The 144179-nt window shown below is 36.4% G+C and overlaps 2 protein-coding genes across 4 annotated transcripts; one reads left to right on the forward strand and one right to left on the reverse strand.

Moving 5' to 3' along the window:
• Positions 1–2960: 2960 nt before the first annotated feature.
• Positions 2961–88296, reverse strand: LOC131038307 (DEAD-box ATP-dependent RNA helicase 18). Of its 2 annotated transcripts, XM_057970667.2 has the most exons (11): positions 87768–88296; positions 73108–73344; positions 72555–72815; positions 72143–72222; positions 71851–71956; positions 26578–26691; positions 10187–10285; positions 10000–10089; positions 4113–4219; positions 3886–4029; positions 2961–3802 (listed from the first exon to the last, which is right to left on the reverse strand). In XM_057970667.2, the coding sequence occupies exons 1-11, from the start codon at positions 88038–88040 to the stop codon at positions 3244–3246; spliced, it is 2070 nt and encodes a 689-aa protein (XP_057826650.1). In that variant the 5' UTR covers positions 88041–88296; the 3' UTR covers positions 2961–3243. The 2 variants fall into 2 exon arrangements, 1 of the variants encoding a protein (XP_057826650.1); XR_009358210.1 differs by lacking the exon at positions 2961–3802 and having other exon boundaries at positions 3895–4029; positions 4113–4209.
• LOC131038308 (uncharacterized) lies at positions 32483–35977 on the forward strand. 2 transcript variants are annotated; one of them, XM_057970668.2, is made up of 6 exons: positions 32483–32673; positions 32953–33601; positions 33697–33929; positions 34024–34176; positions 34277–35236; positions 35360–35977. In XM_057970668.2, exons 2-5 carry the CDS (start codon positions 32988–32990, stop codon positions 34702–34704), a joined length of 1428 nt encoding a protein of 475 aa, XP_057826651.2. In that variant the 5' UTR covers positions 32483–32673; positions 32953–32987; the 3' UTR covers positions 34705–35236; positions 35360–35977. The 2 variants fall into 2 exon arrangements, with proteins under 2 accessions (XP_057826651.2, XP_057826652.2); XM_057970669.2 differs by having other exon boundaries at positions 32956–33601.
• Positions 88297–144179: the final 55883 nt, after the last annotated feature.

The raw sequence follows: 144179 nt of genomic DNA on the forward strand, positions 1-144179 counted from the left end.
TTTAATTAGCCTAATCAAGGATCCTTGCTTCTTTCTCTTTGAAGGATATTATTGTTAGATATATCCTTACAGACATCCTTCGAATTTGCCAAGATTATTATTTTTTTAGCACAATAATATACACATATTATGTGTGATCGCTTCACACAATGGGATAGACCAATAAGATAATGCTTCTCCTTCATTTCCCAACCCCTTATTTTCATTGTGTGAAATGCAATCACTTCGTTTTCGTGCCCAGGGCTTTTTAATTCTTTGTATTCCTGGTCATTTAAGGAGCCACACATTACTAGTTTTTGCTTGAGCAACCAACTAATGGCCTGTTGTATGTCTGCATCCCAAGTCACAAAAGCAACTGCCAGATGTTCATCGCCCATGGATGTTAGAGTGAGTTTTAAAGGCATTCTACTTTCTCATAGGATGGATTGTTTACCCCCACCCGCACTCCCACCACCACCCCACGTTCCCTCTCAACACCAAGCATTCCATGTGAGAATTATTTTTGTTATTGCATTGTCAGTTTTGCAGAGATGGACGTTTCTTTTGATCCAAGCCCTTGCTGCAAACATGTTGAGGCACTCACGTTCTATCATTTTATGCCTTGTTCCTCATCAACTTCAAGTTAAATAGGTCTTTTCCTTGCAGGGCTAGTTGTGTGTTTCCTTGATTCTTATAGTTCAAGATATGATTGTTTTAAGTTCATACCGTCTTTGCTACGTATGCATTTATTAAGTGCTTAGTTACTTAAATGACTAGATCTTTACAAACTAGTCTACGAATTTTTTGTTATTTATGGATATTTATATATTCTTTCTAATGTCATTTTGGTCTTAACTTTGATGTTTACCTTTCGAATGCCATTAAGCCCAGCAAATGAAACTCCAAACACTCTTAAGGAGTAAATAAAAATTGAAAGCCAAAGTAGAGTAACATCAAAAGGCATAACCAAGAGCAAAGAGATAGACTCAGGCCCTAGAATTCCCAAACAAAATATAGAATTTTACCTCATTCCAAATATTAAAAATGTTGTAAGCTTGTAAGAGATGAATGCTTCTCAGTTTTATTTGGGTTCTTCCCAGTGTGTTAGTTAGGTGGTGGTGTTGTTGTGACCATCAAGGTTCAACCCCTTGCGAGGCCATTGTGATGGCAGATTTGTGCCTTCACTGATCCAATGTACTCATGGGTTTGAAACTCAGCATTGTAAAATGGGTATGAGGCCCCCTGTTTGTGCTCACCAAATCATAGCTCCAGGTCAAAAACGTCTCACGTGATACCGGAGGACATGTCATGTCAGCATCACCAATCATAGCTCCATATCAAAAACATCTCACGTGATACTTGAGGGCATGTCATGTCAGGATCACCAGTCACATTAAAAAGATTACCTGGCACTTTAAAAACAAAATGCTTCTCAGTTTTATCAATCAAGTTGTATCTATCATATAAAGAATTGAACTAGAAGCACTTCTATAACCTAGGCAGTCAAGTTTGATCAATCACTCTGGCAAGGTTTGGCCATAGCTAGTAGTTACTAAAAGAGAAACTTTCCAAGAAATCCTCATCTAACCTTGAGAGTATTTGACACCTCTATAATCCTCAAGAATCGTATGCATGTATTTAGAACAAAAAATACCACCCCTTGCATTTCAAAATGTCAAATCTTTGTCCACATTAAATCCAAGACCTAACATTCCCTTTTTAGCTTATGGTAAAATTACACTATGAGCATTGTTGACGATAGGCTCCACCATATTTGATGATTTGAATGGTTGGTTTCAATTAGCGAAATGCGGTGTTTATGGGAATATGTCCGCTCCAAAAAAGCCAACTGTTTCAAGGGATGTCCCCAAGATGCATCCCTCAAAGAAGGGGATGTTTTCAGGGCATTGCTCTATTTTGGGGATTGCACAGAGGACCCAGTTGCATCTCCTGAACACACCAGAAACGCCCAAGTGTTCTCCACGTCATTTGACTCAAAAAGTACATTTGTTTTAAATCAGGATATATGTTTGTACCAATAATCATAAACTTAATGGTTTATGGTCGCCACCCATACTGTAAGCAATCACCAAAACATGAGAAAGGATGCAAGAGTGAGAACATTGGCCAGGTCTTTATTGGTTGAGTGCAAGCATTAGGGAGAAGGGAGTAAATGCAAGAGGAAGAGGAAGTGTCAGGTCTTTGTTAAACAATTAAAAAGTATGCAGCCCTCATCATCTAAACAAATTAGATTGTTTAGCTTCATTGTCAGTTTTCTAATTGATGATGCTTTAATTACAAATAATTACTTGGTATTGAAAAATTCATAGTGATAAAAATTAAAATTGTGCATATGGCATGTACCATAAGGTCTGTGTAATTTCAAAGGCTTTTATTTGGGCTTGGAAGCAAGGGCTCTGCCCCTCAAGCCGGCCTAAAACAGCTATAGGAAAGCACAAGGGGCACTGCCCCCAGACCTGCACCCACTACCATGTCACTACTGTCCCATCACCATCCCCCTACCATACCCAAATCTAGGCCCTTGGTCCACCCATCCCAAGACTCTATGGAGCATAGAAAATGCATGAAGCCTAATGCAAAAGCAAGTTAGCAGGGTATGATTTGCGATCAAAAGATACTGTTATATGAAACCAATTCATCCTGATTCAAGTTACATGACTGTAAAAAATAACCTGAAAGATAATCTGCAAACAAGAATCAATCTTAGGATGCAAATGAGAGCAATACCCTAATATATAATTAATTCAACACCAGGTTGGGCTGATTTCCAGAATGCAGCACAATCCATAAATGATTGAATCTGGACTAATTAAAAATATATCATAAGTGTAGACAGTATCCGTGCAGATATCCACAGACAGACATGTTGATGATAGTTGGGCAACCATAAGCCCTCTGTTATTTGTACCATCGACTGTGCTTGCAGTGGTGCTATTCCATTCACGTAAATTGAGAAATACTTAAGAATACGAAAACTACTCATTGTTAACATTAATAGCATCAAATATTACATTAAAGGAAAAAGCTCAACTATGTACAAAAAATATCGAACCTCCATGCACAAAACAGGAAGGAAAAATACTTTGAACAGTTTGTAAACTCAGTTGAATTCTGACCCTTTATATGTTTAGTTTCTTATCTGTTACAGTAATATGAAAATTTTTTAAATTGGTTAAAATATCTAAGAAAGGATACTGAAATGCTTCTGCATATTTTTGGAAGGGGATACCCTTTTACCCCTAGCTAACAAGTAGGTTTATCTTGTTTTTTACTCTTCTGACGTCTTTTTATTGATCCGGTTCTATGTTTACCACTTCTGAATTTTTTCAACTGCAATTTACCAGTTTTAGCACTTCCACTTGTCTTTGAAGACATGGAACTTCTCTTTCTTTTCAAATTTTTGGACACCAAATGTTTTGAGATCTGATAATTTCCCTCCACATTAATGGATGGTTCACAGATTTGGCCAGTTGGAGGTGCAGCCACAGATAGCTCAGTAGTCCCATGCCTATCCTCATCCTCCTCATGATCATCATCCAAACAATCCTCTGTGCCTGTAGCTCTTGCAAACTCTCTTTCAGTGATAGCACCTTTCTTTAACTTCTTAAGTAAACGATATTCCTGTGCCATTTCCTCCTCATCTTCAATGTTTTGAACAATGCGACGCTGTCTGCTGCATTTTTTCCCTTTGAGTTCAATATTGCCAACTGGATTATGCCGCTCACCTTTCTCTCCAATAGTATACTTTGCTTGCTGCTTCTTTGCCAGATTTTTTTGACGCTGCTTCTCCCTAGCTTTATCTCTGCATGGTACGCAGGTTTCCATTCAGACTTTTATTCTCATAGGTTACAAATAAAAAGTTCAAAATGAAATCTGTCAACATACTTGTATTTGATTGCTCCCAGATCAAGGCCCTCAACAGGCACAAAACCATCTGTTGAAAATGCACGCCGCTTAAGCTCTGTCATAGAAGGAAGCTGCAACAAACCATAGCCCATTGCTAACTTCCCTACCTCCAATTCTTTCCACCTGATATAGATCACCACTATTAATTTCTGCATAATATATCTCTTCTTTTATCTGTAATTAACTGAGCGAGCTATAGCAAATACCTGAAGATATAAGAACAGTGGTGCTCCTTGTATGCACGAATAAATGACACAAAGGCTCTCAATCCCTTCTCCATTACATCTCGATCCTCGATTGCAGCTGAACGTATCTATAGGCATATTATTTAGAGGAGCAACAAACTCTAGAATCTATTAATACGTAAACAATATTAAACATAGCATTCCATTATACTTTTTCTGAGACCATACACAGTTAGAAAATAAAAATGAAATACAAAAATTATACCTAATGTTTCTCCATAATTTGAAACAGAAGTGTCTTTTACTGAGATTATACAGTACACCATGACATAGGGCAACCAAACATTGGAAAAATAAAATTGGTATCCTTTATGTCAAGTTTTCAAAATGGTTTAATTTGACGACAGGCTGAACTATTTCAAGTTTAAAACAAGATTTTGTTTTCCTTCTTCATGCATGGCAGCTCAAGTGCAGTATTCAATTCATCTAGAAAACGATGCATATGATTGTACAGGATTAATAACAAATATATTAAGAGAATAATGAGTCATGGTAAAGTAATGTCCAAATTTCAAAATATGATGAGATGCAGCTATTCTGCAAGACCATGGCATGCAGATTTCAACCTATGTTATCAGTTCGTGTACAAGTACCAGAGTTTTTACCAGGTTTTTCCGTCCCTGATTTGTTATAGCTGGGTTTCACTATAAATCTATATATATAGAAGCAAATATGTTTCTCGGGATAATATCGGGAACCCAAAAGAATACAGATTTCCTTTTCTAATATTTAAACTTCTAAAGCTATCCTAATTGCATTGAGAGTGAGAAAGTGAAAGTAAAGAGCTTACACCACGAATTTTTCTCATTGATTTTGAGATAGCTGATTACAGTGCACACAGCATTATTACATAGATTGATTTATAAGTTCAATCCTCAAAATCAATTACAAACTACAAAAATACAAATGTGAACCCATAAAGCAAAAACCCTTAGTGCACCCACTAGTGTGAAAGACCCAAAGTATATCAAGCTTCAATGATTACAGGGCTAGCATGATTTCTCTTTCCATTACGTATAATTCACAATTCATTGAGATTTCCTGCCTCCATTGTCTTCTGTATGTCATCTGCTGGAGATTTTTTCTGCAGCTAAGCTTGGACAGACATAGAAACTGTGAGTACTTGGACTCTGAACCTCAGTAAAAATCATTGGTGAATTAGTTGGTCTTGATACTGTCAACAAGTCCCATGTAAGACCTGAATTACTATCTACTTGCACGACTGCAATGAATTATTAGATCTTGTTATTTGACTGGTCATAAACAGGGCTGGTTCTGAAAATTCAGAAAGATTACATTATTTCAAATTTTTTATTTGCAGTTGTCTTGATGCATTAAGGCCGAAGGTGATATGCTGTTGTTTTGTGAACTTGTTTCCACGTGTAATGTCCCTTGCAGGGTGTGGGGGCGCAATACAAGGCGAGGTTGAGGGGCAATGCCCCTTGTGGGGTTTGGGGGTGCAATACAGGGCAGGGTCGAGGGATGGAGCCCCCACTAAGAAGCACAAATAAGGCCTCCAAAGCCTTACAAACCTTCATGACAAGTGTCATTTTCACAATTTTATCACCTTTCTTTTGTTTTCACTTGGAGCTTCTGACTGGGGTCCTAGGAGACACTTGGGCATCCTTAGGACTCTTAAAAATCCCTTGGACGTCTCCAGGACATCCCAATGTCCTGGCAGAGGTGGCAGTGTGGCCGGGAACATTTCCCCCAAGTCCTCACATCCCAAAAATGTCCTCATCCTGAAAACATGGGGATTTTAGGGGGACGTGTCTCCGTGGTTCATTGACTTGAAGTGACATATGCCTCTATCAATATCATTCAAACAAAATTGTATTTGACCTTGATTATACCAATAACTAACTGTAATGTGCCCACATAATTTCTTTGACATGGCATGATGAACAAATCTACAAAAAATATTTGAATTTAATATTTTCATGTACCAACTAAATAAGGCCTAATTTAACAACAACAAAAAAAGTACTCTTAACCAAATCGAACCTATAGTGCTTGTTCCAAAACAGATTGTTAAAATTCACTCAATTAAAATTTGTATATTAATGATTAAAGGATTTTATAGATCATGGATAATTCAAAAGCATTACACGCTTAAAATATTCCCAGTTAGTGACAATCTCTTAAAGCAAGAAATAAAAGTTAAAAGTAGTAATAACATAAAGGACAAGAAGAAACTACAACCTATAAGTAAACAGAGATGGCCAAGAACAGCTAATAATAATTGAATGCATTCTTATAATAAAACCAACAAATGGTATTGGCATGGTGTGATGGTTAAATTGTGTTGTTGTTCTTGCCATCAAGTTTCAAACCCCATTGAGGTCCTACTGTTGACTGCTCAAATGGAGATGAGGTCCCCCATTTGTGACCTCATCGGTTCATGGCTCTGGGTCAAAAGCGTTTGCAAAATGCAAACTACAAAGAGTGTAGATGTACCAAAATGCAGGCAAGATTAATTGGATGGCATCAATGTAAATGATGTCGAACATAAGGTAGAGGAAGAGTCATTGTCATCTAGTAGCTAAGTGGAGCTACATGCACAACCTTCTAGGCCAAGCAAGGAGCCACAACAAAGTACGAGGACTAGACACTCTCCCCAATTTTTCACTAGATTAGAGGTGAGGAATTTGTAAATTCTTGTAACTTGTAACTTGAATGGATATACAATTTATGATGATGATTTTCAATGACAATTGTCATAGTTTCACATCCATTATTAGTTGGTCATTGTATTTGCATGATGATGCAATTTTGTACGTTATTTGTATTTAAATCTCTAGAAGACACTTCCCAACGTTTTATAGTCTCATTATTTAATAACTATATTTTGCATAAAATTTATTTCTTTTTAAGAAATTTAAATATTTTTTAAGTTGTCAAATTCTACCAAATTTGTATAGTTGAAAAAAAATTGGTCTGCCAAGTCCAAGAGTGCAAACTATGAGCACAACAAGTATTTGTAGGCTCCAAATTGAATGTATTTTTTACTTCATTACTTTAAGTCATACCTTCTGTAGTATTGATTAAGTCTAATTTCAATGCTTCGATGAAATCTAGTGCCTCTACAAGACTATCAAAGTCAATCATATTTATAACTTCCAGCATTTTTATGACAAATTGTTGACTATGAATCATGTACTTTGCCTGAAACAAATGAAATATTCAACACTTAGAATCAGTTGCCTAGGTTTCCTCTACTTTAAATGGTTTCTTCTTTTGCTACTTCTCATCTCATAGTCCTTGTTCCTCTTCTGGCTAATGTAATCAATCTAATTGTAATACCATATTGACAAATTATACGCTTAAAAAACACTTAAAAATCACCAAAGAACAAGAAACTATGACATATTACTTACCCGGGCTCTAGCATGCTTTGCAATCAATTCATGTAAGCACTGAAGGAAACATTTTAGACTTTCTAGCATAATTTTTTGCTTACACACTCAAGTCACTAAATGCAAACACCACCTTATAATTGTGTAATGTTCCCTTCCAAATTTGCCCTAGAATCACATTTGCAACAACTTAGGGTTAGGGTTACATCTTTACCAAAAAGAGATCTCCTTAAACAATACGATCCTGGATTTGAATCTTGCAACCATAACCAAGGAAACATATGCATATAGATTTAGGGTTAGGGTTACATCTTTACCAAAAAGAGATCTCCTTAAACAATACGATCCTGGATTTGAATCTTGCAACCATAACCAAGGAAACATATGCATATAGATACCCAATTACTAGGGTTAGACAATAACACATAATATTCATATAATAATATTCAAACACATTAGGGTTTTGGAGGAAGAGAAATGATAGGTCTGCCTGAGGCAATCTACACACTAAGCCCAAGAGTGGACGCTCACCCTCTTGGCCACAATGGGTAGGCAACATGGACATCCACCAGGGTGGCCTACTTAGTGAGGTGCTTGTAGCTGCTTTCCCCATCTATCTCATCCCCCTAAAGACAATAGCCATCATTGTAGAGTCGGAGAGAAGATCGTAATGGAGGTTTCTTGATTGTCCTATCCAAGCCCAAGAGTGGATCTTTGCCCTCTTGGCCCTAGGGGCAGGCAACATGGACATCCCTAGGGTGGCCTACTTAGATGACAACCTTCTATTTCCCCTCTTTTCTAACCCTTCCTTCCATACATGATGGAGGTTTCACACAGAATTATTGCAGACATATACATTCAGTAGCCAATCATAAATATGTATATATAGATTGAGATGAACATTAACAATAACACATACGCAGATATATACCACCAGATGCAAGTATAAGTAGATGTAGTTAGATAGATCTGAAATAGTTACCATCATTGTAGAGTCGAAGAGAAGATCGTAGTGGGAGTTTCTTGATTGTCCAAGAGTGGATCTTTGGCCTCTAGGCCCTAAGGGTAGGCAACATGGACATCCCTAGGGTGGCTACTTAGATGGCAACCTTCTAATTCCCCTCTTTTCTACACCTTCCTTTCATACATGATGGAGGTTTCACACAGAATTATTGCAGAAATATACATTCAATAGCCAGTCATAAATATGTACATATAGATTAAGATAAACATTAACAATAACACATATGCAGATATATACCACCAGACGCAAGTGTTAGTAGATGTGGTTGTATAGATCTGAAATAGTTATAAGTCTGCTGCTTCCACGCCTGGACTGCAAACCATCTGTCTTGTTCCACAGTGAGAATTGATTCTATCTGCTTATGTTCGATGATAATCACTTACCTTTATATCCTTGTATCTCTTGAAGAGAGACAACTCTTGGTGGTTGCTATCCCAACAGGAGAGTAACCCATCTCAATAATGCCTCTTCACAATTCAAACTAATCACTGCTTTTTAAGTGCCTTTAATTATTAGTCGTCGATTGCTATGATGTTGTCTCCCTAAATATTAGTCAATGCTCCTCCCTAAAAGGGGAATTGCTGTCATTCTACTATTCCTCCTATTAGTCATTGATCTAAGGAGTGGCTTTTGTTCATTGTGTGCGGCGATATCAATCATTTGCTACCTTAAGGAGTTCTTTCTTATTCATAAACCGATCGCTGCCTTATTCTGCTAATTATTTATAATAATCAATACCTTAATCCATGGATCTCTGTATACTCGTGCAGGTTTAGGAAACACTGCTCTGCAATAATTAGATGTCCTTTTTGTATCTTGCTTCTTGTTTTTTAATTGTCCTCTATGTATTGGTCATATATATGTCTACGAGTATGGGGTCGGCCAGCATCTGGGTCAACCTATTCAATTGCTTTTATCTTAATATTAATTAATTCGCTGTTCATATCTTAGTTGGCCCTTTCATTTTTATTAATATTTATGCTCATTTTATATATATATATTCTGTATATGTTTTTGAGTCGGCCGACATTATGATTTCTCCTCCCTAGGGTTGGCCCATGCATTTATTTGCCTATACTAAGGGACAACTAGGGTTTTGCTAGGGTTTTTTAAATGCTGCGACCAGGAATTATGAAGGCTGCCTTAGGGTTTAGGACGGGGCATGACAAATTGACAAAGGAAAAAAGAAAGACAATAACCATATTCAAGGTATATTGAAACATTCATCACAAAAGAGATGATAATGTTGATTCCATGCCATTACTGTTTGATTCTAATTTTGAGAAGCTTGAAAGATTTTCCTGAATATAAATTGAACACAATGACAGCATATTTATGTGATATGGAATGCATTTAAAAACACTTAATTATTTTGCAGAAAAGAACTGACCATTTTATCTAATTTTACGTCATCTCATTTCTAAGTACCAAGATTTTTATTCCAGAGTACTTTTCAATCGTATCACACCTGTGGAATAATATTAGAAGTGGCATCTGAACGTTTTCTCTCTTGAATGGGTATCCTGCGTATTCGTAAAAACTCAACATACGCATCCTCCTACCAACAACAAAGGAGACATTAATAACTATGACAAAAACATCAGGATGCTTAAAAACACAAGAATATGGCACATGTCCCAACCCAAAAAACAAACCTTAGGTAGAAGGAACACAAGTGCATTGCCAGATCTTCCCATGCGTGCTGTTCGACCGACCCTATGTACAAATACATTAGGATCTTGTGGAGGATCACACTGTGCTTACCAGATACCAAGATAAAAAGAAAGGTGTTAATTTAAGAATTCAAAACACATAAAACACAGAAATTCAAAACTGCACCAAAGATCTCAGAAAATAAATATAACCATGAATCTAATTATCAAGACAATTAAAATTGTTTATATACATGTTTTCTTAAAAGTTAAAAGTGATTTTTCAAGTCTCTTAGCAATATCATACAAGGCTTAACATTGAGTTGCTATGATGAAATGCTAATAAAATTATTCATTATTATGGACTAGTTGGTTCATTATTATGGACTAGTTGGCACACATATGATTCTTGGAATCATTATAAATCACTCAGTTGCTAATACAAAGTGGATATGTATACATGTATCAGATAAATATACTTTGTTTTGAAGAAAAAATTCTAAACAAATTCAATGCGAGTAAGAAAATTAATACGAAAATTGGTCATTAATTTTGTTAAAAACGAAAATCTCAAACTCAACAGAAAAATAGGCAGCCTAAGAACCTTTTAGACAGTTAAACATAAGTGAAACAACATAAATACAAATATTGAAACAAAACAGTATTGTGTTAATTGTGACTTTCTCTTAACCTAAGTTGCTGGTTTGGGTTCACAATATGGCAAAAAAAAATTACCAAGTTCAGTACTATTGGGTCTGGATATATTTAAAACAAAAGACCAAGGAAACCCAGGAATGCGTCCCTGCCCTTTTTAGGCATGTCCCCGTTTTCAGGACATTCCAGGGATAGAGGGACACCAAGAGGACGCCCTTGGGCAGTCCCCAAAAGTTGCAAAATGACATGAACATCCGTGAAACAGGAGGGGGGTGGGGCATGGCAAGAAACTGAAATGGATGACCAGACATCCCCTTCAAAATGTCACATTTTTAATATTAAAAAAACACAGAGTTTAAAAAAGAAAACATTTCAATATTCTTTCTTCGTGGGTCCCTGTAATGTCCCCTACTAGGTTTAGGCCTGTTTTAACCATAATTAATCCATCGCAACATACTTATGACTTAAACTACGTTGATTAGGAGACAAAACCATCTTAACCGGAATTCAATCAGTGATAACATAATCTTCTTCCTGATATTGAATTGATAGTTCAATAAGATTTATAATCTCACATTTACTTGTTCATTCAAATTACAGTTTCTATATATATTTATTTATCTAAGATCAAATAGTATTACACTATAAGTTTTATTGCAGAGTAGTTCTTTGTAAAATATTATTTGACTGAACAACCCTTATATGTATATATATAAATACATAAAACAGATTATATTCCCTATAATATAAATTACTACACTGCCCATTTACTAAACACCAATCATTATTCCACCTAGTAGCTGTAGTGGCAGACAGATCTGACATGTCACAGTATGTGAAATTAAGTTTGAATCCCTTTATATTAGTATTACTATTATACATATTGTAGTTTATGTTAATATTATTATTATTAAAATCTGCATACAAACATTATCGGGCTATATATTAAGCAGTCTTTATTAAACACATCCCCTATGCATACCACTCAGGACAAGGTTGTCACTGCCTGTAACTTAATAACAGTTCTGACCTGATTTGATCGATGTTGTCAGATAATGTCCATGTGTTCTTTCCCAAACTGGAATCCCCCTCTTCTTTTGTTGATGGTTGCCCCTCCTTAAATACCTTTGGTATGGAATGGTTGCAACACTTGATTGGAATAGATATATCCCTTCCCTAATCGCACCCTTCCATTACTCAAACTAATTAACTCGTTATCCAAATCGCACTCCTCCATAAATATTAGTTATTTGCTTATTATAAGATGAATTGATAATTGTTTGACTAATCGAACAGTATGAAGGATGTGTCTCTTCTCTCCATCACACCCCTTTGAATAATTAATCATTGGTTTTCACTCAAACGATAATCTCTTGTTGCCAGGTCATCACAATACTAAGCACTAATGGCACGTTATGCTCCCAATCTACGAAATGTCATTGACTTAGTTTGAAATCAATCTTATAATATTTGTTGACATGATCGAAAACACCTCTAGCGCATTAGCCCCAAAAGATGAATATGAGTAAAACCATCATCCATATTGGAATACCGAATTCTGCATATAGCGATCTCTTTTTTGGTATTCTTCTTTAGTGTTTGGTTAGTATGAATGCCTGATTTTGAACACTCGATACTAGTTTGGTCTCACATAGTAATAAGAGATTATGAGTCTTTCACCTTATGCGACTCTTAATGAATATGTATGCATCAAGTCTAAATCATTCTACATTTTTTCCTTGACATGTGGCCCTTGCTTTTGGACTTTGACAAATCATTGTTTACATTGCTGGTAATATATCTTATTGCTCTTTGATCATGTTTTATACGAACTTGCCCTCTATTGAATGGTTAACATAATTCCAAACGGAGAAGCAAGCTCGGAAAAGGTCTCGATGAACTCCTTTTATATTCATCAACTTGATTGTCTTTGATTTTAGTAGCCATTACTAAGTGAATAAACGGTGGATGCTTATAAGTTTCAACTTCAATTAAAACTTATTTATTCATATTTAATAATAAATATTAATTAAATGTCCAAGGGGTTGAGCTTAACTGGTTAAAACACTGGGTTCTCACTGTGGAGACCCAAGTTCAATTCCCAATAGGGACATCTGAAGTGGAATTCTAAGTTGTGACTCTTGGCCTTCCATAGGATGGGGAAGGTCTTGGGGTCAATCTAATCAAACATAATAATAATAATAATTCAAAGATATGTAATGGGGATGGGGCCCCCTACTGTGTCCCCACTGGTTCATAGCTCCAATCAAAAGCTATTCAGGCTTCGGCCAATTACCAATAAAAAAAATATATATTAATTAAATAATAATATTTAATAAATTTCAAATAATTATTATACTAATTAAAAATAATTATTTCAATTAGGCTTTATATATATAATGGTCAGGGAGGGGACATGACAGTCCCCACTGTTAATGTTTTTAATAGCAGGAGATTTCATTTTGCCTGTGATGGTTTCTTCCTACACTTCTAAGAGAAGCTGATGTGTAACAGCTTCCTTGATAACTGTCACCGACCTGCATGTATGACTTGCAGCTTCGTGGGAGCCTCGTGCATGCTGGTAGCGGTTTCTTTCCTCTTCATATTCCATCGGGAAAGAGGTTCGCCTATGTCTACGTCTTATGGCTCTTGTCGGTGCCGGAGTTTGTAACAGCAAGTATTGTAACTGCTGTCAAGCATATTGCGTGATCTGGATGTTGGCTTTTCATCTCCTCCATCTCAGATTTTTCAAGCCTTGTCATTTCTTTAAAGGAGGTCAGCAGTTCGTATTTCGGAGTATGAAAAGTCCTTAAAGAGAGACTATTATATATTTGTATGAGTGATCATTCATGGGTGGAGTTTTTCGACAGTATTTTTCTATAGCATCTCTGTATCTTCTTCAGCGTATATATCTTCTATGTCTTCTCGTGTATGATTGAGGGATGATTATTATATGTCTCAGAAAGCTTCATGTTGGCCGTATTGTAGAAGCCTTCAGTTTCAGATGTTATCGGCTTCATCTTCTGATTGTTAAGGGTTAACAATTGTGTCTAGATCATTCAGTTTGAGAGCTTTTGTATTCAAGTTTGTGACTTCAGTAAAGTTTGATTTTTGGTGTGGCTGGGTTTTTCACCCTCAGGTGGAGGGTTTTCCCAAGATAAATACTTGTGTATCTTGTTCTTGTGAAATTTTATTGTTTCAGATTTCTGTGTCTTATGTTTCTGGTTCTAACATTAACACCCACACCCCAACTCACCCTACATGAGAAAAAAGAGACTCATTTAATTTCATATGCATTATTTTATTGTGCAAAAATATTGCAGCAAGGTTTGAAAGAAGAGCAAATTGTTTTAGTAAAGCATTCAAGGTGCAGCAGCAAAAGAGGTTGAATCTAGAGCATCATTGGTAGTGAAACTGCAATTTCTTCAAAAAGGTCTGTCATCCCATCATTTTTATTTTATTGTTGCAAAAAAATTTCAAAGCTTAAAATAAGAAATGTCTGATTTTTTTTTTCATTTTTCAATTTAAAGTTGCATTAAATCTCACAAAAACAACTTGAGCAGCAATGAGAATGACAATAGTGAGGATGAAGTGAAAGAAACACAAATAAATGTAAGAGTTTCAACCTCAACAGAATGTGGAAGTCTTGGGGGTGGAAGTGAACGACTACCGAATCCAGTCAAGTGTCCTTCAATTGTCTTGAAACCTTACACAAAGGGCCCATTTAACCAAAAAAAGTTCTTCTCCAACTTGTGACGGCATACCAAATATAAAAATTCTGGGGGGAGTAGGTTGTGGTAGTGTCACATTTGGAAGACAAATTTTAGAGGGAGCTACACAAGGGTGCAGTCTCATTTCTTGGGTGTTACAAGCCATGGAGTTAAAGATTGTCCAAACATAAAGGAGGATGAGAAGGTAGAGGCTCTTAGATTGCACATGGAGGAAGAAATGAAGTATTAAGGTATGACGATGCCAACGCATTCTTCTACAAGCAGACAATCATCTATGCCTGTATCATTTATGGTTGAAAGTAGTAGTAGTAATATTGCCACAATAGGAAAGAGGAAGATTAGTGGTGGTGAGAGTCAAAGGACTGTTGAAAGTTGTTTAATGTGCGCGCATGGGATGCAACAGTCTTCCATTCCCAAATTCTTTTATGCCCATGCCATCCAATTTCATGTGGCTCATTCCTCTTACTTCAAAAAAATAATCAATGATGTAGCCTCTGTTTGTAATGACTACCCTCAAATATTTTATAAATTTGACATGTAAGCTCAACATAAATACATCAACAATTTTATATTTGTTGTTATAAAAGGTTGATAAGGATTACAATGTTGATACAAGTGCTAATGCAGAATAGGACATTAAGAATTTGCAACAGCAATGGTGATAATAATTAAATCCCAAAATTTCTTGACCTATTTAAGCTGTTTGAGGCTCAGCTGCTTGATCTGCTTGACTTGCTTGAGGTAAGGCATTTGACCTGCTTGACCTACTTGAGGTACTTGACTTTCTTGAGGGGCTTGTGGTGTTTGCAAATCTATTGTTGACTGGTCAAATATTCACTTCTACAAATTTCAAACTTTCTTATAGTTGTATGGCCCCCTTAAATATGGTACGACATCCCATAGAAGTTGTACAACAGCCTTAAACAAATATAATTTTACATGTATAAGCTACAAATCATCCAGATTAGGCCATGATTGCGTCTAGGAATACCAAAGATGGCAATGATGGAATTTTTTACTAGTTTTATTACCACCTTCACTGCCATATCCTCTTTGGCTTTCTAGACTCCCTAAAGTGCATGGCAGACTTCTTTTTAGAGTTGTGACTACTCTATGAAGTGTACAAAAAAAATTTAGGACCCTCAGTTCCCTTTTAGAATGCAAGATAGCTTTCTAACTCACGTGAGCCATTTTTCTGATGTAGCTGCTAGACTAGAGGGCGGCACCAATCCTCTCTTCACTTTTTCTTTGAAATTGCTGCAATCAAGCTTAAAGTCTCACAAATATGAATTGCACCCCCACAAATAATAATCACCCCTTTTTTACTGCTTTTGGAAAATGTATGGCCTCCTTAGGGGTTTTAATAAGGTGCGGCTATGAATGATTATCAACAAAAATAATATATAATATTTTTATAATCATATCTCCACAGCACACACTGCACTGTAAGTTTGTTCCACTGTCACTCACACACACTGCACAAACAAATTTGTATTTGCTAGCAGAATTTTTTAAAAATTGTACTTGTAATTGGGGCCCCTGAAATCTTGTTTAGAATCTTTAGATAAATCAATTTGCTCCAAACCTGCAAATAACCTAAATCATCAACTCAGATGATTCATTGAGGATTGGCTGGGCGGGTATTCATCCACAAAACCAATATTCACTCTAGGGTTTACGTCCTAGGTTAAGTAGTCAAACAAATGCTCAAACTACCAATAAGAGTTTCACCAAAATGGTCCAAAGAATGATTCAAATGAGTCTCTTCAGCCTCTTCATAACCCTCCGTAGAATTTTCTGGAAATTATAATTTAAAATCACTGTTTAAATAATAATTATTTTTGCTCCATAAAGTGACTTTATGTTGTCTTTATTACTTTTCCAACACTTCAGTCACTTGAAATTCACCTTAACAAATAATTAAATAAGTTGTCTTTTAATTTTTGTTTTTTTACAACTTAACATTTAATTATTAAATTGTTTTCCACAAATCTACCCAAAGTTGCAAAACTACAAAAATAGCTTGAAGGTGAATCTTGAATACACCAACATACTCTCAAGTTCACTAGAGCTCAATCTTAATAAAATTTGACACTTTCCAAAAGTAGAATATCCCTCCAATAAGTTTGGAATGCACTTGAAATGTCAAAACTGCACCCAAAAAGCATGAATGGACTTATCTTGATCCCCTAAACACAATGCCATTAACTAAAATCCATTCTGAAAAGGTTGGCACTCTCAAAGAAAGCTGGAGCTTTCCAGATTGTGGGAATAACCAAAAAAGGGAGTCATGCATTGATTCATCCCAAATAGAGCTCAATGTGATTCCAAGATTCCAAATCATTTTGTGGAATATTCCTTCAGCATGATTCCACTACTCCATCCTGATACAATCATCCACTCAAATTTGTTACACCATGAAGCAATTCCACCAATCATGTATATTCTTGGATCCCAAATTTTCGTATCTCCATATACACACTGAGGCTGGAAGGAAGATCATCTCTCATCAAGTTACCAACAACAATCACACATACCCCTTTCAAGTGTTAAAGCTGAAAATTAAATTTATAGCTATCCTAGGAATGCTTTCGCTGTCATAAACTAATAACACCTCATTAATAATCAGCCTCCATGTGCTACAATGGCAGTCCATTGCACAGAAATTCATGGAATTAACTGCAATCATCAATGCAACATCTGAAAATATGAAGATTGGTAACATGAAATGATTGTAACAACCATTAATCACCAATGTGGAAGTTAGAAACAACTGAACCATTATTGAAAGCTCTCCCGAATTTGTTGCATATTATTGAAACTTTGCCAAGCTTGGGACAGAAATAATTGTTCATCTGCTAGCTAAGTTACTGGTTCGGATTTGGGGACGTGAACCTGGTTTGTGGGTTCGGACAAAAAAAATTTTGCATTTTGGGTTTGTGGGTCGGATTCGTCCATATATATATATATACACCCCAAGTTTTCGGAACGGGGGGATAGGGAAACGGGTTTCCGGGACGTTTTGTTTTTTCCCGGAACAGGGGACGACTATATATGTGTATATGTATGTATACCTTGAGTTTCTGGGACGGGGGGATGAGGAAATGGGTTTCTGGGATTGTTTTTTTTCCCCGAAACAAGGGACGACTATATATATATATAGGGAAATCTGAAATTTATATAACATTGTAACATAGTAAACATTCATCATAGCAACATAATAACATTTAGAATTTAGATTTTAAATCTAAAATCATTGAATCAATGATCATTCATCGAATCATCATAGAACTAAGAACATAGCATCAAACGAATCAAATCGAATCATCATAGACTTTAAACCCTCCAAATGGCAAATCCAAATAGTCTTGTTGCTTCTTAAATTTTCTTTCTTTTCTTCAAACCCTAGTTGCTTGAGCAATAATATTCACAACTCACACTTTATAGTCTGCTTTTTCCTTGCTCAGACCAAAATCAAAATGAAAAAACCCTTTCATCTTTCACACTTCACGTCTTCACCAGTTTTGTATTTCAGAATTTCTTCTCTGCACTGTCGTGAAAGCTCCGCCAATGTTTTTTTTATTCTCGTTCAAAAGTGAATATGACTTAACTTTTGAAGTTATATCAATATCATATATATAAATTTATAATATTATATCGATACCATATTATTGATATCGATATAATATTATATCGATACCATATCGTATTGATATAGTTTTATATCAATACCATATTATTGATATCGATATAATATTATATCGATACCATATGGTATTGATATAGTTTTATATCAATTTATATAATATCAAATATGGTATTGTAAAAATAAAGAAAAATTAATCGCTCAAATTTGATATTAAATTTTAATATATTATTTATTAATTAATAATTATTAAAAATTAAAAAAAATTAATTGCTTTCTATCAGTGATTTTCATTAAAAAAAATTAATTGCTTTCCTTAATAATTTTTATAAAAAAAATTAAAAATTGTTTTTTAATTGTGCCTACCATTGAAAATGACCATCCGTCCAGGGGACTATCAACGGTCCCTGGAAAAAAAACGAGTTTTCGGGTAACACTGATATATATATATATATATATATATATATATATATATATTGTCATATGCTATATAATATATATCAATGTTTCATATATGTCCAGGTTCACGATTCAAATAAAAATCATTACAATTGCAAAATTGGCAATCAAAAATAATAATTGTCTTCCATCTTCATCAATCATCAAAAGGATCTAGATCAAGATCATCATCGTTTGCTCCAAGTTCAAATTCAAAATCATTTGAACCCAAACCAATGCCACTCCCACTAGGTGCATCAGCTGTAGGTATCTCATCATCATCATCATCATCCAAAGTGACTCTAACCAAATCATCAACAGTTGCATCCAAGTTGGTACACTCAGGGGTTACATCCCAATGCTTCATCGACCCACCCTTGTATTGTTGTCCCTTATGTGTTAGAAGACGCAAATTGGAATGAATATAAACAAAGTCTTCCACTCTTTTTGAAGCCAGCCGGTTATGCTTCATTGAGTGGATAAAGGAGTATGTACTCCAATTCCGTTCAACAATAGAAGAACTTGCAACCTATTGAAATTGGAAAGGAAACCAGCAAAACTTAAAATTAAAAAACTGCAAAATAAATTAAAGAATGTTAAATGCTAAAGTCTACAATACAAATATTAAAATTTAAAGTAAAAAAACTTAATTGTGATAGTCTCTCGATTGCAAGAGGTTGGAGGAACATATAATCTTGACCATGAAGGTACCACCATGTAGTACCATCCATTTTGGATTGGTCATTAATGGCACAAGGACTATGATTTCTTCCTGAGATAAACAAACCAAACTCTTTCCTAACACTTTCCACCACTTCAGGATCACTCTGGAGTCTAGCAAATGCCCGCTTGTACCCAGTAGCAACTTCAAAATCTCTATATGGTTTAGTTCTCCCTAGCAAAGAAAGCACTTCATCGCTATAGTACATGGGTGATAAAGCATGTGCAAGGAGGTGCAATGGTGTGGTCATCTTGTTCCACCGATGATGAATGATTTGTTCCACCTTCTTGAAAAATACTTCTTGGGGGCCATTCTCTCTTTTTGCTATTATGACTTTTGATTTTTTCAATCATGGTGTACATGCCATAATAGACTTCCCCCAAACATGTTGCATTTGTCTAATGGGCCTCTTTTGCAGAAAAGAAGGGAATTTTCTGCTTGAACTTCATCTTGCATAGCGAGAATCTCCAAGAAAGGATAATGGGGGGCCTTTACTGCTAGTATACTACGTTACCCCGAGTTTCCAGGACGGGGACGGCAGGGGACGACGGGACGCGTTTCCGGGACGGCAAATTTTTTTGCCAAATTTGGGGACTGTGGGGGACGGCAAAGGGGACGGCTATATAAAATATAGGAAAAATTTAAAATATATAGGAAAATTTCAAAATTCTAAATGTTCGTATGAAAACATGGATAAAGCATGCATACATACATTATATTCATATGAAAACAATAAAACATGGATATAGCATGTGTATGATACTATGAAAAGTTGAAAACATTTTAGAATGTAAATTCTGAACATAAAACATTGTTAATACTCAATAGACAATATGCAATTATGCATTCATAAATCAGAATTTCAATTCATTCACATTGTCAATATGCATATCATAATAAATATTAAAGAAATAACATACAAAATGTCAAAACAAAGAGGTTAAATTTTTCCTACTTCTATCGACGCAGTTTCCCCCCATATTTTTCAACGGGGGTTTGGGGGCAGCGCCCCCAAGGTGGGGTCAAGGGGCAGAAACAAAAAAAATTATTCTTTAACAAAGGCGTTGGGTGTTATTTTTCTATTGACTTGCCGAGTTTGGCAATTTTTGGGCGATTTTCTAATCTCTGTGTCAAAACGCCCAAAGGCTACACTGCTGCCATATAGTTTCATTGTCAAAATTATGAATTAAATTAATAAATTTAAAATGTAATTAATGTTATCTTTTAATTTTTTTTATTTTTAATAACAATTTGAGTTAATAAGGGGCCTATATTAGAAAATTGAAAATACAACTTTTTTTATTTTTTTAATATTTTTTTTATGGCCTTAGATATGGGGGACGCCTGGCCATCCCCAGGACGGATTGGGGACGTCCCAGCTCTGGGGGACGTACGGACGTCCCCCAGAGCTAGGGCAGGCATCCCCCCGTTTCGGGGACGTCCCCTCAAAATATAGGACAATTTGGGGATGGGAGGAAACGTCCCCTGGCCGTCCCCAAGTCCCCGAAACGTCCCCGGGACGGGGACGGGGGTTTTCAGGTCAGGGACGCGTCCTCGGGTAACTCTGCTAGTATATGATCTTTAGGTAAAGTCATTGGTGTTTTGCCTGCAAATGGATTAGCTCTTGGTTTTTCTCTTTCTATAGCTTGATCAACGTCTTCTTGTTCTCTATTGAATGCTGCTATTTGTGTTGCAGACAACCCTTTCTCAACGCACATTTTAATCCCTTTCCCAGCAGGGCCACAAAAGTGATGTTTAACTTGATAGTACGAGCACCTATGATTGGTTTTACAAAAATTACAAGTCCATTCAATTCCATAAAGGAGATCCTCTATCAACTTTAAATTTTTGGTTCTGAGTCTTGTAACCCCCACCCACTAAACTCGAACTTGCTGCCATTTTGTTTTGTTTTTTAATATTATAAGAAAATAAACATTTTTAAATTGGAAAAAAAAATTTAAATGCAAGATTATGCAATCTAAAAGCTAATGGAAGTATTAAAAAACATTATAAAAATAAGTAGAACTTGTTTATCTTTTTCTAAAAAAAATTTTAAAAAAAACTTTAAAAAAATCGTTAAAAGATCCAAGAATAGGGATAAATGCTTACCTTAAGTGCTTGAATATCCTTTGTGCAATCTATCCACCTTCGTCAAGCACTCCACGAACAATTTCCTTTGAAAATAATCACTCGCCCTTCAAAATGCCAAATTGAAACCAAGAGAGAAAAGATGAGCAAATGAAGTTCTCATAGGTTTGAAATGTATTTTGCAAGGGGCGGATTAGGATTTTTTGACTAAAAAAGGTAAAAAAATAATTATTTATTGTTTTTAAGTCATTTTTTGTGACTTAACCCAATTAGCGAACTTGGGTTCGCACCTAAGCTCACCCAGGTGCACCCTAGGGGCCCTGGGTTCACTGTGGGTCTGCAAACACGGAACCACAGTGAACTCAGGGCCCCTAGTGCACACCTGTTGTGAACCTAGGCATGAACCCGGGTGCAAACCTAGGCCCAGGTGGACCCAATCTGAGCTCGACCACCCAGACAGGTGAACCCGATATCACAGTCCACTAGTAATGAATGGAGTACAGCAAATTGGGAATTGGAAACCATGAATTTCTCATTCAATATCGTCCTCAAGAGTGACCAATACATCCCACGAGAATATAGGAGCCATGTTCATATATCTTAATAATTGGAACAACAAGATAGTGAGTTTGTTAGAGCCATAATAGCCTTGGCGGCTCTACACAAGAAAACATTGGTGCACACCAAATGGTTGGACCATAATTTCATAACTTGTTTGGTGAGGACCATATCCTTTTGCTTTCCTAAGGGGTTTAGTAAGATACTTAAACAACCACCATACCATATAAATTTTCTAAGTTGCCGGTTCCGGTTCCGGTTCCGGTTCCGATTCGAAGAACCCAGTACGCCGGTACGGCAAAATTTTGAAAAGGGGTTTGGGTTCGTTTGGGTTCGTTAGTACAAAAACATGTAAATTTTTTATATATATATATATATATATATATATATATATTTTGATATTTGTGGAGCCTATAAGCATGAATTAAAATATGCATGTCACATAGCATCATATGAACAACAAAACAAACATAAACTTGTAATCATAGAATCATGATCATACCATAATTGATAATAGCATCATATACATCAAGTTTAATATCAAAATGACAAAATATTCAAGTATCATTGTTTCAACTTTCAACAATATAAACTTAGAGTTTAATCATCAAATGGATCATCTAATTCTTCAGCCTCCTCCTCCTCCTCCTCCTCCTCGTTGACATTGACATTACATGAGCCAATGCCACTTGCACTTGCACTATAAGTTGGCTCAATTTCCGAGTCATCAAGTGTCAATGCAAGAAGCTGAGAAGCAGGAGCATCCAAATCAGTATGCTCTGGCTCTATATCCCACACATCTTTGTTTCCCCTTGTGTGTAGTCATGTTGTTTGTGTGAAAGAAGACGTAGGTTGGAATGCACATATACTAAATTCTCCGCTCTTTTTGATAGCAGCCTATTGCGCTTTACTGAGTGGATGAAAGAGTATGTGCTCCAATTTCTTTCTGAAGCAAATGAACTAGCAACCTATGAAGACAAAGTAAACAATTAAAGTTATACATTAATAAAAATAAAATTACTAGCAACCTATGAAGACAAAGTAAACTATAAATAAACTAAAACTTGTAAATTTAAAATTTTAATTAATTAAACTTACTTGTGATAAAACTTTTATAGCGAGGGGTTGTAGGTGTTGGAAGCATGTGCCATGGAAGTACCACCAGCTATGAGCATCTTTCTTGGATCTATGACGAAGTGCATCAACACTTAGACCATTCCCATTTGCGAATTCTATGAACTCACTTGTAACAACATCTCGCAAATCATCATCGGGATATAGTCTAAGAAATGCTGCCTTATACCCATCAGATACTTCTAGATCTCTCCATGGTGGAATCCTTCCTGGTTTATCAAGAAACTGATTGCTATAGTACTTAGGTGTCAAGGCATAGGCAAGAAGGTGCAAAGCAGTGGTCATCTTATTCCACCTCTCTACAATAATTACTTCCAGTTCTTTGAAGAATTTCTCCTGAGGATCATTCTCTTTTTCATTTATAGTGACCTTTATTTTTTCAAGCATTGAATCAATGCCATCATAAATCTCACCTATGCAAGGCCTATCCATGTCTGTATAGCGAATCATGCTCATGATGGGCTCAGTGATACTTAGGAGATATGTAACAAGATCCCACCATTTCTCATTCAATATTCTATCCCTAATTTTTTCTGCCCTCTCAGTGCTACTTTGCTTCCATACAGTCCAATTGGTGCTGATCACCATATTGCATAGTGCCACTCTAACTTTCACAAGTCGTCTTAAGACGATTGTGTTTGATGCAAAACGGGTCTCAGCAACCTATAGCACAAATTAATGCCAAATGATTAAAAAATAAAGCCAAACTTTAAAGAAGAATACACAATATAGCTTACACAATGATATTATTAACATTGAAAATTCAAAAAAATCAGAAAATGTAAAATTAAATTACTATTTCACTTACCTTCAATAGCTCCAAATTTGAATAGGTTCTAAAAATCCCTTGAGACATGTGGTGGTTTGTGATGAACATCTGGATGTCCTCAGCCTCTGCATACACATCTCTGATCCATTTTATTTTTTGCCCAATCCTTTGTAGCATAAGATTGAGTGAATGTACCGCACAAGGTGTCCAAAAGATGTGATCATAGCGTTGCTCAACCAACAAACCAGCAGCTCTACAATTTTTTGCATTGTCCGTTATGACTTGGACAACATTGCGAGGTCCCACAGACTCAATGACAGAGATGAGAATTTCTACAATAAATTGGCCATCTTTTATTTGGCCCTCACAATCCACAGCTCTCAAAAACATTGCCCCTTTAGGGGACACCGCTATGACATTGATCAAGGGACGGTTTTTAGCATCTTTCCACCCATCTGAAACAATTGTTACCCCTGTCTCAACCCATGAATCCCTTATGGGTTTCAATGCATCTTCAACCCGCTTCACCTCTTTCTCCAATAATGTTCCACGTACCTTCTCATAACTGGGGCCCTTATACCCTCTTGGTGCCTCATTAACACTTTTTATCATTTGCTTCCAATATGGGGAGCGAACAACATTGACTGACAACCCATTTGCATAAATGCACCTTACTATATCTTGATCAGCATTGTCTCTACTCTCATTTTGGAATGCGGTTTGTAAAGGCCTCTTTGTTCTTTTACGTGTCAAGGGTGGTTCACTTTGAGGTTCATTTGTGGCAAAGAAGGGGTGGTCTTCTACTACAATACTGGGATTAGAAGGGCCTTGCATTCCCCTTGTTTTCTTTGATGCGGTTTGGTTCAATCTACGGGCTTCCCTCTCTTCTGCCGCCTCATGCTCCCTAATATATTTCATCACTATCTCATCTGGTATAGGTTTACCATTTTTTCCAAGGCATTTTTTGATGCCTCTTCCTTTTATTCCACACAAATGGCCTACCACCCGATAATATGAACTATTACGTTCAATATCACATCCATGGCATTTCCACCACCTCCCGGAAGTTGTTTTATAATGTCCACATATTTCCATAAGGGAGAATTTGGATCATTTCTTTGTTTTGCAATTATTTGTTCATTGCCAATGGAGGAAGATGTAGATGCCATTCTAGTTCCTATGGCAAGAAATAAAATAAACATATTCAAAAACAAAAACTAAATAATGAAAAAAAATTGAAGTTTCATGTTTGACAATTTGTGAAACAAAAAAAGTTGGAAAAAAATGTTTAAAAACCTACCTCTTGCAGCCAATGGAAGCTTGAAAATGTATGGAAATGATGCTGCAACACTTGTTGAAGCTTCTAAAATTAGTCTTCAACTCCTCCTCTTTGATCTTGGAAGCCAAATTTTCTTCAACCTTTCTTCAACCTGCTCTCATAAAAAATTTGTTTGCAACACAAATGAGGTGAAATGTGTCAATAAAGTGTTTTAGAAGTGTTTTTTAGGTTATAATTTTCACTTTTTAAAAGGCGGAACTGAAAAAAAATTAAAATTTGGTTTGTTTTTTAGCTTTATGGGCCGCCCAGCCGCCCGGGTTTGGCCTGGGTCCGCCCGGGTTCGACCCGGGTCGAACCCACCCTGGGTTTTTCGAACCCTAGTCGAACCCAGGTCGAACCGGACCCGTACCACGGACCCGGTTGAACCCGGACCCGTACTAGGGCGTCCCAGGGGCGAACCCGGTAACTTAGTAAATTTTGTGTGATTGTACTGCATTATAGCAAGCTTGAAAAATGTCTCTAATCTCCATGTGTTTATGTAATCATGGAGGAGACAGTTTGTAGCAATATACATCACACTTTCACCAACCAAAGCTATGGTCGGACCATAATTTCATAACTTGTTTGGTGAGGACCATATTCTTTTGCTTTCCTAAGGGGTTCAGTAAGATACTTAAACAACCAACATACCATATAAATTTTATGTGACTGTACTGCATTATAGCAAGCTTGAAAAATGTCTCTAATCTCCATGTGTTTATGTAAACATGGAGGAGACAGTTTGTTGCAATATACATCACACTTTCACCAACCAAAGCTGCTTTTTCAAGAAAAATATCATTTCAACAAAATAACCATCAATGGTGCCTAGATCAAAAGCTTGCTATTAACCAAAACATCTCATTTACCTGGTCATTACATTTAATAACTCTGAACAATTCCAATGAAAATTCATCCCTATTTAAGTCACGCATCCACGGCCAGGCTAATTTTCTAGCAAAGTTCATTTCAATAAATCACCATCATTGGTGTATTATGGTGCATAATTCTTTTCCTTGATAATGAACAAATCATCACAAATATGTGACCACTGCATTTAATAAGTCTAAACAATTTTGTATGAGTCATCTGTACTTCACTATTCCTTTGTATTCTAAATTGTGGTAATGATATAACAAACACCCTAGTACTTGCAAGATGACAATTTGCAGGAATAGAGGCGACAAAGAGAACACTACACCATTAAGCTTAATATCTGTAACTTTTTTTCATTAACATTTTGCTGCAGCTAGAATTAAAATGCTTAACAACATTAAGTGCACATCACTCAAGTAACTTGTGGAAATTAAATCATAAATAAGGCATAACATTCTCACCTGGACGATCCAATCAACATCAGGAATATCTAGCCCCCGTGCTGCTACATCAGTGCATAGAAGAATTCCAGTAGAGAGTTTTGTGAAAGATGCTAAAGCTTTCTCTCTGATGGACTGCAAAAGTTGATAGCAACTCACTCAGCATATGAAAACTTTGCTGAATAAAAAGTACAGCAGTGGTAATACAAAAAGAGGAGTAAAGATGACGAACTAAACAGAAGTGAAGCATAAAATGACAAATACAAATTTCATGGGGCCTGAATGAGATGAATAACCATGATTATGGTGTATCCTGTTCACATTCACAGATAACAATCGTAATCCAGTGAAACTGATAGCAACACCAAAGTTCCTTTTTTGTAAATTGCAAGAGTATTTCTGCTTTCATAACATGCACACTTGCAAATACTAAAAATACTTGTTATCGATGCAGTTGAGCAGCAAAAAATATGTTCATTTGACAAAGTAAAACCCATAACAGAAAAGCATTTTGTTGGTTCTTTATAATATCAATGGTTTGCCTTACTCAGATCACATATCAGGTGTACTTGTTGAGACTGACAGGTTGCTAATAAATTTTATGCCTGTTTTTTGAAAATTATGGCTAAGAGTTGTTATGCGAAAGATGGCCAATTATAGTTAACAGGCTAAATTCATAAAAACATGGTGCATTGCTGTATCTTTAATCTACTTAAGAAAGAATAATTGAAAGACAGGAAGCTCTAATTTTTTTTTTAAATGATATTGACATCATCTGACAACCAAGACAATCAATGAAACTGGAAGTTCATTAGCAAATAGCAATAGCAACTTGAGTTACAAAAGGCAACTCCAGTCTCACTAGACTAAGAGGGGAAAAAAAACTTAGGGCTTTCTCAATCCTTAATATTAGAAAACAAGTTTTTTGGTAGAAACTGTAGACACCTAAAAATAACTAACACATCTCTGCATCATTTCTCGTCGTTTATTCCAATCAGTGTCAACCGATCTCCACCATTGATCGACATCAAGAAAAATTTATAAGTGCAACTTTCATTCCAGGAATGAAAGTTGATCAACATCAGTCTCAACCCTGGATGAACAATATGGATAGACACAGCTGATTTGCACTTATAGACAAGTTTGCTATCAAAGAGACACTGCTGATAAGAAAAATTTGACACAAACAACAATCTAAGGAAGTCCAGAATGGAACATGCATCAAAAACAAAAAGCCCCATATAACAGATGTGAATGGAAAACAACAAATTTAAGGCAACTTCAGCTTAAAATGGATAGCAATTTCTGTACACTGAGAAACATGTTTGCTGAATTGGAATCGGATATGGGCACAGATACATGGGTATGATATGAAAGTATGGGAAAAAAATTATTTGAGGCTTGACACGCTCTGGCTATGCCCATACTAAAAACATATAAAAATTATAAATAACAAATATATGCAACCTGGAAACAGGAATTAAGTATAAAATTGTTATTATACTTAATATAAACTTAAATAAAAAAAGAATTATTATATTTGCAACCTGAAAACAGGAATTAAATACAAAATTTGTATGTCTTCGGACATGTAGTGTTGCGGATAAAACACTTTGTTGGTGAAGCGGACACCAAGGTTCAAGCCCCTGCTGGGCCATTGTGCTCGCAGGTTTGAACAAGTGAAGTGTGTGGATGAGGTCCCACGTTTGTGGCCTCATCGGTTCATAAGTCCGGGTCAAAAGTGTTTCATGTGGAGCCGGAGAGCATGTCATGCCAACGTCGCCGATCACGTTAAAAAGTTTACCAGGCATTTTTTTTTTAAAAGTACAAAATTATTATTATACTTAATATAAAATTAAATTAAAAAGAATTATTATTATATTATATTAAGATTTCATATTTGATACTTCGCAAAATTATTTATAATAAAATTGTAGTCACATGTATTATTTTAAAGTTATAGCTTCACTTTTAGTTTTTGCAATACCATAATTTTAATGTTAACCTAAATAATAATAAACTTACACAGAACTCTCAATTTTTAATGCGAAAGTGTAGCCATGTAAACTTTTGGTAAAGCATATTTCATAACAATTTTATTGATCTACTTTAATTGCAAGCAATTTCTGATAGATTCCTTACTGCAACCTCGTTTCATACAAATGGGCATGGTGACTAGTTTCTCGTATGATCGTCCTACTTACGCTTACCATCTTAGGTTGCATGGCCACATGTTTTAAAAAAGAGAAAAAACCACTATTGCAGGGAAGCATAAGATGAGAAGTGGACAGGTAGAAAACAAGACAAAAACCCTAAAAATGTTACAGTTGCCAGTGTTCACTATAGGTAAAACCATAAGAAATAGTAAATGAAAAATAAAAAAATTGCTTCAAACAGAGATGCTTCATGACTGTATGCAGATAACGTTCCATTCACTGTCATTCCTTTACTATTGCCTGTGAATCAAATAAAATGCATTGAAAATGTCAAATGACCATGGTTTAGGGTATTTGATGCATGTGTTATTGTAAAAAAGCACAAATGATATGCGTTAAAAAATATCCCGCTGTTGGAATTGCAATGGAAATACCTTGTCCAACCTAGAATCCATTGGGTACATGGGTTGATGACTTCAAGCAATTCTGACCTAAAAAAATCTATCCTACCAAATTCCACTTGTGTTCCATACCTGAGTCCAACATTAGGACAACTCGTACCTAGGTATGCAAGGTTTTTAGGTTTTTATGCTGATTCGACAACCTAGATGGATAGGGAAGGTAAGCAAGTGGAACCAGCCTTTGAGAAAACTCCTATAACCAACTCACATTGTTTCACATTGAAGGTTTAAACTTCTAAGTTCTAACTACTTATTATTCAGATCAAGCTAGACATACCCCCTTGTGATTCACAATCAACACAAAGAAACCTACTAGTCGGTTTCACCAACTGGAGACATATTTTGAAGTTAAAGATAGAGGGAGGAGTAAAAAGTTTGCTTGTCAAATTGTAGATAATTGCACATGCACTCACATATGGTGCAAATGCTATACTCAAAAAATCCAAAAATAAACACAACCCCATTTATGAACTAGAAACATTTCAAACATTTGATCAAAGTTTAACTATACGCAGACAACACAAAGGTCAGCAACATAACAACTTATAGTCTCTCAAACACAAACCTGGTATGAGCATAAGTAGGAACTCTATAAACAAAATGGTGCCTTAGAATTGGTGTTCAAGGGCGTGTTAGCATAGCAAATGGGCAGTTTATAATTTCATATTGAAATAGAATAGCCATTGATTAACATCAATGCTGATAGCCAATGGTTTTCAAAAGGTGCTTATAATAAAGCAAAAAGTAAGACACCATTGGAATCATCTGACATATGGATGTAAAGACAAGAAGAAAATAGTTTTGTGGCCAAGGGTCACAGAAAGAAGATTGCCAATACTACACAAGAAACCTAATGTTGACCACAAGACAAAAACATATGAGCATTGCCACAAGGATCAAAAACACAAAGGAAATGTACTGTGCATCACATTGAGATTCGATTCCACTAACGAAATGAGTAAGCAGCCTTCCATGTCATAAAAAAGTCTAGAGAAAATAGCAACAAATGAAGAAACATGTCTCAATTTCAGTGTCATCCAAGAAATTCAATGTTAATTAGGATCATAAAAACCACAAACCAAAAGAGCAACAAGACAGCAGCAAGAAATCAAACTTTAATTATGAAAATTAAACCAAATCTGATTGGATAATATGGGATACACCAAAGCAATCAAATAGGATTTCAAAGCTACGGGTAGGTAATCAAGAATTGTAGCAAGTGCAAGTGTCAAGCCAGGTTGAGGTGAAGCTTTCTCTGAGTATTTAAATTAAGGAATTGAAGTGACCACCATCTTTGACTTCAAGAACCAGAGAAATATAGTCCCTTTACTGAAAGTGTAGAAGCTTAGGTTGATGGCTTACAAAGATCAACACCTACATCATGAATTGCAACAATAAGAAGCCAATGTTTTGTATGTGGTTTCATGGGACACCCAACAATTCAGACCATAGTTCACAAACTTGGACTTGGAGAGTACTCAGCAAGCCCAAATTTTCCAACTCGGCAAAAACAACTTGGGCAACTTCAAAAAATATTTAAATTTCATATAACACACACTTTTTGCAAAATTGTAATACAAAAAGTATCAAATGAATCTTGAGAACCATGATGAAGTGTCTTCTATTAGATTGGATTCTTGAACGCATATGGATTGCAAAATCATATCATCATGTGAAGTCAGATACAATAGCTAGCTACTAACTGATAACTGTTATCAATTTATGGTGCTTGTTTTTAAAAATCATCATCATAAATCAGTTTTACATATCTAAGTAAAAAATCCCAAGTTGTTACAATAACCTCTCATTCTAGTGAAAAATTGGGCAATAGAGAGTATGGTCCTTGCACTTGGTTGTGGCTCCCTATTGACCTAAAAGACTGCTTATGACTCCACCTTACTGCTATATGGCAATCCCTCCTCCTGAAATGTCCCAGGTATTTTCTAATTGTCCTATTAACTTTAAGCAACTAATAATCCAAACTTCATTACTAATTTCCAGAATTTAATACAACAGAATCAACTTCTAACACTGCTTTAAATCAAGGTGTATCATATTTCCATAAAACGAAAATATAAATTATAGTTCAAAATCAATTTGGGAGGGCAATCAAAAAACTTGTTACTAAAAAAATATTACTGAGAACTACAGTTTACAAATTATACACATACTGACCACGAACAGAGAATTTGCAGCCAAGTTTGATCACACCCAGATTCCCAATGTCCTGGTTGTGTGTGATAAACTGAGATCTGCACTTGAGATATTCAGTGTTGGGCAAGAAGAAATTGGTGTCCTCCCTCGCTCGCCTGACTGGAAAGTGTTCAGACTCTCTATGACTGCAGCGGCTAACCAGGTCCTGACTATCAAGTGATAAGGCAGGGGTTTCATCCCACCTCTATCTCACTGAGCTTTTTGTCTCAGTAGCAGCAATGAAATAAATCCGAATCAATACTTTTTTCCAATAAAATCATGTCCCATTTCCATGATGAAGGACCTCCCATTATACTTGTTACAATGAAAAACTTACTACACAGGTCAGCCTTTACAAAGAAAACTTATTACCCAGGCGGGCCTTTACTTACCTAGGTCAGCCTCAAAAAATAGAATTTATTTTCAGAGTTACCCGGGGACGCATCCCCGACCTGAAAATCCCCATCCCCGTCCCGGGGACATTTCGGGGACGGCTAGGGGACGTTTCCCCCCATCCCCAAATTGTCCTGCATTTTGAGGGGGCGTCCCTAAAACGGGGGGACGCCTGCCCTAGCTCTGGGGGGCGTCCGTACGTCCCGGGGACGGCTGGGGACGGCTGGGACGTCCCCAATCCGTCCCGGGGATAGCCAGACGTCCCCCATATCTAAGGCCATTAAAAAATATTAAAAAAATAAAAAAAGTTGTATTTTCGATTTTTTTTTTAAATTTTCTAATATGCCCCTTATTAATTCAAATTGTTATTAAAAATAAAAAAAATTAAAAGATAACATTAATTAAATTTTAAATTTATTAATTTAATTCATAATTTTGACAATGAAACCAGAGTCCCCAAACTCGCCGCGAGTCAGGCGAGTTCGCCGAGTTGGCGAGTCGAGCCAACCTCGGCGAGTTTTGCCGACTCGCCGCTCGGACTCGGCGAGTTTTGGGCAAAACTCGCCTGACTCGCGAGTCGGGCGAGTTTTGCCAAAACTCGCCGAGTCCGAGGTCCAAGACTCGGCCGCGCGATAAGCATAATTCGAACTTAAAAAAACAAAAAAAAAAAGAGCTTTTTCATTTGTTTTTTTTTCCCTTTCTCTTTGGTATAACCCTAAAAGGTCTTCTAATTGTTAGTTGTGAGAAGAAGAGAGGAAAAGTGAGAGAGAGGAAGGAAAACAAGAGGCCATAGGTTTGCAATCAGCAAGGAAGAAGAGCATCAAGGAGACCACAAATCACATTGGGGAGGCCATAGGCTTGCATTGAGAGCATCAAGGAGTCCAAAGCAAGACTTCTCAACTCATTTGAAAGAGGTAAGGTAGATTTTGCTTGTTTTTTTAAGTATGTTAATGGATTTTTTTCATTTGTTTGTTAATTTTTTTTTAGTTTAACAGTTAACTTTCCAAATCTTGAATGTTTTTATTTTTTTAGCTTAATTACAATGAGAGAAGTAGAATAATGGCAAAGTGCAAACCCTACATTTTTTTAGAAAAAAATTGTAAACATGTATTTACAATTTTATTTTTTTTTAAAGTAGGGTTTGCTGATTTTTTTCTATTAGTTTATAACTTTATTAAATTTTCTTATTGCAGCAGCCTTCACGTTTAAAAAACATTCATTTTTCACAATGCCTAAAAAGGATGAGGCTTGGAAATATACTGAAGACTTTATTGGCAGACAAAAAAATCAAACAAAATGTTTTTTTTGTAAAGAAATTAATTTTGGTGGCATCAATAGATTTAAATACCATATTGCCGGCATACCTGGCCATGATATTGAGGTATGCAAATTACAAACTCCTGAGGCAAAACGTTTCTGTTATGTCCAATTAGAAACACATGAACAAGAAAAGTTAACTAAGAAGAGGCAATTGGAAGAGTTAAGTGCTATTGGCTCCCATGCACCCACATCCGCATCTGCATCCGCATCCGCATCCGCATCCACATCCGTAGGCTGTGTTGGAGAGGGTTCTTCCATGCCTCCCTTTCACCCTAGTGCTTTTGCTAGTGCTAGTGCTTCTGCTAGTGCTAGTGCTTCTACTTCTACTCCTCCTGGTGGCACTATTACCTTTGGCCCTAGAGTTCGGAAATCCAGGTTGGATAGTTATTTTGTGCCGCGTAGTACTCCTGGGGCACAACCCTCGCTTGAGGGTATGGGTTGGAACAAGGAGGTTCATGATGCTGCAAGAAAACAAATTTGCAAGTTTTGGTACTTTTGCAACATTCCATTTATTGCAGCCAGGTAATTCTTTTTGATTTGATTGCTTTAAGTTTAAAAGTAAATTTATAGTTTGAAGTTGAACTCTACTTTGTCTAATCATAATCTATTTGTGACAGGTCTCCTTATTGGCAAGGCATGGTAGATTCCATAACCATTTGTGGTGCGGGGTTTAAAGCCCCTACCGATGCTGAGTTAAGTGGCCCCCTCTTGTTACAAATGGTTGAGGATATGAAAGTTGAGCTAGAGGACCACCGACAGTCTTGGAGCCAAAAGGGTTGCACCATCATGACAGATGGTTGGACGGATAGGAGGAATAGAACACTCCTAAATTTTCTTGTTTCCTGCGGAGGTGATTGATTATGATTCATTCTAATTTGTACTTCCCTAAATGCATTGAATAAATTAAATTTTGATTTGTTGAAAGTTTGAAACTCTATTTTCAGGATCTACCATGTTCTTGAAATCTATTGATGCTTCCTCACATGTGAAAAATGCCACATACTTATGTGAGGCTATTGAGGAAGTCATACAAGAGGTGGGGGAAGAAAATGTGGTGCAGGTGGTGACAGATAATGCAGCAAGTTATGTTGCTGCAGGTAAATTTTGAACTTTTCAAGTCTTGATGGAGAGGCATCTATGATTATTTAAAATTTTCTTAACACATCAAAATTTCTAATTAACTTAAAATTGCTGCAGGTAAACTTTTGATGGAGAGGCACCCGAAAATTTTTTGGTCTCCTTGTGCGGCCCATTGCCTTGACCTCATGTTGGAGGATATTGGTAAGCTTGAATGGGTGAAATCAATAGTTGAAAGGGCCAAAAATATCAGCATGTTTATCTACAATCATGCATTGGTCCTTAGCATTATGAGGCAATACAGGGGGCAAAAGGAGTTGGCTCGTCCAGGCATCACAAGGTTTGCCTCAAACTTCCTCACACTGAAATCCTTGATAAAATCAAAGGCGGCTTTGAGGCGTATGTTTGTTGGTGAGGAGTGGACTTCCTCATCCTATGCTACAACCAATGCAGGGATAGATGTGGTAAATTGCATTTTTGATGAGTCAGGTTTTTGGACCCCCTGTGGAGAAACCGTGCAGGTAAATTTATTACAATTTAACATTTAGTATCTACTATCTAGTATCTACTATTTAGTAATTTAATTTTAATTTATTAACAATTTAACTTTGCAATTTTTCTTTTTTTTTAATTTAATTTGTGACTTAATTGTTTTTGTTTAACATTATGTGTAGGTCACTGAGGCCCTCGTAGTTCTCCTACGAGTTGTTGATGGGGAGAAGCCCTCTATGGGCTATATATATGAGGGTATGGATAGGGCCAAGGAGGCCATTAGGTCCATATATGCAGGAGATGAGGATAAGTATGGCCCCATTTGGGAGATTATTGATAGGAGATGGCAGAACCAGCTTCACAGGCCCATCCATGCAGCAGCCTATTACCTCAATCCGGCATTTCGATTCCGTGATGACTTCAAGGCAGATGAGGAGGTTCTTAGTGGCCTGTATACAGTGGTTCAAAAGTTGTGTACTGATGGCACAGCCTCAAGAACAACGCTCCAGCTGGATAAATATAATAATCGAGAAGGGGCAATCTTCTCAAGCAGCATGTGCATAGAGGCTCGAACACAATTGCAGCCAGGTAGAAATATATGTAAACTTAAGATTCTTAAGTTTATGGCTTATGCATTTTAATTTTTGATTTTATAATCTAGCCTTAAAGTTGGAAATGAGTTTGATTTTTTTTTCTTTTTCGTTATTTCAGATAGATGGTGGCAAATGTTTGGGCCCTCAACCCCAAACCTTCAAAAAATTGCCATCCGTATTTTGAGCCAGCCATGCAGCGCTTCTGGATGTGAGCGCAATTGGTCAATGTTCGAGCACATCCATTCGAAGAGGCGTAATAGATTGTCTGTGGAGAGGTTGAATGATCTTGTTTTTGTTCATTACAACCTCCGTCTTAGGACCAGACAGATTTTGGACACTGACTCCTCTCCGATCACTTTAGCGGAGATCGATCCAGAGTCTGAGTGGATCACTGAGTCTACCGATCCCGTCTTCACTGAGGAGGACCATGAGTGGGTTGACCAGGCAGACAGAGAGGCTGAGGCTGTGGCTATGGCAGAGGAGGAGGATAGAGCACGATCCGGCACAGGCACCTCACAGGCGGAGACTATGGCTTCTCAGTCATCCAGGACCTACCTTAGACGCATTTGTAGGAGGCAGACAGACTACTCTGAGGCTCAGGATGAGCTAGAGCCTGAGCCATAGACTTGTTTTTGTTTACAGTTATATATATGTTTGGGAACATTTGATGTCATGGATTTTATATACATTTGACAACATTTATAACTCTATATATCTATGTTTTCTATTTCCTTCAGCTACAATTTACATTTCTACGCATGTGATGGATGTATGTTTATGTATGTGATCAAATCAGCTTCTATTTGATGATGTTATAGTGTCTTTAAGCTTTATTCAATAATGGGTGCATGAAACAAGTTTTAAATCGTTAAAAATCTCTAAATTTCAAGGGTTTTTTATTTTGCCGAGTCATAGCCGAGTCGTCGCCGAGTCATAGCCGAGTCACGAGTCGAGTCGGCCTTGCCGAGTCCGAGCCGAGTCCGAGTCTGGGAACTTTGAATGAAACTATATGGCAGCAGTGTAGCCTTTGGGCATTTTGACACAGAGATTAGAAAATCGCCCAAAAATCGCCAAAAAATCGCCAAACTCGGCGAGTCAATAGGAAAATAGCACCCAACGCCTTTGTTAAAGAATAAGTTTTTTTGTTTCTGCCCCTTGACCCCACATTGGGGGCGCTGCCCCCAAACCCCCATTGAAAAATATGGGGGGAAACTGCGTCGATAGAAGTAGGGAAAATTTAACCTCTTTGTTTTGACATTTTGTATGTTATTTCTTTAATATCTATTATGATATGCATATTGACAATGTGAATGAATTGAAATTCTGATTTATGAATGCATAATTGCATATTGTCTATTGAGTATTAACAATGTTGTATGTTCAGAATTTACATTCTAAAATGTTTTCAACTTTTCATAGTATCATACACATGCTATATCCATGTTTTATTGTTTTCATATGAATATAATGTATGAATGCATGCTATATCCATGTTTTGTTGTTTTCATATGAATATAATGTATGTATGCATGCTTTATCCATGTTTTCATATGAACATTTAGAATTTTGAAATTTTCCCATATATTTTAAATTTTTCCTATATTTTATATAACCGTCCCCTTTGCCGTCCCCCGCCGTCCCCAAATTTGGCAAAAAAAATTGCCGTCCCGGAAACGCGTCTCGTCGTCCCCTGCCGTCCCCATCCCGGAAACTCAGGGTAACTTTGTTTATTTTTTATTGTTAATATAATAATATTTTATTTAACTAAAATCAGGTCAGCCACAAACAATATCAATATTTATTTAACTGAAAATAGGTTGGCCACAAATTATATACTTATTTAAAAAACACTCCTATGCAGAGGGGATATGACACTTCTGCTATAGCCACATCCTCCATAGCTTGCCTCTCAAAATCAGTAATCTCATACTTTGTAAACAAGGAGGGCACATCATCCTACACAGTCATGCTAAGTTACCGGTTCCGGTTCGAATTCAGGTTCGAATTCGGGTACGGATTCGCGGATTCGGTAAATTTTTTTTCTTGGGTACGGGTACGCGTTCGTCCGTACATATATATATATATATATATATGTTCAAACTTCAAACATCAAAATTATATATGTTCGCAGTTCCCAGTCCATCAACAATCTAGCCAGCTTTAGACTAGTTGTTTTGAATGAGAGAAACCAGTTTCATAAGGTTGGCCTATCAAATCTATCCAACACCACACCCAAAGAAAAATCATGACCCTCATACCTGAGGCAAGCACATTCAATAACCCTTGTTTACACTCAGCTAGGCAACTGAGGACAATAGAAAATATTTCAGATCAGGGAATCCATACAAGGTATCATCCAGCTCAGCTAGGAGACTGTTCATACATCTCGTTACAATTTTTTAGAGTACTGTAAAGGTTTCCATACTTGGTCTAACTTTGGATCTGCAAAGCAACAGATAGTTGTAATTCTGTTATTCCAGAGATAATAATAAAACAGTTAAGTTGTCCTCATTTATTTATCTGTTCCTTTATAATTAATTTAAGTTGCAATCTAGCTATGTGAATCCAGGGAGAATAATATCTGTCAGTTGTAGTTTACTGTGTTGAAAGGTCAGTGAAGTTTGGATGGTGTCACAATAACACTAGGACATTACACCCGGGTCCTCCTTGGTTCGACCTGGGTCCCACAGGGAACCCAGCCGCCTGGGCAAGACCCAGGTGGGACCCAGGTCGAACTAGGCTTGGACCAGGACCGGGCATGAACCAGGACCATGACCTGGGCATTTTAGGGAAGAACCGGTAACTGAGCAGTCATGTCATTGTAAGGATAAATCTCATCCAAATCAATAGGTTGCATTAATATGCCCTTCACCTTTCTTGTGTGAAGCAAAGTGTTGTATTGTACAAAGACTAGATCACTCAGGTGTTGTTGTTTTTTGCTTCTTCATGTGAATGGGGTCAAAGAAACTTCAGTTGCGCTCACAACCAAAAGCACTACATGGTTGAGACAAAATTTAATGGGCTAGCTTTTACAGATTTGGGGTACTTCCACCCCAATCTTCCCACCAAGAACCTACGAAAAAATATTCAAGAGTTAGTAGATAAACAAAACTCTATTAATAATTGCAATTTGTAATTTGCAAGATATAATATTTCACTTTTTCTTACTTGGTGTCTTACTAGATCTTTCTCATATGGCTAATGGCAAAGAAAAGAGCCTCAACCTAGTTCACTTACAATTTTGCAGCTCGGGAATGATGAGGTCTCTCACCTCAAGCTCAAGTGGCATCCCTCTCAATGCATGTGGATAGGCCCTTGATAAGCTCCCCATTAGCATCCATGAAGCTATTGAATAAGAAAAACTTAAGGTTCAGATAGTACCCATCAGCATTAATGGGTTGGTGGAGTTGATTGTTACACCTTTGCTCAATGATCTCCCAAATAGAGGCTAATCTAATTGCATCCCCCTTGTAATAGTTATTGATGACCTCCTAAATATACCACATTGGGTTTCGGTCTCCATCCACCAAGCATAAAAACCTCACCAATGGCTTTAATGCCTAGAAAGTACAAGGTACAAATAAAATTAGGTTACAACTTAGTACTTACAAGTTACAATGAAACTAAATATCTTTAAAGTTTAGAAATAAAGGATTCAATTTGAAATTTAAATTTAAAGATACATTTACATTCTCTAAAGATCTCTCAGCAAAAACATCAAAAATTGTTTTTAGGATTCTCACTCCATGAACCTTCTTTGAAAAGCTCAACTCTAGCCATGTTTGACTCACAAAAATCTGCTTCAAGGGAGTCATAAACCAACAATACCTTGCAACATTAAAAAATCAGTTGCAAACCTTGTACCAATCGATCACACAAGCTCTTTCCTCTTGGTGTTATCTCTCATCAAGCTAAGAACCCATAGGTAATTATAAATATATTTTGTTATATTCCTTGCATCTTCTACAATTGGTCTCACCCAATGAATTTTGCCTATGTCCTCTTGATGAAGGTTAAGGGAATTAGTTGCACATGAGGTCCAAAAGCATGTTGGATGCCTCTCTTGAAGCAATCTTCCAGCCAGCGCCAACGTTGTCCACTTCTACAACATTTTGCATGTCCACTTCTAAAACAACCTCCTCCAACATCAAGCTTAAATTTTCTTTATTTTTTATTTTGTTGGAGGCATCAATCAACTTCAAAAAAAAAAACACCATTTGAAGCCACTAAAAAATTGATGACAGCGCAGTACCTTCCATCTGTCCACCCATCTAAAAGAATTGTGCATCCAAATTTTCATCATTGCTTCTTTTGATCTTTCATGATCTATTTTGCATCTACAGTAGAATCTTGGAGCAACCTACCACTTAACTCTTTTGGAGAGGGTACCTTGAACCTTTTCCTTGCAAGTTGCAACTATCAATGTCGTTACCAAATACTCCCAATATAGACTCCTTGCCACATTGAAGGGAAGGTTGTTCTTATACCAATAATTTGTGCATCCCTTATTTGCTTCTTTGAGTGCCTCCTTGCTCCACTATATAGCTTCAAATGAAAGTGGTGCTCCAAGTACATTTCTAGGTACAAAGAACCCTTGTGATTGAGCTCTACTCTAGCTAGATGAGGTGGATGTGTCACATATGTGTGAACCACGACTATAGCCTACAATGCCTTGCTTATCTACATCAGATTCTATTGCCAAATTAGCAGCAATGGTTGCTTCTATGGCTGCATGTGCCTTGGCCTTCTCCAATTTCTTTTCATACAATGATGGAAGAAGGGCCATCGTCTCTCATTTCACCTCTTATGGGTCTATTGGACATGATTTGCAATTGCAATTTGAAATGCTTGCAAGATGATATTTGAGGCAATTGATGCTTCCACTAAACTTCTTCATGCACCAATTATAAATCATGGATCTCACTATCGGTCCTATTACAACATATTTCCAAGCAGGGTCAAAACTTCTAGTGGATCTAATTCCAATGGGACAACTTCCACTTGCTAAGTCCAAACTAGATGTGGTGTTGGATGCCATTGTAGTTATATATTAACTTGCAATATCGATAACAACAAAACATAGTGATTACAAAAGATAGATGTAGATCCGGATATTTCCAAGTAGGGTCATGTTGGTGTACGTTTTATCATTCACCGAACATTAGAATAAAATGTCAAGGACAATCTACCCTCTTTGGAACAAAATCACTACGTGTGCCAAGATTGCAAAGAAAGACCACACGTCAACTCCAAGGTTTATATGTGCGAACGGGCGACTTTATGTTGGGTAGCTTCCTTGGTTATGTATGCTGAAATACAAGGGGGACTTACACTTGGCTAGTTTAATTCACAATGGAGGTCTAGACAATGAAGCTCTATCGATTGGGTCTTGGATCATGGACTTCAAGAACACTGAAAAGGAGATAAAGGTTTAGAAGTTCTAATCTATTCCTAAGAATTCAAGAGATGGTATTGACTAGGAGAAACCAATAACCACGCTTTGCTTCGCCACGGTGGGACAGCTACACAAAGTGGGTGCAATCTTCAAGGGGTGTGCTTATGATTTTCACGTCATGAATAACTACCATCAAATTGAACAATATTTATCCAGACAAGAGTAAAGCATCCAGAAAGTAATCTCAGACTAACTTTACACAATGAACAAAATATTTTGTTCATCAAAAGTATGAGCAGAAGATTCACCATAAATCAATACTTATCAAATCTTGCATTCGTCTAACATACATGAAATAAAATCTAAACTATGATGAGGGATAAGAATCATGCAAACTTAGTTAATTGTAAAAGTTAATAGATAGCGTAGCTCTGCCCTGTAATATGCAAAAAATGCGAGAAAATAATTGCCCAAATAAAAAAGCAGGTCCTTCGAAAAGATTTATTAAAAACAACAATAATAAGTTGTTTTCGAGGAATCCCCACACCAGGAATGCAGCGTCGAAGGGGTATTTCAACCCTGCAGAAGATGCAAACATAAACAATAAGAAAAGGGTTAGTGAGTATAATGTTATGATGAATCAGCATGCTATAGAAACAAAGGCGTGCCAGGTAGAGGCCAAGGAGGCAGTAAACTTTCAAATTAGCCCGTCCAAAGATATGATAGTTGGATCAGAGGATATCCAAGATAAAACAGATCAGGATATCATTCCAAAGGAAGGCGAGGTTAAGGATATGGAGGAAGAACAAATCCCCACAGAGTTAGAAGTAGTATATAATTTGATGGGAATAAATCATGCCTTAGAAGAAGAGAATGAATCAGAAGAAGAAGATAGCATTGAAGTTGCCTATGAAAAACAAAGGTTGATTAAAGAACTTTTGAAGTTAGATGCTGAGGAAAAGATGGAGTTGGAAAAAGCTAGCTTGAATGCTTCTCCAAAACATCTGGAGGAGACTGCAAGTTGTGTCAAGCTGGGCTTGGATCTAGACTACCTAAATAAAGAAACCCCAGATTGTGGGAAGTCTGCCAAGAAAAGGGGCAGGAAGTCCCTAAATGAGCTTAGGGGAATGGTTGGGGCAGCAGAGGACCAAGCTAAAATCACTTCTCTATTTCAAGTTGGGAAGAGGAAGGGCCTTCCCAAGAAGCAATGAAGATTACTTCGTGGAATGTTAGGGGCCTAAATGCCCCTAACAAACAGTGTTTGTTAAAATGCTGTCTCACTACTTTTGGATCTGAAATAATAATTATATTGCAGGAAACTAAGCTGAGGGTAGATTGGAATCTATATGGTAAAAACTGGGAGTTTGGAAAGTAACTTTCACCAAAACTTTGGGACCTGCAAGAGAATTAGCAATCCTTTGGGATACTAGGAAGGTAAGCTACGAAGAGGTAATCCAGAAATCTCAATGGCACGAGGGTTGGGTGAGAAGCAATAAGAATCCTCTGAGTTTTTTCCTTATTAACATATATGGCCCTATTGATATTCTAGGGAAGAGGGAAGTGTGGGTAGAAGTGGAATCTTTCATGACACAAAACGCAAATAGAAACTACATTTTAGGAGGAGATTTTAATGTTATCTTGGACCTAGCAGAAAAGTATGGAGGCAATCAATCTGAATCTACAGCACAAAAAGAGTTTAAAATGTGGGTCAGGAACAATAGCTTTCTTGATGTCAAAATGATTAATGGAAAATTTACATGGAATAACAGGAGGTTACGTAATAACAAGGTATTTCTTTAAAGGGGATCTAACAGAGTTTAGTAACTCACTAAGCTCAACTATTCTAACTACAGCAAGGTCAAGCCACTTTCCAATCTCATTATTATTGAAGAAAAGTTTAGACCTAGGAATTGCCCCTTTAAATTTGAGAGAATGTGGTTTCAGGACCAAAATTTCCTAGGTTTGGTTGAAAGTTGGTGGAAGGAAGAACAAATAATAGGTTCCAAAATGTTCTGCTTCATTACCAAACTAAAGAAATTAAAACAAAAGATTCTAAAATGGAATAAGGAGCATTTCAAAAACATCTTTATAGAAAAGGAGTTGATTGAGGCAGAGATAGATAAGCTAAATGAAAAAGTAATAAGAGATGGGATGGACAATGAAAAATACTTAAAAGAAAAAGAACTATTACATACATATGAAGACATTTTAGCTAAAGAAGAGATCTTCTGGAAATAGAAATCTAGAGAAAATTGGTTGAGCGATGGGGACAAAAATACTAAATTTTCCATAATAGTACTAAGCAAAGAAGAAATGTAAACAGAATTCTTGAAATTAGAGGAGAAGAGATAATTTAATTGAAGATCCTAAAGAGGTAGCAATGGAATTAGTCTCCTTTTTCAAAAACATAGTGAATAATTGGGGCAGCTCAGATCTATGCTCTTAGTAGCATATGCTAGCAAATATCCCCAAAGTCATTACAGAGGAGGACAATAAGATGCTCACTAGCAAATTTACCTTAGAGGAAATTGGAGAGGCGGTTCATCAACTTCACCCTAAGAAAGCTCTGGGACCAGATGGTTTCCTAGCAGGCTTCTTCCATCCTAGTAGACTTCTTCCAATAGTGCTGGTCCTTCCTAGGAACAGAAATGTGGGAGGCTGTAGAAAATATGAGAAACTCAAGCAGAATTCTTAGAGAGATTAACAACACCTTCATCACACTCATCCCCAAAAAAGAGAAAGTTGAAGAGATGGATGATTTTAGGCCTATCTCCCTATGTAGCACAATTTACAAAGTTCTATCAAAAGCTCTAGCTAATAGAATCGAAAAAAAATTACCCTCAATAATATCGAAAGAACAGACAAGCTTTGTCCCAGGGAGATCTATATTAGATGGGGTTATAATTGCTCAAAAAGTAATACACTCTGTTCAGAAAAATCAAGAACCCAGTATGTTGATAAAACTAGATATTAAAAAAGCCTATGACAAGGTGGATTGGAGATTTCTTTGCAAATGCATGGAAGCCTTCGGCTTTGCTAGCCAATATATAAATTAATTTTCAACTGCATACCCAATCCTAAAATTTCTTTACTAATAAATGGAACTCCAGAGGGATACTTTGACATATCAAGGGGATTACGACAAGGGGGCCCTTTGTCCACCTTCTTGTTTATCATAATGGCAGAGGCATTTCGTAGATCAGTTAGTAGAGCACATCTACAAGGTAAGATTAAAGGGATCAAAGTAACATAGGGGATAGATAACATAACTCATCAACAGTTTGCAGATGATACGATGCTCTTTGGAATTGGCAATAAGTCCGAAGCAAAGGAGTTTAGGACAATAGTTAACAAATACTCTAGAGCCTCAAGACAAGTAGTCAATGCAAACAAATCAGAAATATTTTTTTTTAATACCAAAGGAATGAGATAGAAATTTGTAATATTTTAGGATATCAGAAAGGTAAATTCCCCTGTAAATATCTTGGGCTCCCGTTTCAGAAATATTTTTTTTGAATACCAACGGAATGAGATAGAAATTTGTAATATTTTAGGATATAAGAAAGGTAAATTCCCTTGTAAATATCTTGGGCTTCCGTTGGATAAAAGAAGCAGGGTGAATAAACTATGGAATCACATTCTAACAAAAAATAGAACACAAAATGGATTCCTAGGAAGGGAAGTGGTTATCTAATGCAGGCAAAGCTACGATGCTAAAATCAGTCCTCTCAGCCATTCCCATATATCAAATGTCATGTGAACCATTATCGCAGGAAGCAAAAGCAAAATTGGAGAAAAAATTGAGAACATTTTATTGGCAAGGAGCATCAGAGGATAGGAAATTAGCATTAATTAAGTGGGATAGAATATGTAGACGATTAGAGGTAGGTGGTATAGGTTTGAAGAATCTGAGCTAGCAGAGTAGGACTTTAGGGGCAAAATTAGTATGGAAAATGTATAAAGAACTGGATAGGAAGTGGGCTAAGACCTTGCGAAAGAAATACTTGATTGGCTCGGATCCAAACAACATATTCAGAACACCGGATCCTCCAAAGAGTTCTAGGGTATGGAACTTCATATTAGAATGTACAAAACTAATTTTCGATAAAATTTCTTTGGATATTGCAAATGGCAATAGAGTGAAATTCTGGAGTGGTTCTTGGGGTGGATATGTAGCATTAGACAACATTCCCATTAGTCCCAGAATTAAGGAGGTATTAAGCAACCTTTTAGGGCAATATTTAAGAGACTATATTGAGATCCCTAGCAGTGATCATATCCTAGGTTGGAAATGGAAGGCATTGGATCAAGCCCCTCTCTTTGAAGTAGAAAGTAATGAACTTAGGAATATATTATTAGGAAGACAAATTCTTATTAAGACAAGGGAAGATAAGATAGTTTGGATATGCAGAGATGATTAAATCCCAACAATGGGAAAAGACAGATATACCTATTCACTGTGTTGGGATAAAGTATGCTCACCTAAAGCCGGTATGTTCTTATGGGCAGCATTACAAAAACGAATCCTGACTGCAGACTGGTTCAAGAAAATTGGTTTTGCAGGTCCCTCCAGGTGCGTTCTTTGTGAATCAAATGAAGAAACTATGAATCATCTTCTTATGTGTTGCCCTTACACAACAGAGTGTTGGGAATGGTTATGCAGAAAACTACAATGGAAAACAGCGCTTTCAAACTACCTAATGATCAACATGAAGAGTTGGCCAGTTATGTATAAAAATAGCTTGTATAAGGATATTTGAAAAATAACCCCCTCCATTTTGGTTTGGGAAGTATGGAAAGAGAGGAATAGGAGGATTTTCCAAAGTAAGAAAATGGATCCTAATAACCTCTGTAACAAGATAGAAGCAGCAATAGTAGAAACTACCAATAATAGAATCAGGAATGGCAATCTAAAAGATTGCATCTTTTCAGCATGGGATAGCAAATTTAGGAAAGCATGGTACGGATTAAGAATACCACCTCACTTTGGGAAAGGCGGTAAAGAAAGCAAACAAATGAGAGATCAATGTCAATGAACAAAACCAGGTTTTGGATGGTTTAAACTCAACTTCGATGGCGCATCCCGAGGAAACCCAAGCATAGCAGGTATTGGTTGCATCATTCACCACTCGGATGGGTCTATATGTACAAAAATAGCTAAACCTATTGGTAAGGTAACCAATAGTATAGCGGAAATGGATGCCCTTGTAGAAGGACTTCTGATGTGCAAAGACTTGGAAATCAGTAAATTGGCTATAGAAGGGGACTCTCAAATTATCATTAATGCAATCAAGACTAAAAGCACCCCAAACTGGAAATTAAATTCCAGATTAGGTAGATCAATACAATTATTAGATTTTTTTGAAGAAACCACTATTAATCATATATACAAAGAAGGGAATATAGAGGCAAACAAACTAGCTAATTTGGGTGCAAATGGAGCCTTCATTGAGAAGATAGGAGGATAGGTCAAGGGCGAACCATTTAGGAGATCTTTTTAGTTTTATTTAGTCTCTTTAGGCCTTAACCAGGGTAAAGAATTACATCGAGATACTTTAAGTTAATCCAAGCTAGGTGGATCTAGCTGACTAGGTTAATTCCTTAGATTTCTCTTCCACGTTAGCTTTCTTAAGTGGGAAGTGGGCCCGAGGATTTCGAAAGCTCAAGCGATATTATTTATTCTGCAGGGAAATATCTTCTAAATATTTGCCTTAAATAGTTGTAGGACGCACACATAGGCAGAATTAAATAGTTATCGGTATTTTTAATGATTTCATAGGCAGAATTTTCTAGATCAAATGTAATTCATAGCTTGATTTTGGGAGTGGTGGGAGCACGGGGTAGTGTGAAAATGAAGTCGAATCTGAAATTAGTATCTGCAAGTGACAATAGATTAATGGCATTCAGGGGCGAGGTTAAATCCGAAAGATGGGGTAAAGTCTTGAACGACTTGGACAATTTCTCTTGCAGGGCGATTCAAGAAATTATGGGTGAAGAATACTTGAACAATGAGTTCAGGTATCGAGTTGATTGCGATATACCTGCAACATTCGCAGCCATTCTACTCACTCTAGGAATAGATAAAAGAGAGGTCATCCAATTGTGCAAGACCACCTTTAGAGAGGAATTCCTGGGCAATTTAGAACTTGCAGTGGGTAGTGTAGATGAGAACTTGAAAATTCCTTTTCCAGAAGATTATGGAATAGGTGTTGTAGTAGGAGGGGTGCAGAATGCAGGAAGGAACATTGTCAAGCGGCCGCTGCTTGTTATTAGGGACAGAGAAGCCTTTAATCAAAGGAGGGAAATCATTGTTAGGAATGCAAATTTTCTCTTCAAATGGCTACATTTGAAAGAGGCCCCTACCAGCAACAGGTGGTTGATTATCTAAAGGAAGAGGGGTTTGAGACACCTGATGACATGCCAGAGGTGCCATTGGAAAGGATTCAGGTCCTTCCCCCGGTGATTATTAAGGCGTCTTGGGTCAAAGGGAAAACAAAGAATGATCATAGGGCATCCAACAGTAACTGGATTACGGACAAAGGGGCTGCAGGACCTTCAACCCCAGGGTCGAAAGAAATGGACTGCGATTTCGTCGATAGCAGTATCTTGGAGGATTGAGTCAATAAGGACAATTTTTGAATGCATCTAATTTTTGTTGATTTATCCAGCTGGTTTAGGATGATAGCGGTTAGAGGAGGCCTACTCAGTTATGTCATATTTTAGATATGTCTGTGGTGAAATAGACTCCAGAAGGATGAACTTCTATATTATATTAAAACAGAAGTTAAGTTTTATTCTATGTGGGCTTGTGCTACCTTGTTTTTCATTCCTATTTACTGTGGTTTCACTTGCCACTGAATTATAGCAAGTTTACAACGTCCAGTATTGATTTAGCTCAGCATTTTTATTGATATATATGAGACTGATTTTGACGATTTATTAAGACTCTAAAATTGGTTTCTCAGCATTTAAGGCATTTTCTCCTCCCTTTCTGGTTAAGAGGTAAATTTCAGAGTCTACATTTAGCATTGGCTAAGAAGCTTATGGTTTTTATGATAGTCACTATGGATGGGTATTTTCCTTTGCTAACTAAATGATTATATTTATCATGGCATGTGGGTGTGATTTGGCCTTGATTGGTCTGTGTGATCTCTACATAGGTATATATTACTAAAGCATTAGATTCAGATGGCTGTATTTGATTCCTTAAGGGCTCTATCTCATCCCATGTTTATATATGACTATTTTTTAGCTAACAAGTGTCTTTGCGTTTTTTGGTTGCTAACAAAAGTGCAGATAAAAGTCTTAAGGCGGGTGTAGAACCTTATAAGTTGGGACTGTTAGGTGAGATTCCAGATAACAGAAGAAACGATTCAAAAGGATCAGTCCCAGTATTTTGTACCTGAGGGATATAGAACAGAGATATTAGCTGCTTGTTGACGTGTATTTTGTTGACATGGGACAAAGATTTTGAACGTAAAATGATCATCAAATTGAACATGGAGACCATATCGCTCCTGTCCCTCTCCAAGGGACCAGGGCGATTTGTATGGGATCCTTCATTTTCCTTCAAGTGCATGTCAAGGCAAGTTCACGCGAGATCAAGGACGTCCTTTAAAAAGCAATGAACGAGGAACCAAGGTTGAAAGATAACGCATTTTGGCTAGAGCTTCAAGATCGCTCCTGTCCCTCTCCAAGGGACAAGGGCGATGATCCTTCCAAATTCCTAAATGCCATATAGAATTCAAGAAAAACAAGCGTGGGGTAAAGAAACAATATTGTTTTTCGCCTTACAATGAAGATTTGAGATCAAAGATGCAAGGCCAAGGAGAAAATACAAGGATCGCTCCTGTCCCTCTCCAAGGGACCAGGGCGATAATGGTTATAAGAGACATTCATTCACACATGCAAGTCAATCTAACTCAAAGGACCTAGCTAAAATGGCGATTTGGACGTAAGGATGAAGACCTTGGACGTAAAAATTGCAAGAATCAAGACAAAGTGATAAATCGCTCCTATCCCTCTCCAAGGGACCAGAGCGATGAGGTACGTCCCCTTTGTTTTCATAGTTTTGGCGCCAAATAAACAATTCAAATTTCCTTAAATGCTAAGTTCGATAAAATTGAAAATCTAATTTAATTAGCATTTAATATGGCGTTGATCTTTTATTAATTATTTTTGCCTTTATTAGAATCGAAATTTGCAAATTAAAAAACGTAAGGCATTAATAATTAATTAATTAATTAATAAAAATCGAATTTGAAGCGCTACAAAGGGAGGTCGGCCTTGTCATTTTAATTTAAAAATCATTTTAAAAAATGGTTTTATCTCCAAGTCGGCCTATATGGTAATTGTGGTGTGAGCGCTATAAAGGGAGGGTGGTGAAATCTTCATTTTCACATTATCATTCTTCATTCACATGCGATTTGAGAAGTGCGAAGTTGTATTCAAAGGAGCGAATTTCATTCCAAGCAAGGTGGTGCGAATCTTGAAGTTTCTATTGGTGCGAATTGTCAAAGGCATTGAAGATCACGTCAAGGACAACTCAAAAGGTGGCGAAATTGATATTTTGAAGAAAAGATCACGTTGAAGACTATCTATACCTCAATTTTGCCTAGGCAAATTTTTCTCATTTGCATTCTAGAGTTAGCTCTCTCCTGAGGTATGGCGATATTGGTTTTATTGTCTTGATTTTGAATTGTTCATCGTCATTTCCTTAATTTTGAATTTTGGAATTTTGTTTTGCCTTAGCTCAGTCTTTTTTAGGAAATGATTAATAAAGGACTTATCATTAAGTTTCCTAAAATTTGCTCTCTAATTTATGTTATGTATTGCAAAATCATGGTACTAATTTTGAAATGTTGTGTAGGCATCAAATGGAGATCTCTTCAAGGAAAATCAAGCCGGATCAAGGACGGTCTTCGCCAGGACGATCAAGCCAGGACAAGGGCGAACTCTTTCAATCCAGTGTTCCAAGGCGAGGTACATCATCTTCCTGCACATCAAGGACGCAAGGAGTTAGAACAAGGGCTCGTTGAAGAAGCAAAATAGTTCCAGATGAATTAATTAAAGCAAGCTTCTCAACAACATCAAGTTGAATATCTACCAAGTTCCAAGTGTCAAATGAGGTGGCGTCCTAGTCATCATTTCTCCAATCAGTGAAGTCCATCATTTCTCCAATCAGTGAAGTCCATCTCAGCATGTCCAGATTCAATGTACTTAACTCATGGAAGGTGGCACAAACTCCGATGTACCTACCCCGGCTATCCATTGGTCGATTTTTCTAAAAGGGACATGTGTCCAAGCAATACAATTTTATCATTGGTCAAACATTAAATGTTATGTAATGGTTGTAACAAACCCTAATTAGGGTTTTTCATTGTTGAATCTTGGCCATTGATCTTGAATTGATCTAAGCCATCAAATTGTATTGTGGGCACTATATAAGCCCAGACATTTCATTTGTAAAAGAATTAGCAATAATTAGAGAGAGAGTTGTAAATAGTTGAAAGTAGTTAGTAGATAGATAGTAGAATAGGAGGACAAGGCAAGAAATTGTTGCCATTGATTGTAAACAAACTCCATTTTCATTGAAGTAATGGTGAAATATGTCGTTTTCTTGCAATTTGCATGGTTTCTTGTTGAAGTCTTCAATCTTAGATGGTAGATAATTAGATGAATGGAGGAAATGTGCTTGATTAATGGTGAAATTCGTATACCCATACTACTAGCAGTCTGTTGATTGCAGACTTGCCTTGTGTAGTCAACTGGAATCGTTCAGCTCAAGCTCAATTTCAATTTGTCGCCTCTCCATTGATATGCATCAACTTGGATGGTATCTATGGCTGCGGTGATGATTTGAACATCATAAAGCTTCCCTAGAAGATCGCACTAGCCTTGTGTAGATGTTCCATTGATGTCAAAACAAGATCTAGTTAGAGTTTCATCAAAAATCAAGTCATTGCTCCTACATTCTTAGTATTAGGATTAGATCCTCTCTTCGCCCTTATCCTTTTTTTTCATTTTTTTTCAAATCTAAGTCAGTAAGAGCCTGTGTCCAGCAAAGCAGATCGGAAGTTCAATCATCACATGTAAGTCCCCTTGTGATCCCAGCAAATCACATCATACCACTGGAGCTTGTCCACACGTGGAGGCCCCACTAAAGGAACCTTGGAGTCCATCTAACTGATCCTTTTTGCAGATCTTCAGCAGTTAGAGACTATTTTCTCAAGAGAGGATAAGATGCCTTTGGGTATTTTATTCTGTGTATGATTGTGTACAAAATACACGTCAACACTGCTCAACAAAGAAGGTTGATTATATGTTGTAAACAAGGGGGTAGTATCATCGGGATGGGCTCATATATTATGTATCATCTGGTTGGGTTTATAAATTTTGTATTTGGGTGGATATTAGCCACTTTGGAACTAATCTAAAGTTTAGTTGTACACGAGCTACAACCGGAGATTTTCTTCTTAATTCTTTCCTGCTGATATGATCGCCTGAACCAGGATTGTAAATTTTTTAATTCAATAAATTAAAATTCCCTGCTACAGCCCATTATCTATCAAAAAAACAGAAAAAAAAGAATCATGCAAACTCCAACCCATCATGTATCATCTGGTTGTGTTTATAAATTTTGTATTTGGGTGGATATTAGCCACTTTGGAACTAATCTAAAGTTTAGTTGTACATGAGCTACAACTGGAGATTTTCTTCCTACTTCTTTCGTGCCGATATGCTCGCCTGAACCAGGATTGTAAATTTTTTAATTCAATAAATAAAAATTCCCGGTTACGGCCCATTATCTATCAAAAAAAAAGAATCATGCAAACTCCAAAATAAGAGAACTAACCACCATCAATTTGAACAATGCATTACTTATTACTTTGGCAATCATAAACAACAATTTGCTTATCTCAACATGTTTTGCAACATGCTCCCATGTTTTACAAATGAGGGGCGAGCTCAATTTATAGGCTCTTCAACGGCCGAGATTACAAAATAAAACCCTAATTAGGGTTTGTTACAACTAACTACCTCTCGACCAATGAGAAAATTGCACTTGGAGACACTTGTCCTTCTGCTAAATATAAACCAATCATAAAATAGAAAGTTGTTGCATTGTGGAGTGTACCTTCTAGAAGCCTTTGTGGATAAGTCAGGTTCATTGAACCTGGAAATGTTGAATTGGATCAATCTGATTGGTTGGAATATGATGAGGCGCCACCTTAGCGTGTTGGATGTCTTCCTTGGTCACTTTGTTTTCTTCCATGTACTTGCCTTATAATATCTTTCCTCGCTAACAACTTTGTCCTTTGCGCTTACTTCTTCCTAGCTTTGATCTTGGATTCCTTAAGAGATTTTGATCTCTTCTTCTCACCTGCATTTGAATCTTTGAGGTCTGGAAGTCTCCCCTTGGAGCAAATGTTTGGACTTGAAGTTATTAAAATTTTCTTTCCCAATTGCTTCGAAATTCCTCCTGCTTGAACTGGAAGATGTTATTCCTCTGAATTCTCCAATTTGTGTCAAAACATTGTCTAAGTATGGAAATTTGTTTGGAATACTCCTCTTCTCACCATCTAATTCTGATTGGGAGCTTGTCTTTAATTATTCAAGAGATGAAATCCTTCAAAAAGTTGCCCTGAATTTGGAGAAGAACTCCCCTGTGCTTTCACCACAATGGAGGAAATTGGAATTTTCTCCGTGAAGTATTTCCCATACTTAGCCAAATTTTGGCTATTCAATTTCACTTTGTAACACCTTCATGCGGACCTTTCAACACATAGCCAAGATTTTGGCCATCTCTATGCTCGGACGAACTTTGCCTATGGATTTGCCTTCAATTCTGAATTTGGCTTGTGTTAAGTAGGACAAACTCCATCCTTGGACAAGGATTTTATTCATTTCCTCTTTACTTTTCCTCTTTATTCTTCTTCATTCTTCATGTTTCCTTTCCAACACGAAGTCAAAATTTGACACTTTTGTTGTGGAGAACTCCACACTAGCCATTTTTTGGCTCCTCTTAGCAAATTCCAACACTTGGGTCAGACTTTGGAAATTCCTTTCCTTCCTTGCTTCAAAAAAAAAATCCACTTGTTGTCTTCGAAAATCTTCCTTCCTTGAACTTGGGAGAAAGAAAGCTCTTTCACCTTCGAACCTGAGAAAGAATGAGAATGAAGATGACAAGTTGAAATTGATATAAGTTTGAGAAGTTCAATCCTTTTTAGCATCTTTACATTCTTGGTAGATTCATTGAACCTAGTCCTCTTCTCATCTTCCTCGAAATGGCAACTCAATCCCTTCAAAAGATTTTAAAAGAAAGTTTCTATTTTTTTATTTTGGCACTTCACACCTAACCAAATTTGACTTCATCTTGGCCATGTAGGTGAATGTGTTGGCAAGGAATCTTTAGAAATTCATGTGTTTTAAGAAATTTCTCTAACTGTTGGGCAAATTTTTGAGAAATAATTCTAAGTGTTAGAAAGTTTTTCTAAGTGTTGGATAAATTCTCTAACCTTCCAAACTTGGCCAAACCTTCATCCATGGCGAATTCATCCATGTGTTAATACACTTTCACATATTTCTTAGGTAGATTTAACCTTCTGTCATGCCATGTTCTCTCTCCTCTTGGCGAACTTTGCCATTTTTCTCACCTCATGCTTGGCAGACTTTCACTCTATTATGCCAATTTTAACTAAGTGTCAAGGCAGAGTTCATCTTGCCTTGGACAGGTCTTAGGCAGATTTCATCTTTATCATGCCATGCTTGGGCGGAGTTTGTAGTTTCTAGGCCAAGGTTGGACGGACTTGGCACCTTGTTGGACATCCTCCAACTTTGTGAACTTCATGCCATCCTTGGGCGGAGTTTGCACTTCTTGTGCCATTTTGTGGCGGACTTCATCTTTGGCCAACCATGTCTATGATATGGAGGAGGCGGAGTTCATGTGGCTTTGGACATTCCCTTTCCTTGCTAGGCAAATTTTATCTTTGACAAGACATTTTGCAATCATATGACATGGCAAACTTTGCCACCTCTTCGACATATCCAACTTCCCATTGGGTGGACTTTGTCTTGCCTTAGACAATTTGCTCATGGTGGACTTTGTGTGGCCAAAGCCATTGCCATTTTGCTTGCTTTTTCATGGTGGACTTGAGGATAGGTTGGACATTTCTTGATTTTGGCCTTGGCGGAGTTGAGCATTGTTTGGACGTTTTGAATTTATAGCATGGCGGACTTCACATTCTCCATGCCATTCTTACCAAGTGTTGGGTGGAGTTGACCATGACTTGGACATTTTCAACTTTTCTTTCAATCCACCAACACTTGGCCGAATTTTTCCTCATCTTCCTTGGGCGGATTTGCTTCTTGCTTAGGGAATTTCCTTGACACTTTACCAAATTTTGAAATTTCATTCTCCAAGGTATCAACACTTAGCCAATTTTCTGAATTTTCTCTCCACAAGGTATCAATACTTAGCCAATTTTCTGAATTTTTTCTCTCCAAGGTATCAACACTTAGCTAATTTTCTGAATTTTTCCTTGGCGGACTTTACACTTGTGTTGGATGTTCTTCCAAGGGAGGGCAGACTTCATGATGGCTTGGACGTTGGAAACTCCTACCTTGAGCGAACTTGCTAGCTGGCTGGGCATTTCCTTGGACGTTCTCTTGGACATTTCCTTGGCTTCAGAAATTTTCAACTTTTGCCAAGGCGAACTGTGCCATTGTCCAAGACATTGTCTAGCTTTGACAAGGCGAACTTCATATTAGCCTAAGACATGGCCATCTCCATTATGAACACTTGGGTGAATTTTCTTACCCAACAATTCGTGTTTGTCTGGAACATCTGGATCGACACCCTGTCTGGAGATTTTCCCTTGCTTTTTATGCTTGGAGACACAAATTTTTTATTTCGAAGATAGGAACCTTGTTGCCATGACCTAAGCGACCCAATCCAAGGTCAACTTTCAAAAAAGCTGAAAAAAACAAATAAACAAAAAGCAAAAAAGCAGGCCAAAAAGCTGCTTCTCGGATTGGTCCCAAAGTGCCAAAAAAGCAAAAAATTAAAAAAAAGCAAATAAAGCAAAATCCCTAAAAAAATAGGAAGGTGTCAGAATTGACCCTAAGCAATTGTGAATTTCGTCCTTCGGGCCTTCTGAGTGCTTTGATGGTGTCAAGACACTGATCGGAGCATGATTTCTCTATTTGGCTCAGATGACTCTTGGACTATTGCAAAAAGACTAGCGATTAGCAGTTGCGATGCCAAGGAAAAACCATTTGCAATGGGGCGATGTGAAAAGGTCACAATAGGTCACAACTTCTAGTGGATCTAATTCCAATGGGACAACTTCCACTTGCTAAGTTTGAACTAGATGTAGAGCTGCATGCCATTGTGGTTATATACTAGTACTTGCAATACTAGGAGTTGCAAGGGATTCGCCAATAGGAAATTCAAACACATGCCATCATTTTCTTGTCCATACACCTAACCATTATTAACATTGTCTTTAATAAACGAAGGATTGTCCCCATTATACATATTACAAGGGGTAATCATACAAAAATCCATATTAGAATAGCATGGGTTTTGACCATACAAAAAATACAAGTAGTGACCTTGGAAAAAATCACTACCATTCTCATTTGAGGGATACTTGAGGATTAAAATAAAATCATGTTTACAAAAATAGAAGAGTATCAATTATTATCCTTGTATCTAATTTGACTTTTGATGAAACATATAATACATTTCTATTTTGCATGTGCTTTATTGTGATAAATCAATATTATGAACTATTGATTTAATGTGGTTATCTTGGTACTTATAGTTAAATTTCTCTTTCATGAACCTAACTATAATATGATCCCCTACAATATATGAGCATGTATATTAAGTTGATATATTATTGTAATACACATTATCTTTATTTTATGAATGTCTTGATCAATCTATTCATAAACAATATTTATATTATACACATGATATTATAATTGTATATGAATAGATTATGATAATAAATAAATTATATTATATTTAAGAAAAATATTGCTTAAAAGAGTACAAATATGTTATTATTTTGTAGGGACAAATTTAATTATTTAAATTTTATATGCGACTTATGACAACACTAATTATTAAGAGGTGGTTTTTTAAAACAATAGATTTCAACTTTAGAAGACCAATAGAATGTTAATTTTAGCACTTTTAGATTAATTTAAACTCAGAAAATCAGAATTTAATTACTAACTAAATTGATTAAATGAAGGGTTTGTAGTTTTCCAGATTTAAGCATAACAAAGAAGGGAACAAAATAAGAACAAGACACAGTTACCCTGGGAAAACCTCCTAGGAGGAAAAACCCAGCCAAAAAAAGATCCTCAGATCTGATTATGAATTATGTTCATATGAGGGTTACAACACTTATCTCAAGTACTTGAAGGTGTTTGTACTTAGGACTGATAATGTCTTCCACAAAACTGCACTTTCACAAGCATCAAGTAGTCACATCTGCACCTTTAACCCTTCCAACAGCAATCAGGTCCAAACCCTAGGTTGGTAATGTATGGAGTCTGCTCTTTTATGGACTGCAACTTCAGTTTGCTCTCCTCCAACATCAGTTCGCTCTTCACATGAATGAATTTCACACTTTTACTAGCAGAAGTAGATCGCTGACATAACTGAGGTATTTCGATATAATGGCAGCTATAATATTCCTCCTCTACTCGCAATGGCAGACATATATTTCGCATGGAATAAAATGAATAATCAATGTGTGTGATTGAGGTGGGAAGCATCTTTATTTATATGGTGCATTGTTCATATATGTCGGCTTATACTTAAGTCGGCTTTATCCTTTAATTTACATTGTTTACCTTCAATCCGAAATGCATTGATTATGGGGTTGGACCTTTGCATGTGGCGTGGAGTAGCGTGGGGGTTCTTAAGGATGTGTCGTGAAGTATAGGGCCCAGCCCTACACGCTAGAGGAGGGACCAAACCCTTAGGCGGATTCCAATGTTGCCTAAGGCAATTGGAATCCGCCATCCCTAATTACAAACAACATGGAACCCATCCATACATTCTTATTAATGGTGCATCTACTCAATGGAGCACAATCAAGTCTATTGCAAATATAAACTCACTCCAAAAAGATTCTTGAATGAAGATAATAATAGCAAGAATTTTCCAAATTCGTCTATACATAGTGGGCAGGCCCAATTTTATTTATTTATTTTCTATTGTGAATAACATACACTTATTTACCACCATAATTGCATTAATGGATTCACAATTTGTGCACACACAACACATATTCTGAGAGCACAAATCAGCCAAAATTCCACAGACACAACTGCAGCCTGGAAAAGCACAGCAATGAACTTTTATCTCTCATATTTTTATTAACACCTACTGGAGGGTTATTAATTGCCAAGCATGAGGCTGGGGCTAAATATATCATAGAAACACCAGACATCAATCTGATAAAAAACAAACCTTTAAAACATAGATGCCCCTCACCTATTTCTGCGATAAGAGGCAGTAGTTGGAGTAGCGTTCTGAATTGACGGCTGAGGATAATATCTGGATAGAGCTCCTTGAGTGGCTCTTGTAGAAAGATTGTTAAGAGATGAATCAAGAGAAGATTGGTGCTATAATTGCAAAATTTGGCTAACAAGGTAATAGTTTCTTGTAGAAATTGATGAATTGGGCCTACTGTATGCAGGATTATGAGGTTGGGTGTAGTACATGTGAGTATTGCTTAAGAGATTTGAACTGGAAATCACCGGTAAGGCTTGAACATAGAGAGGAATTGTAGCGATCCAAAATTTTAAAACATAGATGCCCCTCCCCTAATTCTGCACAAATTGCGTTTTGCTGTCAACGATGCCGATGAGAAAAATTGGCAGATTCTGGAGGAAAAATATTACAAATATCAACCATAGCGTAAATTTTTAAAAGATGAGATGAACAAGAACCAACTCCCTACCTACAAAGGTTGTTTCAATCTGTTCAAAATATATAAAATTTAGATCTAAAAATTTCGGGCTTTCAGAACTACTAGATTTGTATGCCCAAGACAATGAAAAGCGTCATCAGTGAATCATATCTCATGATAGTGCATTTACAAAAGATAACAATCTCATCTCCAGAAGTGAAAAGATTTGTCTAGCTGGATCTTTTTAGCGCATGAGAAACTCTTCCGATAAATGTGATACACTAGAATTTCCATCAGCTTAATGGATTCTTCAATGATCTGAAAATTGTTTAATAGAGAGATAAAACTGGTTTCAGGTAGACGGAAAGATGTTTCACAGCATGAGACAGGTTTACCATTCAATTGTAGACTGGCAAGTCCACTTAAAAAGCCTATCAGCTAATTAATTTGCAATATCAATAAAAACAAAAAATTAGTGATCAGAAATATATAGCAATTTGAACATGAATTTTTTAAATCGTGATAACTTTAAATGCATTCACAAAATTTAAATGTAATTTAAATTAATGAATTTAACAAAAATATAAATTTTTAACTTTAAAAAATAAATTATATATTCAAAATAAATTAGAAAAGCTGATTCAAATTGGTGTAAATCAATTAAATATTAATCAATCCACAAATTTAGCACATTAAATCAATTCAAACCAATAAAATTATGTAAAGTTGGCATGTTGAAAAAATTAGAAATTATTTACAAATATAAATGCTTGAAAAAAAGGGAAAAAAATGAACCAACTGTTGTGACCTTTTCACACATCGCCCCATTGCAAACGGGACCCCCTCTTTCCCGCTTTCCGCGTCTTGTTAGTTTGGGGTTTTGGTAGCAAACCGGCAATTTTGAAATGTGATCATGCCTAATTGCTATTAGGATTTTTGAGTTTGAATAGAATCAAGTGTGTAAAGTATTAGACGTATAGGTGATCCTAATTTTGTCTAAGTGTAGACCTTTCGAGCGTGAATGAGTTTTAAATGTCCAAGTTGGTGATATTTTGTGCCGAAGTATTAAAAGGTCCTTTAGGGGTTGTTTTCTCGCTCCTAGGAGGTTATTCGAGTTAAATTTGCACTTTATCCTGATGGTATTCATATTTTCTCGCTCAAGTTTTAATGAAATCGGCTAAGTCCTGATGCGTTTTAATGAAATTTGAAGTGTCGAGATGATTTTGAGTGGAAAAATCATCAAATTCCTGATGAAAATCCATGTTTTACTAGTCTAAAGGTCAAAATTCTTGATGGGAGGTGCTTTTCCCCCACATTTCTGATGACCCATGATTTTCCCCCACTCAGAATCCTGATGAGAGATGAATTTCCCTCAAATTTCCGATGGACCCTATTTTCCCCCATTCAAGTTCGTGATGGAGGGTGATTTTCCACCAGGAGGTTAAAATTTTGACCAATTATGGGGAATTATCCTGATGACCCACGTTTTTCCTCTAAATGCAAATGACTTTGACACGGATGAAATTTACTATCCTAATGAAGATTGATTTTCCACCGGGACAATTTGTAATCAAATTTAATGGATTTTTATGTGGATGGTTGTCTTGATGAATGGCAAATTTCCCCAAGTGCGAGTTTTGATGAAATTTTGACCTAGATAATTATCCAAATAGGGGTCAATTTTCCCCAAGGTGAATTTTTGAGTCCAGATGCAAATTGATTTTCCCCAAGGTGAATTTTTGAATCCAAATGCAAATCGATTTTCGCCCAAAGGTATTTATTGACAAATTTGACGATTTTTTATTGGGAATTTTATCCCAAAGGAGGTCGATTTTCCCCAAAGAGTAATTATGACATTTTGAATGAGTTTTCATTTGGACTTTTATCCAGACATGGGGCGATTTTCCCCAAGTGCCCAAATTTGGCTAAATTTTGAAAGATTTTAATGTGAATGGGCCCAAATTTAATTGTTTTTTGCATATGATGGTGATTATTTAATTATCAAAAACAATTATTAAATGATTTGCAACAATAATTAATGATTAAACGTTTTTCTAGTTGCAAATCGATTTTCCCAAGCAAGTATAAAGGCAAGTTTTTTAACCCACATTGCTTGTGTGGTGCATCAACGAGGTGAAAGCATGAATAAGTATGCTTGCCCAGCAATATAATATTATTATATTTGCTGATGTGATTGAGCAAAGGCAACTAAGTGGCTGATTGGAGAGTTTTTCCAGCTAAGCAATTTTGGTTAAGTGTCCATTGGACACCATTAAAGCTGGAGTTTGTGTTTTTGAAGGTTTTTTCTGCCCAATCAGACCTGGGTGGCATCATTGGAAGCCATTACAACAAGCTTGGAGGGTGATTTTCATGCCTTAGACGATTTTTTGCTAGGTGGCACCATTGCTAGAGTTAGGCGATTTTGTTTGGGGATGTTAAATCTTCCATATCTTGGCAATTTTTGGTGATGTTATTGAGTGCTAAGAGGCTGCCATTGTTTTCAGAACTTGCTGGGCGCCATTGCTGGGAGTGATTTCATTCTTTAGTTGGCTGGAAACTTTGTTTTCAGACCGGATTTTACATTTCCGGCAGGCACATACTTAGGCGATTTTGCCTAGAGATCATTTTGGAGCCATTGTAAGGTGGTTTGGAGGCATTTTCTGAGTACACCATTGCTGGTGTAAAGTCTGAAACCTCATTTTCAAATTGTTTTCAGACTTATCCTTCATTTCCAGCCACCTCTAAATTTGGAAAATTTCATTTGAATATCATTTTTTGAGCATTGGGTAGAATTTTCATTGCTGACCTAAGTCTGAAACCTCATTTCAGATTTGTCCTCAGACTTGGACATTTTTACCAGCCCATTATTTGCGCTCAGATTTTGAGAACTTTGACTTTGGAGGTAAATTTCATCAATCACGAGTGTTTATACATGGCTGCAACCTTGTTAGGTGACTGATTTTGAGTGTTGCAGGTTTTCTTCAACCTTTTGGCAGCCATTGTTGAGTTTAGAAGGGTGTCTTCAAACATTTTTTTAGTGAAAATCAGACTTTTCACACCTTTCCAAGGCATTTCTAGATTCTGGTATACTCTTTTGGGCTTTATTTCAATGATTTTCTGAGTATACAGTGTGTCTTCAGACTTAGTTTTTCATATCAGACCTTATCTAAGTCTGAAAATGAGGGTTTTTAAGAGTTCTATGAAGGTTTTGACCCTATTCATATCGGTTTACATTCTATTTTCAGAATTTGTTACGAATATGAATATAATTTCTGATTTCCACTTCTAAAATTTGTCTAAATCCTAGGAAATCAGAACTTATTTAATTCTGAAAATAGTTATCAGGATAATTTTTTCCGAAGTTATTGACTTCTAGCTTCGTACAGGTACCATGTCTAAATCCGGGATTGGAGTTCGGAAGGAACAGTTGAAGATGGTCCAAGGGGGATTTTATCCGGATTCCAAATTGTCATCCCGATGGAAAGATATCACAAATACAAACATGCACTTCTTGAACATGGAGCGGACGTGGCAGACGATGTTCGGAACAAAGAACCAGATTCCCTCTCCTACCTATGAGGAGTGGTATTTATCATGCCGCTGCATTTCCACAATCCATGCAATGCAGCGAGTTAGTTTTGGAATGCGCAAGACACTACGATCCTCTCTCTAGAATGATCCGGACTTCCAAAGAAGTAACCATTGCCTACCTAGCTGAAGATGCAATTGCTTAAGTGTTTGGAATTCCCCGTGGTGCAGACATGAAGGATAGAAAGGATAAATATGAAGCAAAGTACATGTTGAAGGTGGATGCATGCAAGACCGTAGCGAATAAGGAATGGATGATTGAGCCAAGGCCTCATCATTCCAAGGCACCTAAAACACTCATGTGCACAGATTTGAAAGAGGAATATAGCGATTTGGTATTCCTATTGAACCAAGTGATGGGGATGTCGTAGGGTGCCTTATTTGAAGGATGGATGTTTTATTTTATCCAAGATTGTACAAGAGGAACAATGAACAATTGGTCGAAAATCAGCAGCAACAATTTGGATTTTCAATTGAGAAATGTGGAAAGAACTAAGTCATTCGCCATGACTTCTTACCGTATCTATATACTTGCTAGATTTGTCACATACAAAGGATTGATATGCAAAGGTGAAGTCGGGAATGGATAAGGACAATATAGAAGTTATGAATGTTATCCACAACAGGACATGCATAGAGTTGAAGATTACAGGAGGGTGAATGATGCATTCACCATGTATATAACAAGGATGTTGTAGGGCAGAATCCACAAAAGGTTGTCCATGGAGGCAACCGAGTTGATTGAACAATATGGATTGTGGTACGTACAGTTTCCCACTTTCACATACCTAAGGATTCAAGGATTTAGATCCGAACCATACAAGCTTCCTAGGTATCCTATAGACAAAATGATCCTACTTGAGGTGGTGAGACAAATTCTGGAATTTCATTTCATCCAGAAGGAGAAACATAGAACGGGGATGACTTTTCCTATTTCCATAGGAAAAACTTTGGAAGTGTGCCAATCTGTTGCTGCAGCTAGTATAGTGATTGATGAGCTTGCATTCTATCGCCTTGGAACATATAAGAAAAGAGACAGTTTTGATCCGCATAAGAATGTTGAAAGGATCAAAGGAGACAGATTCATGCACAAGGTGGACATTGAAGATTACTGGGCTAACCTGATGGATGAACAAACAGTGAAGAGGAGAATGTGGTCCAAGATGTTCGTGGATTTTATGAGAAAATGTGAATTCTTTCTCATTACTGATTAGATATTGGATGATAGTGATCATGCTCATCCGCAATATGAAAATGAAATGAAGAAATCTATCCTATTAACCTAGTTGGTCAGAGCCAGAGATAACAGATTTGAATGTGCTTATGAGAGATGTCATGGATTTCTCCAGAGAATGGATAAACAAGCAGATGAACAAATTGATAGATATGGGTGTTGTCTTCACATATGAGAAGATGAAACAAGAGGAATCCTCTCTTGAGGATGATCAAAGAACAGTTAGTGATGTGAGGATTCGTGCAGATGAGGAGAGTCAAGCTCCTAAAGGTAGGAAGAGTGTACCTGGAGAATCTAAAACGAAGGGTAAGGAGACAGTTAGTCAAGAGAAAAATAAGAAGAAACAAAAACCTAGCGCTCCTTTGTCTCCCCTTAGTTTCTCATCAATTAAGGAAACTGGCATACCAGAACAAAACAGAGAATTTGAACAATGTTCCAACGCGGTGATTTTACCAAATAATACTCAAGAGTTGCATGCCACAGCTCAATTTGTGCCACCTAATGAAGATGATGAACAATCGGGATCCCCTACTGTCCTATTGGAAGTTAGCTTGGGTGATAATGTTTATGATTTGACCAAAGACAAGGAGGATGAAGATGAAGTTATCTCGGCACTGAAAGAACTTGATCAGGAGATGTGTATTGATGATGGAATGGAAATGTCCACCATTCCCGATTGGTTGATGAAGAGCATGGAGAAAAGTAGGAAGATGGTAGAGGCCTAGCCTATTGATGATATTGATGACTACTTAGCCAGGAGCAATCAGGAGAAAGAACCTAAGAAGGCTAAGATACTTTCAAATATAGCTAGAGATGAAACAGGAATAAGGATTGCATAGGTTGCTATCCCAATTGATGATGTGACTCGAGATGCGGCTACTCATATGGATTTCCAAATCACTTCAGTTGCCCTTGGATGGACTACAAAAGAGCAAGAGTTCTAGGAACTCGGTGATACTATTAGGGTTATCAATGCGAGATTAGACAGGGAGATCGAGAAGAAATAAATGTACAGAGAAGAGAATATCAAGTTAAGAGAGTATGTTGCAAGGATAAGGCGTGAGGATCCCACCTTTGTCTCCCGTATTGTAGTTGATCGTGGACTTAATTTTAATCATGAGGTAGCAAGAGATACACTTGCGGAGTTGGGAAAATGGATTGAAGATGTAAAGAGGCAAGCAGATGATTTCCTTACTCAATTTGTCCAGGCATTTGACAAGACAATGGCACTCATATTCAAGATACAGTATTTGGAGGGAGTTTGGGATGAATTTCAATCTACTCTGGAGAAAACTATTCAACGCCTTAGAGTTTTGAAGAGAATCCTAGTGTCCACATTGATTCAGGAGAGAGTTGTGCATGATAGTGACAAATATGATTTCCATGGTATTGTTCATTGACCATGCGAAAATCCACTTATGAACGTGTACAGAGGGATTGTGTAGAGATGGAAGGATCAATTCAGGAGATACAATCGAGGATCCTTACATTTATTGAAGAATTGTTGGGAGTAGATGTCAGTGTTGCCAGTGGTCTACACTTGGAAGAATTGAGAGATAAGATAAAGTTCATGTACTTCAGTCAATTGGATTCTTTGAAGAAGAGTCAGATAGATGATTTGGTTTCCTTGTTGATTCATGTCCATAATTCGCAAAAGCTTATGCCAAATTGGGAGAATACTTTGGATGCTTGTTCCAATGAGTTGGATGTGATTGATGTGCAGCAGGATACTTTGTCCAGCATTACCATGGAGGAGTTAGTTTCAGTATTGGTTAGATTCTTGGAATATGCAGTGAGAGAGAGGAATATAGGCCGGAGTCTTCTATAAGATTCCCTACTTGATGATTAGGCGCTACTCCATTGGGTCACATGTTGGTGGCTCCATTTTTTTATGTAAACCCTAATTAGGGCAACTTTAGGGCTATGTTGGCATGATCTTGGCCCTTGATTCTAAATGAATCTTGGCCATTCATTTCTTTTGAGGCTCTATATAAACCCCATTGCCTCTCATTTATAAGGGAGACATTTTTGAGAATTGACGGTTATATGCTACAAATTTGAATACAAGTCATTGTTGCATTGATGGTGATTTGTTTAAGTGTTGCATGCATTTGTGGTTCTCATTGCCTCCAAATTAGATTAGAATTTACTTTCAAGTATTTTTAGATTGAATAAAGAAAGTTGTTGAATTCATTTGTGTGGAATCCATTAAGTTCGTACCACTAGCCTCTTGCTGATTGTAAATGCGCCTTGCGTGGTCAACTGGGATTTTATGCTAACTTAACTTCAATTGTTATGTGTCCATTGTTATGCATTAATTTGAATGGTATCAATGTTTGATGGTAATGATTTGAACATCTTTGAAATATACCTTAGATGGTTGCCCTGAGCTTGTGTCAAATTGTTTGATTTGATGGTGAGGCCTTGCCCAGTAGGATTCCATTGAATCATTCACCCTTTTCTTGCATTCTAGGCTTTAGAATAGAATTCCTAAACGCTATTCCTTTTGTCCTTTTTTTAGAAATCTTTGTCAAATTAGATCAAGAGCTGAATTGCAAAATCTTAAGTCATCCACATACTTATTCCAATTCCACGTTTATGAAAGATTCCCAAATTGAACAATTATGTAAGTCCCCGAGTGAAAACAACATTATCACATTAAGCCATCAAGTTACCCACATGTCAAGAACTGACCGTAGAAACCTTGGAATCATCTTAGTTGATCAGATATTTAGCATCCGAGGTGATTTTGTTCAAGAGAGGGTAAAATACTTTGGTATAATATTTTGTGTTCATATGTGCATAAAACACACATCAACACAAACCTAATACAAATCCAAAATTATTGAAATTTCTTCTTCAAATCCCCCCCAAAAAACCTTCACAAATTGCTCTATAATGCTACTATGTTTGGTATGGAAGGCGAAATGGAGGTTATGAAGATCATAAATCGTGTTTTCCGAGTATCAAAAATGTGTTTTAACTATGTCCAGCATTTACATAGACAATGGTGAGATTTTGCATGGACTCACCAAGTTTCGATGAGAACTTACAAAAAAAACTGCCAAGTTTTCATCCAAGAATCGCAAGGGAGAATCAACAAATTTACTCGAGTACTCACGGCAAGAAAAAAGTTTGTAGACTATGATGCAGACATGAGTTCTCTATATTACCTAAGTATTTATTCTCTTAGGCCAAAAGCTATAAATATGATTGACTTTGATATTCCAACACCACCACCAAATTCAAACAAAGAAATGAAGTTGATGAAGGTACGACTCAAAGTAATCAAATTATTTAGAGCCTATATATACTTGTGGTGCTAACAAACCTTCCAAGGGACCATATACATGTTGTATATTTTGACACGACTTTTAAGTTCAATCGAAGTGGACTTCACAAGAAAATGATAAAAACTGAAAAAGGTCCTTATAGTAGGTTGGGAAGAAAGGTATTGAAATGGAAAAGGGAAATAAAAGTTGGGCACCAAAATAAAGAAAATAGAGAAAATTATGAAGGGAAAGAAATTGCAAAAATATATAAGTTTTACTGTATGGCAGCCCATGCTTTAGCCACCACTTCAACAGGTTTCCACTAAACAAATATTTCAGCAAGGTCCACTAAACATCCACCTAGGCAATTTCTCACTGTACATCTTAAGCAATTTCTCACCAGATGGTCTCTTTAACAAAATTTTAGCATATGGTCTCTTTGGTGGATTCCAACCATACAACATACTTGAAGAAAGAAAAAATTCGAAGAATCTTATTGCATAGGTGGAAATTGTAAAATTAAATTATAAAGTTCCTAATTTCTACACCACAATTCGACAAGTAATGACAACGAAAATCAAAATTAATAATACCAAAGTTCCTTCCTTTTCAATCATACAGCTATTCAAGGACATTGAGGAAATATGCAATGTCCCCTACTAGGTTTAGGCATGTTTTAACCATAATTAATCCATCTCAACAACTTATGACTTAAACTAAGGTGATTAGGAGACAAAACTATCTTAACATGAATTCAATCAATGACGACATAATCTTCTTTCTAATATTGATTTGATAATTCAATCTTATTTATAATCTCGGATTTACTTGTTCATTCAAGTTACCATCTCTCTCTCTCTCTCTCTCTCTCTCTCTCTCTCTCTCTCATATATATATATATATATATATATATATATATATATATTTTCAGATTGTATTATACTATATTTTTTACTGGCGAAAAGTCCTTATTAAAATATTATGGTAATTATAATCATTATATTATTTTCTATAATTATATTATTATTAAGTTCTGCATAAGACACATTATCATTCTTCCCCCCTTTCCATCTGCTCTTAATTCCCCCTTTATGTTTCCTTAATTAAATAGTACATCCAGATTTATTTTATATTCTTATGTCTCATATGAATTTAGAATTCATTGTTAAGAACTGCTGCTTCAGTTGTATTAATAATAATATTATCATTAGTTTTAAATTTTTAAATTGTATTCAGAATATTGATTGTATTAACAATGTTAAATTATATTAACATTATTAAATTGCATCGAATGATATTATTAGCAGCCCTTGAATGATATTATTAGCAGCCCTTATATTCATACCCGTAGAGTTCCCAGTCAACATGAATGCTGACCTCTTCTTCCTTCCGTATTTTCCTCTCCTTACAGTCCAATTCCCCTGCCCAAAAACATAAGTTGGTTGTATAATTTTGGCTATAAAGGCAGACAGATCTGACATGCTTCAGATCTGGTCTGCCACTGTATATTAACTATGACTGTCATACATATTGCAGTCTATATTGATATTCTGCATAAAACATTATCAGGCTTTGAAGCATACGTATTGACACATCCCTATGCATACCACCATGAACAAAGACGTTTCTGCCTGTCATTTGCTACACGTACCGTAGGGGTTGGCCTTACCTTTCTTTGTTTATCCTTCTTAAAGTATTTTCCCCCAAAATCAATGTCTGCTTGGATGGATTCGATTGCCATCTTATATTCCGCTTATTGAATAGTTGTGTTCCTTGGATGTTAAGAGACATCTCCCATCAACTTAAACAATTCGACTTATTACTCCAACCACACCCTTCCATAATTAATTATTATTATTCTTTAATTTATTTCTGATTTCATTTATATGATTAAAGAATATTATTAAATATTAATCAAATAATAATATTTAATAATTTCAAATAATCATTCGTTAATAATTATTATATTCATTAATAATAATAAATGTTTTATTATGCTATATATATAATGATCAAGGAGGGGACATGACAAAATAAATTATAATGTTTGTACAGCTTAAATAAAGGCGAAAAAATTTAACCATACAACCGATCGACCTGGAAACTAATGTAAAATTTCAATCTATTGCCTTCTTCTCCAGCATATGGTCATCTCTTGGATTTTACTCTATAGTACAATTTGCTAGAGGTATTTCCACTATGTTCCCTGCTAAAGGAAACTCCCTTGTGCAATCTAATGTACAATGTGCTCCTCACTCTCCTACCATACATGTTGCCTATTCTACTAATATATATGATCTAGTCATTTCTACCATTCCACTACTAAAGTACAACACATTAGCAATTTTTCAGCCATTATACAATCTTACCCTGCTGCTGTTATTCTACAATTTGGTACTTTACATGTATTACTAAAACAATAGCTAAATCTTTTGTTAAAGTTATCCAACCTTCTCTAGTATGCTCTTCCTCAAACTCTGAATTTGCAGAGACAAGGAATCATTCCTACAACTGGCGAGTCAGAAGGCACATTCATGGCATATCTGAGTATTGAACAAGGTTTTCCGAATGAGGATATATCTGCAAAGCCAAAACTATCATTCAAGTATAATAAGCAGCTTGTTGAAGCCTTTTTGAAATCAAATAATCATCCAAACTTGGCTACTTGTTTGTACAGTGCTATACCATATTTCATTTAGTTGTATGGCCACTAGCATGTACATTATTTGTACAATGCCTAATTTTCTAAATATGACGAAGATCAAGGTATACTTCATACATTTTCCTTTCTACTTCCCACTAAAGAAACCAATGCAAACTTAAACTTATCACTGTTAGAGACTAAACACTTCCAAGATCTTCATCCATATTTCATTGCAAGACATTTAATCATTGTATGAAATTCTCAAATTATGATCAGGATATCATGGCTCAACAAGGGAAGCATGAGCACAAAGGCACTTCTTCCTCTATAGTGCCAACCCAATTTTGGAAAACCTTACCTGATATTACTTGATCTATTGTTATTCTCTACTTGTTGACTGAGAATTCAACTTTCCTTTCAAGGTAATAACACATTTAGCATAAAATGCCTTTGTAATGTTTTGTTAATTCGTTTACATTCAACTATGTATTAGTTATTAACTTGTGGGTAGTTGTAAGAGTCAATTGTTAGTAGTTGTCGATGGTTGTGTTTTGCAGGGCAAACACTGGGTATTTTAAATAGACTTCAAACAGTCAAGGAAAGTAGTCTGCTCTTAAATGATCAGCTCTAGCCTAATTCTATGTAAGAACATCATATAAATGAAGATATTTTTCTGTCACTCTATCTGTCTTGCATTGTTATTTACATTCATTTACTATGTTACCGGGTTCTTCAAAAATCGGTCCCGTGCCCAATCTGAAATGCTCTAGGATATGGAGCGGCAAGGGAAGCGCCCGGGGAATGTGCCAACCACCCTGGTTCTCTATGGCTACATCATAGGTGGACCCACAGAGAACCCAAGGTGGCTGGGATGCTCCCAAGGCACTCCCAAAAGATCCCATGTGCTCACTTGGTCCTATTTATTGGTATTTTCATTTTGAGCAAGGACTGTTGTTTGATCAAAAATATGCTATGTTGACAATATTTATGGCTGCAATCTTTTGTATTGACTAGAATTCCTACTAATTTGACTTGAGAATCAACTGTTTTCACCAGAATTTTAAGGTAAGTTGACTAATTTGACTTGCTATTGACTGTTGTATTTGTCCTTCGATATTCTTTATCAAACTAAAGTAGCAATTGAGATGCCTATAACCAGGTTTCAATAGGAAATATCTCTGAAACGGAGCTTGTAGGTATAAAATGCCCCTCAATTGCCCCAAGAACAGCTAGACATCCACCATATTTGCTTAAAAAAACAAGAAAGGGACAAAAAAAACAGAATAAATAAATTCTGCTTGGACAGATTGGCTAATATTATAAAGGCAGGCTGCAATCCATGAACAACCATTTTAGTTACGATCATGTATGCTCTCAAAATGAAATGGGCTTATATTGCTTAGATATCTGAGGTATATCACTTAGGAAACCATCCAATCATTGGTCCTTGTCATCTTGCACTAAGAAAAGAGGTTTCTTTCTTTTGTCTTGTGTGATGAGGTTATAAAAACCCAATTCTATAATACTTGATAATTTGGGGAGTTTATAGAGAAGCTAATTCCTTCATCTAAATATATCAATATGCGATTTTGTTAGATTAGTATTGTTTTGACCACAGTTCACAGGCTCAGACTCGGAGAGTACTCGGCAAGCCCAAAATTTTCAACTCGGGAAATACTCCACAAAACTCGGCAACTTAGAAAGTACTAAAAATTAAAATCTCTTTAACTTTTTTTTTTGTAAAATTCAATTACAAATGTATTAAATTAAAATTGACATCTCGAAGGAGAAAATACATGGTTTTCTACAAAAAAAAAACATGTGAAAATTGCATTTTAACCAGCATTAACCTGCATTGACGTTTTTACCCATGTTTTTTTGAGTCTATAAAAACGTGAGAGTTAAACTTGTGAAAACTCACCCAGTGAAAAAAATAGAGAGTACTCGCAGAGTTTGCAAACTATGGTTTTGACAGATGTTTAAACATGTAGGATTAAAAAGGTCTCTGTCATAAATCCCCTCCCTCCCTCTAGTCTAATGTTATGATTTGTTTGAAAAGTTGTTACAATTTCCTATATAATAAATTTTAATATTTCCCTATTTATATTTTGAATGCTCAAAATTGCATGGAATGTTCACAAAGCTTTATCCAGAATCCTATATGAATCCTATTTTTACAGGCCCAACCATAGGACCACCATGGTTCAAGTACACCTCTAATGATCACAAAACAATATATATAATACAGCTACACCATACCCAAGAGAAGAAAAAAAAATGCCGTACCAGCATACCAAAACCCTGATCCCATACCTAACCCTGTACCACAACTGGCAACCTTAGTTCATTTATGCATGTACTAGTCTAATCAGATAAAGGAGTATCCAGATACATTTGAAATTACCTCTCAATTAGTGAATAACAAAGTTGTACTCTACAGAAAGTAATGTGTAGAACAAAGAGAAATGTTTTCCTTATTTGGATTTATAGTATATACAAATTCATTTGCAGATGCTGAATCAGCCCCTGATAATGAATCAGTGGCAAGACACAACAAAGGAGGAGATATTTTAAAGGGTAGGAATTGTTCTAAAGAGAGGAGTTGTTCTATGGAGAAGTTGTTAGATTCTAGAAGCAACCCAGCCTTGGTATACCAATATCATAGTCATTCAAGAACATTAAAAAAGCAATCAAATACAAGAAACAAAGAGCTTAAAATAGATATTCCTCCTGAGCTGAAGCTTAACCATCAAGGCAACTGAGCCTACAAAGATAAAAGATTGGCCCGAAGACACAGTGAACGTTCAGAAACTAGGCACCAAATTCAGCTTGGATGATGCTCTGAGGAACTCTTTAAAACGGGCCACCCATTGAAGTGTCATAATTTGCACTCCCTTGGCATATACGCAGTCAAAACACCTTAAACTGGACCTCAAATTTTCAATCTACTTGAAATAATGAATTTAATCATTACATTGAAGAGACAAACATCAAGGGGATATCTTGGAAATGTATCTGGATTCTGGAAGCATTTGCACTCCAACATAGAGAGGAAGGCATATGAATTAAAAAAGTTGTTACAGAAAGCAGGCTTCAAGTTGAAGGGTAGGCCTGTAATCAAAAATTGTGTGGGTACAAGTTGTCGTGATCTCCACCATTCTCAGTTTGTAGAAAAATTAAAACTTGGAGAGAAAATCATAAACAGTCCATCAATTCATATTCCAAATTCAAATAAGGAGGTTCTCAAGTATCGTGCATAGATTTCAAACAACTTAATATTCTACAAGATTAGTACTGTCCGGTGATAAAATGGTATAAAAAATTAAATCATTAAAAGTTTTAGCTGGCTTTAATGTGCTGGTGATATTTTATTTCACAGGGTAACAAATTAGCTAAGACAACTGCCAAAACGAAATCATCTCCAACTAAAATTTCCTGACACTTACCATAAAATGCGTATGATATAAATAAATAAAATGCCCTAATTATGATTTACAGGCAAGGAGAAAATTAGTAGGTAGACAACTCAAGAAACATGCCTGCTTCATTCTTCCATGAAGAGCAATCAATGGACATCCTTTAAGAACTTTGAGTTGTGACAGGACAACTCCCCAATAATCAACACAGGCACAAGTCATGAAGTATCTACAAAATAAATAAAAAACCTGTGATAATTATGCCATTTTCTTAAAATGATCTACACATTTTCTATATATTTTCTATAGACAATAACCAAGGATTAGAATTTTTTATTTTGTGTTTTCCTTAACTTGTTTGTATCTGCGAAAAGAAAGACAATCCCAATGTATTTGCAATAACATAGATACTTACAGAATTATTTTTTTTGCCATGTGACCAGACAAGAACTGTACAAGTTGTGAAGGTTTTTCATCTGCCTCACATTCCAAATACTGCAAAACAAAAAGTCCATACTGTTGATAAATGCCACTTCAAGGTAAAAGAAGCCAACAAGCCCTCAGAACTATCCTAGAATGCAAGAAGATCAGAAAAGCTAGTATTCACAGCCTAAAGCATTGTAAAAAGGTCTGAGTAGATCCATTCCAACACTGAATTCTTAGGAATAAGTTAGCTTAAAGATGTAGTTTCAAGGCCAGGTTACTAGACAGTGCCCCTTATTTTTTAGATCTCCATGTTGTGGCTCCACACATGGAAAACATGGACCCATAAGTATTCCATCCATAAATATATGTGTATTGAGCAACAAAATATTATTTAAATTTACCTCTATATTAAGTCCTGCGGGTGTACGAGAGCAAGGGGTATTTGTTGTAGGATCTGATCCACTCTGAAAAGTTGCTTCAGTTCGGACTTCAACCCTCACTGGGTTCCGAAGTCCAGCCTTTGAAAGCTCTTCAACTGCCTCAGTTTGAGTAGCAGAAAAAAGGCCTGTCCTTCGTTGCTTTGGCAAACGAGCTGTAATGGAAGATACTTGCTTATGAAAGCCCATATCCAAAAGTCTGTCTGCCTCATCTAAGATAAGAACCTGTTCCAAGCGAACAAACACATATTACTTTACATTTTGAATTTTGCTCCAATTCCATAGCACTTCCGAACACAACTTATAAATTATCTACTTGCATATTCTTGAGATTACACAATCAAGTATGTCTTTAGCATCCAACCTCAGCTTTATATCTTTACTGACGCTAATAAAGGACAACACTTGTAATATTCATATAAATACAAACATGCAGCATGACTATATTCTAATGCTACAAAATCACTGATATTTAGTCAAACTCTACAAAAACTTATTTAATTATTGCACTAAACACCTCAAAGCGCCGAAAGTCTAAAATATTTGTCCGTTCCATAATATCATCTAAGCGCCCAGGCGTACCAATAAGTAAGTTCACCCCATCTTCCTTTATTTTCTTTAAGTCTGCTGTTACATCTGTCCCACCAACAAGAAGCATGCACTTTATATTGGAGAGAGTCGAAACAAATGGCTCTGTTACATGGTATATTTGTGATGCCAATTCTCTTGTTGGAGAAATAATGACTGCTGCAACCTAAACATCAAAATATTTGTCAATATTGTTCAGAAAGATGTTTGGAAGAAACAAGTAGCAAATAGAAACCTTGAAATAAGAATTTTAGTTTAATTCTACTATTCTAACATAAAGATAACCCAAAGCTTTATTACAATTAAAACATACACCAAGTTCCAAATGTTTTGTAGATTCAAAAGCAACAATCATTTGTGATCTGTGTTATCGGCTCATCCCTGTTACCTAGCTGGTTCAGGTACAATCTGTTGCAGATCCTGGTCCTGGTTAGTGAAGCAGCCAGGGGGGTCACGCTTTTCCCTGTCTGATGTCCCTGATTAGGGGAGTCAGCTTTTTTCTATTTGCTGGTATTTGTTTTGTGAATAACTAAATAAAAAATTAAATAAATAAATAAAATTATTAATAAAGTTTACTACTAAATAATTTATTTAGACGGCTGGTGGGGCCAACATGAGTTTAAGCGGTTTCTTTTAATTGGTTTATTTTAGCCGACTGCTTGAGGGGAGCCTATATAGGTAGGTATGAGCCAGTGTTTATTCATCACAAAATTGAACTTTGAGACTTCTGGTTGGGATGCAATTAGGCTGGGAAGAAAACCTCTGCGCTAGTCATACCAGGTAGAATGCAAAACTCTTCCCGGTGTTTATCTTATACATAGAGCAGACTCAATTCATCAGCATTGTTGATGAGAACACAAAGGGGACACAAACACCAGCAAGGGTAACTTCGGGCACAAGGACATTTCCATCTGCCAGCATACCTATATTGGCAATAGACCATAGCTATATCATAGCATGTGTTTGTGAGCCAAAAAAAACAAATCAAGCAATAGACCATGGATCAAATCATCCTCTGTAAAAAGAATCTCCAAGAATGAAGCCCCCTTCTCTGCCATCTAATCTTCAACCTACAGAAAGTGAACCATTTTTTGCAACACCAGAAGAACAAACTGCGGCCTTTACAAATAAAATATCCAAGGGACCATGGGAATGACATTTCACAATGAGTCTCTATCAATCCACACATTATGCAAATGGATTGACTTTGAATGTTGTTCGTTTACCATATTAGCAATAAATGGTGAAAACAATTAATGAGGCTCCAGAAAGGTACAAGGGCCCGACTATTAAGAAAATGCATAGCATCTTATTGGAGAAGGAGGTGAAGTCTGTAGAGAATTCATAGAAACCCATAAGCTATTAAGGAGCCACGATAGGGGTGCCCGTCAGTTCTCATGGACGGAAGGATGCAAGAAATCAACCATTGATCAATGTCACTGCAAGTGTATGTCGAATTCGAAGAGATTAAAATGTGCATCACCAACCACCACCTCATCGGGCATATTCAGAACATTCTCAAAATTTGGAGCTACTAAGGGTAAGTGAAATGATAAGGTCTATTTTAATATTTATTGCAGTGTCGTAAATTGTATACCTTTACAATTTCACACTAGGTTTGAGCCCACTTTGATGGTTGTGCTTAGTTTTGGGCCCGTTTTCGTAAAGTTGGTTCCTTCTCCTGTTCACAACCTTTTTCGTGGCTCATTTTGCCAAGACTAGGGTGTTGAGTGCCCCTATCCAGGCAAATTGGACTCAAATTTCAAAGGATGAAAGTTGGCTATGCAAATAACAGAAAATTGCCTTTTCCAATCGGCTTTCCCCAAAAATTTAATTCAAAAGGTGTAAGTTGCATATAAATACAACTCCCTCTCTCGTTTCGAACTCTAACCAACACTTTCAAGCACATTCATAAGCAATTCAAGATCAGATCTGCATTCAAGAATACAACTTTGTTACAGCCATGATCAACTACATTGTGTTTCTCCGTGATGAAAGCATGCACTAACATGTTGCAGGACTTCATTCCATCAAAATCAAGTCTTGTGTGAGATTCCGTGCCAAGGGCTTCATACCTGAGATAACATTTGTCAATTCAACATTTCCATTATTGTTTAGCCTCTGTCCTCCCTAGGACACGCACTCTTTTTCATCATCCAAGTTGTTGTGAAGGTGGGAACACCAACACAAGGTTCAACTTAGGCAAGCCCCTATACAAGCACATTAAGGCAAGATGACCAATCCAAATACAAAATTAAATGATCATTACTAAATTTGTGCAAGGGCTGGGGCACAATCTAAGTTACTGTATGATTTGTATTCAAGTTAGGCTTAAGCTTAAACCATCATTGTTACTTAAATTATTGGGGTGATTTCCATTTCCACTGCTCCTCTAAGATTATGTTTTGTGTAGTGATCTTCTCTTGTGATAAACTTTGCCTCCTAGTGCAAACGTGGTGTTTCAAGGAGAGTGAATGCTATGTTAAATACGACTGTCTAACATGGTTATGACATGTCAATACAATGTTAGTGATCCTTATTTGAATGGATATAGTTGTTCAACCAATGTACTACCTAAATTATTAAAAGCAAATTCTTGAGAAAGCTGACATACAAGGTCTTCTATAGAGGAGCACAAGTATACATGCTTAAATCTTGCTTATACTTTTGGGTATGTGCCAATCTTGTCCAATACCCAAGTAACATTTCAACAGGAACTTCTGCAATGATCATGTTACTAATGCACAACTTTACAAGTGGTGGTATGGACCCAATAACTATTGGTCAAACGCACAATGCATAAATACAAAAGGCAAAATGGTATGAAGATCTCCAACATAAGTGGAGTACAAACCATAGTTACATCAAGAGTTGTAAATACACTACAAATTGACCTCCCAAAAGGTGCATTTGGCCATGGGATCCATTCACTTCACTCTCTGACAACCTTTTTGGGGGATACTTTGTGAGCACATCAGTCAAAAGCTTCTAGGACACACAATATACAATAGCTTATATGCCTGACATATAGATTACACACATGCTCAACTCTCTACATTATTCAAAAATAGAGAAGATAATTTTCAAAGGCCCTTCAGGCTTTTCCAAGATTAGGTAAGATAGATTCATATCCTTGACATGGCACAAACTAACGAATCCTGACACTTCTCCCGTATTACAAATTATTACTTGGATTCCCATCTAATATCCTGATCACCCCATTCTATGTAGAGCACAATGCTACTACTAAGAAGGGGGGTGAATCAGTAGTAGATTAAACTTTTAGATCCTTATACACTTAAGTATTCTTAATGAACTAAAAAACTTAAAATCAGAGCTGAAAAGAATGCAACCACACATAGGATCCAACACATACGAAATATGTGGAAAACCCAAAATGGGAAAAACCACAGTGAGAAGTGCTAATAGGATCTACTGTCCTAATCCAGCCTCACAAATCAATAATGTGTACAAACTTTAAGGGCACCAACCCAAAGGAATCACCTAATTCCTTGATAGAGCACCAACTCCTACAAAGTCACCACTTAACAAACTGAGCACCAACTCAGCATCCTTGAGGCACCAACCATAAGGATTCTACAAAGAAATGAATCACTGACTTTAGAACAATACAACATCAGAAGTATACAATCATGCTGTTACATGAATACTATAATTCTCCAGATATTCTGTTCAGTTTTACATTTAACAAGATTAGCATTCTGCTATCAAAACACATACAAATTTTGTATTGTCTGCAACCTTCAGAAGTCAGTACTTCTTACTTGTCCATTACCAACTGCATACACTCCATATTTTCCCTAAGTTACCGGGTTCGCCCCTGGGACGCCCTGGTACGGGTCCGGGTTCGACCGGGTCCGTGGTACGAGTCCGGTTCGACCTGGGTTCGACCAAGGTTCGAAAAACCCAAGGTGGGTTCGACCCGAGGCAAACCCGGGCGGCTGGGCGGCCTATAAAGCTAAAAAACAAACCAAATTTTAATTTTTTTTCAGTTCCGCCTTTTAAAAAGTGAAAATTATAACCTAAAAAACACTTCTAAAACACTTTATTGACACATTTCACCTCATTTGTGTTGCAAACAAATTTTTTATGAGAGCAGGTTGAAGAAAGGTTGAAGAAAATTTGGCTTCCAAGATCAAAGAGGAGGAGTTGAAGACTGATTTTAGAAGCTTCAACAACTGTTGCAGCATCATTTCCATACATTTTCAAGCTTCCATTGGCTGCAAGAGGTAGGTTTTTAAACATTTTTTTCCAACTTTTTTTGTTTCACAAATTGTCAAACATGAAACTTCAATTTTTTTTCATTATTTAGTTTTTGTTTTTGAATATGTTTATTTTATTTCTTGCCATAGGAACTAGAATGGCATCTACATCTTCCTCCATTGGCAATGAACAAATAATTGCAAAACAAAGAAATGATCCAAATTCTCCCTTATGGAAATATGTGGACATTATAAAACAACTTCCGGGAGGTGGTGGAAATGCCATGGATGTGATATTGAACGTAATAGTTCATATTATCGGGTGGTAGGCCATTTGTGTGGAATAAAAGGAAGAGGCATCAAAAAATGCCCTGGAAAAAATGGTAAACCTATACCAGATGAGATAGTGATGAAATATATTAGGGAGCATGAGGCGGCAGAAGAGAGGGAAGCCCGTAGATTGAACCAAACCGCATCAAAGAAAACAAGGGGAATGCAAGGCCCTTCTAATCCCAGTATTGTAGTAGAAGACCACCCCTTCTTTGCCACAAATGAACCTCAAAGTGAACCACCCTTGACACGTAAAAGAACAAAGGGGCCTTTACAAACCGCCTTCCAAAATAAGAGTAGAGACAATGCTGATCAAGATATAGTAAGGTGCATTTATGCAAATGGGTTGTCATTCAATGTTGTTCGCTCCCCATATTGGAAGCAAATGATAAAAAGTGTTAATGAGGCACCAAGAGGGTATAAGGGCCCCAGTTATGAGAAGGTACGTGGAACATTATTGGAGAAAGAGGTGAAGCGGGTTGAAGATGCATTGAAACCCATAAGGGATTCATGGGTTGAGACAGGTGTAACAATTGTTTCAGATGGGTGGAAAGATGCTAAAAACCGTCCCTTGATCAATGTCATAGCGGTGTCCCCTAAAGGGGCAATGTTTTTGAGAGTTGTGGATTGTGAGGGCCAAATAAAAGATGACCAATTTATTGCAGAAATTCTCATCTCTGCCATTGAGTCTGTGGGACCTCGCAATGTTGTCCAAGTCATAACGGACAATGCAAAAAATTGTAGAGCTGTTGGTTTGTTGGTTGAGCAACACTATGATCACATCTTTTGGACACCTTGTGCGGTACATTCACTCAATCTTATGCTACAAAGGATTGGGCAAAAAATAAAATGGATCAGAGATGTGTATGCAGAGGCTGAGGACATCCAGATGTTCATCACAAACCACCACATGTCTCAAGGGATTTTTAGAACCTATTCAAATTTGGAGCTATTGAAGGTAAGTGAAATAGTAATTTAATTTTACATTTTCTGATTTTTTTGAATTTTCAATGTTAATAATATCATTGTGTAAGCTATATTGTGTATTCTTCTTTAAACTTTGGCTTTATTTTTTAATCATTTGGCATTAATTTGTGTTATAGGTTGCTGAGACCCGTTTTGCATCAAACACAATCGTCTTAAGACGACTTGTGAAAGTTAGAGTGGCACTATGGAATATGGTGATCAGCACCAATTGGACTGTATGGAAGCAAAGTAGCACTGAGAGGGCAGAAAAAATTAGGGATAGAATATTGAATGAGAAATGGTGGGATCTTGTTACATATCTCCTAAGTATCACTGAGCCCATCATGAGCATGATTCGCTATACAGACATGGATAGGCCTTACATAGGTGAGATTTATGATGGCATTGATTCAATGCTTGAAAAAATAAAGGTCACTATAAATGAAAAAGAGAATGATCCTCAGGAGAAATTCTTCAAAGAACTGGAAGTAATTATTGTAGAGAGGTGGAATAAGATGACCACTCCTTTGCACCTTCTTGCCTATGCCTTGACACCTAAGTACTATAGCAATCAGTTTCTTGATAAACCAGGAAGGATTCCACCATGGAGAGATCTAGAAGTATCTGATGGGTATAAGGCAGCATTTCTTAGACTATATCCTGATGATGATTTGCGAGATGTTGTTACAAATGAGTTCATAGAATTCGCAAATGGGAATGGTCTAAGTGTTGATGCACTTCGTCATAGATCCAAGAAAGATGCTCATAGCTGGTGGTACTTCCATGGCACATGCTTCCAACACCTACAACCCCTCGCTATAAAAGTTTTATCACAAGTAAGTTTAATTAATTAAAATTTTAAATTTACAAGTTTTAGTTTATTTATAGTTTACTTTGTCTTCATAGGTTGCTAGTAATTTTATTTTTATTAATGTATAACTTTAATTGTTTACTTTGTCTTCATAGGTTGCTAGTTCATCTGCTTCAGAAAGAAATTGGAGCACATACTCTTTCATCCACTCAGTAAAGCGCAATAGGCTGCTATCAAAAAGAGCGGAGAATTTAGTATATGTGCATTCCAACCTACGTCTTCTTTCACACAAACAACATGACTACACACAAGGGGAAACAAAGATGTGGGATATAGAGCCAGAGCATACTGATTTGGATGCTCCTGCTTCTCAGCTTCTTGCATTGACACTTGATGACTCGGAAATTGAGCCAACTTATAGTGCAAGTGCAAGTGGCATTGGCTCATGTAATGTCAATGTCAATGAGGAGGAGGAGGAGGAGGAGGAGGATGAAGAATTAGATGATCCATTTGATGATTAAACTCTAAGTTTATATTGTTGAAAGTTGAAACAATGATACTTGAATATTTTGTCATTTTGATATTAAACTTGATGTATATGATGCTATTATCAATTATGGTATGATCATGATGCTATGATTACAAGTTTATGTTTGTTTTGTTGTTCATATGATGCTATGTGACATGCATATTTTAATTCATGCTTATAGGCTTCACAAATATCAAAATATATATATATATATATAAAAAAAAAAAATTTACATGTTTTTGTACTAACGAACCCAAACCCCTTTTCAAAATTTTGCCGTACCGGCGTACCGGGTTCTTCGAACCCAAACCGGAACCCGAACCCGAACCGGCAACTTAGTATTTTCCATTACAAGTTTCTATTCATAACTCCTTCAGCCTTCTTAGCAACAACACACTCCCAACGCCTACAAATGATATACTTCTCCTGTTCAATACTTCAACATATGACACAAACTGTTTTGTGTATTACATGTCTCTGCTATATCAGTCTACCCACACACATCACCTTTCATCGGACCTACAACCTCTTTAAATAGATACCTCTATCAGTGATCAGTTGGAAAGTAGTTTGAGCTGCTTCTAACTAATAACCAACCCAACCAAACAAGCATCGAAAACAAAGGTCTCTTCAAATGCATTAGTTACAATAAGATAAGTGCATCGGTTTCTTCCAACTGATGAAGTCTTCGGATATATACCTTTACAAAAGACAACCAATATGCAGATCGGAATATTTCTGACTTCTAGAAATCCATCTATGCAAATTATATATACCTGACAAGGTATATTTGTCTCCATGTTTTGATATAAACAAATTATCCAATCAGAACAGATCAAAGGTAAGATTGACATCATTTTCACTGTATATTCAATGTCTGTTCTGTTATAACTTAATAAATCACCATTCTTTATTAACATTGTTCTGAAAGTCACAGGTATTGTATCAGTACAATACTCACAACAACAGCAGTTCTCGCTCCAGTCATATAAATCATTTGAACTGCTCAATATAACTCATCCCCATGAAACATAAGACTGCAAATTAAGAAAACCTTCAGAAATCTCAAACCCAATCAATATGCAGTCCACAATATGTATTGACTCAACCGCTGATGATATCAAATACTCAGAAGACAAGGACACGCATTATAACTTTCCGTACACAGTCAGTGATAACAGAGATTAATCTCTGACAAAGACAGAGAACGATTATCAATGCTATGACTAGCAAAACTGTGAGTGAATAACTTATTATTATTATATGATCTGGTTGACAGTCAATGGAATCTCTGCATGTTTAATAGTCAATAACATCACTGCGTATCTACTTTTGACATCAATGACAAATACAAATCTGCCTAACAATGTCTAACATTCTATTCAGTATTTGGCATAAAAGCTTAATTGCTTTTAAACTGATATGATATTATGAACATTCTCTCGCATATTATTCCCATTTGATTACTTGATTATGACAAGCTTGACCACCTTCATGACTTTAGGCATGTGAATAATCTACACCACAACAATTACCTGAATTGCACGAGAAGAATTGAAGCAACCTACTTAAGCAACTTGGATATAATACCATATCTAAGCATTTGAAATCACTATTTAATTGATTTCTTATTTTCCTAGCACTGTAGCATAACTAGTACCCAATCCATGAAGCTCTTGAATTCAAAGGCAAAAAATGCACACAAGACAACTAGATAAAAGTTTATAAAGATAAGAAAGAAGCAGTCTTCTTGTAAAAGTTGTATGCAAGTTGAGTCTTGATAGAATTAAAGTTTTGAGAAGTAACAAAGTGCAAAAGAGTCAAAAGACATGTAAGGAAAAATTCTCATATGATATTATTGCTTTTGATCAATGGGACACGAAGGGGAAAATGCAAACGAAACTGACAATGATTGAATCCTCCACACATAAAAGATGGTTTTTTATTTGATTGAAAAAAAGGAATTTTAACTACTCTATGTCCAAAGTCCCATGTTAAACCATCCCTACAAAGTTTGTATTTGTCATAAATGACTAGTTTCAAAAAGATTAAAATTTGTATATTGGCTATAAATGTCGACTTTAAAATAGTCACTACCAATCCAAATGAGGCATCATACCTAGATAACATATGTTAAGCCCTTAACCAATTGATTGTATTGAGATATGTATAGCCGACTTGTGGCTAGCATAAACCTTAATTAAATTATATAACCATTTATATAGTCTTATATAGGTAATTAAGTTGGCATAAGTGGCATCCAAGACATAAGTAAGGTATATATAGGAGCTACTGACTAGATTACAATCATCCCATTATTGAATCATATTCTTAATAGAGACTTGTGGAGGTTTACCCCTCGAAGTGGTTTACTATTCTCAAGTATTAGCAGCATATTTCCTAGTATACCCTTCTCATGTGCAAGTTATTTCATTACAAGTGGTATTAGAGCATGATGTTGACATCCAAAAGGCAAAAAACGAGGCCTTTTTTCAATTTTGGAGGTCATATTGTGCAGCACAATTCTCTTTCAATTTGGTATTTTTTTTCTAATTTTTGAAGGGTGTGCCAAGAACATATTGAAGCTGCTACAGTCTAAATTTGAGGTCAAATGGAACAAAATTAAAGGAATTATTGCAAAATTAGTGTTTCCATCAATTTTTCTCCCAAGGCTGCAAGTAAGTAAATATCTTGGAGATATTTCCTAAGTGAAATCCAGGTCCTAGTTAGTTTAAAAAAAATTAGATTGCTTCAATTTGTTTTGAATAAATTATTGTGAAAATTAATTTGGTGGCATCATGGTGAGGGCTTCAACAAGAGGTTAAGGAAGGAATCCAATCACTACTAGAGAGACTTTTGACAGAGATGATCCATTAGTAAAGTAAAGGAATACCACAATCATTGAAAATATAAGGGAAGAAACTAACAAGATGAAGGTGAAATTTTGTCAAAGTGAAAGCTAAGATAGGAGACCTCCAAACAATGTTCTGCAAAAGACAAAGGTTCTAGAGATTCTCAGCAACAAAGCCACACCAAAATACTTCAAAAGAAAATGTGTCTTTTAAAGAGCACGATGCTTTGGTTTTGACTCAAATCTAAAGATGGATCATAACACAAATAATAATATGACTAGGCACTTCACACCAAAAATGGATAGGCAAAAGTTTGCAATTGGGTTTGCCAAATGGAGCAATTCTTTGATCCTCATCATGCTCCATGTCAACAAAAGGTTGCAATTAGATCCTTATATTTGAAATCAAACAAATTCATTTAGTATAGTTGGCAATATGAAGAGAAGAAAAAGAAGATATATGTTGTCACATGGTTTGATCTCCAAGAGGAACTCACAACACACTATGGTGACAATCTTATGGATTACTACTTCAGCCAACTTCCCATATTAAAACGAACAGGTACAATCAAGGACTATACTCAACAATTCCAAAGTTTGTCTTTAAAGTGGAGCATGTTACGAAAGAAAGAATCAATTCTAAGGGGTTTGTTTAGGACCCCATCAAATATGAGGTACACGTGTTCTATCCAACTTTGATGTCCCAAGCAATGATTATGGAAAGGCAGGTAGAGGAAAAGTTTTTGACCAATAGGCAACAAAGGTTTGCCAAAAAAAGAGATAGATGTACTCCTACATAATCACTTCCTCAGCCTACCAAACTAACATTGAAAATATTTAAAGAAAAGATGACAAAAGGATTATGTTTTAACAAATGGTCAAAGACATTAATGTACTAAAAAGAAATAGTTCTACATTGAAGGACCAAGGGAAGAAGAAGAGTAAGAAGTCATATTAGAGAGCACAACCATTTCTTGTCATGCACTTTCTAAAACTAGCACACCACAAACTCTCAAGGTAGTGTATTACTTGAAGAATGAGAGCATAATACTGTTGATACACTCAAGAAGCACTCACAACCTCGTCAACATGAAGTCAGTTGCTCATCTAAATTGTTTTATATATCCAGCTCTAGAATTTCAGGTCTTGATTGCAAATGGGGGTACTATTAGTTGCTCAAGAAAATTTCATATCATTAAATTGACCATGAAAGAATACCAACTTATTGCTTGATGTTTGCTATCTACATTGGCACAGCAGATATTGTGTTGGTAATAAAGTGGCTTACTACATTGGGGACAAATGAGGTGAACTTCTAGGAGCTATTCATGTGTTTTCACTCAAGGGGCAGGAGAGATGAACTAAGAGGGTTGCATACAAAGCCTCTACAAATGATAAACTATCATCAAGTGCAAAAGATGCTTTAATAAGGGGTCAATAGAATTGCAGCCCAATTGTTTTCACTAGCAACCTATCAGTCAAACGTTCCTACACAACCATGTCTGCAAGCAATTATAGATAGTCACTCCGTAGTTTTTGCAGGTATATCAAAAAACTGTTTCCTAAAAGAGGTCATGATCATTCCATTCAACTAGTATCAAAGAGCCAACTACCCAACATCAAGCCTTACAAGTACACTTATGTATAAAAAAGTGAAATCGGTCAGATGATCAAGAGATGTCAGAGGCGACTATCATCAAGCATAGTTCAAGTGCTTTTTCCTTTCCAACGGTAGAGGCACACAAGAAAGATGACAGGAGAATGAGTCCTAATTATAGAGGGCTCAACAAGTAAACCATGAAAAATAAGTTTTTGTCTTCTGATTACAATAATCGATGACTTGTTAGGTAAGCTTAATGGTGTTGTTTATTTTACCAAACTTGATCTTTGTTTGAATTATCATCAAATCTAAATTAGAGATGAGAATATACTACATAAGACAACATTTTGAACCCATGAGGGCCACAATGAATTTTTGGTTATGCATTTTAGGCTCACAAGCTCATCATCTACATTTCAAAGTTTGATGAACTTTATTTTCAGGCCATTTATAATAAAATTTATTTTAGTATTTTTTATGGCATCTTAACATCTAGCATAACTTGAGAGGAACACTTGCTGCATGCAAGACAAGTTTTGGGCATTCTTGAACAGCATTAGTTTTGAGCTAAGCCATCCAAGTGTGTTCAGAGTATCTAGGTTATAATGTTTCACATGAGGTTGTTAAGGTGAAACCTCATAGGATCAATGCCACGGTTGAATGGAAAATGCTTAAGAACCTCAAGAACCTACAGGGTGTCTTGTGGCCTATTCGTTACAAGTTACAACTGTCAATTTGTGAAGAATTATGGCCACACAGCATCATCTCTTACAATTTTGTTGAAAATGGATTCCCTTTGGTGGAAGGGAACAACTCCAAAGGCATTTAAGACACTAAAAGACCCTGTAATGTCCCTTTTTTATTTTTCCTTTTTTTTTAATAATAAAATCTCACTCAGTTATTTTTGTACAATTAATTATTAATAAGAATTCCTAATTTTAAGAGGGTATTAGGGATGGCGCTACATTTTGCTCCGAGAGCTAGGGTTTTCCAGGAATGGAGGCGCAACAATTTGCAGCGTCCTTCCTCAGATGACTTTTGTTATTAATGGTAGGCTTGAGTGGTCTTCTTATTCTTCTGTGGCGGCCAGTTACCATTTTACTTCTGAGAGTGGAGGACTTGAGTTTAGTGGCGTTGGTTTGGATACAGTGCTTTTGACTGACAATGGAGAAGGGTGTTCCAGGTGGGTAAGAAGGATTTGCTTAGAGTGGCATGGCAAGGTTGAAAGGGATGGAAAGAAAGGGCATGCTGCACGAATGAGACAAGTGATTGATAGACGGGTGTATGCAGTGTGCATAGGAGGGAGATAGGTTGCAAAGGACAAGCAATGCCAAGGGTAAAATATGGGTTGAGCACTCAATAGAAAGGCCATAGGAGGGAGATAGGTTGCAAAGGACAAGCAATGCCAAGGGTAAAATATGGGTTGAGCACTCAATAGAAAGGCCAACAGTATCATACTGCATGTCATCATCTAAGTGCTTACAGAACTTTACTTGCTTGTGATTTGGGATACGTAAATCTAAATCTATTGGGTAATTTCCAGAGATACACTACACAAGTTGCTTCTTCACCATTCTTGATCATTTATTCCACAAAGTCCAACTTCTTCAGATGCTTGCTTCTGCTGTTCCTCCATACATTTGTTTGGATTTTTACCAAATATAGGTAGAATCTTTTAGTTTAGACAAAAAAATCACTGCAATCTTTTCTCTGTGAAACATTTTAACATAGTCGAAAGAATAAGGATTGTTTCTCATCCCCATACCCACACCTTCTGGTTAAAGTATTTATATATACTATATATGATAGGCAAAGCTACATTTCATTTGCTCCCATACCTTGATTTAAATGATGTCTCGTCACTATTCTAGCACCCAAACCCCCACATGTACAGGAGACTATGCTATGAAGTTTAAGGCACAAGAAGCGGGGGGTTCCTAATAAAACCTCCATCATCATTAAAGAAAAGAGAGAGAACAGAGTATTATTCATTTCATCGAGAATGCTAACCAACATCCACATGCTCATTTATATACATTATAATGTATACAGCTTCTCATCAGTGTATTTATATTTAATATAGCTGTACAATTCATTTGCTCCCATACCTTGATTTGAATGGTGTCTCATCACTATTCTCATACCTGTACCCCCACATGTTCATGTGCGTATGCTTCTGAGTGTAGAGCACAGAAGTTTGATTTTTCTTCGAATATGCAGATGTCAGTCAGAACTCTTGATGAAATGAATAATACTCGACTCTTTCTTTTTTCTTTTTTTGTGGATCAATGGAGGGTTTATCAGGAGCCCCTTCAACCCTGAACTGGACTCACTATAAAAATCAAAACATCCAGATGAGCACTGAATCACCAAAATACCACTGCATTAGATTGAAAAATTTATACCAGAACAAAGATTCTCAACAACATCACAGGAACCCTTGGCTCAACCAAAAGTACCGGTTGTGCTTGCCATTTCCAAAGTGAAAATTAAACCCATACCCAGACCCACCACTTTCTGACCAGTTGGACTAATTAAACCATACATCCTGTCGGGTCCCAGAACCGTTGCTCCTCTTCATAGAACAGAATCTTACTTTCCAGACCAGGGTCACCATCATGAAGGTGAAACCTATTCATCCATGGTACATGAAGAGTTAAAGGTCAACTCTACTAGAGTAAATTTTCTCTCCAACGCTTCGAGCTCAGCTTAGAATTAGGGATGTATTGCTAAAAGTATATCAAAACGGCATTTGAAACCTTCGTGATGACAAACTAGCCTTGAAAGTGAGATTTGTTCAAGGAAGTGAAACATCAGTTTTCGAACCCAACACATCCACCGGAAAAATTAACATCCTTTTTTCATCAACTCTTCCATCATCCTAGGCAGCTTAATAGATTTATACTACCTCCAATCTCCCCCACCTCTGGAAAATGATGTGGAAATATGAAGGCGGAAGGTAGGTGCTACTGCAGAAGACACCAGCCCCTAGTCATCTAGCACATTAACAGATTTAGTCTGAAATGAATCAATTGCAACAGAAACTCACCATCGTGTATGCTGTACGTCTAATATAAAGACTGTAAAATGATTCTTATACTCCTTAAAGTATCAATTTCCATGTAATTTACTTTCTCTATAGTTGTGATTGGCTGAGGCAGCTATGTACAAGTATTGAGAGACATGTACAGAGGCCCGAAGAGTTAAAAAGGGGCATTACCATTTTTTTATAAAACAAAATGTAGTGAAAAAATATAAAAGACAAGAAAAGAGGAAGACCTGATAAGGCTTGAGAGGATCAGTTAGGCGCCTGAGAATTTCAATTAGCGGAACAACAAAGGCGAGAGTTTTCCCAGAGCCGGTGGCGGCGTCAACGGAAACGTCCTTGTATGAACATAACAGAGGGATTGTGGCAGCCTGAACAGGCGTACAGTAATGAAACCCGCTCTCATTCAATACTTTCAAAGTTTCTTCGGATAATGGCGGGTCTAAATGAGAGAATAGTTTTTCTGTTAAACCATTTTTCGTCTTAGACTTCATGTCCGCTGCCATAGCTGATAATTGCCCAACAAGCTTCCACAGTTGTAGTTTAGGGTTTAAACCTTACTCCTGCATTGAACGTCGATCAAGTTTCAACAACCTCCTATCCCAACTTCCAGAGCAAGGACGATAGTCGAAAGAAAAAAGTCCGGGACTATTTTGACGGTGAGTGGTCTTTTAGGCTGCAACCTCATGGAGAGGAGTTCCTCAAAATTTTCAATTTTCGGAGGATGTTGAGGCTGGGTTCCAAGGAGGGTGCTTCCTTTAAAAATATAGAGTTTGAATTGTTAGATATGTGAGGAATTTTATACTATAAATTATATAGTATTATAATTTTTAATATTCGTATATATTATTTTAGAATGTTTATCATTAAAAAAAATATATTTTGAAATCGTAACATAGAGTTGTTTCTATTTTTATAATATTTCAATATGAATTTTTAGTATTTAATTTTTTACATGAATTTAGAGTCAATTTATTTATTTTAAATATATTTAATATGAATTTAGAAAATGAATTAATATTTTAATATTAATTTTTAAATTAATTTCTATTTTAATTATAAGCAAGATATTTTGGTATGAATTTAGAAACTTACATAGTAAATTTAAAATTTTGCATATAGTGTTGATTTATCTTTCTTTCCTAAATTTTAACACTCTTTTTATCTATATAAGATATCATATGTGTGATACAAATAATGTAAGCACAAGGATTTTCATTTCTTTTCAAGAAATAGCATCTACATTTTAATTGCCATCTTTTTTCAAATTAAATTGTAGACAACCACAATTAAAAACTTTAAAATTACCATTAAGTTTTTTGTGAGAGAAAATAATATTTTGAATACTTTATCTAAATCAAATATTTTTTTGGCAATTAATATTTGTCTTAAAACGTCAAATGAAAGGCATTGCAATAACAAAATCATCTTAAAAAATTCATATGACAAGCAAGCGTGGCTGTCAAATTCCAAGCCTAGGTGGGGCAATTTCTAGCCCTACCACATTTTCACCCACTCATATATGAAAGCTTAGGAAAAGATTCTAAATAATCATGTAGCAAAAAAAAAAAAAAAAAATCACGGGACCTCCTCTTTCTTAAAAATAGAAGCTTAAGCCCCTTCCATGGGACCCTTGCCTAAGTGATGGTTTTAAGTGTATTTTAGGGTGGGTGGTCTCATGATTTTGAATGCAATTTAAACTTTAAAAAAATAATTTTTAAAAATTTGAGAAGCTAGTGGTATGAATTTTATTTTCATATATATATAACCCAATGGTATCCCCAACCTTATGGTTTGCGACTCTGCCCAGCGACCTCAATCACACTTGCCCTGGGATTATTTTTTGTGCCAGGTTTTGGGGGACGGAGAGGGCGAGCGGAGGCGAGACTAGTCCATTGGAGCTACAAGTCGAGGCTCAAACGCGGCATGCGGCAGGGTAAACCCGGTCGGAGTGAATCGAACCTTGGACCTACATGGGACAAACCCAAAGCCTGAGCATGACCATGCCAACCGTTTGAGCTAGCAGGTGAACCCTATTTTCATGTATATTTAATTCAATAACATAAATAACTAGCAATCGTATCGTGGTGTGTAACGAGAAGGTCAAAATTAGGAAAAATTTGTCAATTGGTAGGTCATTTAACAAATGATGTTGTTTGTATTTAATGAAGGTCTCAATAGATAAGTGATAGCTTCAAATCAACTATGCACTACTTATAGGGATCCAAATATGACTTAAATAAAAAACTTCTAAATTGGGAGGATAATTAGGCTCTATTCCCTACAAGCTCGTTTTATGTTTGTGAATCATAAAAGGGCTTGACAATCATTTTTCTTAAAGGTTGTCTCTAAAAGTGACTAGTGACTTAGTAAATTGAGAAAATTAGTATATCTAATTCAAGACATTCACATATATCAAAGTTGTAGGTTTCCACAAGGCACCTTCCAGGATACCTGGGTATCCTAATGACAAGTTAATCTTATTGGAGCTCTATAGGCAAGTTGTAGAGATTCATAAGCTAGTGGTCAACAAACAAAAGCCTGGGTATATATTCCCCATCAAGGTGGGTGTATAATCTTGTGCCAACATGCACAAAGCTAAGACTACATAAATTTCAAGATGGATTCTTTATCCATGGACCTAATTGGACATATAAGGGCTAAATTTGATCACATTGAAAAGATTAGCTTGATAATAGTGGCATATTTTAAACATGAACCCACTCTAGAAGACCACTGCCCTAACTCCCCAAACAAGCATGAAGTAAGGATCAAGGATTATTGTAAGTTAACTTTGCATATAATGAGATAAAATAACTTGGGGAAAATATTAAAGGAGATTTTTCATCCCTCATTCAACATTGAGAGGATATTTGACCAACCAATAGATGTAGTGGATTAATCGATGCAAGAAAAATAAATAAATAAATAATAAAGCCACAAATGTTATAGTTAGATCATTGTTGTGGCTAGAAACATCATATTTCATGTAGACCCAAATTCTAAGGTTGAGAAAAACAAAGAACAAGTTGGGGAATCATCAAGTGCAACAATGGGAGAAGTGAAGCAAAAAATATAAACTAGGCTTATAGCCACAAAAAGGGAAAGGGGAGAAAAGATAATCATTGTAGAATCTAGTGATAGTGAGGATGAAGAAGATAATATCCCCACTCATCAAAACAAAGAAGATAGTTTCTCAATTCCCTCCTCTTATTAGGTCACCATCTCCATCTCTTGCAAGGTAATATATTCCCTCACCACCCCATGATCCTCAACCTCCTCCATATCCACCTTATATTTCTAGTCTATCTCATGAATCTCTTATTCCTTTACCACCTCATCCTCCCACACATGCACCAATACCTTCACCTTCTCATGTTAAGAAAGTGAACCAACCTAAGGATAGTGGTGAATAGATGGATGAAATTCTAAAGGATTTGGAAATAAGAAATATTGACACCTTAGTGCAAGACATAGGAACTTTATAAAAATAACAAGGTGAGGGATCTCAAGGAACTACTAAGACTATAATTTTGACTCCCCCTTCATTTTATCCTCTACCTTTTCTTATCAGGCTAAAAATTGAAGTCATTTGGAAATAAGAAATATTGACACCTCAGTGCAAGACATAGGAACTTCCTAAAAATAATAGAGTAAGGGATCTCAAGGAACTACTAAGACTGTAATTTTGACTCCCCCTTCCTTTTATCCTCTACTTGTTCTTATCGAGCTAAAAATTCAAGTCTCCTAGTTTAGCTCAACCATACTTTGCAGAAGAGATAATGGACATATGTCTAGGAGGAAGATTTATCTCCACTAGTAGAAATGGTTAATGCCCAACCTAACAATGAGAGGGAAAAGAGAATCTCTACAATATTTGTGTATGAACAAGGTACAAGAGAGGTTTTGGTAATTATCCATGTGGTGGATAAGTCAAAATCACATATGACACGTGGGGACTATGCAATACAATAGGTCAATTTGAGATCCTTAACTGGAGAGGTAAAAAAGTAGTAATTACGATTAGTTGTATCTACAATACTTGACTAGATGAAGACATACATGAAATAGAAAGGAAAAACTCAAAGCTCAAACGGGATAACTTAGTTCATACATTAATCACTTGGTCTGACCAATCAATTCAACTACACCTGCCCCTACATTATTGGTCGCATTGAAAAAGGATGCTTTGCATCAAGACCCAAAAGGAATCATCTTTGCTAACTCAAAATTAAGAGAAAGATTATAAGCTCTAGGGAGCAAGGTGATAATTGAAATACTTAGTTTGCAAGGTAATGGTTAGGATAGATAAGTTCATTGAGGAACGTCCTTGTACTTTTTGGAAGAATTCTTCATTGGTTTGACCAACAAAAAGGACAATAAAGGAATTCATAAATTCCCTCCATAGCAAATATCTAAAGAAACCTTTGATAAGATGGTGAAGGCCAAGGCTATCCTAAGATGGTTCTAGGAAGACTTGACCAAGTTTGGAGAGATTTAAAGCTAGATCAAGACGTCAATGATATGTTCTAAGAAGATAAAGCTCCAATATCATAAGGGTCCTAACATGTGTGAGATTTTGCCAAGATCCAGAGGCAATGAAAAGCACAAATAAGAGAGAACAAAATAGATGATAGGAATAAACTATATTCTATCAAGATGCAAAATATGATCAATTGGATCATTACAAGGTGTTCACTGATTTCTCGTACAAACAATGTAGATGAGCCTGCTTAAATAGGAAAGGCTATATGGATATGTGAGCACACAAACATGATATGTGGCTCAATAAGAAACAAGGGTAGAAATAAGTGTGGGTAGGTAGGAGAAACAATAATATTCCATATGAGGTGGAATGTAACAACAAGATAATATCAACACCATAAAAGGTGGAAATTCTTCTAAACGCGCTATCCCAATGTGGCACAAACACCCAAGTGTCTCATACCCAAACTACTATTAAATGTAAGTACCTAAGTAAACTTAAGTAAAGTGTAATAATATCCATGATGAATAATTATTTACACCAACACCCCCCCTTAAGTGCAACTTAGGGGAATGCACTAAAGTCCACAATGCAACTAAGCAATGCAAGATGGGTCTTGACTACGAGGCCATGTTAGGTACCCATGTACACAGATTTTGCCAAGATCTAGAGGCAATGGAAAGCACAAATAAGAGAGAACAAAATAGATGATAGGAATAAACTGTATTTTATCAAGATGAAAATACTGATCAACTCGATCATCAATTGTTACATACAATGAATATGAGCCTGCATATATAGGCAAGACAATATGGATATGTGAGCACACAAATATGACATGTGGCTCAATAAGAACAAGGGTAGGTAGGAAATAGGTGTGGTAGGTAGGAGTAACAATAAAATATTCCACATGAGGCGAATCACCCACCGAAGGTGGAATTATCACTCCACAATAAGTGGATGTGATAAAGTAGTAACAAGATCAACACCATAAAAGGTGGAAATTCTCCTACACACACTATCCTGATATGGCACAAACACCCAAGTGTCTCATACCCAAACTACTATGAAATGCATGTACCTAAGTAAACTCAAGTAAGGTGTAATAATATCCAACATGAATAATTATTTACACCAACACCCCCCCCCCTTAAGTGCAACTTAGGGGAATGCACTAAAGTCTACAATGCAACTTAAGCAATGCAAGATGGGTCCCGACTACGAGGCCATGTTGGGTACCCATGAACAAATGCAGGGAAAGAGAGAAAAACCCAATGGGAAAAAACCCTCCCCCAAAAGAGAGATGATGAAAGCACACAATGCTCTCAATGATGAATGTTAGGTACCCATAAGAGAGAAGAGGAGACCATGAATCCTGCCCTCAATGTCAAATCTCCTGCAAAGATGGTCCAATAATGCTTACCAAAATACCTCCCCATAAGGAAGAAAGAGAGACAATGTTGCACCAATAATGTCAAAGTGTGACAAAACCAAGTACCAATGTCGATGATGATGAATCACTCGCTGCAACAAAATGAAGATCAGGCATGGAGACAACCTGCTTTGAGCATCATCTGGATACTCGTAAATGGCAAAAATACTAGTACAATCTAAGTCTCATGGGAGTCATGCACAAATATGTACAATCTAAGTCTCAACTAGAGCCATGCACCAAGTCTCACAAGATATTCTTAATCTACGTGTATAAGAGGATTACATCAAATATGTCAACAATGACAAGATACAAAGAGGTGTGGCACTTTATGATAGTGTGAGTACAACATTACTCAAGCAAGAGCATACATTGTGATAAAAATTCAAATGTGGAAACATGAAAATGATGCCACCAACAAAGAAGCCTTGTAGAATACTGCAGATGAAGATGCCTCTGAATGGAATTTCACCAAGAGATATAAATGAACAACTGACTCCCCATAAAAATATCATGTTGGCACTTGCAAATAATGGCAAAGTCCAGACTTCTAATTTTAATTATTACAACTTCTCAAAATGAGATATAAGAGACTTCAACAAATACTGCTAGTGATCTAAACTGAGATCCAAGCAAAATACAAGTACCAAATAGGCCAAAAAAAGGCCAAATACTAAAAGTACAATTTCTACTCACAATCACTACAAACTAATGGCAGATTATGAAATTAGACAAAAAAATTATGCACTTTAAAAAAAAACGGCACCTAAAAAGGAGTCCATATGAGCCCAAATGAAGCCTCTAAAGTTGTAAAAATTGAGATTTCACGATTTCAAAAAAAAATGTATCCGAAAATTAGAAAACTCCTGCACCACTATATAGATCACAAAATTCTACCCCAAAGCAAAAAAAAAATTGCTCGAAAAAAGGAGTCCAGATGAGTGAGATATCACTATTTGAAAATTGCATGCAAAATTATAATTTTTGGAAAATTTTCGTCGCAACTTCAAACTTCAAACGCCTCTAGATTTGGCCTTTGAAGTCCGATTTGGATGAAACAAAAGGCAAAACTGACTTTCTTGGACCTCCTCAATCCAATGGTAACCTCAGTCAATAATAACCTCCAATAGAAAGCTCCAAAATACACAACCCCAAATAGCATCAAATTTCTCTCAATTGGCAAACCATTGACACTCTAATGGCTTTGATACCATGTGAGATTTTGCCAAGATCTAGAGGCAATGGAAAGCACAAATAAGAGAGAACAAAATAGATGATAGGAATAAACTGTATTCTATCAAGATGCAAAATATGATCAACTGGATCATTACAAGATGTTGATTGATTGCCCGTACAAACAATGTAGATGAGCCTGCTTATATAGGCAAGCCTATATGGATATGTGAGCACACAAACATGACATATGGCTCAATAAGAAACAAGGGTAGGTAGAAAATAGGTGTGGGTAGGTAGGAGAAACAATAATATTCCATATGAGGTGGAATGTAACAACAAGATAAGATCAACACCATAAAAGGTGGAAATTCTCCTACACACACTATCCCAATGTGGCACAAACACCCAAGTGTCTCCTACCCAAACTACTATTAAATGCATGTACTTAAGTAAACTTAAGTAAAGTGTAATAATATCCATGATGAATAATTATTTACACCAACAACATGAATGAAACGAACAAGGCCATCACCCTAGAGATTTTTCTAGGCTATGTTTGTTATCTTCTACTATTAGGATATTCATTAAATTCATTTTTTTATTGGTATTTGTAATAAATATAATAAATCAATTCAAGTGAATTCTTAAGTTTTAAAAGCTACTTTAGAAAGCCAAACTCATTCGTAATTGTAGTTTTTCTACTTTTAGTTCCAATCATCAAAATTAGGGTTTAGTTAAAGGGTTGAGATCGTAAAAGTTTGGGCACCCAAGGTTGTTGTTTATTGTCTCCTTGTAGAATTTTTTTAGGGATTGGACATATTATTTCATGTGAACTTATGCAATACCAATGTGAGAATTACATTAAACATTCTAAAATTGCAAATTTTGGTATCAATCAAAGGATAATACCTAACATTTCCATCACTAGTCTAATATTGGCAATGATGTATTTCATTTTCTTTTTTGTAAGTTGAATAATCTAGGCTAGGTTTGTTATCTTCTACTATTAGGATATTCATTAAATTCATTTTTTTTATTGGTATTTTAAATAAATATAATAAATCAATTCAAGTAAATTCTTAAGTTTTAAAAGTGACTTTAGAAAGCCAAACTCACTTGTAATTGTAGTTTTTCTACTTTTAGTTCCAATCATCAAAATTAGGGTTTAATTAAAGGGTTGAGATCCTAAAAGTTTGGGCACCCAAGGTTGTTGTTTATTGTCTCCTTGTAGAATTTTTTTAGGGATTGGACATATTATTTCATGTGAACTTATGCAATATCAATGTAAGAATTACATTACATTCTAAAATTGCAAATTTTGGTATCAATCAAAGGATAATACCTAACATTTCCATCACCACTCTAATATTGGCAATGATGTATTTCATTTTCTTTTTTCTAAGTTGAATAATCTAATGGAACATGCAGTTCAATCATGCTTTCATGAAGTTGTTTCTTAAATTTGAGAATGAAATATGGTGTTTTAATTGCATGCAATGTGAAATACCATATGTTACGTTTCCCTTAGATTCTTGTATAATTTTGTGGATGACAATGTAGAATACTAACCATTACAAAATTGGGTTTTTAATCTTATCAATCTTTCAAACCTACTAAATGAAATGTGGCTTGTAATTGTTCATTTATTCATTGAGTTTTTCCTTTTTTCTAACTCCAATCATATTCTGATATTTTTTTATTGTAGATTAGCTTAAGATAGATGAAGGTCTAGGCTAGGAATTCTAGATCTCTCTTCTTTTGTTAGAAAATCTAAGAAAGTACTTCCAAACTGTATTTTAGAAGATTGAATCATTTATTTTTAGTAGATCTTAATTATTTGATTGTTTATCTTTGTCAAAATTTGATTTATACTAGCAAATGGTCCCCTTGTTAACAAATCACATAGGCCACATAGCTTTCCAACGTAGTCAAAACCTGATTGGTAAGAAACTTTTGACCTTTATTTTTTTGTTTTTAAAGAAAAGTAGAGTATTCTATCATTCCACTTAGATTTGTTTGAGCTAAAACCACCATCAACAACCCCTTTGCTCATGCACGTAGGTCCCAACAAGCATTTTTTGTTTACAGTTTTGTACATTAGTATAACTATTGGACAACATAGCTACAACAATGTACATGAATTATGTTTCATCATATCTCATGGATAACACCAACATGAATTTTTCATCGCTCTAGATGATATTTTACTTTGTAATAATTTGATTATGTTCTATCGTTCATTTTAATGCATACATTTTTAGTTTACTAAACATCAACAATAGAAAAGTGCAAAATAAATTCCAATTCGTGTAAGTCAAGTTAATTCTAAAAATCAGTGTTATTTCAATTATTTAATATTATCTTAGATAACACAATGATTGATTGAATATAAATAAATTGAAAGCTAAGTTACTTTTAAATATAGATTTTATTTCAACTATTAATATTAGCTTGGATAACACAAATAAATGATTAATTAATAATAATTTAAAACAATCATTACATGTTGTTACTTATAGTAGTGTAGCGTCCTAAAATTGCGACACTTGCAATTTCGACCGCATTTGGGTCTTCACGATGGCGACGCAACACTAAACCTGAATGGAGACCCCGAAACTTGCTCACGACACTAAAAACTGCATTTTTCCAGCACCCTGGCCTGATCCTCCTTGCACCCTGCTGTCCCGGGAGGTGGGACCAGAGCGCCCAGCGCCCTGGTCCTTGGTCCCTGGCCCTATTTTGGGCCCGGTCTCCTATGGGACTTCGGGCCTTTTTGTTTGCAAATTGGAAAATAACATTTCCTGGTCGGCCTAAGGTCGGGAAAATCAGTCTTTTAACCCTAATTGGCAAGTATAAAAACTACATTTCCTCTCCCATTTGGGGAGGAAGGAGATATGTGTACAAGACGTGGAAACTCTATTCAAGCATTCAAGCATTCCTTCAAGCAATTGATCATTCTAAGTCTCCATTCAAGGCTAGGTGTTGCATTCAAGACAAGGATTCAACCATTGAAGAGGAGATCACATACTACAACATACAACATACAACAAACAACAACATCTATACCTTCGCATATAAGGATACAAACATCCTTACAACAAGGTATTAGTACTTGTTTTACATTACATTTACAGCATTTTCTCATTTCTTGGTTAATTCCAAAACTGGGGTTTGACCTAAAGGCAAACCCCTAATCCCTAACCCCCCAATCGTCTTCGCTTTTCTGTGTGTAGGTTGCAGGTACGCGGCTGAAATTGAAGATCTGGAATCCTTGTGCAGAGACGAACAGATCCCCCTTCATTTCGCAGATTTTTCGGAGGATCGTGTGCACGTCGGGCGCCATCGTCCCGTCAACTTTTGCTCAAATTTGCAGGACAGCGTCGTCTCGACATTTTACTGCTAATTCCAGGTCTGCAGCTCCATCCTATATCCCTAACTCAGTTTATAAGCGAATCTTTCTCACTTTCTATGCATTCCTAGTTCAATCTTTCCATCTACATTCTTTACAAAAGAGGGTATCCTTGCTATCACAACCCTTGAAACTCATATAGAATCCAATCTTGCATTGCGTGGGATTGGATCTTGTGGGTTTCAACCCCTCTTTTGAATGTAAAGTCCCTCCTAAGTGAAAACCATCAACCCTAGTGACTCTCCCTTCTCCCTCCTCGGAGTTGGGGAGGGGAGAACGACTAGGGTTCGATTTTTCCGCTTTACATTTTGGTGAACCCGATGTGAAAATCCTTTCTGATTATTCATAGTTAGATCTGAAAAATTTTCTTTCCTAATTATATTTCCATGTTTGATCTTTTGCAAAATTTTAGAGGTTGATTGCATAAAAACCCTAAATTTTCTTTTTAAGTAATTAAACTTGTGAAATGTTTAATTGTTGATGCTTGTTTCAGATCTGCCCTTCTATTACAAATTATCAATTCATATTTGTGCTTTGATTTTGAAAATTAAGTGGTTAAGTGTCAAAACCCTAAATTTTGAAACCCTCTTGATTCAACCTTTGACTGATAATTTCACTAATCAAAACACCTCCAAATCAGCTGTAACTTTGGATTCCGCAATAAAATCATAATATCTTTCATCCCTGAAAATTTGGAAAAAAGTTGCGAGGACCGTGTGTACTCCGAGCGCCATCGTCCCCGACATTTTTTCCGAAATTTTGGGAGCGAGATCTTACTGTATTTTCCTGCTAAAATCCAGAATTTTGGCTGATTTTATCAATTTTAACACCTTCAAAATTACATTCAAAGTTGGTCTAGTGATTGCTTGGATTGAAGCTTCTAATCAACCTTCAAAATTACATTCAAAGTTGGTCTAGTGATTGCTTGGATTGAGGCTTCTAATCATTCAAAAATTGTTGAAATTGAAATTTGTGTCAAAATTGTGTTTCTTACAGTCCTAAATCTGAAAAGTGTGTTAGCATTCATTCGAAATTTCAGTGATTTATTCAAATTTTTGCAATTTGTGACTTTTGAAATTAAGTGCTTAATTACAACAACTTTGATTTCCGCTTTCAAAATTGAATTTTGCGTGAAATTGAGTCAACTTTCAAATTTCAAAACTTGCATTGCTTTTGGTATTCCCTCTAAAATCATAAAATTCAAAATTTCAGTTTCCCTCTCTTTTTCAAAATTCAAATTTTGCATTTTTCGACAATCTTGGTAGGGTTCAATTTTGAGATTGCAACTTTAATTTGGCCTATCTACAGATCGTAAAATCACTCAATTTTTTTTAGGTTAGCTGTAAAATCATCATAACTTTCATCCCTGCAAATTTCGAAAAAAACTGCGAGGACCGTGTGCACCCCGAGCGCCACGGTCCCGGACATTTTTTCTGAAATTTCGGGAGATTGTCCTGATTGTATTTAACAGCTTAAATCTAGAAGATTGGCTGGTTTTACTGAAATTTGCTACCTCTAAAAATTCAAAATCTTCTCTCTCTCTTTAGTGCATGAGTTTTACAACAATAAGTCCTACTTACACTATTCCCGTTAGACGAAGCCTTAGAATTAAGTCCTTCCAAGGTTTAATTACTGAGGAGATGGAACCTAATTTGAATGGTCTTTTTAACGAGGACATGGGTAATTCCTCTAATCCTCTTAATGATGAAGAAGCTCTCCATGAGGTTTCTGTAGAACAACTTTCAAAATTGGATAACCAATTTGACGATTTTCGACAATGGATGTCTCAAGAATACCCTGATAGTCAAGCTCTTCCTTTAATTGAGGGTCTAAAACGTATGCTTCAAAGTGATAAGAATGGAATTGATATTTTGCGTGGTATTGCACACATTGTGGATTCAAATGTGATGCCTATGAAAAGTTGTGCCGAAACCTTAGGTTATACACAACCTCCTACTCAAGACAATCATTCTATTCCTTTGACGACTCCTATTGCTAGTATACCTACTTTTACATCAAACATAATGACTACTTCAACACAAGACATTCCTCCTATGATCACCAGTCATGGGGGCAATCCCTCTTCTTCAATTAACCCTCTTCCTTCATTCAATCCAACTTCTTCATTCATTCCTTCAATGAGTGTTCCTATTATATCACCACAAATGAACATGACGCAAGGGGGCAATTCATTTAACCCTTCCATTCCTCCTTGTAGTGTTCCTCTTTTCCAATCTTCTCCTATGACTAACTATCATAGTGTCCCACCACCTTACTCTCTACCTTCTTTCAATAACATAACACCTCCATCACAATCTAACACGTCTAATATGAACTCTTCGACTGAAGTGACCATTAATAATCTTGCACAAACTGTCTCTTCTTTACAGCAACAAATTGCCTCTATGAATCAATCTAAGTTTAGTGTGCCCACATTTGATGTTGCGAGTCCACTTTCTCTTGACATTGTTCGAGCTATTCCCCCTAAACATGTTGAAATTCCACATCTGGAGCTTTATAATGGTAAGGGTGATCCTCTAACACATGTTAAGACCTTTCAAACAATATGTACTGATTTTGCTTATGACCAAAGGTTGCTTGCAAAACTATTTACTAGAACATTAAGAGACAAAGCCCTACAATGGTATTGCTCGTTGCCTTCCTATTCTATTACTTCTTTCGAACAACTTGCAAATGCTTTCATTCAACAATTTCAAAACAATATAAGTCCTAAAGTTACTTTGATTGATTTAATGCATTGTAAACAAGGTGTTAAAGAAAAAGTGACTGATTTCATTGGTAGATATAAGCATTTGTATGCTCAAATTTCTTTTCCAGTGCCTGACAATGATATTCAAAGAATCTTTATTTCTAATTTACAAAAAGACATTAGAGAAAAACTCTTGTTTTCTGAGTTTACTTCTTTCCAACAGTTGTGCGCAACTCTTCACAATTATCAACTGACTGTGAGTCAAATGGAACAATCACATCCTATGACTCCGAGTGATAAGGGTGATAGTAGTCAACAACCATTTGGGAAGTTTAAACCGAACAGAGAGTCCATTAAATTCAATGAAAACATCATCAACAACAATGTGAATGCAGCATCAGGTGTGTCTCCTATTTCTAAGTTTTTCAAGAAAGAAAGAAAGTTTACTCCTTTGAATGAATCATTGCATAGTATTATGAATAAGTTATTGGAACAAAATGTGCTTACTCTTCCTCCTACAAGGCAAATTGATCCTGCAAAGATTAGTTCACCCTATTTTGATAACAAATCTTTTTGTCAATTTCATCGTCAACCTGGGCATGATACTGACAAATGTTTTGCTTTAAAGGGGAAAATTCAAGATTTGATTGATAATAATACTATCTTTGTTTCTGGTGTAAATGATAAAGGCAATACATCTGTAGCTCCTCCTAACCAAAATCTTCAGATTTTCACTGATCCATTACCTTCTCATACCTCTAATGCGATTGATACTACTGATTCCTCTGTCTCACCTGATGATCTCGTGTCTATGACTCCGAATGTGATTAACTTTGTAGAGCAACAGAAAATCCCTAAAGAACTTTCCATCACCTTTGATTCTAGCGAAACTATCAGGGCACCTGATGGTCCTTTATATATAGTTGCAAAAGTCAAAAATACACCTTGCCGTGGAGTGCTTATTGATCCTTCTTGTATGGTTAATGTCATTACTGAAGAATTTCTTTTTACTTTGCAATTGAATCAAGTTATCTATGACAAAACAGATGTGGTTGTGAAACTATTTGATGCATTTTCTTCTCCTGCAATTGGTTCTATTACATTACCTATTGAGGTCCATAACAAATCCCTTGATGTGAACTTTGCTATTATTCCATCTTCCGAACAATTTCGTGTGAAGCTTGGCTATCCTTGGCTATCTTCCATGAAAGCTATCGCTTCTCCTATTCACAAGTGTTTGAAATTTCCCCATAATGGTGAAGTTGTTACTATCAATCATAGTCTCTTTAAACCAGCTGAAAGAACTTCTAGCGTTCCTCTTGATTACTTTTGGCCTAAACAATTCCAATCTCTTCCTCCGCGAAGTGATCATCTTTTCAAATCTTATCAAAAGTGGAAAACAGATATGATCCTATCTCTAAGTGAACCTAGAACACCTAAACTTGACATTCCTATCATTCTTGAGAAGGAAGTTCTTCCTTTGAAAAATAAAACTAATGTCTTTCCTCAAGAAGATTCCCAACCCATCCCTATGGATGTGACTATGCCTATGATTAATAAACTTCCTAAAAGTAGACATATCCCTCCTCGTCATGATGGACTTGGTCTCCTTCCAAAACCAAATATTCCTCCTTTATATGGAGCAGTTCCTCCTCCTTCCTCTTATGGAGAGAAGAGACCTTCCTCTTCTCCTATTGTTCAGCCTAAGAGACCACAACCTAAACACCCAAGTGATAAGGATGAGAACATTCCTCCTCCTCAATCTTCTCAACTTCCTACTAAGACTAGACGAAATCGTTCTGCACGTGAACGCCGGCGAAAGCGTCGTCTTAGAGCTCAAACTTTGCAATCCCCAAAAACACCTTCAACAAGCATTATTCCATTTTCTCCTCAGCCGATGATTGAGCCAAAATCTCCTAAACATAAGATGCATGATGGTCTTGATCCTGTGCGAGTTAAAGATCCTATTTTTATAAATCTTGATGATGATATAGATGAAAATGTTATTCATGATGAAAATGCTACTTCTCCTGTTCATTCTGATAGTGAATATGAACTTGTTGATATTGATAACCATTTATCTAACGAATTTTCTAAAGCACTTATCCTAGCTCCTAGACAAGAACACCGTGGCTTGGGATATGAACATAGCCCTTGTTTGGATCTTGTGATAGCTCCATCTGCTGTGTTGGATGTTCCTCCTCTAGCATGTTCCCTGCCTTCCCGAAACATTGATCAGCAAGATCGGGGGGTAGATGACGTGCTAGACTAGTTTCATTAGCATAGCAGATTCTCTCCTCCTCTCTTTCGTTACTTCTTCTATGTGTTATTCTCATTCTTCTTTTTGTTGTCCTTAGTGTTGTCTACTTGAGGACGATGCAAAGCATTGAGATCTCTCGATCTCTCTCATGTTGACTCAAAAGACACATGTGTTCCCTTCTTCTAGGTGACCTTCCTTGATTGGGGAATGAAGAACAATTATGCATACATACATATGATATACATGAATTATCATATAGCATACTGACCCCGAGGAAAGCGAAGTCACCTCGTGCTTTGTGTTTTGTGTCTATTATCCTTGGGCTTATCTCACACTTGGGGGCTAAATCCTTGTGATAACGTGCTCCTTTCCCTTTTTCATTTTCTTATATGTATCACTACCTTAAAGCAATCACCCCCGGTGAGGCATGTGCGATCGCTTTAACGTAGGGGGGCATACATCCCGTTCATATCTTTTCAAGATACTTGAAAATTTCTTGACAAATTTAGCTTTGCCTTGAAAATTTTTGATATCTTTCTTGCATGACTCATAGTGAGGGAACCTTGCTACTGACAGTCATGGTTCTCCCTCGTGATCTTCCCTTTTACCTTGTCAATCGAAGTCGTAAGATCCTTAGTCCACTGGGGGCTTGGTGTATCTTGCCTCCTTGACGTGGTGAAAGTTTTTCAATGTTGTTTCCTTGTACTTTACCAGAAGTATGAGCGTACGCTTATACTCCCGCTAAAGTGGGGGCTAAATGTAGCATCCTAAAATTGCGACACTTGCAATTTTGACCGCATTTGGGTCTTCACGATGGCGACGCAACACTAAACCTGAATGGAGACCCCGAAACTTGCTCACGACACTAAAAACTGCATTTTTCCAGCACCCTGGCCTGATCCTCCTTGCACCCTGCTGTCCCGGGAGGTGGGACCAGAGCGCCCAGCGCCCTGGTCCTTCAGGACCAGGGCGCCCAGTGCCCTGGTCCCCCAGGACCATGGCGCCCAACGCCCTGGTCCCTGGCCCTATTTTGGGCCCGGTCTCCTATGGGACTTCGAGCCTTTTTGTTTGCAAATTGGAAAATAACATTTCCTGGTCGGCCTAAGGTCGGGAAAATCAGTCTTTTAACCCTAATTGGCAAGTATAAAAACTACATTTCCTCTCCCATTTGGGGAGGAAGGAGATATGTGTACAAGACGTGGAAACTCTATTCAAGCATTCAAGCATTCAAGCATTCCTTCAAGCAATTGATCATTCTAAGTCTCCATTCAAGGCTAGGTGTTGCATTCAAGACAAGGATTCAACCATTGAAGAGGAGATCACATACTACAACATACAACATACAACATACAACAAACAACAACATCTATACCTTCGCATATAAGGTTACAAACATCCTTACAACAAGGCATTAGTACTTGTTTTACATTACATTTACAACATTTTCTCATTTCTTGGTTAATTCCAAAATCGGGGTTTGACCTAAAGGCAAACCCCTAATCCCTAACCCCCCAATCGTCTTCGCTTTTCTGTGTGTAGGTTGCAGGTACGCGGCTGAAATTGAAGATCTAGAATCCTTGTGCAGAGACGAACAGATCCCCCTTCGTTTCGCGGATTTTTCGGAGGACCGTGTGCACGCCGGGCGCCATCGTCCCGTCAACTTTTGCTCAAATTTGCAGGACAACACCGTCTCGACATTTTACTGCTAATTCCAGGTCCGCAGCTCCATCCTATATCCCTAACTCAGTTTATAAGTGAATCTTTCTCACTTTCTATGCATTCCTAGTTCAATCTTTCCATCTACATTCTTTACAAAAGAGGGTATCCTTGCTATCACAACCCTTGAAACTCATATAGAATCCAATCTTGCATTGCGTGGGATTGGATCTTGTGGGTTTCAACCCCTCTTTTGAATGTAAAGTCCCTCATAAGTGAAAACCATCAACCCTAGTGACTCTCCCTTCTCCCTCCTCGGAGTTGGGGAGGGGAGAACGACTAGGGTTCGATTTTTCCGCTTTACAAGTAGTTAATTCATTGCCAAAATCAAACTCATTATGTATTATTTCCTCATTTACTCTTATTGTGTTTTCCCATTCATATGATTTATCAGCATTCCAAAACAAAATTCCACTTGAAAATAAACTTGCACCATTTCAAGTGGCTCGTAAAAATATGTTAACACGCGAAGGAATCTTAGGGCTAAAATTGACTAGATTGCAAGAAAATGCTACAAACTTTGATTAAAATTTGAAATTGCCTCATCCTCCCATGTTTCAATATCTAGTGTCTCGATAAGAGAAAAATAGCTCATGCCATTCACATCTCATTTATCAAATTCAATTACGAAATCATCATGTTCAAAATAAAACATAGCTGGTATAAATTGTTACGCTTCAATGGATGCAAGATAATGGAGAATACTCAATATATGTTTCCAAAATTTGTAGCTGGCTTCCCAAGTCAGTAAGTTATTTCCTTGTTGCATCCAAGTCGTGGAATGGTTTTGGTTGAAGCACAATACATTTGACCTTTTATTTTTTGGGTGCATAACTAGAGGAAAGGACCCAGTAGTTGAGCGTGTTCCAATTCTTGTGATAGAAGTTGTTGATTTAACACCCCCATACTTGTTAATTTAATGTCCAACTTTTGTACAACATTGCACCAATAGTTGTATGATAGGTACCAATAATTGAATGAAATATACCATTTGTTGTGAAAAGTAACCAATCATGTGATGCCACATCAACTCCACAAGTATTGGGTCCCTTTTGGACACCTATTGGTCTCACTTTTTTGGGGGGTTGTTTTGGACACCTTGACAAAAAACATGCTGATGTGGCATCATATTTGATGATGTGGCCCTGAAACCTTATTTATAAGCAGGGGACTTGCAAAGTAAGTTGCTGTAAAATTTTCGGAGTGATTTGAAATTTCCACGTAGGATTTTGAGAAGCAGGAAGTTAGGGTGCACAACTACTAGGTCCTCTCCCCTACTTGAATGATCGAATGAGGAATCACTACATTAATTCAAATCATACCTCCTAGTGTATTAACTAGGCCTAGAGATGTATTACGGAGTATATGATGGTTTTGTCCTAGAGTTGTCTATACCAATGATTCATGATTATAAATTCATAAAAATAATGATTAAATTATCCATTCTTTACAATTATTTTTTTCTACGAATGAAATGTGGTTTCTAGATAATAATAAAAAAAATGTGTACCTTACTTCTTCTTGTTTTTCTCCAAATGTGACTCAAGATCATTTCAACAAGCATAACAAGAACAAAAATTTAACTTTTTGAAATAGTAGAGTTCTTACCTCCATGAAAGAGGAAACTCTTGATGCATGAAGAACCACCAAGGCTATAAATCATCTAGGTCCCTTCACTACTAAAGTCTTGAATATAACTCAACCTATTAAAGGACTAATCGAAACACTTTTCTCTAGTGAATTCACCCTTTGTTTTATAGTAAAAGATAACACTTGCACCAAATAAAAGTGCAATGGCTATGCCAATAATAAAATATGCTATGAATAGCATGTTCAAAATGTCTGTTCTTGCTTTAAGATTTTTTGTTAAGTATACACTGCTTATGGTGACATTAGTATAGTATGAGTCATATTTAACTTTGTATTCCAAAATCTTACACAAATAAATATTAAATCTACAACAAAGCTAAAAATTGAGTTTCTTTTTTACTTCTCATTTACTTAAATCTCGTATCGTATTTAATTGACTCGCTTGTTTAAATTACATACTTTGTTTTTTCATGAGTGTCTCTAAATTCTTTTTTATTAATTTTATTCTTGTTAATGTATTTATAAAATTCTCAAAATATTAGTAATTAAAAGTGAGAATACAAATTATTAATTAAGTTTGAGCATAACAATTTCTCTTAAAATTTAATGCTAAAATAATATAAAATTTAATTAACTTTTATAATGCACGCTAAATTAATTTCAAAAAATTGTTTTGATTTAAAGTAGGATTTTGTTGTTTTCAAATAGAAAAATTTATGAGTTGTGAAATAAGAATTTATGATTTGAAAAAATAAATTAAATTATTATCAGTCATAAATAGCAAAATTTTATTTTTATATATTGTTTGGTAAGAATAATGATTTTTCATTTTTTGTTAAATATGTTAATCTTAAAATTTTGATTTAGGCTTAGAAAGGGGGAAAAAAATCTCAAAAATGTGTAAACTTCAATTATATTTTCTAAATATTTATTTGTTGCTAAATTATTTTAAATTTCCTAATTATTTTTTATTTTTAAAGTAACTCTATTTTACAATTTAATGCTAAAGTTACCTTTATAAAAAATTAACCCATCAAGATGTATCTTATAATGAATTGGAATCCATAGACTTCTCACTGTAGTCTCACTCCTTTTATATCATTATAGTTGGCTATACAAATAATCAAACTTCCCACTCCCTTTATCTTCACATTTGTAAATTCAAAGAAGCAAGATTATTCTAAGATGTTTTTCTTTTATGTGTGCTTAGATTTATTTAAATACAACGAAGTTAAAAATAAATAATTGTGCATAAAATTTTAACTATGACTATGAATTATATTTTAATGTTTAATTCATTAATAAATACAGTCAAAGGTGCATCTTTTATGTTGCATAGACAGAAGAAAAAAATTGACACCTTAACAAAAATCATGTTAATGTGACATCATATTTGATGATATGGCCATGAAACCTTAATTATAAGCAAGGGACCTATCAAGTAAGCTACTATAAAAGATTCAGAGTGATTTGAAATATCCACCTATGATTTTGAGAAGCACAAGTTACAATGCTCGACTACTAAATCCTTACCCCTAATAATTTATGTCATATTTGATGATATTACCATGAAACCTTAATTATAAGCAAGGGACATGTCAAGTAAGCTACTATAAAAGATTGAGAATGATTTTGAGAAGCACAAGTTACAATGCTCGACTTCTAAATTCTTACCCCTAATAATTTGTTACCAATTTTATTTTTATTAATATGAACGTTATCTTGCTTCAAATTAGACTAATTATCCAATAATTACTAAAAAATGCAATATCTTTTTTACTTCTTAATAAACAACTTAAACATAAATATATGCTTTTTAAAAAAAAAATAAAAATTCTAACATTGTTAAATATTTTTTGATACTATTTTTAATAAATCTCAAACCCCATAATGGGACAACATTATGTAACAAATTAGAAAGTATGCAACAAAAGTTTTAAAACCATTTAGAAAAATTTGATTAAACTACAATTTATACTAACCAAATATCTCATGTACGTTTATCTTTATAACGCTTAATAGACTTAATGGAAGTTAGTCGAGGTGTGTTCGTGTCGGTAAGATTCTTGGGTGGATCTTGAATCTTGATGGTATAGATATGATATGGAAGAGGTTGCTTGATTTTTTTAATGAACATTATTTAATGTTTATTACTTTCGTGTGAGGTAATTTGAGGATTAGTATAGTTAAATTTAAATCTTAATTTTTTTAAATTGTTATCGATTATTTCATTATTAATCAAATATAAATTTATTATTAATCAAATATAAATTTATTATTAAATCAAATAAATTATTATTATTAAATCAAATATCAAATTATCATTCAAGATTCAACATTTTGATTAAATGTAAATGAAATAAAACCATTAAAGATGTGGTACACAACAAGAAACTATACCAATTTAGATTTATTTATTTTAAAAAGCTAAACATTTTCTATCCTACTTTAAGCAAACAAAATCACTACGAGAGTAGAGATTGTAATTTAAAATCAAATGACTTCAATTAAACATCTTTTATCCTGACTTAAGCAAACAAAATCTCTATTTCTGATACATAGAGTTCCTCATCTTGTCTGGTAGCCAAAGTAGAGACTATAGTTTAGAATTTAACAAATTACACATATTGGAAGCAAATGAGTCAAATTGCAAAAAGTTAAATGCAATTGATGTGGCGACTCTCTTTCAAAATTGGAAGTCTCTCATCTCATCTATCTGCCTTATCTTTTTGCTCGCTTTCAGGGGTGCCCTCCTTTCTATAACTAAAAGCCTGCATTACATAATCAAGCAAAAAAATTCAATTTTTTCAATTTCTAAGTTGTGACAATGTGTTTAATTTTTTGTGAATGCTCATGGCTCTCGCAAATGATGGATTCCAAGTTCACTAGAGAGGAGTGAGGAAGAGGACTTGGCATTATTTTTTCACAGAGATCAAAGATCCTGGTAGGAAACATAGGGTTTCGTTTGGCACTTTTGGTATTGTTGAGGAAGCAACTAGGGCTTATGATGTCACAACTATTTTCTTCAAAGAAATAAAGTCTAAGACAAATTTTGCCTTCTCTTTCTCCCTGAAAACTAAGAGCTTCGACCAAAGTAGTGCCCTTGAGTTGGTTGCTCTGCACTAGAGCATATTGTAAACCCTAGCACTTCCTTTTTTGCTCCAAATGATTTTGATAGATAAATTTTCTTGAGTTGATAATTTCCAATCTCCGTATTCATATTTTCAAGAATGGGATAAAACTTGAACATGCCATAGGATTAAGAGGGGGGTGAATTAGTTTGGATCTCAAAAATACTTAACTTATGATCTTCAAACTTTAAGCTTCAACCATATAATCACAACAGTAATTAATCATGAAAGCACAAAGCACAACAAACACTCAAACACAAAATTTACGTGGAAAACCCAAGCACAAAAAAACAATGGTGACAATCACACTCACAATATGAATATAATTTATTACAATGTTTCCTCTAAAACCCATTGCTTCTAAGAGGACTTGTAGAACTAAGGTGCACAACCTTAGGGAAAGATACAAATGACTTGCAGAACTGAAACAAATTGTCTCAAGGAAAGATACAAAAAGCTACCAAGAGACTCATTGTCTTTCGACAGAGAATGAAATAGCCAAATTGAAAAGAACAAGATATCCTAATCACAAAATTATCCTCAAACCACTATGTCAAGCAATCAATTTCATAACAATGTCACATTGAAGATATCATAATCAAATCTCTTCACAACCAACTTTCACATATCAAATCTACTTGAAAATCATTCACATCCATTGCTTGTAAATTCACACACCTCCCATACTATCACTCACACATTTGCATTTCTTTATATACAAGATTAATCATTAAAACCCTTAACTATGTTGACCACTGACTAAATAAACAATATTACATGAATTCAAACTCCTAGACCTAAAATATATATTCTAGTCCACTTTGAGAGATAAAGGGGACCCAAATATGTCACAACACAACTTTTCCAAATGATTCCAATGAATTGCACATGTTAACACATGTAGATAAACATTAAATCACGTTAACTAGTCAACCCAAAATTAACCTCCAATTCAAATTACACGATGCAAATCTATACACACCATGGTGAGACCCAATACACTAACCAAACTCATTCTCCAAAGAAAAAATGGACCAAAAGAATATGATCCAAGTACGATACATCACCACAATCAACTAGAAACTAGACCAGCTAACAACACAAAACTTAGAACATTATAACTACTATCACTAATCAAATCATCACCTAAAAATTGAACTAGAACATTGCACAAACCACATAAACATGTCCTCCAAACCGCAACACATGAATCCACATATTTGGAAGCCACCAAGCATTCTCCAGACTTGTTTTGACAAACAACCTTACTATCAAAAACAATAACAGCCAACTCTACGATTTGAGCAATATGGGACTTGCAAATCTAATAGTGCAATATACACAAAACATAAACATTATATTTAGAATCATAACACTTGGTCTTCACATACCAGAGGAATGCAAAGCATTCTTCCATTAAGACATTAAAAACTCTTTCTTATATAAATATTGTTTCTTGTATATTGAAACTTCCACTACACCATCCTTTTGGAAACACCTTAACATCTTCACCAAACCACTCAATAATACCAGAGCATATAAAATCATGTCTTGCATATTAAAACTTTCACTATATTGTCCTTCCAGAAAACACCTCAGCATCTTTATCAGACCATCTGTAACACATAGTGACATCAATGACAACACAATACAAGTTGACTTCAATGAAAAAAAAAACATATCAACTCAAGCTACTAACATTATCCCCTTTGTCATTGATGGAAACACTTGTGTACCACCAATAACAAAGACAACTAAACTCGAAATATATCTCCCCCCCTTTGACATCAAAGGAAAAGGGCCCTATATTGAATTCTCTCCCCCTTTGACATCAAAGGCAAAGGGCCCTATATTGAATTCTCTCCCCCTTTGACATCAAAGGCAAAGGGCCCTATACTGAATTCTCTCCCCCTTTGACATCAAGGAAAATGAACACAAATTTGAAAAGCTCTTCCTTAAATTGAAACTCTTTCTCCCAATGAGTACACAAGTGACTGCAATACTCCCCTAAACAGGGATATGATTCTTTTGTAATTATTTAAAAAAATCCTCATCCTTATTTTCTCCCTAGAGAGCAACAACAACATCAATCCAAGAACCAAGAGAAAATCCTTGATAGCTTCCCCTCGACAAATGCACCACTACTTATACTCTATATGCAATTTTGTCATCTCATATTTCCTATTTCTTCTTGAATCTTCCAAAGTCATTCCTACAACATTATCTCTAGTAGCTTCTTCCTTTGTTAAGTTACATCAATATCCTACTTCTTCCTCTATCATATTGCTTTTTGAACTTTCTCCAACATAGCATCTTCCCGGAGCCCCAATGTATAGACCATTTCTTTTGTAGTTTCAGCTACTTCTCCATCTATTTGAATGATCAATCCTCTATATACTTTTGGATCCTCACCGATGATGAGGTAGACTCTTGAATTTGTATTGAAAGCTCAAACAATCTCTATTCTTTCTAAGCAATATACATCTTTTACAAACAACTCAAGCTTTAGGCCAAAATTGCTACACTGCACCATTAAACTAAACAACATTGTTCATCAATAAAACCATCTAAGATCACTCAAAAAAACCTTTTCCATGTTGAAAACAAATTTAACATCCAAACCGCAAGGGGGGTCATAAGATCTTCATTTTGCTCTCCCCCTCAAACAATGCATACTGTCTAGTTATTGGAAGAGGAATCAATACTAAAGGGTGTAGATCCATCTTCACACTTTTCTTCCACCTTTTCTTCTGATTTATTCACACATTTCATGTTCATCTTCTCATTTTCTTTGTTATCATCAATTCTCTTTACTAGACCAGCAAACATCTCATTTCTTCTTCTACAAAATATAACAATGTGTCTAATTTTACTGCAGTTGTAACATGTTGGACCTTATTCTAGACCATTTCCATTCCTTCTGACATTTCTATCTCTTTTGATGCTTCCTATAACACTTTTCACTTAACTGCCTCATGACCAAAATTGTTGCAAGGACAACAATATCCATTGAAAGACTAAACATTCCTACCATTTAAATTCCACATCATCCTACTTTTGTACCCAGTAGCCTTATGATGAACCTTGTTACAATTGTAAAATTGATCATTAAACAATCTATCTTTGATCTGACTTTTGCATTCATTATCTCTATGTCCAAACTTATTCCATGAAAAACAATTACCATTGAAAGTTGATGAGTACCTGGTTTGAGCAAGCGGAGCTGGAGACCTCCTAAAAACCTTCTTGTTTTGAACCTAAGGAAAAACACTTTTATTAGAGCTCTTTACTTCATCTTTGACCTTTTCTCTAAAATCTTTATTCAGGTTGTTCATGAATGCCCATTTGCCTTTTGCCACATTCTTGTTAATTGAGTTAGGTAATGGTTTCAATGTCCAGCTTTCCTTTGTTAGATTCAACTCTTCTTCTACTATATTTGCCTAATTTTTATCTTCTGAAGCATCCATAGCTTTTATAGAATCAAGGATAGCCTTAGTCATAGGTACACCGATAGTTTGATTACAAACATGTGCTAGTAAGAAACAATTGCTTGCACTATTGTCCTTCACACAGTAAACATTGCCATTAGTCCTTGTACATTCTACAACTGATATTCTAGAGCTTTCTTTTATAATTTCACATCTATACCTATTTAAAATATGACCTTATAACCTTTGCTACACATTTGACTTACACTCAACATGTCATTTCTTAGACCTTTAACAAATTAAACATCATTAGTTTAATGCTTACCATCAATATAGATGCTTCCTTTTCCATAAATAGGTGCAACTTATTCTCCTGCAAAATTAACTGGTCCACCATCATATTTCTCAATATTAATAAACTTGTCTCTATCACTGGTCATATCATTTGAATATCTAGAGTCAATGATCTACGCTTTTGGTTCCACTTTTGCATGTAGTGCAATCTTCACACTTACAAGTTTCTCACTATTCTTTACATCTTCTGAACTTTTGAACTGCTCGTCATTCTTTTCTTCTATAGCCAATAATGAATATTCTTCATTTGAGTCATTGTCATCTTCTTCTTCATATGAGTATGGCTTCATTAAACAAGAACTCTTCTTCTACTTATCTTTATCATTTATTTCTCGTATCTATGTTATCCCTCTGTAGTTCTTCTTTCCTTTATTATCATTGATAAGTCGTCCACCGTAATCTTTTTTATACATAAATCTAGAAGCATAATGACCGATTCTTCCATAATTAAAATATTTTAGGGGTAACTTACCTTTGCACTTCCCAGTTCCTATCTTCAATCTTCTCACAAATTTTGCTTCAATCTCATCCATGTCTTCATTTTCTTCTGGTTCTTCTTTAAGCTTCTTTGTAACTTTGAATGTTGCTTTCGTCCTTTCCTTTTTGATGTCATCTAGTTCAACAATCTCAAAGGTAGAGAGTGAACTAAGGAGCTAATCCATAGTGTACTTATTAATGTCATGACTTTCCTCAATGGCATACTTCTTAGTTTTATAGCTTTTGGGAGATGTTGTCATTATCTTCCTTACAACTTCACTTTCTTCTAGCATTCCACCAACACCTCTAAGAGAATTTACAATTTTAATCACTCGATGAATATAGCCTTCAATGTTTTCATCATCGAACATTCTCACATTCTCAAACTTGTGCTTTAAATATGTAATCTTGGCTTGCTCTGTCTTTTCATTTACTTCAAATAGGTGACAATTGCAACTATAGTCTTTGCATTATTCTCATATGCCTTGATTTCATCTAGAGTTGTAGGACCATTATGAGGAGCTGTATAACCCTTCTTAATGCATTTCCATATTTCAATCAACATAGTTGCTAAATAATATTTAATCCTTTCTCTCCAATGAGCATAATTTGTGCCATCAAACTTTTGAGCCTTGAAGGTGTAATCTTGTGCCATCTTGGATCTTCCTCAAGTGGTTAAGCTTCTCAAGTGGAACCTTGCTCTAATACCATTTGTTGAATACACCACAAAATTGAGAGGGGGGGTGAGTCAATCCAAACCTCATAAATACTTAATTTATGATCTTCAAACTTTAAAATTCAACCACATAATCACAATAGTAATAAATCATGAAAGAACAAAGCACAACAAACACATGGACATCAAATTTACATTGAAAACCCAAGCAGGGAAAAACCACTGTGAGAATCACACTCACAATATGCATATAATTTATTACAATGTTGCCTCTAGAACCCATTGCTCCTAAGAGAACTTGCAGAACTAAGGTGCACAACCTTAGGGCAAGATACAAATGACTTGTAGAACTGAAACACACTATCTCAACACAAGATACAAAAAGTTGCCAAGAGACTCACTATCTTCTGGCAAAGAAAGAAATAGCCAAATTTAAAAGAACTAGATCTCTTGATCATGAGATTATCTTTGACCCACTTTGTCAGGTGACCAATATCATGGCAAACACATTTGACTTCAAATAATATCTCAGAATACTATCACATTGAAGATATCATCATCAAAGCTCTTCACAGCTAACTTTCACACATGAAATCTTCTTACAAATCATTCACATCCATTTCTTACCAATTCACACACATCCCATACTATCACTCATACATCCACACTTCTTTATATACAAGATTAATCATTAAAACCATTAACTAGGTTGGTCACTGACAAAAATAAATAATATTACGTGAATTCGGCCACCTTAACCTGAAATATACATTTTGGTCCACTCTAGGAGATAGAGGGAACCTAAATACATCAAAACACAACCTTTGCAAATGATTCCAATGGACTGCAAATGCTAACATATCCTCCAAGGTTGACATCAAATGAAACGTGTAGATAAACATTAAAACACATTAACCAGTTGGCCCAAAACTAACCTCTAATTAAAATTACACAACACAAATTTACACACGCCATGGTGAGACCCAAAACACTAACCAAACTCATTCTCCAAAGTTAACTCGGACCAAAATAATATGATTCAAGTAGGATACATTACCATGGTCAACCAAAAACTAGACCAGCTAACAACACAAAACTCAAAACATCATACCTCCTATACCAATCAAATCGTCACCTAATAATTGAGCTGGAACACTACACAAAACACATAAACATTTTCTCCAAACTACAACAATTGAATCCACATATCCATGAACCACTAAGAATTCTCTCAACCTATTTTGACAAACAATCTTACTGTCAGAAACAACAACAACCAACTCTACCATCTGAGCAATAGAAGACCTACAAATTTGATAGTGCAATATACACAAAACATACACATTATATCCAAAACCATAACACATTATCTTCACATATCGAAGGAATGCAAATCATACTTTCACCGAGACATTAAAAACTCTTTTTTACATAAATATTGTTTCTTGTGTATTAAAACTTTCACTACACCATCCTTCAGGAAACACTTGAACATCTTCACCAGACCACTCAACAATATCAGAACATATAAAAAAAAAATTCGACATATATTGAAACTTCCACAACATCCTTTTGAAAACACCTCAACATCTTCACCAGACCATCTACAACACATAGTAACATTAATGACGAGACAAGATAAGTTGACACCAAAGAATAACACAACACAACAACTCAAGCTTCTAACAAAAAAAAAAAATTTCACAAGCTATAGTCCATATGTAGGCCTTGCTTCTCTGTTTGGATTTTGGTACATGCTGAAATTCAAATAGTGCTTTGAGATAGTGAATTTAGGGTTGTACCCACTACATTTAATGTTATTTATTTTAGCATGCTTAACAATACTATCACCCAACACCCACTCAAACTAAAGAGAAAACATTTGCAAAAAAGAAATTAGCATGATAATTGTGCATATAAATATATATACACACATATATACATGTACACACACACACACACACACACACATATCTGTGTGTGTGTGTGTGTACACCTAAAATTGTCCTGTCTAATTAAATAAATATTTGTATTTATTTAATTGTTTAAGCCTAATTCTTCTATTAATTAAATAAATCTTTATTTATGTAATTAATTCATTTACCCTCTTCTAGCCTTAAATAAATACATTTATTTATTTAAATTATCCTTCCCCTAAATTAAATAAATACTTTTATTTATTTAATTGATCCCATTTCTTCTATTAATTAAATAAATCTTTATTTATTTAATTAATTCATTAGCCTTTTCTACCCATGACACATGTCATTCATCTCTTAATTCCTACACTACCTACCCTATTATTATTATTTTCTTATTTCTTCTACCTACCCTCTAATCCTAGCCGACCATTTATCTTTTAAACCTCTCAATCTTATCCCTCCATTTCTTACAATGTCTTCTATATAAGAGGATACTTTCTTCATTATCAATCCTCCTGGACTAGCATTCGAACTTTCATATGCGATCTAGCTATCAGCCACATTTCTGTTCTTTGTTGAGCTCTTGTGCACACATAAAATCTGAGAGCAAATATATCAAGCAAGATCAATGGAGATAGGAAGAATGGAGATCCAAAACCTATTGGACATGTGATGGTACAATCTTTGTGATTTCATTGATTTGCATTGTCTTAGGTAATCTTCATATGTTATGGTGGATCTTTGTTGTTGTTAGACTAGGGTTTTGTGGTTGAATCTATTCAGTCTTTCAATATTGTTGTTTCCATTTTTACCATAAACATTTTGGCACGCCCGGTGAGACTCTTGTCCCTTTTGCATTTAACATATTTGTCGCAAATTTTGTGTTTTTGAAGTTGTAGATCTGAAATTTTCTGACAACATTTCGACATTTTCGCGTCTGCGTATATTGAAACCACGTTTTTGTTTTTCTATCGCGTCTGTGACCTATGGAATCGCGTTTGCGTCTTTGATATTATTTTAGTTTTTTTCAGATTGCAGGGTCGCGTTTGTGTTCTCGAATCACGTATATGCATCTTTCAATCGTGTCTGTGTTCTGGATCCGCGTATGTGTTGCCGAAGCGCGTCTGCGAGGGTTTAAGGCACGTTTGTGTCTTTTAACTGCGTCTGCGTGAGAATTCAATCGCGTCTGTGTTTCTGGTCTTGCAATTTTTGGTTTTTGTTCTAGTTTTAAGGCTTTATTTTATCATTTGGATTTCAGATCTAGTTTATTCGGGCTAACATCTTGTGATCTAGCTAACAAATTGGTGCAACTTGTCTTTGAAGCAACACGTCTTGGTTGAAGGCCCTTTTTTCACAAAGTCTTTTGGATCTAAAATTTACCTAACTTGTGTGCTTGCAGGAGGGGTATTATTGCAAAACTACTAACAAATCTTTGTTGCAGAATTTTGGCAAGGGTTTTTTATCTTTATTGTGTGCCTTGTTTTCATAGATTACCAAACACTTCAATTGGTGCACTAGAATTGAACCAATGTCTTTTGTGTCTTGAGCAATAGGCTCTTTTCGTTTAATCTCTAGAGGGTCTGTCTCCCCATGTGGTCATTAGGACTACTAGTGAGGAGAGAATGACCCAAGTGGTAGCAAGGAAAACCCACCTACTTATGAACCACTATAAATAACTATATCCATGGTGAAAGCCATGGGTAACTGGTGCTGATTAGTTCATACCGACACTATGTCTCCCTATAAACCCGTTTGATCAAATTTATTTGATCAGTTGTAGGGTGTAACCCCTACCGGCTGGGAGCCTTCTGTATTTATAGAGCTGAAAAGTGTTGCATATATGGCCACACGAGCAGATTCTCTTATTAGCACCTTTTTGTTGCAGAAAGCCAAAATACTTCTAGTTGTTGGGGCAGGAGGTCGGACCTCTAGAGCAACCCACACACAAATAGTTCTTAGTAGAGATACAAAGTTCGCCACAGGGAGTTTTTGTGGGTACGGATGCTTGACTGCCCCAGAGAAGTGAGTGTCAAGGGTGGAGCCAGTGGGGTCAAGCATCTAAGTATCCATTTTGAATAGCGTAGGCTTGGGGGAAACCCCATGTGGGATCAACAACTATTGTCCTGGCCAACCATAAGAATTGTGCTTGTCTTCTTTTGAACATTCAAACATTCAAGATCAAACATCAAAACATGGTGTCTTTTGTGTTTTCAAGTGTATGCAAAACATTTATACATTAAACAACACACTTTCTTTTGTCATTTTGAGTCTAAACACTTGAAAACATTGAGTCCTCATCAACATTGTGTCCTCTTGTCACAAAAAAAAAAGTCAAAAAATTCAGATTGGGTCACAATAAACAACTTTACAAATTGGAAAAATTGCACTCAGATTTTTGAAACGCGTCTGTGTCTGACAGAAATGCGTATGTGTTATCATAAGCAAAACTACATTCATAAAATCTCAGAAACACGTCTATGCAGTGTTCAAACACGTTTGTGTCTTTTATTCGCGTCTGTGAAGTATACAGGCACGTTCGTGTTCAGAATTGGAAAAAATTTATAGTCCATCAAACAAGAGCAATCAGTTTCAGACTTATTGAGCTTCCTAGGTTATCTCTTCGGGTTTTCATCTAGCACTCAGCCTATTTCTGGGTCTCACACAGTCCATCATTGCTTTACATCTTGCATTACATTCACATCTGTCTAAACTTGAGTCAAAAGATCACTTGCTTGTCCTCATCTTGCTTTATCAACACACTACATACAACAACATTTTGCTAAGTAGACCCTCATCAAGGTCTATCACTTTTGGGTCTCATTTTGTCTTACTTAGAGTCAAGGTCAACTTACCTCATCAAGAGATCTATCATCTCTTTGGAAGCCACACCTACTCTACTACATACATACTTGGTCTTACACTTTGGACATTGCAAGAACACCTCAGATTCATTTACATTCCATCCAACTCTTGGTCTTCTATACTCTTTCCATTTTCATCTAGTCTCACACATCTTGGTCAAGACCTAGTTCATGGTTGAAACCCCTTCCCAAAAATCTAGGAGAGAAGCTAAAGAGGCTCAAGAGTCCACAAACATGAGTGCCTATGAGTATGACAATTATATCTTCTTCAATTCTGATCATACCACATTACCTGACATGGACACTTATAGAAACACTCAAAATGTTGAGAACATGGACAATACGAACAACAATGATACACACAATGACAATATAAACAACTTTTCCATACATTCAGTAGAAGTGGAAGACTCTATTATGGATCCCCATTTTAATAGATTGGTTGAGGAAATCATGGGAAGAGATAGATAATATTTTCTACAAGTGATGGCACAAAGTGGAACTAAGATACCTCATGATTTTGACATGTCTCAAATAGTGGAAAATCGACCTATGCAAGAAACTCAACTCAACATGGATCAAAGGAGACCTACTAGTGGAGGTACTAGAGGACCACATTTTATGCTTGAGTCACCGTCATCTTTGTTTAAAAAACTCAAGGTCCCAAATACACATGGTCAAGCTTACGATACTCATTAAAGAGCATCTCATGAATAACTTCGCCTACGCAAACCATTATGGAAGTCTTATGCAGACAAATACACTCAATTACATACCAATTCTAAGGACCAACCTCAAAAAAAATTGGATATCCAGAGGCATGCTTAAAATTTGGACACAAGGAAACCCTGTGTCAAATTTGGGGGCAACACACAATAACAAACTCATGACATGCCTATAGAATATGATGTACATGGAGAAAGAAGATATTCCATTCCTCATTATGACTCTATACCAGGTGGTTCCTATACACAACATCATTATAGACCTCCTCCATATTAACATGTTTATGATCAATACCATCCATACATGCAGTATGCTCCTCCTCCACCTGGTGGCTTAAGCATGGGACATGGTCTAAGAAGTCGGTTTCCACCTAAGAACAATTCGGAACAACAAATAAAGGATTTACAAAAGAAAATGGAGGACATTAATACACCAAAGCCAACTTATACAATGAGAGACATATGTCCCTATCCATTTGACAAAAGCATTCCAATACCTCCTTTTCCTACACATTTCATGACACCAAAGTTTGATAAGTACAGAGGCAAGGGAGACCCTAAGGTACATATAAGACAATTTTTCAGGACTTGCATTGAGGTAGCAGCGGAAGAAACCTACTTGATGAGATTGTTTTCACAAAGCTTAGGTGATCAAGCTATGGAATGGTTCTCCCAACTTCCACTTGGAATTAAGTCATGGGGTGATCTAGCAGAAGCTTTTATCCAACATTTTTCATACAACATAGAGATAGACATATCAGTTACCACTTTGTGCAACACCAAGCAAAAGGATGGGGAGTCATTTTCATCATTCTTACAAAGATGGAGAAATCTAACCAGCATATGCTCTTGTGAAATTCTACAAAAACAAATGGTAGAGATGTTCACACAAAATATCAACATAGACATTGGTTATGACTTGAGGAAAACTTGTTTGTCCACCTTCAAGGACGTCATTGAGAAAGGCTTAGCAACATAGAAGGTCTTAATTGAACAAGGAGTCATTAAGATATTCAAAGAAAACAAAGAGGACTTTAAAGGAAAAGACAAGCCATGATTTTGGAACAAGAACAAGAACACAGTAAATGATGGTGTTGTCGATGCTAACACAGTGAGACCCAAAATCATTCTTTTTGGATCAAGTTCTACAAACAACCTAGTGAATACTCAAACAATTTCCAAACCACGAAGGAAATACACCCCATTGGGAGAACCACTTGAATCAGTTTTCAAGAAGCTAGTGGCTAACAAGATAATAACAATTCTAGACAATCCTCCATACGAGCCAAAGGTCAAACCAAATTGGTGGAATGATGATGAGTACTATGAATATCACAAGAGCAAGGGACATAAAATAGGAAATTGTCATCATTTGAAGAATATCATACAAGATCTTATTGATAGAGGTGACATTGAGATTGAAGGACATTCATCCAATCAAGAACATGAGATGTTTAAGGAAACATTCCCTAAATATGACAAGGGAAAAGCCAAAGCCACAAATGAGCAGACCAACTATAAAAGAGCATCCTATAACTATGATTCAACTGTTAATCACATTTCGATAGATAATTATGTCTCTACCATTATCATAAAGGAAAAAATGCCTGAAAATTCTACCCAAAGACCCAAAGTTGTCCTAAAAGGAATTGAACCTTCTTTTGAATCTACCTCTGAATGTAGTGTCACAACTCGTCGAGGTAAGGTCACTTTGCAAGGTGCTCCAACTAAAACCACTGCTTCCTCGGTAACCAAACCTGAGTACGATCTGGTAAAGTAGTTAGGGAGGATGCCCACGCTTATCTCCATCCTTGAGCTTTTACGCATATCCCTTGCACATAAGGCTATTCTTGACAAAAATTTGAGAGACACTTCCGTCCCCATTGATCTGAACGTGGACCAGTTTCAAGCCATGGTGGGATACCTTTTCATCCCACATTCTCTTACATTCACTGAAGCTGATGACGCATCTGTAAGCCAACCAGATAATGTACCTTTTCACATTGAATCCTTCCTACACAAACATTGAATAAAATGAGTCATGATAGATGGAGGAGCTGGTCTTAATATATGTATTTTGAACACAATAGTACAATTGGGATATTCAGATAAAGCTATGAATGCTACAAACAAAATTACCATCAAGGCATATGATGATGAAGAGCGTTCATCCAAAGGCACAGTCACCTTACCTCTCAGAGTAGGGCCGGTTACAAAGGATGTGGTTTGTCAAGTCCTAGACCTTGATCTCACATACAACATATTGCTAGGACGTCCATGGATTCATGAGATGAGAGTAGTCCCATCTACATACCATCAATACATTTTGCAACAATCTGTGACCTAGATTAGAAATAACAATCCCAGTCAATCGAGAGGTTGTTCCTTCATCAGCATATGTGGATCCAAAATCATTGAAAGCTTCTACATCCAAACAAACAGAGATCAAAGAAAAGTTCAAGGTTAAAGACATGGGATGTGGTGAATATATATTTCATGTTGATCAACTTCCACTATCTCCTAAGGTATTTAGTCAACAGAAACAATCTACAAACAATTTGCAGTATCAAGGAATTGAGTACGAAGCAACTAGTGTTGTGGCTACTAAGTCTGAATGCAAATCTCCTCTAGTGGTGCAAGCAACTCTTGATATCAATAGTCCTAAGAGTGGTTCTAGCGTAGAATCTATTGAGTGTATCACCAACCCTCTTGAGAACTCATATAGCCTTACCATTTCATCCACTCATTCCATTTCCACTCCTCTCCCAGACTTGGATCAACAAGAATCACAAAAGCCCTTACTTATTGGGGATCAAAAATCAAGCTTTGAAAGGAAAAATCTAAAATTCAAAAATAAAGAGAAGTCCTATAGTCCAAATCAAAATCAAAAGCTATTGGAATCTACAAAAATCAAAGTCAAGGATAAAAATCCTATGAAGAAAAAAGAACAAGAGTTGATCTCCCCTGATATCCAAATACCTGGGGGCAAAATTTCTAAAATTTTAAGTAAAAGAGCATACTTGTCGATCCTAAGTCTCCATCATGCCATCCTACTTTCACTTCTTTTCACAATCATAAGCCTTCATTCCTCATCCACTTGTTCCACACATCCATTCCCTTCTGGCGATACATCATGGATTTTTAATGGAGCTTCCTCGAGGGACTCTATTATTAGGGATGCCCAAACTTCTTTAGGTGACACGCATACGGGCCTGTGTTGTCCACATGCTAGTAATTCTATCTCAGTTCCTTCATCAAGGAAGATAGTCACTCGAGCTACACATCATTTAGTCAAGGAACAATGCAGTTACAATCACAAGGTAAAGCCTTGCACATTTGAGGTGGGTGACTTAGTTCTCAGAGAAAATCCTAAAAATCAACAAGACAGAGAGAAGAAGGGCAAGTTTGAACCAAATTGGCTTGGTCTTTACATCTTTACAACAGTCTACAGATCAGGTGCATATCATCTTTCGACTCCAAATGGAGAACCTTTAAAAGATCCCATCAACAACATGCACCTTCGTAGGTTTTATATATAGCTCTTCAACATATCCTAATTCAAAAATACAAAAAAAAATACAAAAAAATGCAAAAATACAAAAAAATTCAAAAATACAAAAAAATTCAAAAATTGAATTTTTTTTTTTGGAAAAAGTAAAGAGAAATAAATTTGTCCAATGGTGAAAACCACTTCAGTGGCGCCCTGGGCAGGTACCATGGTGAAAACAGGGTCACCAACATCATGTGTAGAGACATTGCTCCTTCCTCCTTCAGGATTCACTTTCATCCCTTCACTTCGCACACACTCATAGCCTATCCATCCATAATAAAGTTACCCATTCCCATCATGGCTTGTTATTGATCTACCTCAGATTGGTTAGCCATTCATAATAAACCTTCCTTTTCACCCCTTTCCTTCCATAATAAATCATCTCTTATCTGTGGCTAAGGCAAATCCTAAGTCCAGTGATGGGTGTGGAACTAAGAGCATCACACGTTCTGAGGAGTACAATTTCTTCCAGTTTTCTTCAGTCTATCCGCGCACAATCCACAATAAAGCAACATTTGTATCACAAATGAATGAGGCACAATAAAGTTTCATCTTCTCCATAATAAAGTACCAGTTTCATGGATTCAGTCAGTTTCATATGAGACACAACAACAACAATGGGCTTCAACAAATCAACTCTTTCAATAGACTCAGACAATATTATGGTTCAGTGTTATCTATCCTTTTGTGAAAGAAAACATTGTGACCACAATCAAATGGACTTATACAAGTGAAAAGAGACACTAAAATCGAGGACTACAGTGGATGTTGGTGTCGAGTCTTGGTTTTCTTTTGATTTTATCTTTTGGTGACATGTCTTTTAGCTTTTTCTGGGATGTTTCTGACTAGAGATTTTATCTCCAAGATGTTTTTGACTAGAAAGGCAAGGATGGGGTATCATCACCTATATTTCTTTATTGTCTGTGGATTGTCTCTTAGTAATGCTATGACTTGTCCAAGGATATGAGGACACTACGAGTCTAGTGTGAACTAGGGCATTCTTTGTTTGTGACTGTCTGATCTCCATGCAAACGGGTACAATGACTTTTTGGGTCGAACATATACCTCGATTGTCATAACCTATTTTCCATAATAAAAGCTCAATGATGATAATAGCACAAGAAGCTCTTTCACTTCCATATCTTCTATCTTTCATCCCCCTTTCTTGATTGACCTCCATCGTCCTTCTAGAGTCCGTGTAGCCCGTTATCACATGACTGAGTATAATGACATGCCAAAAATATCTGCATCTCATGTAGTTTTTCACCTGCATTACCACATTTTAGCATTTCATACATACATATAGATATCACAATTACATCATATCCTGCACAGAACACATGTTAGCACATTTTACATTCTCATCACGTGAATAGTTATTTGCATGATCATATTCATCTTCATTTCATACATTCACATTTGCATCATGCATGACATATAAAACATAAAAGAACAAAAATATTGCATTTCATCATGTACATATTTGCATCCATATCATAAGCAACATAAAACATATAGAAGCATCATATAGAAACATGCATCACATAGAAGCAACATCACCTAGGTACACATGCATATAGCTGTCGCAAGGATGAATCATCTCATATATATATATATATATATCATAAGTGTCATGATACAATGATATCAAAATACATATGGCTACAATCACCCGAAGTTGTTTACATCATCATACAAAAATGGTACAGAACTGATACATAGGGAGCCCTCTAAGGCTATGATGAACTCCCTCCCTTGGATCCAGCTGACCTTGATGGAGTCTGAGCCCTCGAAGGACCTACCCCAGGATCATCTCTCCTGCCCCCTCTATTTGGTGGTGGTGGAGGACCCATGACCCCACCACTAAACGCTTGTCTCTTGTCTCTCCCTCCAGTAGTTGTCGTAGTCCATGATGGTCTCTGGAAGTTCCTAGCCCATTGATCTAGTGGCACCACTCCATAGTATAGGTCTCACCAATAAGCTATCTCCTCTCCTGTCCGCAGAACATAGGCATATCCGGCCCCTATGTCCTCTGCTGCCTGCCTCCCTGCCCTGAGTGCTGTCTCAGCCTCTGTATAGCGTTGAATAGCCTGATCCCTCTCCTGCTTAGTGTCCCTCAGCTGTCTCCTGAGCCTAGCTATATCCTTCTCCAGATCCTGGATCTCATCTACCTGTCCCTGACAGATCTTGTTGATATGTGGTGACCGATCAGCAAAGTACTTACTCTACCCTAAAAAGGCCGACTTTGTTTGTTGCCCTAAAAATGCATGTTATAAGCGGCTGGGATGCTTAAGGCATTGTAAGGTTGATGTACTATTTTTGCTGGATAATAAGAAAGATTGGACGACTGTGTATGGTGGACATAACCCATTATGGGTGAACCACGTTAAATCTCTGTGTTATCTGTGTCATGTTTTATTTCTTTATCTTTTGTATTTAAATCTGCACATAATTGTTAGTTCATATTTGTTTCGAATTTGCTTGAAACCCTAAAAATTGGTATCAGAGTGAGGTTTTTTGTAAGTTGGCAGGACTCTCATATTTGAGTGGGAGCAATGGAGGATTCTAAATTCAAGGTCGAAAAGTTTAACAACCAGAATTATCAGTTATGGAAAATGTAGATGGAGGATTACCTGTATCAAAAGGATTTGTGGCGGCCGTTGGAAGGAAAGGCAAAGAAAGCGACCACAATGTCAGATGAAGAGTGGGACATTTTAGATAGAAAGGCACTGGGATCCATTCGATTGTGCCTTGCACCGTCTGTAGCTTTCAATATAACAGAAGCAAAAATGACTATAGATTTGATGGCGACATTGACTAAGTTGTATGAGAAACCCTCGATTTTGAATAAGGTATTTCTTATGAAGCGTTTGTTTAATTTGAAAATGAGTGAGGGAGGATTTGTAGCGGAGCACTTAAATGAATTTAATATAATTACCAGTCAATTGTCTTCGATAAAAATTACTTTTGCAGATGAGGTTAGGGCTCTCTTGATTTTATGTTCTTTGCTAGAAAGCTGGAATAGCTTGGTTATAGCTGTAAGTAACTTTGTGTTTGGTAAAAATACTTTGGTATTTGATTATATTGTTGGTGTTATCCTAAGCAAGGAAATGCAAAGGAAAAGCACAAGTGAGACTCCAACATCATCAAGTAGTGTTTTGAATGTGGAGAACAGAGGAAGATCAAAGGAAAGAGGAAAAGGCCCTTGGAATTAGAAGTCACGAGGGAAGTCAAAGAAAGGACGCTCTCAATCTAGAGGAAAGAAAGATTGCTGGTAATGCGGAAAACCTAGTCATCTAAAGAAAGATCGTTGGTCTCAGAAAAACAAAGAAGGAGACAAAAATTAAAATGACAGTAAGGAAGCTAATATTGCAAGTAATACTTTACAAGATGCTTTAATCTTATGTTTGGATAATGTTAATGATTCCTGGGTAATAGATTATGGGGCTTCATTTCATGCTACACCCCATAGAAAATATTTTCTAGATTATGTTCAAGGTGATTTTGGATAGGTATATTTGGGTGATGATGAGCCCTGTCAAATTGTTGGAAAAGGAAAGATAAAGATCAAGTTGCAGAATGGAAATAACTAGTTTTTGCAGGAGGTAAGACATGTTCCTAATTTAAGAAGAAATTTAATTTATGCAGGGCAACTAGGTAGTGAAGGTTGCATAGTTACCTTCTCAGACACTATGTGGAAGGTCACTAAAGGATCATTAGCATTAGCTAAAGGTGCGAAGGTAGGCACATTATATCTGTGTACTGGTAACACTTACTCTACCCTAGTTGCTACAGATAAAGTTACTGCAGGGATAACAACAATAGATGTTGCAAGAACATATTTGATAATGTGGCACCATAGGCTTGGGCACATGAGTGAGAAAGGGATGAAAACCCTTCACTCCAAAAATTTATTACCAGGATTAAAGAAGATTGATTTAGAGTTATGTGAAAATTGTGTTTATGGTAAACAGAAAAGAGTCAGATTTCTCAAGGTTGGGAAAGAGAAGAAGAGCGAGAAGTTAGAGCTTGTACATTCAGATGTATGGGGATCGGCTCAGGTATCATCTCTTGGTGGCTCTTGTTATTATGTTATTTTTATTGATGTCTCAACCAGAAAAAACATGGGTATATTTCCTAAAACAAAGATCAGATGTTTTTGAAACTTTTAAGAAATGGAAAGCTTTGGTTGAGAATGAGACAAAAAAAAAGTTGAAGTGTCTCAGATCATATAATGGAGGTGAGTATTGCAGCAAAGCATTTGAAGATTACTACTCCTTAAATGGGATTCGAAGGCAGAAGACAGTTCCAGGAACTCCACAGAAAAATGGTGTGTTAGAGAGAATGAATAGGACTATCATGGAACGCGTGAGGGGCATGAGATTGCATGTTGGATTGCCCTTACAGTTTTGGGCAGATGCTGTACAAACTGCTGTCTATTTGATAAATAGAGGACCTTCAACCCCTTTGGATGGCGGTATTCCAGAGGAGGCATGGACTAGTAAAAAGGTAAATTATTCTTTTTTGAAAACTTTTGGTTGTAAAGCTTTTGTCCATGTTGATAAAGAAAACAGAATCAAGCTTGATGCTAAATCTCAGAAATGTACCTTCATTGGATATGGGATAGATGAATATGGCTATCGGTTATGGGATTTTGAAAATAAGAAAAAAATTAGAAGTAGAGATGTTATATTCAATGATAAGGTTATGTATAAAGAACTGATGTAGGAAAAGAAGCATGAACAGGACAAACAAGAATATGTGGTGTTGGATGAGATTCCTGAAAATTAAATGCCATAGGTACCTGATGCTTAGCAACAACAGATTGTCCCACAAACTCTTGCAAGTGTTAGACATTCTACGAGGTCAAGTAGACCCCCTGAAATATTTTCTCCTTCTTTGTATTCTATTTTATTAACTGATTCTGGTGAACCAGAAGAATATGAAGAAGCAATGCAAGTGGATGCCAAACAATAGTGGGATCTAGGCATGAAAGAGGAGATGGACTCCTTGATGAAAAATAAGACTTGGGACTTAGTCCCTTTAGCTGCAGAAAAAAGAGTCTTACCTAACAAATAGGTTTATCGACTGAAGGAGGAGGAAGGAGGTCAAAAAAGATATAAGGCCAGACTTGTGGTAAAAGGTTTTGCACAGAAAAAGGGTATAGATTATGATGAAATATTTTCTCCAGTTGTAAAAATGACTTCAATTAGAACTGTACTTAGTCTTGTAGCTGTAGACGATTTACATCTTGAACAATTAGATGTCAAAACAACTTTTCTCCATGGAGATTTGGAGGAGGAAATTTACATGTTGTAACCACAGGGATATGAGGTCAAAGGTAAGGAGAACTTGGTGTGCAGGTTGAAGAAAAGTTTGTATGGCCTAAAGTAAGCACCCCGACAATGGTATTTAAAATTTGATAGTTTCATGGCTGAACACTTTTATCATAGATGTCATTCTGATCATTGTGTATATTTTAAGAGATTGGATAATGGCAGTTATATTATCCTGTTGCTTTATGTTGATGACATGCTTGTTTTTTATTAAGGTAAAAACAGGTTTTGAAGGGGCCCTGAAACCCTTTACAAGCGGAACTTAATCAGAAAAAACAACAAGAAACAAAAAGGAACAAACCATCGAAAAGCCAACAGAAAACCAAGGAAAATCGACAACATATAACATATAAATGATCTTAAATAGAAATTGGCCAGGTCATTTGCTATGAAGGATTTGGGTGCAACTAAGCAAATTCTCGGTATGAGGATTACACAAAACAGGAAAAATAGAACCTTGAATTTGTCCCAAAGCGAGTATATAATGAAGGTGTTGAAAAGATTTAACATGGAGGATGCAAAAGCAGTTAGTACACCTTTGGCTAGTCATTTCAAATTGACTAAGGAGATGTGCCCAAAGGCACAGGAAGAGGTAAATAAAATGTCTAGCATCCCGTATTCATCAGCTGTTGGTAGTCTGATGTATGCAATGGTATGCACAAGACTAGATATTGCACATGCAGTGGGAGTTGTGAGCAAGTTTATAAGTAATCCGGGTATGGAACATTGGAATGCTGTGAAATGGATTCTTCGGTATTTGAAAGGAACTACTACGCAAACATTATGTTTCAAAAGATCTAATGCTGCTTTGAGTGGATTTGTTGACTCTGATCTGGCAGGTGATATTGATTCACGGAGGAGTACTACAGGGTATGTTTTTACCATAGGGGGAATTGCAAATTGCAGTTAGTTGGATTTCTAGGCTGCAAAAGGTTGTTGCACTGTCAACCACTGAAGCTGAGTATGTTGCTGCTACAGAAGCCAGCAAGGAGATGATTTAGTTACAGTATTTTTTGGAGGAATTGGGTCAAACACAGGAGGATCACCCATTGTATACTGATAGCCAGAGTGCCATTCATCTTGCAAAGAACTCTGTTTTTCATTCAAGGACAAAGCACATTCAACTAAGGTACCACTTCATTCGGACTACTTTGGAGGAGGGTTAGTTACGACTTGAGAAGATTCACACAAGTGAGAATCCTGCCGATATGTTCACGAAGGTAGTTCCACAGAAGAAGCTAATTTCTTCTTTAGTTTCTGTTGGTCTTCTTGATTGATAATTTTGAAATTTATACCACTCGAGTCCCAATGTTTTATCTAGCAGATGTTGCAAGTACAGTGGTGTCATCTAGTATCAGTCTCCAAGTGGGAGATTGTTTGGTGTGGAGCCTAATCAGTCTCCAAGTGGGAGATTGTTGATATGTGGCGACTGATCAGCAAAGTACTTACTCTACTCTAAAAAGACCAACTTTATTCGTTGCCCTAAAAATGGATGTTATAAGCGATTGGGATGCTTAAGGCATTTTAAGGTTGATGTACTATTTTTGCTCGATAATAAGAAATATTGGACGACTGTGTATGGTGGACGTAACCCATTCTGGATGAACCACGTTAAATCTCTATGTTATCTGTGTCTTGTTTTATTTCTTTATCTTTTGTATTTAAATCTGCACATAATTGTTAGTTCATATTTGCTTCGAATTTGCTTGAAACCCTAATAGATCTCCCTCAAGGATAGTAGCTCATCCTCCTCCTCTCCCCCCTCACCCTGTCCCTGTCCCCGTCCTTGTACCTGTTTGGGAACCTATGTTGCTAGCACCGGTAAAGGCAATCCACCTCTACCCCTGACTACATGATATGGTCTCTCCTCTCCTCTGAGCTACCCTCCTCTCTGGTACTGCACCTCGCCTCCACCGTCTGCCTCTGCCTCCACCATCCCCACTATCATCTCCACCATCCCCACCATCACCCTCTATCAGCTCCCCTGGATCCGTCAGCCATGGAAACAGATGCTCTACCCAATATGCACTGTACTCAGCATCCATCCCTGCATCCTCTACATCTGCCCATATATCCCAAGGCATCAGAACCATCTCTAGCATCTGTGTCACAGCCTGATCATATGATAATAACAGACCTAAATGTACCTGATCCCTCATTGTTCGTGCATACATCCCAGAACCCCATGGCATCCACTGTATCTTATCCATATGCCTGCATACCCTGTCTATCAACTACCACTCAATGACATATGGTGTCCTCCCTATCAGATACCTACTCCATAATACATACGACAGCTCCACTACATCATCCTCCCACTCCACTACATCATCCTCCCACTCCTCACAATCCCGGTAAGGCCTCCATACTACACTATCTATCTCATCAATCACCTTGTGCCAATACTCCAGCCTCCCAATCTGTGGCTGAGAAGTAATCATATCATACAGATGCACATAGCTGCTCTCATGTCCTCTGCCTCTAAAGTGTATCGGTCGTGTAATCGACAGATGCTCATATGCCCATACTTGCAACAATGTCACCCCGCATCCCAATCTTTTTTATCTGTGATACAAAAACTGATATAGCTCATAATACAAGTGTACTAGTAGACACAACCCCCATGTAAACCTGGTATGCTCAGTCACCAATGTCTCGAGAGTCCTCCCCCATCCCACTGCCAACCCTTGTGTCGCCCTATCCAGATAAAGGAACCCGCTAATAACTCCTATCGGTAGTGCTAATCCTATCTATGTCATGGTGTCCCAAGCCACATGTCCTGCCCTCATCTCTAGTCTTGGATCCTAAAACACTCGTCTCAGTGCATCCCTATTTCCCTTTTTATCGTAAGGAACTAACTCCCCAACAATTGGTATCCTTAGTATCCTGTATACATCCTCTAAGGTGACTGTCATCTCACCCATCAACAAATGAAAAGTGCATGTCTCTGAGTGCCATCTCTCAGCTAATGTAGTCAACGATCCCATATTCGCTCGAAACTCAAACACATACATAATGTATCACAATCCTATAGCCTCAACTGCTACTCTATCCTCGAATGTCAGCTCTGGTCGTAAACTCTGAGTTGAAGGGAATCTCTCCCATGACTCCAACATCGGTAGGTCCTCCTGCAGTCAAGAAAATCAACTGTGTCAATCCTAGTAGTACTCCTCGTTCATCACAAAGTGCTTCTTTTTATCCTAGTGCTTATATCTATCATATGACACTCTATCCTAGTGGTACTCCCTATTCATCACAAAGTGCTGCTTTTATCCTATGTTTTAGGGCACCTACTTGAATGTATCCTCTTGAGTAGCTTATTCAATTGACAACGTATGTTCTATCACATAATTGTCAATTTCTATGGTACTCCTTGTTCATCACAAAGTGCCTCGCTATATCTTATTCTAGGGTCTATGCTTGAGTGTATCCTCTTGAGTAGTTTCCTAATTGGCAACGTATGTTCTATCACATAATTGTCAATTCGAGCCCCATCTGCTATTCTAGTCTTCCCTAGAGGACCTGCTTGAGTGTATCCTCTCAGTAACTTATCCAATTGACAACGTATGTTTATCACAGAACTGTCGATTTGACCTTGAAGACATAAACACGCATTCAAGACACAAACACACTTGCATACTTTACAAACGTGCCTGCTATGCACAGTCGCGCCTATCGTACATAAATGCACCTGCACTTCGTAGACGCACTCACATTGAACACAGACGCTACTGAAATCATAGATGCACCTAGCCTATCCAGACGCGCCTTAACGTTTTTTTAGCCCGCTTGACATTTTTTGCAACCTACCTAAAGAGAATTTATTACACTATCAGATATGCATTTATGACAAAAATTAATGCAACAAGGTACAAGGAGGTTTTGTGGTACTTACCGGGTCTCCTGCATCTGCTGGCTTCTGATATCGACGAACGCGATCAAATCTATGCACCAATGCCATTGCTCTCACTGGTCTCTGCACTTTGATCCCTTAGACGTGTGGATGACAATGAGGATGTTTTCCTCATAGTCTATCTTATAGACTACTCTAGCCCTAGTCTCCCGAGTCAGTCTTCTTTATCTCGTGACTCTGTCACTCTATCCTACCTTGTCAGTCCTTTCTAGCCTTTTTTTTTCTTATCGAGAGATTGTTTGCGATCTTCTCAGACATTTTCATCCAATCTCTCAAGGGGGCATATCATTTCCATCTTGGGGCAACTTTGTATCAATTCATCTTATCTTCTTTGAAACAACGCGACAAGCAGCATTGTCTCAGAGAGGGGCAAAATGTAAATACCTAAAATTGTCCTGTTTAATTAAATAAACATTTTTATTTATTTAATTGTTTAAGTCTAATTCTTCTATTAATTAAATAAATCTTTATTTATTTAATTAATTCATTTACCCTCTTCTAGCCTTAAATAAATACTTTTATTTATTTAAATTATCCTTCCCCTAAATGAAATAAATACTTTTATTTATTTAAATTATCCTTCCCCTAAATTAAATAAATACTTTTATTTATTTAATTGATCCCACTTCTTTTATTAATTAAATAAACCTTTATTTATTTAATTAATTCATTAGCCTTTTCTACCCATGACACATGTCATTCATCTCTTAATTCCTACGCTACCTACCCTCTTATTATTTTCTTATTTCTTCTACCTATCCTCTAATCCTAGCCGACCATTTATATTTTACACCTCTCAATCTTATCCCTCCATTTCTTACAGTGTCTTCTATATAAGAGGATACTTCCTTCATTATCAATCCTTCTGGACTAGCATTCAAACTTTCATATGTGATCTAGCTATCAACCATATTTTTAGTTCTTTATTGATCTCTTATTGATGAATAATGATGAACAACAGATACCCCAATTGGTACTGAGAGGGGGGGTGAATCAGTACAGGCAAAAAATTTCTCAACAACTTATCTGGTTAAAGCAATACCAACTGGTTGTCACCATCACTGAACTTAACCACGACAACACCGGTTAAACACAGTAAGACATCAGACACCATAAATTGATAAGTCTGAACACTTCAAATACAATCAATACTTGATATCAACTATAGCGTCCTAAAATTGCGACACTTGCAATTTCGACTGCATTTGGGTCTTCACGATGGCGGCACAACGTTGAACCTGAATAGAGACCCCGAAACCTGTTTACAACACCAAAAACTGCATTTTTCTGCACCCTAGCTTGATCCCTCCTTGCACCCTGCTGTCCCGGGAGGTGGGACCATGGCGCCCAGCGCCCTGGTCCCTGGCCCTATTTTGGGCCCGGTCTCTTTTGGGCATCGGGTCTTTAAGTTTGCAATTCGGGAAATAATGTTTCCTGGTCGGCCTAAGGTCAGAAAAATTAGTCTATCAACCCTAATTGACAAGTATATAAACTAATTTTCCTATCCTAGAAAAGGAGGAAGGAAATAAGCAAGAGCAAGAGGCGAAAGCGATATTCAAACATTCAAACATTCAAGCATTCAAGCATTCCTTCAAGCAATTGAGCATTCTAAGTCTCCATTCAAGGCTAAGTGTTGCATTCAAGACAAGAATTCAACCATTGAAGAGGAGATCACATACAACACATAACACATAACATACATTACACCTTCGCATGTAAGAATACAAACATTCTTACAACAAGGTATCAGTACTTGTTTACATTACAAACATTTACATTTACAACATTCTCATTTCTTGGTTAATTCCAAAACCGGGGTTTGACCTAAAGGAAAACCCCTCATCCCTAACCCCCCAATCGTCCTCTCTTTTCTGTGTGTAGGTTGCAGGTACGCGGCTGTAATTGAAGATCTGGAATCCTTGTGCAGAGACGAACAGATCCCCCTTCATTTCGCAGATTTTTTGGAGGACCGTGTGCACGCCGGGCGCCATCGTCCCGTCAACTTTCGCTCAAATTTGCAGAACAGCACCGTCTCGACCTTTTACTGCTAATTCCAGGTCCATAGCTTCATCCCGTATCCCTATCTCTGTTTATAAGTGAATCTTTCCTACTTTACATGCATTCCTAGTTCAATCTTTCTATCTACATTCTTTACAAAAGAGGGTATCCTTGATGTCACAACCCTTGAAACTCATCTAGAATCCAATCTTGCATTGCGTGGGATTGGATCTTGTGGGTTTCAACCCCTCTTTTGAATGCAAAGTCTCCCCTAAGTGAAAACCATCAACCCTAGTGACTCTCCCTTCTCTCTCCTTGGAGTTGGGGAGGGGAGAACAACTAGGGTTCGATTTTTATGCTTTACATTTTGGTGAACCCGACGTGAACATCCTAATTCTGATTATTCATGGTTAGATCTAAAAATTTTTGCTTTCCTAATTATATTTCCATGTTTGATCTTTTGCAAATTTTAGAGGTTGATTGCATAAAAACCCTAAAATTTTCTTTTTAGTAATTGAGCTTGTGAAATGTTTAATTGTTAATGCTTGTTTCAGATCTACCCTTCTATTGCAAATTGTCAATTCATATTTGTGCTTTAATTCTAAAAATTAAGTGGTTAAATGTCAAAACCCTAATTTTTAAAACCTTCTTGATTCAACCTTTGACTGATAATTTCACTAATCAAAACACTTCCAAATCGGCTGTAACTTTGGATTCCGCAATAAAATCACAATATCTTTCATCCCTGAAAATTTGGAAAAAAGTTGCGAGGACCGTGTGCGCCCCGAGCGCCATCGTCCCCGACATTTTTTCCGAAATTTCGGGAGCTAGATCTTACTGTATTTTTCTGCTAAAATCCAGAATTTTGGCTGATTTTATCAATTCTAACACTTTCAAAATTAAAGTCAAAGTTGGTCTAGCGATTGCTTGGATTGAGGCTTCTAATCATTCAAAAATTGTTGAAATTGAAATTCATATCAAAATTGTGTTCCTTACTGTACTAAATCTGAAAAGTGTGTTAGCATTCATTCGAAATTTCAGTGCTTTATTCAAATTTTTGCAGTTTGTGACTTTTGAAATTAAGTGTTTAATTGCAGCAACCTTGATTTCCACTTTCAAATTTGAATTTTGCATGAAATTGAGTCAACTTTTAAATTTCAAAACTTGCATTGCTTTTAGTATTCCCTCTAAAATCATAAAATTCAAAATTTCAGTTTCCCCCTCTTTTTCAAAATTCAAATTTTACATTTTTCAACAATCTTGGTAGGGTTCAATTTTGAGATTGCAACTTTAATTTGGCCTATCTACAGATCGTAAAATCACTCAATTTTTTCAGATTAGCTTTAAAATCATCATAACTTTCATCCCTGAAAATTTCGAAAAAAGTTGCGAGGACCGTGTGCACTCCGTTCGCCACGGTCCCGGACATTTTTTCCGAAATTTCGGGAGATTGTCCTGATTGTATTTAACAGCTTAAATCTAGGAGATTGGCTGATTTTATTGAAATTTGCTACCTCTAAAATTCAAAATCTTCTCTCTCTCTTTAGTGCATGAGTTTTACAACAATAAGCCCTACTTACACTATTCCCGTTAGACGAAGCCTTAGAATTAAGTCTTTCCAAGGTTTAATTACTGAGGAGATGGAACCTAATTTGAATGGCCTTTTTAACGAGGACATGGGTAATTCCTCTAATCCTGTTAATGATGAAGAAGCTCTCCATGAGGTTTCTATAGAACAACTTTCGAAATTGGATAACCAATTTGATGATTTTCGACAATGGATGTCTCAAGAATACCTCGATAGCGAAGCTCTTTCATTAATTGAGGGTCTAAAACGTATGGTTCAAAGTGATAAGAATGGAATTGATATTTTGCGTGGTATTGCACACATTGTGGATTCGAATGTGATGCCTATGAAGAGTTGTGCTGAAACTTTAGGTTATACACAACCTCCTACTCAAGTCAATCATTCTACTCCTTTGACAACTCCTATTGCTAGTATACCTACTTTTACATCAAACATAATGACTACTTCAATACAAGACATTCCTCCTATGATCACTAGTCATGGGGAAAATCCCTCTTCTTCAATCAACCCTCTTCCTTCATTCAATCCGACTTCTTCATTCATTCCTTCAATAAGTGTTCCGATTATATCTCCACAAATGAACATGACGCAAGGGGGCAATTCATTTAACCCTTCCATTCCTCCTTGTAGTGTTCCTCCTTTCCAATCATCTCCTATGACTAACTATCATAGTGTCCCACCACCTTACTCTCTACCTTCTTTCAATAACATAACACCTCCATCACAATCTAACACATCTAATATGAACTCTTCGACTGAAGCGACCATTAACAATCTTGCACAAACTGTCTCTTCTTTACAGCAACAAATTGCCTCTATGAATCAATCTAAGTTTAGTGTGCCCACATTTGATGTTGCGAGCCCACTTTCTCTTGACATTGTTCGAGCTATCCCCCCTAAACATGTTGAAATTCTGCATTTGGAGCTTTATAATGGTAAGGGTGATCCTCTAACACATGTTAAGACCTTTCAAACAATATGTACTGATTTTGCTTATGACCAAAGGTTGCTTGCAAAACTGTTTACTAGAACATTAAGAGATAAAGCCCTACAATGGTATTGCTCGTTGCCTTCCTATTCTATTACTTCTTTCGAACAACTTGCAAATGCTTTTATTCAACAATTTCAAAACAATATAAGTTCTAAAGTTACTTTGATTGATTTAATGCATTGTAAACAAGGTGTTAAAGAAAAAGTGATTGATTTCATTGGTAGATATAAGCATTTGTATGCTCAAATTTCTTTTCCAGTACCTGACAATGATATTCAAAGAATCTTTATTTCTAATTTACAAAAAGATATTAGAGAAAAACTTCTGTTTTCTGAGTTTACTTCTTTCCAACAGTTGTGCGCAACTCTTCACAATTATCAACTGACTGTGAGTCAAATGGAACAAGCAAATCCTATGGCTCCGAGTGATAAGGGTGATAGTAGTCAACAACCATTTGGGAAGTTTAAACTGAACAGAGAGTCCATTAAATTCAATGAAAACATCATCAACAACAATGTGAATGCAGCATCAGGTGTGCCTCCTATTTCTAAGTTTTTCAAGAAAGAAAGAAAGTTTACTCCTTTGAATGAATCATTGCATAGTATTATGAATAAATTATTGTAACAAAATGTGCTTACTCTTCCTCCTATAAGGCAAATAGATCCTGCAAAGATTAATTCACCCTATTTTGATAACAAATCTTTTTGTCAATTTCATCGTCATCCTGGGCATGATACTGAAAAATGTTTTGCTTTAAAAGGTAAAATTCAAGATTTGATTGATAATAATACTATCTCTGTTTCTGGTGTGAATGATAAAGGCAACACATCTGTAGCTCCTCCTAACCAAAATCTTCAGATTTTTACTGATCCATTGCCTTCTCATACCTCTAATGCGATTGATACTACTGATTCCTCTGTCTCACCTGATGATCTTGTGTCTATGACTCCGAATGTGATTGACTTTGTAGAGCAGCAGAAGATCCCTAAAGAACCTTCCATCACCTTTGATTCTAGTGAAACTATCAGGGCACCTGATGGTCCTTAATATATAGTTGCAAAAGTCAAGAATACACCTTGCCATGGAGTGCTTATTGATCCTTCTTGTATGGTTAATATCATTACTGAAGAATTTCTTTTTACTTTGCAATTGAATCAAGTGATCTATGACGAAACAAATGTGGTTGTGAAATTATTTGATGCATTTTCTTCTCCTGCAATTGGTTCTATTACATTACCTATTGAGGTCCATAACAAATCCCTTGATGTGGACTTTGCTATTATTCCATCATCTGAACAATTTCGTGTGAAGCTAGGCTATCCTTGTCTATCTTCCATGAAGGCTATTGCTTCTCCTATTCACAAGTGTTTGAAATTTCCCCATAATGGTGAGGTTGTTACTGTCAATCATAGTCTCTTTAAACTAGCTGAAAGAACTTCTAGCGTTCCTATTGATTACTTTTGGCCTAAACAATTCCAATCTCTTCCTCCGCGAAGTGATCATCTTTTCAAATCTTATCAAAAGTGGAAAAAAGATATGATCCTATCTCTAAGCGAACCTAGAACACCCAAACTTGACATTCCTATCGTTCTTGAGAAGGAAGTTCTTCCTTTGAAAGATAAAACTAATGTCTTTCCTCAAGAAGATTCCCAACCCATTCCTATGAATGTGACTATGCCTATATCTAATAAACTTCCTAAAAGTAGACCTATACCTCCTCGTCATGATGGACTTGGTCTCCTTCCTAAACCGAATATTCCTCCCTTATATGGAGCAGTTCCTCCTCCTTCCTCTTATGGAGAGAAGAGACCTTCCTCTTCTCCTATTGTTCAACCTAAGAGACCACAACCTAAACACCCAAGTGATAAGGATGAGAATATTCCTCCTCCTCAATCTCCTCAACTCCCTACTAAGACTAGACGGAATCGTTCTGCACGTGAACACCGACGAAAGTGTCATCTTAGAGCTCGGGCAGCTGCTTCTCAAACTTTGCAATCCCCAAAAACACCTTCAGCCAATATTATTCCATTTTCTCCTCAGCCGACAATTGAGCCAAAATCTCCTAAACATAAGATGCATGATGGTCTTGATCCTGTGCGAGTTAAAGATCCTATTTTTATAAATCTTGATGACGATATAGATGAAAATGTTATTCATGATGAAAACGTTACTCCTGTTCATTCTGATAGTGAGTATGAATATGTTGATGTTGATAACCATTTATCTAACGAATTTTCTAAAGCACTTATCCTAGCTCCTAGACAAGAACAACGTGGCTCGGAACATGAACATAGCCCTTGTTTGGATCTTGTGATAGCTCCATCTGCTGTGTTGGATGTTCCTCCTCTAGCGTGTTTCCTGCCTTCCCGAAATATTGATTAGCAAGATCGGGGGGTAGATGACGTGCTAGACTAGTTCATTAGCATAGCAGACTCTCTCCCCCTCTCTTGATCTCTTTTGTTACTTCTTCTATGTGTTATTCTCATTCTTCTATTCGTTGTCCTTAGTTTTGTCTACTTGAGGACGATGCAAAGCATTGAGATCTCTTTTGGTCTCTCTCATGTTGACTCAAAAGACACATGTGTTCCCTTCTTCTAGGTGACCTTCCTTGATTGGGGAATGAAGAACAATTATGCATACATACATATGATATACATGAATTATCATACAGCATACTGACCCCGAGGAAAGTGTAGTCACCTCGTGCTTTGTGTTTTGCGTCTATTATCCTTGGGCTTATCTCACACTTGGGAGCTAAATCCTTGTGATAACGTGCTCCTTTCTCATTTCTTATATGTATCACTACCTTAAAGCAATCACCCCCGGTGAGGCGTGTGCGATCGCTTTAACGTAGGGGGGCATACATCCCGTTCATATCTTTTCAAGATACTTGAAAATTTGTTGACAAATTTAGCTTTGCCTTGAAAATTTTTGATATCTTTCTTGCATGACTCATAGTGAGGGAACCTTACTACTGACAGTCATGGTTCTCCCTCGTGATCTTCCCTTTTACTTTGTCAATCAAATTCGTAAGATCCTTAGTCCACTGGGGGCTTGGTGTATCTTGCCTCCTTGACGTGGTGAAAGTCTTTCAATGTTGTTTCCTTGTACTTTACCCGAAGTATGAGCGTACGCTTATACTCCCGCTAAAGTGGGGGCTAAATGTAGCGTGCTAAAATTGTGACACTTGCAATTTCGACTGCATTTGGGTCTTCATGATGGCAGCGCAATGTTGAACCTGAATGGAGACCCCGAAACCTGTTTACAACACCAAAAACTGCATTTTTCTGCACCCTGTCCTGATCCCTCTTTGCACCCTGCTGTCCCGGGAGGTGGGACCATGGCACCTAGCGCCCTGGTCCTTCAGGACGAGGGCGCCCAGCGCCCTGGTCCCTGGCCCTATTTTGGGCCTGGTCTCTTTTGGGCATCGGGTCTTTAAGTTTGCAATTCGGGAAATAATGTTTCCTGGTCGGCCTAAGGTCGAAAAAATTAGTCTATCAACCCTAATTGACAAGTATATAAACTACTTTTCCTCTCCTAGAAAAGGAGGAAGGAAATAAGAAAGAGCAAGAGGCGAAAGCGATATTCAAACATTCAAACATTCAAGCATTCAAGCATTCCTTCAAGCAATTGAGCATTCTAAGTCTCCATTCAAGGCTAAGTGTTGCATTCAAGACAAGGATTCAACCATTGAAGAGGAGATCACATACAACACATAACACATAACATATATTACACCTTCGCATGTAAGAATACAAACATTCTTACAACAAGGTATCAGTACTTGTTTACATTACAAACATTTACATTTACAACATTCTCATTTCTTGGTTAATTCCAAAACCGGGGTTTGACCTAAAGGCAAACCCCTCATCCCTAACCCCCCAATCGTCCTCTCTTTTCTATGTGTAGGTTGCAGGTACGCGACTGTAATTGAAGATCTGGAATCCTTGTGCAGAGACGAACAGATCCCCCTTCGTTTCGCGGATTTTTCGGAGGACCGTGTGCACGTCGGGCGCCATCATCCCGTCAACTTTCGCTCAAATTTGCAGAACAACACCGTCTCGACCTTTTACTGCTAATTCCAGGTCTGTAGCTTCATCCCGTATCCCTATCTCGGTTTATAAATGAATCTTTCCTACTTTACATGCATTCCTAGTTCAATCTTTCTATCTACATTCTTTGCAAAAGAGGGTATCCTTGATGTCACAACCCTTGAAACTCATCTAGAATCCAATCTTGCATTGCGTGGGATTGGATCTTGTAGGTTTCAACCCCTCTTTTGAATGTAAAGTCTCCCCTAAGTGAAAACCATCAACCCTAGTGACTCTCCCTTCTCTCTCCTTGGAGTTGGGGAGGGGAGAACAACTAGGGTTCGATTTTTCCGCTTTACATCAACTTCACCCATAAACATATGCATGTTGTATACCAGTAATACCATAACCTATTAATTTTGCATGTATAATTATTCAACCAAATAATACATAATCATCACATGAAAAATGCATAACACATAACACACAAATTTTTCACGTGGAAACCCAAATGGGAAAAACCACGGTGGGGATGAATACCCATAAGCTTGTTTTTGAACTCTTTTGAAGCTCTCCCTGTTAAGAGCCTAGTCTGGTTAAAGACTATACAATAAGGTTCTGTTAGGAACCCATCCTATTAGAGATCACCCAGTTAAGGGATGGCTATATACCCTGTTAAAGGTTGAAACCCTGTTAGAGGTTACCTCGCTAGAGGATTTGAAGAACTCAATGATCTTGAGTCACCTTGTTAAAGGTTTTACAATAAGCCTGTCAAAGCTACCTGGTAAAGGGATTTTCCAACTGTTGAAATGATTAGAAGATAATAGGTAAAACTTCTGATCTGATAACATCACTACATGCCAAGGCAGATCTTTTTCATTTCCTCTACTCTGTAATCACACACAACATTTGCCAACAACTTTATAATAACAAACATCATCGACCTTATAGACAACAGTTAGGCCGGTAGCATAAAGCCTAAACCCTAAGCATCTTAGGTTTACAACATAGGCAGTCCAATCATGACCGTCCAAATACATTGCATAGAGTATTACAATTTCAAATAGATCACAAGGCAATCTGCATCATTCATTCTTCACTGCACATGGGAATCAATAACTCATCACACTTTCTTCTTATACCACTAAGAAGAATGATCATTCCCGAGGTAGACTTCAAACACAGTTGATCTTCTCATGCAAGATCCTCAAGGAAATCCTTCACGCACACAAAGCTAACGTGGCACCTTGATCTCATTCACATCTCTTAGCTAACTCATCACAGAGTATCACCAGTTGTATCTCACAGGCTGGATCGCCAAACCAATAACCCTAGAGCTGAGACTACCAACCGATAATCATACTTAGCGAAACCCTGACACCGATTCACTGCATCTCCTCATACCGGTTCACTTGAACTTATTGAATTTAATGACAACATACATTATCATCATATCAACATGTCGGTTCATCATATGCCAATAATATCCAACACTTGTGCACACATAAAATCTGAGAGCAAATATATCAAGCAAGATCAATGAAGATAGGAAGAATTGAGAAGAAAACCCTATTGGACATGTGAGAGTATAATCTTTGTGATTTCATTGATTTGCATTGTCTTAGGTAATCTTCATATGTTATGGTGGATCTTTGTTGTTGTTAGGCTAGGGTTTTGTGGTTGAATCTATTCAATCTTTCAATATTGTTGTTTCCATTTTTACCATAAACAGTATATATGCATATATATATGTATATATGTATGTATGTATATATGTATGTATGTATATATATGTATGTATGTATGTATGTATGCATATATATATGTATGTATGTATATGTATGTATGTATGTATTTATGTACATACATACATACATACATACATACATACATATATATATATATGTATGTATATGTGTGTGTGTATGTATATACATATATATACATATACATATATACATGTATATGTATGTATATATATGTATACATATGTATATATACATATATATGTGTATATACATATACATATGTATATGTATATACACATGTATATATACACATATACACATGTGTATATATACATAAACATTTATATATACACATGCATGTGTTTATATACACATGTATATGTATACACATACATACATACATACATATATAGATTTATATATAAATGTATGTATATATGTATGTATGTATGTATGCATGCATGTATATGTGTGTGTGTGCGTGTCTATATACATATATATGTATGTATGTATGTATGTATGTATGTATATTTGTATATATGTATGTACATACATATACATACATGCATACATACATACTATGATGCTAAAAATATTGTATATAAGAAGGCATACACATATAATGAGACAATAAAACATAAATGAAAAGCTTAATTGAAAACTATATTAAAATGCAAACCATAAGCCTTCCTTGAAATGTCTCATTTTACTCTATTCTTGAGAACCTTGAAGGTGTTGGATTGATTGGCTCTCAGCAGAGCAATGACCTCCAAAGTGGCAACTCAAGAGTTGAGTAGCTACTTGATCATGATTGATTATACAAATGATATGAAATGCATGATCTAAGAAACTAGATTAACATGCTATGATTAATCTAAAATGCTAATTACTTGATGATTGAAATAAAAATGCCTATAACAATGATGCTAAAACTATGAATGCAAGGATCCTTATTGCTCCAAAATGAGGGATATTTATAGGAATTCCAAGGCCAAAGCTGAGGTGGCAGGAATCAACGGTCCAAATCTAATCTGAAGATATTAAGGGCCAATATTGAGGAAGTTGGAGAAGAGGTTGGAGGAAGGGACACTTGTCATCTCTGTGGTGACAAGTATCAAGGTGCCTTGCTCATGA

This window comes from Cryptomeria japonica, chromosome 6 (assembly GCF_030272615.1).
Source record: "Cryptomeria japonica chromosome 6, Sugi_1.0, whole genome shotgun sequence".
Taxonomy (NCBI): domain Eukaryota; kingdom Viridiplantae; phylum Streptophyta; class Pinopsida; order Cupressales; family Cupressaceae; genus Cryptomeria; species Cryptomeria japonica.

Excerpts from the sequence above, each read along its gene's own strand:
- LOC131038308 (XM_057970668.2), top strand. The coding sequence starts at position 32,988 with ATGCCTAAAAAGGATGAGGCTTGGAAATATACTGAAGACTTTATTGGC. Across the intron at positions 33,602-33,696 it reads ATTCCATTTATTGCAGCCAG|GTCTCCTTATTGGCAAGGCA; the intron begins GTAATTCTTTTT and ends TATTTGTGACAG. Across the intron at positions 33,930-34,023 it reads TTTTCTTGTTTCCTGCGGAG|GATCTACCATGTTCTTGAAA; the intron begins GTGATTGATTAT and ends CTCTATTTTCAG.
- LOC131038307 (XM_057970667.2), bottom strand. The coding sequence starts at position 88,040 with ATGGCAGCGGACATGAAGTCTAAGACGAAAAATGGTTTAACAGAAAAA. Across the intron at positions 72,223-72,554 it reads CCGCAGGACTTAATATAGAG|TATTTGGAATGTGAGGCAGA; the intron begins GTAAATTTAAAT and ends TTTGTTTTGCAG. Across the intron at positions 10,090-10,186 it reads TTGTGTTCCTTCTACCTAAG|GAGGATGCGTATGTTGAGTT; the intron begins GTTTGTTTTTTG and ends TGTTGTTGGTAG.